General features: G+C 54.3%; 6 protein-coding genes across 19 annotated transcripts; 4 read left to right on the forward strand and 2 right to left on the reverse strand.

The window, feature by feature from the left end:
• The first annotated feature begins 3,671 nt into the window (after positions 1–3,671).
• Positions 3,672–15,082, forward strand: LOC129547301 (cell adhesion molecule CEACAM7-like). 2 transcript variants are annotated; one of them, XM_088830908.1, is made up of 8 exons: positions 3,672–3,894; positions 4,889–5,248; positions 6,539–6,817; positions 8,571–8,691; positions 9,363–9,415; positions 9,714–9,745; positions 10,167–10,208; positions 15,040–15,082. In XM_088830908.1, the coding sequence occupies exons 1-8, from the start codon at positions 3,831–3,833 to the stop codon at positions 15,052–15,054; spliced, it is 966 nt and encodes a 321-aa protein (XP_088687034.1). In that variant the 5' UTR covers positions 3,672–3,830; the 3' UTR covers positions 15,055–15,082. The 2 variants fall into 2 exon arrangements, with proteins under 2 accessions (XP_088687034.1, XP_055269168.2); XM_055413193.2 differs by lacking the exon at positions 15,040–15,082 and adding an exon at positions 10,445–11,822.
• Positions 15,083–26,561: 11,479 nt separating this feature from the next.
• On the reverse strand, positions 26,562–34,367 carry LYPD4 (LY6/PLAUR domain containing 4). Of its 2 annotated transcripts, XM_088830024.1 has the most exons (6): positions 34,270–34,367; positions 33,479–33,602; positions 33,255–33,366; positions 27,839–27,982; positions 27,055–27,381; positions 26,562–26,790 (listed from the first exon to the last, which is right to left on the reverse strand). In XM_088830024.1, exons 1-6 carry the CDS (start codon positions 34,365–34,367, stop codon positions 26,588–26,590), a joined length of 1,008 nt encoding a protein of 335 aa, XP_088686150.1. In that variant the 3' UTR covers positions 26,562–26,587. The 2 variants fall into 2 exon arrangements, with proteins under 2 accessions (XP_088686150.1, XP_088686151.1); XM_088830025.1 differs by lacking the exons at positions 33,255–33,366; positions 33,479–33,602; positions 34,270–34,367 and adding an exon at positions 28,160–28,552 and having other exon boundaries at positions 27,839–27,983.
• Positions 34,368–35,108: 741 nt separating this feature from the next.
• On the forward strand, positions 35,109–39,557 carry DMRTC2 (DMRT like family C2). 2 transcript variants are annotated; one of them, XM_055412034.2, is made up of 9 exons: positions 35,109–35,134; positions 35,799–36,026; positions 36,115–36,269; positions 36,551–36,627; positions 36,923–37,106; positions 37,261–37,387; positions 38,150–38,210; positions 38,359–38,530; positions 39,445–39,557. In XM_055412034.2, exons 1-9 carry the CDS (start codon positions 35,109–35,111, stop codon positions 39,555–39,557), a joined length of 1,143 nt encoding a protein of 380 aa, XP_055268009.2. The 2 variants fall into 2 exon arrangements, with proteins under 2 accessions (XP_055268009.2, XP_088686149.1); XM_088830023.1 differs by lacking the exon at positions 35,109–35,134 and having other exon boundaries at positions 35,803–36,026; positions 36,926–37,106.
• A 5,302-nt stretch (positions 39,558–44,859) lies between these two features.
• RPS19 (ribosomal protein S19) lies at positions 44,860–62,623 on the forward strand. Of its 4 annotated transcripts, XM_088830015.1 has the most exons (6): positions 44,860–45,014; positions 45,278–45,378; positions 60,443–60,736; positions 60,959–61,077; positions 61,944–62,012; positions 62,159–62,623. In XM_088830015.1, the coding sequence occupies exons 1-6, from the start codon at positions 44,944–44,946 to the stop codon at positions 62,270–62,272; spliced, it is 768 nt and encodes a 255-aa protein (XP_088686141.1). In that variant the 5' UTR covers positions 44,860–44,943; the 3' UTR covers positions 62,273–62,623. The 4 variants fall into 4 exon arrangements, with proteins under 4 accessions (XP_088686141.1, XP_088686142.1, XP_055268017.1 ...); XM_088830016.1 differs by lacking the exons at positions 60,443–60,736; positions 60,959–61,077; positions 61,944–62,012; positions 62,159–62,623 and adding exons at positions 50,312–50,495; positions 50,986–51,040; positions 51,908–51,973 and having other exon boundaries at positions 45,278–45,391; XM_055412042.2 differs by lacking the exons at positions 60,443–60,736; positions 60,959–61,077; positions 61,944–62,012; positions 62,159–62,623 and adding exons at positions 50,312–50,495; positions 50,986–51,040; positions 51,908–51,973.
• A 1,092-nt stretch (positions 62,624–63,715) lies between these two features.
• Positions 63,716–83,821, forward strand: ARHGEF1 (Rho guanine nucleotide exchange factor 1). 8 transcript variants are annotated; one of them, XM_055412043.2, is made up of 31 exons: positions 63,716–63,898; positions 68,592–68,634; positions 68,730–68,813; positions 69,665–69,778; positions 71,832–71,930; positions 72,194–72,236; positions 72,477–72,723; positions 73,380–73,409; positions 73,677–73,776; positions 73,930–74,026; positions 74,102–74,137; positions 74,376–74,513; positions 75,437–75,542; positions 76,135–76,146; positions 76,632–76,799; positions 77,053–77,198; positions 79,033–79,179; positions 79,487–79,569; positions 79,758–79,883; positions 79,972–80,086; positions 80,212–80,312; positions 80,403–80,480; positions 80,694–80,769; positions 80,864–81,031; positions 81,529–81,616; positions 81,753–81,839; positions 82,212–82,279; positions 82,371–82,457; positions 82,855–83,018; positions 83,103–83,205; positions 83,455–83,821. In XM_055412043.2, exons 2-30 carry the CDS (start codon positions 68,605–68,607, stop codon positions 83,184–83,186), a joined length of 2,922 nt encoding a protein of 973 aa, XP_055268018.1. In that variant the 5' UTR covers positions 63,716–63,898; positions 68,592–68,604; the 3' UTR covers positions 83,187–83,205; positions 83,455–83,821. The 8 variants fall into 8 exon arrangements, with proteins under 8 accessions (XP_055268018.1, XP_055268020.1, XP_055268021.1 ...); XM_055412044.2 differs by lacking the exon at positions 63,716–63,898 and adding an exon at positions 64,925–65,152; XM_088829900.1 differs by lacking the exon at positions 63,716–63,898 and adding an exon at positions 66,162–66,324.
• A 782-nt stretch (positions 83,822–84,603) lies between these two features.
• On the reverse strand, positions 84,604–89,374 carry ERFL (ETS repressor factor like). The gene is made up of 5 exons (XM_055412050.2): positions 89,308–89,374; positions 86,190–86,424; positions 85,653–85,848; positions 85,442–85,559; positions 84,604–85,052 (listed from the first exon to the last, which is right to left on the reverse strand). The coding sequence occupies exons 1-5, from the start codon at positions 89,372–89,374 to the stop codon at positions 84,604–84,606; spliced, it is 1,065 nt and encodes a 354-aa protein (XP_055268025.2).
• Positions 89,375–124,009: the final 34,635 nt, after the last annotated feature.

A 124,009-nucleotide genomic window follows, 5' to 3' on the forward strand; every position in this document is an offset into this window, starting at 1 on the left:
CCATCCCTCCATTATAACTAGCTCCTTATTTCCAGGATTTTCTCTGAGTGTCTGTCTCCCCATCACAAGGTCAGATATGTGAGCCCAGAGTACAAGTCTATCCTATTCTCTGGAGTCCAGGACACAACCCAGGGCTGACATGTCATACATGCTCAATAAATACTCTTTATTTGGGGGGGTTCCAAAATCACTGCAGATAGTGATCCCAGCCATGAAATTAAAAGACGCTTACTCCTTGGAAGGAAAGTTATGACCGACCTAGACAGCATATTAAAAAGCAGAGACATTATTTTATCAACAAAGGTCCATCTAGTCAAGGCTCTGGTTTTTCCAGTGGTCATGTATGGATGTGTGATTTGGACTGTGAAGAAAGCTGAGCGTCGAAGAAATTATGCTTCTGAACTGTGGTGGTAGAGAGGACTCTTGAGAGTCCCTTGGACCTCAAGGAGATCCAACCAGTCCATCCTAAAGGAGATCAGTCCTGGGTGTTCACTGGAAGGACTGATGCTAAAGCTTAAACTCCAAATCTGTGGCCACCTGATGCGAAGAGCTGACTCATTTGAAAAGGCCCTAATCCTGGGAAAGATTGAGGGCAGGAGGAGAAGGGGACGACAGAGGATGAAATGGTTGGATGGCATCACCGACTCAATGGACATATGGCTAAACTCCGGGAGTTGGTGATGGACAGGGAGGCCTGGCGTGCTGCGGTTCATGGGGTCCCAGAGAGTCGGACACGACTGAGCGACTGAACTGAACTGAACTGAAATAGATAAGGGAATCTACATAAGAGAAGCCACCCCACCCGCCACCCAGTGTGACACCGAGGGGTCAGAGAATGTTCCTTATGGACACAGGAGCCCTGGCGTCAGAGTGGGAGGAGACCTGCAAGTGCACACAGCTGCTCCAGGACGGGACTTTATTCCTCCTGGAGTCAGGACTGAGGACAGGGGCCTCTTACCTGTGAGGAGTCTGATCTCTGCTCGTTCCCAGGTAGTCACACTCCCTCCCATCTCTACTCGGGAGAATCCTCTAGTCTCCCTGGAGGGCCTGCGCTGGCAGCTTGAGTCCTTCTCCTTCTCTCAGAGAGCTGACCTGGATCAAACTCCTGATCCTCCATCCCAAGGGAGTGACCACAGGGGAGGAGAGAGCCCCAGCGTGAACTCACAGGAATCGGGGAGCAGCTCCTCATCCGAAGGTCCCTGATCTGTGAGGACAGCTGGGTCTGGTCCCTGGAGACGTCTCAGCCCCTCCCCCCAAGGTGTCCTGGGAAAGGAGGAGAACTTCTGGAGCAGAGGAACCCAGCTTCTGCAGTTGCTCCATCTCAGAGGGGTTGAGGTCCCAAGGGGGTCTCCCCTCCCCTGACAGAGTCTCCAGATGGAGCTGCCGCAGGTCCTGGCACTGTGAGGAGGCTGAGAGCAGACCCCCGATGGGGTCACAGAGATCTAGGGTACAGGCCCAGTGCTGTGAGGCGGAGAAGGACGGGGCCTCCTGGGGTCCAGCCCACAGGCCGCCACCGTCTCCTCAAAGCCCCAGAGACCCCACCACGGCCCTTCCTTTGAAGCCTCAGGGACTGAGAGCTCCTCCTGAGCACACGTCCACCTGGATGGATGGTTCTCCTGACACTGGGTAACACCCATCCTCTGCCTGGGCTCACCCTGCACTGGGATGAGGTCAGGAAGCCTGGGGACCCACAGTGACCTGGACCCCGGCTGATAGCCCCTAGTCTGGAGGACAGTGCCCACCTCTGTACAGGGCGCAGAGCCGGCTCACACCCTTTGGCGTTTCACCCCTGTGCAACCCGTTACATTGTCCCCAGCTCTGCTCATGACTTCCAGAGGGCAACATTGGGCAGTATAGACAACATGCAGGAAATTAACAGGTGAACTTTGCTTTGCCTAAGGAGGTAGAGAAGGAGCTTTATTTCCATCCCTCCCTCTAAACAGCAGTCTCCACCTTAAGGGCACCAGGGACCAGTTTCATGGAAGACAATTGTGGAGCAGTGGGGGTGGTCTGGGGATAATTCAAGCGCGTTACAATCACTGTGCACTTATACCTATTACTATTCCATCAGCTCCACCTCGGATCATTAGACCCCAGGGGACCCCTCCTCTAACAGACCCTCAGAGGCCCTCCTGTGTGCCCACACTACACTGCCCAACCTTCTAGGGGCCTATGGGCACCCATGCCAGCTCCCATCCCTGCCTGCAACCACCCCTGGGAAAGATCACAGTGACCACAGGAAAATCAGCCAGGGTGGCAGAGGAGGCCCTGTAACGGCAAGGAGGACCTGAGTGGTTTCTGAACCAAGGCTCAGGCAACAGACAGGGAGAGGGAGAGCCTCCCGGAACTTGACCCGAGGACCAGGGAGCCCAGTCAGCCCAGCCGCCGCACCAGGTTCCTCTCTGCCCAGGACACACAGCAAACCTTTCCTTCTCACCTGAGAACTGCAGCTCCTCCTGACACCCGGTTCTGGGTCTCTGTCCCTGAAAACAGATGCCAGGCTGGTGACACTCGAAAGTGGAGGTCACGTCCCCTCTCCAGTCATCTCTCATGTGACCCCTTTCTCTCCTCCAGAATCAGTGTGACCTCAGGCAGGGAGTCAATGCAATCTTCTCAGATATTTGAGAACAACAGGAAGACCCTGGGCATCCAGCTGGGTTTCTGTGTCACGGGAACAATTACCACCAAAATTTGGAAACCCCTGGGTCTTTGCTTTGTGCTGAGACCCCAGACCAAAACACAGCAGAGGCCAACACTGGGGTGGGTGGGGCAGCCTAACTGGTGTTCTGGGGTCTCAGGCAGGCTGGGCAAGTGTGTGACCTGGTGGCTGCTGAAACAGCATTTCTAAGGTGTCACCTGGGGGTTCGCAGTCTTCTTGAAGCTCCACAGGTGATGCCACGCACCATAGGGATGACATTCCTGTGACAAGAGTTCCCCATCCACCACCCCCAGGCTCGTGCTCTGAAGGGAAAAGCCAGAAGGGGATGAGGGAGGGCTGAGGGGGAGGCTGAGCATTCATCTGGTCCAGAGGACTGGGGACCCCGGAACTGGACACCCCAATTTTGTGCTTGTCCAGACGAGGGTGTGTGTGCGTGCATGTGTGTGTGTAGATGTGTGTGTATGTAGGTGTCTGTGTGTAGGTGTGTGTGTGTAGGGGTATGTGTGTGTAGGTGTGTGTAGGAGTGTGCATAGGGGTGTGTGTGTAGGCATGTGTGTGTAGGGGTGTGTGTGTATATGTAGGAGTGTGTGTAGGAGTGTGTGTGAAGGAATGTTTGTGTAGGTGTGTAGGGGTGTGTAATGTGTGTGTGTAGGGCTGTGTGTGTAGGGGTGTGTGTGTAAGGGTGTGTGTGTATGTGTATAGGTGTGTGAAGTGTGTGTGTAGGAGTGTGTGTAGGGTGTGTGTGTGAAGGAATGTGTGTGTAGGTGTGTAGGGGTGTGTAATGTGTGTGTGTAGGGCTGTGTGTGTAGGGGTGTGTGTAGGGGTGTATGTGTGTAGGGGTGTGGGTAGATGTGTGTGTGTGTGTAGATGGAGAATCACTGCTCTGAAAGGCAGAGGACTGGGCAGAGTTCAGGGACTAGAAATACAGACAGAAGGGGAAGGGGGAGGGGGGCCAGCAGGGAGGGCAGGATGAGAGGGGAGGGAGAGGGCGGGGCCTGGGCAGAGACCCCGCCCCCGGGCCAGGTGACCCAGAGAAGTGCTCCTGCCCCCGGGGCAGGCCCAGCACAGAGCGGGAAGGACAGCACAGCTCACACAAGGACTGCAGTGCTCGTGAGCATTTCTGGACCAGAAGTTCTCCTCAGACAGAGGGACACAGCAGACAGCAGGCACCATGCAGCCCCCGTCAGGCCCTGAAAGCAGGAGGCACGTCCCCTGGAACAGGCTCCTCCTGGCAGGTGAGAGGGGACAATTTTAGGGAGTGGGCCGAGAACAAGAGACTGGCTGGTCCCTGCGGGAGACAGGGCTCTGCGGGGACAGAGGGCTTCTGTTCAGACCCGAGGGCAGAGGACAGGGGAGCAGGGGAGGGCGGGGGGCTCAGCCACAGGGGACGCTCCATGAACTAGAGCTGGTGAGGGGCGGGGAGACCTCAACTGCTGTAGGTTTTATGAGTTATTCTTCACGGAGCAGTAATTGTTGAAAACTGATGACAATAATAACAATTTATTGTGTCACTACAGAAAAAGACATAACCAGGACAGCAAACGTTGTCCTTACCCAGCACCCTAAGAAACTAACACCAGGCTACAGAATTCCAGGGAACACTCCTTCCTTCATGCCCAGGTATTAATATCTGGAGCCTGGTCCTGGCCCTGGGTTATAACCAGGATCAGACAAGCCCCTGACCTCACGGAGCTCTCGCTCTGTGGGAAGGAAGACAGACAAGCAGAGAGATCTAGAATGTGCTGTCAGGTGTCATGCAGGAAATGGAGCAGGGAAAGGTTAGCAAGTGAACACGGAGGGTCTTTAGAGCAGCTGGTCAGGGGGCGAGGCAGCTCCCAAGAGGCCCCTGAGTGTGAGCAGGCGTGTGAGGGCAGCAAGGGAGTGAGCCAGGGCACAGCTGGGGAAACAGGAAAAAACGAGCCCAGAGGCGCTGAAGTGATGGGGGTCATGCTGCTGACCTTGAACCAGTAGGACACACAAACACACACACATACACTCACACACACATACACTCACACACACATACACTCACACACATACACACGAGTGTGCACACACACTCACACACACGTGCATGCACACACACACACTGTCTCACACACACACACACACACACACACTCACACACCGAGGCTGAGGGAGGAAGAGACCTGCTCGGGACCCAGGGCGCCATGTTCCCCTCCCCGACACTGGTCAGATATTAACTGGTTTCTCTCTCTTCCCTCCTAGTCTCACTCTTAACTTTCTGGCCCTCGCCCACCACTGCACGCCTCACTGTTGAAACAGTGCCCCCCCTTGCTGCAGAAGGGAACGATGTTCTTCTACTTGCCCGCAACATGCCAGAGAATCCTCTAGGCTATGCCTGGCACAGAGGAGAAAGGGTAGACAGCAGCCAGCTAATCACATCATACAGAGTAGACACTAATGTAACTGCCAAAGGGCCTGCACACAGCGGTCGGGAGACAGTTTACCCCAACGGAACCCTGCTGATCCAGAACATCACCCAGAAAGACACAGGATTCCATACGCTGCTCGTTTCAAAGGTTGATTTACAGACAGAAGGACAGATTGGACACCTCTGCATATACAGTGAGTGCTTCCTCTCTCATCTCGGGGTATGGGGTGGGAAAGTGAAAGTGAAAGTTGCTCAGTCATGTCCAACTCTTTGTGACCCCATGGACATACAGTCCATGAAATTCGCCAGGCCAGAATACTGGAGTGGGTAGCCTTTCACTTCTCCAGCAGATCTTCCAAACCCAGGAATCAAACCCAGGTCTCCTGCATTGTAGGCAGATTCTTTACCAGCTGAGCCACCAGGGAAGCCCAAGAATATTAGAGTGGGTAGCCTATCCCTTCTCCCGCAGATCTTTCTGATCCAGGAATCGAACCGGGGTCTCCCGCATTGCGAGTGGATTCTTTACCAGCTGAGCTATGCATCACTGACAGACCCGGATGGTGCCTCCATCCCCCTCTGCATTATGTCCCGTGTTGGGGTTTGAACATTCAGTGCAGGACGCACACTGTGGAGACAAACTCCAAAGGGTCAGAAGTGCTTTCCAGGAAGCCGGACCCTGCAGACACTGTGTAGAGGGAAGGACAGTCTGATGGAGGGACTCAGCAGAGGGAGAGCACTCTCAGTCCAGCCCCCTGGGTCCCGCCCCGTGACCATGACCCTGAGGAAGACCCTGCAGGACTCAGGGAAGACCCTGGCTTGAGGGCCCCCAGGGATCCTCACAGAGAAGCTCAGCCCCAGGAAGCCCCTCCCAGACCCGGTCCCAGGGCTCCTGCCTCCAGTGACACTGGGAAGCCTGTGCCAGATCCCTAGGCTCCTGAGCTGGTCACCAGCCAGGGCTCAGCCCTGAGAGCCACATCCCCGAAGGGGTGCAACCTGATCCTGCTTCTGAGATTCAGCATAGAGAGCACACAGGTACAAGGTCCCCAGGAGGTCAGTCAGCTGCCCTGGGAGACTTGGAGACTCCAGAGAAATCTCAGCACCCCCAGGGAGGAACAGAGAGGAGAAGAAGCTCCGGGCAGCTCCTCATCCCCTGGGGTGCAGCCCAGGGAACGCTCTCATGAGGCTGGTTGATGAAACCAGAACAGACCCCAGGTGGTCTCCGATTCCCACCCACTTCTGCCACCACTAAACGCTGTTGCACAGTCAACCTCCGAGGAAGCCTGTGCTTCTCCCAGACACAGAGCAGGTGGCCTCACACTCTCTGAGCTCAGATCCCCATGCATTTGTCTCGTGATACACAGACCTGCCTTATTCTTTAAGGGCTCAGTCTGGCTGAGAGGAGAAAGACAGCAACCCTGATTGAAAATGCTTTTAGAGGAACCCAAGATATAAAAGGGGCAACGTTCTCTCTGTTACCTGCACAGCGGTGCTACCCACACCAGTCATCACCAGCAACAACTCCCGCCCCTGGGAGCACGAGGACACTGTGGTGTTAACGTGTGGAGCTGAGACCCGGAACACCTCCTACACCTGGTGGATCAACAATCAGAGCCTCCCCAACAGCACCAGGCTGGAACTGTCCAAGGACAAGAGGACTCTCACTGTGTTCACCGTGACAAGGAATGACACAGGACCCTATGTGTGTGAAGCCCGGAACCCAGTGAGTGTCAGCCGTAGTGACCCGTTCACCCTGAATGTCCCCTGTGAGTAACCTCTGTTCCTACATGGTCCGGGCCTCCTGGCTGAATCTACAGGGCCAGAAGCCAGGCCGTACCCATCCCTCTCAGGTCCAAGTGCATGGACCCTCACCTTTGGACGCCCAGGCTGGCCATGACTTCCTGTCCCAGGCAAGCCCAGGCAGGCTCAGCCTTGAGCCAAGATTGGGAGGGGACGGACTGCTCTGTCTTGAGAGGCTCAGGGCCACCAGCCTGTGATGGGAGAAACAGGTTAATGTCTCAAACTCAGGATGACTGAACATGCCAGGTAATGGTTGAGACTTTCTACAACAAGGATGCTGTGGCCCTAATACAGACCAGGAATTTCCCTTCCCTCTGATTGCACCACGTGTGGCTTTATGCTCTTTGCTTCAGATGGCCCAGACACCCCCATCACTTCCCATCAGGCTCCTGTTACCATCCAGAGGCAAACCTCAGCCTTTCCCACCACACCGCCTCTAACCCCAGCCACACTGTGTCCCTGGCTTATCACCAGGAGGCCCCCACAATCCATACAGGAGCTCTTTATCCCCAACATCACTGCAGATAAGAGTAGATCCTATAACTGCCTTGTCCATAACTTCATCACTGGTCGCAGTAAAACCACAGTCAAGGCTATCACAGTCTCTGGTAAGTGGCCCCTGGCCCATCAGTACCAAGATTTGTGGTAGAGCCTGTAGTTTTTCAGAAAAGAATCTGAAAGAAGTTACCTCCCAACTTCCCAGAAGTTACAAGCAAATTCCGAATCAGCCCCTGAACCCTCCCGCTACATCTCAGCAGACCCTTCTTCCTCCTGCGGTCTGATTTCTCCTGGCAGACCTTGGGTCCAGCCTGGAATGTGGGGAGGGGATTCTCTCAGGCCCTGACAGCCTCATGTAGGGGAGATAGGAAACCAAGGAGGGTCCCCAGGGTCAAGTGCCTTTGTTGTTGTTGAATTGAAGAAATGGATAGTAATCTCTTACCAGATGAGATATGCCATGTGCTCCGTCACTCAGTCGTGTCCGACTCTTTGCAACCTCATGGACTGTAGCCCACCAGCCTCCTCTGTCCATGGATTTTCCAGGGAAGAATGCTGAAATGAATTGCCATTCCCTTCTCCAGGGGATCTTTCCCAACCCAGGGATCAAACCCAGGTCTCCTGAATTGCACGCAGATTCTTTACCGTCTGAGCCATCAGGGAAGCCCAGTTCTATGAACTCCATTGATTTATTTAAGCACCATGGGTCTCAGATGTACACACACACAGCAAGGATGATACCCCCTCCATCATGGGGAGGGAAGGATCAGAACAGGTGAACGGAAAGGATTTTCCCACAGTGCCCGCCAAACAGAATGAACTGGAGACAGTCGGCTAATGCTATTATTCCTGAGCAGGAGTTGAGCAGACCTTCCCTCTAAGACTGACAATAGGGATGGGAAGGAAAAGCAAGGGGAGGGGCATAGTGTAAAAGGAAAGAGTCCTTACCAGGAACGTGAATAGGACATGAAGCTGGCTGCAGTGAGAGAATGTCGAGTTAGAGGAAGTCCGAGGTTTCAAATGTGATTTAAAAAACAGAACGGCAACCACCTGCAGCAGGAGAGTTGGGAAGACACTGTGATGACAAAACACACAACTGCACACAGACCTCATCAGAGCATTTCCTTCCTCCCTAACCAGGCCCTCTCCCCTGTAAGACTTCTTGTGGTTTTCCTGGTCAGGTGAACTCAAGCCTTCATCTCCCCATCTATGTTCTCCTTTCAGGCCAAGAAAACAGCCCAGCCCTCAATAGGGAGATCGTTATCGTCATCATGATTGGGGTCCTGGTTAGGTTGGCACTGGCGACCACTCTGGGGTGTTTTGTTCTCCTCAGGATGACTAGAAGGTACAAATGGCAATGCCCGATGCTACTTGCTGTCCTCTGAGGACCTGACCCTTCCACTCAAAGCCTTTGGTTTGATTCCTTTACTGGGTCCATTGTCCCTTTTCAAGTCACTTTCTCCTGGACTGCCACTGACCTGTACGTCCTTCCTCTCTGAGCCCAGGGTGGATGTGGCTCCTTAAGGACTTTCCCTAGCTCCTCTCTGCTGGGCCCTCTCCCCCTAAACAGCATTGGTGGAGAATGGAGGTCTCTCATTCCCTAATTGGGCTTCCCTGGTGGCTCAGTAGTAACAAGTCCACTTGCAATGCAGGAGACGAAGAAGATGCAGGTTTGATCCCTGAGTCGGGAAGATTCCCCTGGAGGAGGAAATGGCAACCCGCTCCAGTATTCTTGCCTGGAGAACCCCATGGACAGAGAAGCCTGGAGAGATTCCCCTGGAGAAGGAAATGGCAACCCGCTCCAGTATTCTTGCCTGGAGAACCCCATGGACAGAGAAGCCTGGAGAGCCACAGTCCACAAGATCCCAAAGAGTTGGACGCGACTGTGCCTCTGACCACATACGTACACACTCCCTGTTTAGAAAAGGGAACCCTCCTTGTTCCCTGTTTCGACACCAAAACTGTGACCTCCTCCTGCCTCCTGCAACCCTCAAAAATAATCTTGACCTTTCCTAGGTCCAGTGGCCAGAATGACCTCAGAGAGCACCAGCCTCCAGCAACCACCCTGGGTGAGTGTCTTCTCAGCCCGGGAGCAGCTGGGACACCCTGGTCCTATCCTCCAGTGTCTGCTCCAGCCAACCACCCCCCTGGGGCTTCATCACAGGGGATCCCCACTGACTGGTCTGCTAGATGTATGAGTTCTGAGTCATGGGTCACCTCACTGGACCCTAAATGCCCAGAAGGTCTCTCCCTGGGTGATGCCACTTCTCCCATGGTTCTCTGGAAGCTGAGGACTCCCAGCCTCTCATGGGAGGATGGGCTGAACTTCCTCACACCCCTGGTGCTAACTGCTGTCTCTGCTCCTAGGACATGGTCCCTCTGGCAGCTCTGTCTCCCTGGTAAGCAAATTCTTTCCTTGTCTCTTCTGCCTGTGGTCCCAGCTGTGCAGACTCAGGGTAGTGGGACTGTCCAACATTTCACAGTACAGACACCCCTCACTCCAGGGTAGCCAGCAACGTGAACGCCATCCTGGTCATGACTGGGACTCACTTCATGGGCAGGACACCCCCACGCCCTGCACTGAGCCTACCTGGTCCCTTCACAGTTAACCCTGGAGTCCAGCCAGGAATAGAGTGGGCACTAGGAGCTTCAGACAGGGGTCTCAGGCTATCGAGGGTGGGGCATGCAGCCCAGATGGGGACTGAAGTGAGGGCTTCAGGCTTGGAGGTGGCTGCTTGGGACGCAGGCAGGGCTAGTCACTTCTGAGGAGAAATGACTCTCTTCCCTGTCCCCCTGACACCCACTTTCTCCCTTGCCCAGGCCTCCCTACCCAGCCCCAGGCCAGCTGTTCCCATCTATGAGGTGAGTGTTGGGGATGAATAGTCTGATCCTGCACTTCTAAGGGTACTTTCTTGAGATCAAGGAAACAGCAGCAAAAATGGGAAAATGGATGAAGTAGAGCAATGCATCTGGAGCCAGAAGGCCTCTAGCATAGCCGGGCCCCCCACAAAGCAGCCCTGTGGACCCCGGGCCAGGGAGATTCTGGGGCCTGTTCTGAGAAGTTTATAGAGCCTCAAAGGCCTCTTCTTTCTTTACAGGAATTACTCTATCCCAACACAGATATCTACTGCCAGATCAATCCCAAAGTAGATGTGGTTTCTTAGTTTGGTCCAGGAACTTCCCCTTAAGGGCTGTGGAGAAGAGCCCACCTGAGACCCCAGAGTCTGAGTGAGGTCAGACACCTGAAGCAGAGAAACAGCTGTGACCTCTGAAGATACTAGGGGGCCTGGGCTCAGCCTTCGTGTTCCTCCTGGCCTTCTGGAGGCCCTGACAAGGCTGCCCTGAGCCCTGGGTGGATGGAGACAAGGACTTCCATTCCCCGAGGAACTGAGGGCTTCCAAAGAAAGTGGCGGGGCCTGTGACCCGCTTGGACCACCTGAGAGCTCTGAATAAAGAGCACTTTCCTCTCGTTTGCTCTTTTTGCCCACATGGGCTCCCCCCACCTGAAACTCACCCAGGTTCTACAGTAGCGGGACAGACTGTCTCCTCAATGTGGCCCGCAGGCCTCCTCCCACCTGGGCTCGTCTGCAGCCCCCTCCACACACCTGAAGTGCTGAGGTCACCTGGGAAGGGTGATCTTCCCATGTAAGTTCACACGGGTCACTTTACCCACGTTCACCCAAACAACAGTGGTCTGTGCACTAAGGCACAGAGCCCAGAGATCAGGAGGATGTTCGGCCATTGCCTGAGTGTTGCTTGTTATGAGATAAGAGACAGTTACAAAACCTGCTAAGTTTCACATCATGATTTGGCTCTAAGATACTGCTTATCTCATATGCACACAATGTTGGGTTAGAGAAGGTGACACCTCTGGTTGTTTCCTGTTGCTGCAGTAGCAACTTATCACAAACCTGTGGTATAAAACAACACAAATCAAGATGTCAACACAGCTCTGTTCTTTCTGGATGGTCTAGGAGAGAGTTTGTTTCCTTGCCTTTCCAAGCTGTGAGAGGCTACCTGTTTTCCTTGGCTTGTGGCGCCTTCCTCCATCTTCAAAAGTCAGCATGGAGTATCTTAAAGAAATTCCCTGTTTCCATCATCACATCTCTTTCTCTGGCTCTGCCTCTCCTGCCTTCCTTTTTCTTTTTAAGGTCCACCCTTGTGATTATATTGGGCCCAGTCAGATAACTCACCATAATCTCCTAATCACATGATCCTTAATTTATAAATTCCCTATATCTTAGGACATCTGCAGAGATTCTGGGTATTAAGATGTGGACAGGGACTTCCCTGTTGGTCCAGTTGATTTAGAATCTGCCTTGCAATGCAAAGGACATGTTCAAGCCCTGGGCAGGAAACTTAAGGTCCCACTTAAGCCACCTAAACCTGCATGCCCCAACTATTGAACCCACACACCACAACTAGAGAGTCTGTGCACTGCAACAAAAGATCCTGCGTGTCGCAACTAAGACTCAATGCAGCCAGATAAATCAATAAAATGTTTAAAAATATGTGGTCAGCTTTGAGGGGCCGTTATTCTCTCTATCACATCTCTCAAGGCTGTGGTCATCATCTTCTCTCACTGCAAACTACTCATAGTGGTTTAGTCACTAAGTTGTGTCTGACTCTTGCGACCCCATGGACTGGGAACCTACCAGGCTCCTCTGACCATGGGATTCTCCAGGCAAGAATACTGGAGCAGGTTGCCATTTCCTTTTCCAGGGGAGTCTTCCCAACCCAGGAATTGAACCTGGGTCTCCTGCATTGCAGGGAGATTCTTTACCGACTGAGCTACAAAACTACTACTCATGGGCAATCTGGAATTGGCCTTCCTGACTGTGGGGTTAGTTCCTGGTTTGATGTGCACAGCACCCTCACTGTCCTTTAGCCATGGAGACAGAAGCCAGTCAACACTCCCTGAAGCCCTCTCCACCTCTTCCTTGTTAGAACGCTGTGTTAAGAATGTAAAGAAAACAGATGCAGCTCCTTTGGGTAGCTAGTGTTGGTCAGCACCATGGACAGGGTCTTCACTGTGCTCATCCCAGGGGCTGCACAGAAAGGACCCAATGAAAAGGAACGACTAGAAATCCTGCCCATTTCTATTCTTTCTATGAGAAAGAGGCAACGAGGCAGAACATTTAAGGGATAGCGTGCTTTGCTCTAATTTATAAGTCGTGAACCTTTTGCATGTGTCTGGACAGTACTTATTGGCACATCTTTTACAACTTGCCACACTGCTGCTGATCACTGCACCCAGAGTGTCCCTGGGGAGGCTGAGAACTTACTCTGGCATCTCAGGGAATCTCCCCACCCCTGTAATCTCGCCTACAACATTAAGGGAATATTTCATGATTAACCTTCTGAACCTTGGTGCCTCACCTTGGAAACACACCCATCCATCACCCAGCCTGGGGCACCACCTGAGCACAGCCTTCTGTTCCCTGAGCCCCAGCTGACCTCCCCAGACAGCAGGCTGAGCAGAGCTCTAGGCTACTTTCCCAGCTCCTTCAGGCTGAGAGTCCTGTGCCAGGTGTCCTTCCCAGCAAAGCAAACATTTTTCCTGAGGGAACAGTGGAGCATGAAGACATATTTCCCAGGGCAGAACACCAAAGAACTGTTCCATCTGCCTGCAGCCCCCAGATGAAGAGAAAAGACTGGGACCTTCACAGTCTTCCCATCTCCTTGTTCCCATCCTCCTCACACTCACAAAACTAAATCTGACCCTCCAGACTCAGCCCTGCCCTTCTCAAGCCATCCATTCACGGAACCTAGTGTAAGGATCTTGGGTGTTCTTATTTTTATTAATTCTTTCTTCTTCTTTGAGTTGGGTTCTTTTTGCTGTCATTTTTATAGTTTCTTGTGATAGAATCTTAGATTATTAATTTAGGGTGGTGTTTCCTCTTTGCTAATATAAGCATTTTGTTACATAAGTACTCTTCTCAGCATTACATAAGCTTCATTCTACAAATGGTTGGAGGTTTTTTAATTCAGTATTTAATTCAATTCTTTTTTTTTTTAATTTCCTTTAAGACTTCATCTCTGGCCATAGATTACTCAGAAATATGTTATTTATTTTCTAAATGTTTCAGAGATTTTCTTGTTGTCTTTCTATTGCTGATTTCTACCGTGACTGTATTATTGTCAGAGAACATACTCTGTTGGATTTATTTTATTTTTATTTTTTTTTAAATTTGGTTAGATTTTAGATATGACACCAAGCCTAAGCAATGAAAGAGGATGAACTGGACATTATTCTCTTTGGCCAGTCTTTGAAAGGTCAGCTAGCAGCAAATTCTCATAGTTTTCCTTCATCAGAGAATTTCCTGATTCCCCTTTCATTCCCAAAGGAAAAATTTGCCAGGTGTAGAATTCTTAGTTGACAGTTCTTTCCTTTCAGCACTTGAAAATACGCCACTTCCTTCCATATTTTCAGGTACAAAATCTACTGTCATTTAAATTAGAGTTTCTGGATTTCCCTGGTGGTCCAGTGGTTAACAGTCTGAGTTTCCACTGCAAGGGGCAGCAGTTCAATCCCTAGTCAGGGAACTAAGATCCCCTATGCCTCATGGCCAAAAACAAAAGATCCTGAATAGGAAACGAGTTGTTTCTCTGGATTTTTTTAAATTGAAGGATAATTGCTTTATTGTATTGATTTCTGCCATGAATCAGCCATCAATTCAGTTCAGTTGCTCAGTCGTGTCTGACTCTTTGCGACCCCATGAATTGCAGCACATCAGGCCTCCCTGTCCATCACCAACTCCCAGAGTTCACCCAGACTCATATGCATCGAGTCAGTGATGCCATCCAGCCTAGGTATACCTATGTCCCCTTCCTCTTGATCCTCCCTCTCACCTCCCTCCCCAGCTCAACCCTCTAGCTTGTAAAGATATTTTTTCCTTTGTCATCAGTTTTCACAAGTTTACTATGTGTCTTAGTGTGAATTTGTTTAGATTGATCCTACTTTGAGTTCACTCAGCTTCCTGAGCCATTATTGTGTCCATTTTTTTTTCAGTCCATGTTTTCTTTTCCTCTGCTTCTGGTATTTCAATGGTACAAAAGTTAAATCTTTTTATTATTGCCCCCAAAAGCTCTGGGACTCTGTTCACACATCAAATTCTTCCACAGAATAGAAAAAGAGATACAGTTCCCAACTCATTCTGAGATTAAAACCAGAACCAAAAGGAGAACATCAGGCCAGTCACACTTATGAACAGAGATGCAAAAATCCTAAACAAGGTTTTAGCAAACCAAATCCAGCAGTATGTGAAAAAAGATGACACACCATGACTAAGTTTTGTTGGCCCCAGAAAAGTAAAGGTTATTTAACATTATAAATCTGTAAATAGAAGTGCGCAGGAGCTTCTAGGGTACAAGCAATGTTTTGTTTCCTGATCTAACTGCTAGATACATGGGTGTGTCTAATTTTTTAGAAGTTATTAAGCAATACACTTATGACTTGTACATCTCTTTGCATGTAATACATCAGTTTTTAAAGTTTTAAAAAATCTACATTATGTGCCATATTAACGTATCAAAGGGAAAACTCCTGATGATCTCAATAGATATAGAAAAATAATTTAATAATGTTTGCCATCAGCTTATATTTGCAGACTATTGCACTAGGAACACAAGGGAACCTCCTTAATCTGATTAAGAATACCTAACAACATGTACATTCTCATGTTTTTTGCAGCATTATTCACAATAGCCAAGACTTGGAAACAACCTAAGTGTCCATCAGTGGATGACTGGATAAAGATATACATATAAAGAGGATGTGAGATAGATGAAATATTATTCAGCTATGCAAAAGAAAGAAATCTTGCCATCTGCAAAAAAAAAAAAAAAAAAAGGTGGGTGGACTTTGGTGGCAGTATGTTAATTGAAAGAAGTCAGCCAGGCAAAGATACATACTACATGACAGTGGCCCCAACCTTTTTTAGCACTAGAGACTGGTTTCATGGAAGACAGTTTCTCCACAGATGGGGGCTGGGGGATCATTTCAGAATGATTCAAACACATTACATTTTGTGTGTGTGTTATTTCTATTATCACATCAACTCCACCTCAGCATCAGGCATTAAATCTCAGAGTTTGGGGGAACCATGCTATATGATATCACTTACATGTGGAGTACAAAAAAAAGACCAATGCTTAGAAACAGAAAGTAGGATGGTAATTACAAGGAGTGGAGGAGGGGCAGGGGAAATGAGGAAATGTTGCTTAAAGAGTACAAACTTCCAGTGGTAAAATAAACAGGTTCTGGGAATCTTATGTACAGCACACTGATTATAGGTAATAAAACTGTATTGTATCCTTGAAAGTGCTAGGAGAGTAGACTTTAAATGGTGTCACCACAAACAAGAAATGGTAATTATGTGATGAGAGGGATGTGTTAGCTAATGCTGTGGTAGCAATCATTTTGCAATACGCATGTGTTTCAAATCATCACAGTGTACAACCTAAATAAGTGTTGCAGGTCCATTATATGGGGCTTCCCGGTTGGCTCAGTGGTAAAGAATCCGCCTTCCAATGCAGGAGACACAAGAGACACACCTTCCATCCCTGGTCTGGGAAGATCCCCTGGAGGAGGAAATGGCAACCCACTCCAGAATTCTTGCCTGGTGAATCCCATGGATAGAGGAGTCTGGCGGGCTACAGTCCATGGGGTTGCAAAGAGTCGGCCATGACTGAGCAACTGAGCATGATGTCCGTTATATCTCAAAAAAGCTGGAAAAAAATTTTTTTAATCTATTCCCCTCAGAAAAGCAAGCAAACAAGACACAGCAACATTGTTTTCCTGAAAAATGGCAGTATTACACTGAAAATCAAGAACAACCCAAAAATGCCCAGCATTGTCACTGCTGTACTGGGATGTCCCAACCAGCACAGATCGACTGTCATTATTCACAGATGCTTTTTATCTACACAGAAACCTCTCCCCAAAACCCTGTAAACAAATTATTAGAAATAATAATATAGTCTAGCAAAGTGTCTACCTTTAAGATCAATACACTGTACAAGAATTTATTGCATTTCCACATTAGAAACAAATAGAAAATGTAACTTTAAAATGATATCATTTATAGTAATGAACACTATAGATTATTTGGAATAAATTAACAAAAGATGTGCAAAATCCTAATGCAAAAAAATTTAAGCTTCCCTGAAAAATATTAAGGGAGACCTAAATAAAGAGATGTCCCATGTTCATGGATAGAAGGGTTCAGCTTTGTAAATATATAGACTCTCCCCTAAATTAGCAGGTAGTCAATGAAATTCCAACCAAAATCCCAACAAGAATTTCTTGGAATTTGACAAGTTGGTCCAAATTTACACGGAAGTGCAAAAAGTCCAAGAATAACCAAGGTTCTCCTGAAGATGAAGAACAAGTGGGGAGGGGGAATAACTTGCCTTATCAGGTAAAATGACTTATTAAAAACTATAAATATAAATACAATGAACTGTTGGCACAAAAGTAGATAAATTGATCAATGGGAAGATAAGAATTCCAGAAATAGACTCACACAAATAGGAAACTTTGAAATACAACCAAGATGCCATTGCAGATAAATGGGGAAAGAAGGAATTATTCAATAAAAGGAGCTGGGCAATTAATTGTCTATATGAAAAAATGAAAATATCTTAAAGACACACAAAAATCAATGCTAAATAAATTAAGAACATAAATGAAAAAATCCAAACTTACTTTTTTGGAGGAAACAAAGGAGAGCATTTTTTGGATTCTGGGATAAATAAGAATCTCTTTTTTTAAAATGTTATTTCATAATGAGATAGTAAATAAGACACAGTGTGTCAATAGGGTTTTTGTGGAAGACAGTCTGAAACATGAATGGAATCAGACTGTCAAGGGCCTTACTGTCATATTAAGCATGCAGCCTTTATTTTTGTTTTAATTTTTTTGGGGGGGGGGTGTGATCCCACTCTGTGTCTTACAGGATCTTAGTTCCCTGACCAGGGATTGAACCCAGGTCCTGGCAGTGAAAGCACTGAGTCCTAACCAATGGACCATTGGGGAATCACCAAGAAGGATCTCTTAAGCAAAGCACAAAAAGAATCACCATAAAACTGGAAGGTTGATAAGTTCAACATTAAAATCCTTTTCTTCAGAAGAGACCATAAGATATAAAGACAAATCATCTGACTGACAAAGAATTAGTACATAACATATATGCATACCTAATACTTTGGCCCATCACTTCATGGGAAATAGATGGAAAAACAGTGGAAACAGTGTCAGACTTTATTTTTTTGGGCTCCAAAATTACTGCAGATGCTGATTGCAGCCATGAAATTAAAAGACGCTTACTCCTTAGAAGGAAAGTTATGACCAACCTTGATAGTATATTAAAAAGCAGAGACATTACTTTGCCAACCAAGGTCCATCTAGTCAAGGCAATGGTTTTTCCCGTGGTCATGTATGGATGTGAGAGTTGGACTGTGAAGAAAGCTGATCGCCGAAGAATCGATGCTTTTGAACTGTGGTGTTGGAGAAGACTCTTGAGAGTCCCTTATACTGCAAGGAGATCCAACCAGTCCATTCTAAAGGAGATCAATCCTGGATGTTCATTGGAGGGACTGATGCTAAAGCTGAAACTGCAATACTTTGGCCACCTCATGCGACGAGTTGACTCACTGGAAAAGACTCTGATGCTGGGAAAGGTTGGGGGCAGGAGGAGAAGGGGACGACGGAGAATGAGATGGCTGGATGGCATCACCGACTCTGTGGACATGAGTTTGAGTGTACTCCGGGAGTTGGTGATGGACAGGGAGGCCTGGCATGCTGTAATTCATGGGGTCGCGGAGAGTCGGACACGACTGAGCGACTGAACTGAACTGAACTGAACTGAATACTTTGGCCACCTCATGCGACAAGTTGACTCACTGGAAAAGACTCTGATGCTGGGAGGTATTGGGGGTGGGAGGAGATGGGGACGACGGAGAATGAGACGGCTGGATGGCATCACCGACTCGATGGACATGAGTTTGGGTGAACTCCGGGAGTTGGTGATGGACAGGGAGGCCTGGCGTGCTGTGATTCATGGGGTCGCAAAGAGTCGGACACGACTGAGCGACTGAACTGAATTGAACTGAAGGAAACCTTATGTATCCAGAAGAAAAAGTTAAATAATCGTAGAGAAAAAGAAACCAAAAAATAAAATAAATAGGCATTTTACAGACGAAGCCCAGGCAATACACATCTGAAAAAATGCTCAACCTACTTGAGAGTCCCTTAGACAGCAAGGAGATCAAACCAGTCAATCCTAAAGGAAATTAACCCTGAATATTCATTCATTGGAAGGACTGATGCTGAAGCTGAAGCTCTGATACTTTGGCCACCTGATGTAAAGAGCCAAGTCATTGGAAAAGACCCTAATGCTGGGAAAGATTGTGGGCAGGAGGAGAAGGGGATGACAGAGGATGAGATGGTTGGATGGGATCGCCAACTCAATGGACATGAATTTGAGCCAACTCAGGGAGACAGTGCAGGACCGGGAAGCCTGGCGTGCTGCAGTCCATCTGAACAATAACAGCTTAGTAATCAGGGAGATATAAATTCAGACCACAATGAGATGCCATTTTACATTCACCAGATTAGCAAAAGTTTTAAAGTTGGAAAAGTCAGAGGTCATGTGGATGAACAAGAGTTCTTTACTCTCTACCAGTAATGTATAATTGCTACAAACACTTTGGAAAACAACGTGGCATTATTTCCCAAAGCCAAACAAACCTACAGCCCAGCATTTCCACACCTGATTGTACACCCAGGAGAAACTCTTACACATAAGCACTAGGGGACATGTACAAGAACACTCACAGCAGCAGTAAGTGTCCCAAAACTGGGAGGCTGGGGAGAGGGGAAATCCAGGCATAATTGACAAGAATTATATTGTGATACAAATAGCACAACAGGAGATAATACATCAGTGAAAATGCAGGAACAAAACCACACCCTGGAACATGGATGACTGTTCGATATATGCATTTTTTAAAGTTCCAGAAAACTACATATAATAAACCATTTTACAAAAGGAAACAATTCTAACAACATTTATTTTAAATATATTATTCTTGAACTTCCCTGGTGCTCCAGTAGTTAAGAATCCATCTGCCAATACAGGAGACATAGGTTCAATCCCTGGTCCAAGAATATTCCACATACTACCGGGCAGCTAAGGCTGTGCCCATGCTCTAGGCCTGTGAGCCGCAACTACTGAGCCTGAGCACCCTACAGCCCATGCTTCACAACAAGAGAACTCACTGCAAAGAGAAGCCTACACACCGCAATTGGAGAGTAGCCCCTGCTTGTGGCAACCAGAGAAAGCCTTCACACAGCATTGAAGACCCAGTGCAGCTAAAAATTAAATAAATATTTTAAAATAAATATATATTATGCATATATGATCAAAGTATATAAAAACCCAAGCTAAGTAAAATGTAGGGTGGTTGTTACTTCATGAGAAAAGGCAAAAAGATGCGATAGGAAGCACTATATAGGTAAGATGCAAGTTCCTCTTGATAGCCTATTTCTTAGATTGAGTGATATGTTTGTGGGGTTCATTAAATCACACTCCATGGCCAATCGTCTTGTTACATATAAACTTTTGTATGTAGTAAATATGTCCCATCTCTCACAGCGTGATTGGCGCCTCCTATCCACCTAAAGATACCATCTTTAGGTATATCTTTGACTTTCCAGTTCCCTTTGAAGGTTATTGATGTTCTCAAGCCCCTTGGCTAATGAGATAAGATAATCTATGGGGGTTTCCCTGGTGACTCAGTGGTAAAGAATCTGCCTGCCAGTGCAGGAGACATAGGCTCAATCCCTGGTCCAGGAAGATCTCACATGCCACAGAGCAACTAAGCCCGTGAGCCACAACTACTGAGCCTGTGCTCTAGAGCCCAGGAGCTGCAACTACTGAGCCTGCTTGCTGCAACAATGGAAGCCTGCAAACCCTAGAGCCCATGCTCTGCAACAGGAAAGTAACCCCTGCTCACCACAACTAGAGAAAATCCCAGGCAGCAACAAAGACCCAGCACAGCCAAAAATAAAATAAAATCATTTTTAGAAAGAGAGAATGCCTTGGCCATATGTGTGTATAAAAATACACACATATGCCTTGGCCCACCCACGCCCTGGCTCAGCCCTCTAAAATGATCTACTAGCTCAGCTGATTAGAAGTACAGACTAGGAGAAGCCCAGTGATAAATTTCACCTCGCAGCCTCTTGCCACAGGCGTTCTCTGGTCTCCATTCAGACCTGACCCACTTCCCATGACCTCCTTTGGCTCCCCAACCACCCTTCCAAAACTCATCTATAGTAATCAAGGTCCTCATGACAGTCCAACTTCTAAGATCAATGGCAGGCACTTCAGATCTCACTTGTCCAAGTCATTAACAGAGGATGGATTTGAGGCCTCAGGTAGTTAAACCTATTTGTTCCACTGCAAAATGGAAACACAGAAGTGACAATATCTTCTTCATAGTATTATACTAAGAATGAATGAAGTAAGGCACAGAAAATGCTTAATGCCGAAGTCTTTAACTGTGTGGATCACAACAAACTGGAAAATTCTTAAAGAGATGGGAATACCAGACCACCTGACCTGCCTCCCGAGAAATCTGTATGCAGGTCAAGAAGCAATATTTACAACCGGACATGGAACAACAGACTAGTTCCAAATTGGGAAAGGAGTATGTCAAGATTGTATATTGTCACCCTGCTTATTTAACTTATATGCAGAGTATACCACGTGAAATGCTGGGCTGAATGAAGCACAAGCTGGAATCAAGATTGCCAGGAGAAATATCAGTAACCTCAGATACACAGATGACACCACCCTTTTGGCATAAAGCAAATAAGAACTAAAAAGTCTCTCAGTAAAAGTGAAAGAGGAGAGGGAAAAAGTTGGCTTAAAACTCAACATTCAAAAAACTAAGATCATGGCATCTGGTCCCATCACTTCATGGCAAATAGATGGGGAAACAATGGAAACAGTGACAGACTTTATTTTGGGGGGGGGGCTCCAAAATCACTGCAGATGGTGACTGCAGCCAGGAAATTAAAAGACACTTGCTCCTTTGAAGAGCAAGTGTCCAACCTAGACAGCATATTAAAAAGCAGAGACATCACTTTGCCAACAAAGGTCCATCTCGTCAAGGCTATGGTTTTTCCAGTAGCCATGTATGAATGTGAGAGTTGGGCTATAAAGAAAGCTGAGCACCGAAGAACTGATGCTTTTGAACTGTGTTGCTGCAGAAGACTCTTGAGAGTCCCTTGGACTGCAAGGAGATCCAACCAGTCCATCCTAAAGGAAATCAGTCCTGAATATTCATTGGAAGGACTGATGCTGAATCTGAAACTCCAATACATTAGCCACTGGATGCGAAGTGAAGTGAAGTGAAGTTGCTCAGTCATGTCCGACTCTTTGCGATCCCATGGACTGTAGTCTACCAGGCTTCTCTGTCCATAGGATTTTCCAAGCAAGAGTACTGAAGTGGGTTGCCATTTCCTTCTCCAACTTGATGCAAAGAACTAATCTGAAAAGACCCTGATCCTGGGAAAGATTGAAGGCAGGAGGAGAAGGGGACAACAGAGGACGAGATGGTTGGATGGCATCACTGATTCTATGGACATGAGTTTGAGCAAGCTCAGGGAATTGGTGATGGACAGGAAAGCCTGGAGTGCTGCCGTCTATGGGGTCGCAAAGAATCGGATATGACTGAGCAACTGAACTGAACAGTAAAAGTACCCTAAGTGAAGTGTCTACCTCCCCACCTCATAACAGAGTGCAGAGAGTTAAACTGAGATTCCACAGGTAAATAGCCTAGCACAGAGTCTCCCATCACTATTCCTTACATGTTCTCAGTCACATCTGTGACCCTATGGACGGCAGCCCCTCCAGGCTCCTCTGTCTATGGAATTTTCCAGGCAAGAATACTGGAGCAGGTAGCCATTTCCTCCTCCAGGGGATCTATCTGACCCAGGAATCGAGTCTGCATCTCCTGTGTCTCCAGCATTTCAAACGGACTCTTTACCACTGAACTTCCTCGGACACCCCCTTCCTTATCTACAAAACCCTATTTTGAAGGCCCGAAGTTGCAGGGTCTGGTGTATCTGCCGCCCCCTTATAGCCAGAAAGGGAGTTACATGGTCCTCTCCGAGGAGCCTACAACCTGAACTTTAGGTGAAAACTAGCCACCCCCAGCACTCCTTCCTATCTGCCAGCTTGCACACACAAAAAGCAACTAGTTGGCAGAGGAAGTCTTCCCAGATCTCCAAATGTCTCAACAAAATCCCCTCAGTAGGGACAGAGATCTTCACAGGAGGTAAGAAGGATTCTACACTGGACAGGTCATTTAACCTTCCAGAGCTAGTTTCTTCTTTGCAAAATGGGGATAAAACCGATCTCACTGGGCTCTTATGAGAGTTGAATGAAATCCTGTATTTAAAACCCTAGCCTCAGATAAAACTCTAATTCAAAAAGATACATGTACCCCTATGTTCATACCAGCATTATTTACAATAGCCAGGACATGGAAACAACCTAAATGTCCATCAAAGATAAATGGATAAACATGGTGAGGCTAGAGGTAAAGAACCCACCTGTGAGAGCAGGAGACACCGTAGGAGACGCAAGTTCGATCCCTGGCTCAGGAAGTTCCCTGGAGGAGGGCATGGCAACCCACTCCAGTATTCTTGCCTGGAGAATCTCACGGACAGAGGAGCCTGGTGGGCTATAGTTCATAGGATCAAAAAGAATTGGACATGACTGAAGAGACTCAGCACAGCACAGCACAGTGTTACATATGGAATACTCCTCAGCCACAAAAAAGAAGGAAATAATGCCATCTGCAGCAATGTGGATGCAACTGGAAATTAGCAGACTAAGTGAAGTAAATCAGAAAGAGAAAGACAAATACCATATGGTATCACTTTTATGTGGAAGTTAAAACATGACACAAATGAACCTATCTATGAAACAGACTATAGGTAACAGACTGGTGGTTGCTGAGGGGGAAGGGGTTAGGGGAGGAATGGAGTGGGAGGTTGGGGTTCGCTGATGCAAACTTTATTACACAGAATGGATAAATAACAAGGTACTGCAAGGAGATCCAACCAGGCCATTCTAGAGGAGATCAATCCTGGGTGTTCATTGGAAGGACTGATGCTAAAGCTGAAACTCCAATACTTTGGCCACCTCATGCGACGAGTTGACTCACTGGAAAAGACTCTGATGCTGGGAAAGGTTGGGGGCGGGAGGAGACGGGGACAACAGAGAATGAGATGGCTGGATGGCATCACCGACTCTGTAGACATGAGTTTGAGTGAACTCCGGGAGTTGGTGATGGACAGGGAGGCATGGCGTGCTGTGATTCATGGGGTCGCGGAGAGTCGGACACGACTGAGCGACTGAACTGACTGACTGACTGACTATATAGAACACAGACCCATGTTCAATATCCTATGATAGACCAGAATGCAAAAGAATATTTTAAGAAGAATGTATATATACATATATATATACATATGCATATATGTGTGTGTGCTAAGTCGCTTCTGTCATGTCCAACTCTTTGCGACTCCATGGACTGTAGTCTGTAGCCTGCCAGGCTCCTCTGTCCATGGGATTCTCTAGGCAACAGTACTGGAGTGGGTTGCTGTTTCCTCCTCAGGGCATCTTTCCAACCCAGGGACTGAACCCGTGTCTCTTACCTCTCTTACACTGGCAGGTGGGTTCTTTACCACTAGAGCCACCCGGGAAGCTATGTGTAAATCAATCACTTTGCTGTACAGCAGTAACTAACACAAGATTGTAAACCAACTTTACTTCAATTTAAAAAGAAAAAAGGCAAAAAATAAAAAATAAAAATACTGCATGATATCACTTGTGAAATTCTAAAACTAGTTGAACTTGTAGAAACAGAGATTCAAAAAGTGGTTGCCAGGGGCTAGGGTTGGAGGAAATAGGGAAAAGTTGGTAAAAGAGTACAAACTTTCAGTTATACGATGAATAGGGTCTGAGGATATATAATATGTTGACTATTGCTGATAATACTGTATTGTATAATTGCAATTTGCTAAGAGAATAGAGGGGCTTCCCAGGTGGTGCTAGCGGTAAAGAACCCATCTGCCAAAACAAGGGACATAAGAGATACAGGTTCGACACCTGGGTTGGGAAGATCCCCTGGAGGAGGGCATGGCAACCCACTCCAGTATTCTTGCTTGGAGAATCCCAGGGACAGAGGAGCCTGGCGGGCTATGGTCCATAGAATCACAAAGACTCGGACACAACTGAAGCAGATTAGCGTGTATGCACACAAGAGAGTAGAACTTGTATTCTCACCAGAAAAAGAAAAAAGGTACCTATGTAAGGTGGAGAATAAATGTGTTAGTTAACACAATGGCAGGAGTCCTTTTACGATACATATGTATATCAGATCTTCATGTTGCACACTTTAAATATATTGCAATTTTTTCAATTACACCTCACTAAAACTAGAAAAAAAGTGACCTTGCAGCATGAGTTTAACTGGCTCAAAACATATCTCACCCATGTCCCACACACCCTTTGTATACAAGTCCATTTTAATAAATTTTTTGCATCAAAAGAAACCCTAGCAGAAACTAACACAATATCTGACTCATACCCAATAGACTGTATTTAAAAATCACCCTGAAAGCTGCAGTTTGAATTCATAAAGACTTCATTTTATTGTCTTTAATGGAAACAAGTCTTTATTAAGTCACTTATAATATCAGAAAAATTAAACTCTTAAAATTATCTTTATAATAAATTCATATCCGTGCTATCTTTTTTAAATTTTTAAATATTTATTTATTTGGCTTCCTCAGTCTTCCCTGGTGTTGTTGTTCAGTCGCCCAGTCATGTCCGAGTCTTTGCGACCCCATGGACTGCTGCATGCCAGACCTCTCTGCCCCTCACCATCTCCCAAAGTTTGCCCAATTCATGTCCATTGCATCAGTGATGGCTCAGCAGTAAAGAGCCATTGAGTGGCTTCCCCGATGGCTCAGTGGTAAAGAATCTGCCTGCTGCCAATGCAGGAAACGTGCGTTCTATCCCTGGATCAGGAAGGTCCCCTGGAGAAGGAAATGGCAGTCCACTCCAGTATTCTTGCCTGGGGAGTCCCATGGACGGCAAGCTTGGCAGGCTACAGTCCATGTGTCCAGAGCTGGGCACGACTGAAGCAGCTTAGCAGCACTCACCCCTCTGGTCTTAGTTATGGCACACAAGCTCCGGAGCTCGTGGGCAGGAGTTATGGCATGTGGGCTTAGTTGCTTCCTGGCCTGTGGGAATCTTAGTTCCCCCACCAGGGGTTGAACCCATGTTCCCTGCATTGCTAGGTGGATTCTTAACCACTGCACCAGGGAAGTCCCTTTCTTAAAAATGATATTTCCTTTTTAAAAAATATTTGGCTGCATCAGGTCTTAGTTGTGGCCTGTGGGATCTAGTTCCCTGACCAAGGATTGAACCCAGGCCCTGCTTTGGGAGCATAGCGTCTTAGCCACTGGACCAACAGGAAGTCCTTGGCCATCTTAAGTCAAAGGCCCTTTATCATAAAATATGTAGTTTTAAACTTTACTCAAATTGAATCTATAATCCCTATGACTTCCCTACAGGGCCTTCATTTTAAATTCTTATCTGGCTGCGCCGGGTTTAGTTGCAGCACACTAGATCCTCAGTTTTCATTGCGGCTTGTGGGATCTTTAGTAGCAACATGTGAACTCTTAATGGCGGCCTGTAGGATCCAGTCCCCCGACCAGGAATCGAACCCAGACCTCTGCATTGTGAACAGTGTCTCAGCCAGCGGACTGCCGGGGAGGTCCCAAGCCTTAATTTTAAAGGGGAGGAAGTGGAGGCCCAGAAAATGGAGGAGATTTGGCCAGGATCTCAACGTCAATGGCTGAACCCAAGCTAGAACTAATGCTCCCACGAGGAAAGGCGGAGCGTTTGGGTTCCTCCAGCATGCTGGCCATGATTCTGTCACTTTGCCAATGATCCTCCTCCCAGGGCACCCTGCGCACTTCACAGTGAGCACTGCACATTGCCTGTCCCTCCCCAATGCTTGCCACCCCTCTTCAGCTCTTTCACAACCCCACAACCCTCATGGACCACAAGACAAGGCAGAAATGCAACTCTGTAACTGTATTTGACTCTGTGAAAAGGGAGGGGTGTTGGTCTGGTCCAGCTAGGTCCTCAGCCCTTGAAGGCAAACAGGAGGCCTAAGAGGAGGCCCCAAGAAGGGCTCCGACAAGGGGTCCCTGCGCCAGTAAACAGGGCCTTCTCTATGATGTTGATGACCTCAGTCACTCTGATGCTCCCAATATGGTGAAAATGGGCTAAAACACTGGTATGTTCACGAGCACAGCCCATGAGGAGGAAGGTGGTATTGAGAAGCCCTGCAAGGAAGAGAGGGGGCAGTCAGGGACACTTTCAGAACGCAAGCGCCCTGCCCCTCCTTCCAGACACCCCTCACCAACCAGGACACCTGCTCGCCCCCCAAAGACCCGGCATCAGGCACCTTCCCCCTGTTCCCCTTGGAATTCTGTACTACGGCCCCCAGCACCTCTCCAAGTCCCACCCACCTCCCTCAGGGATGGAAAGGCAGCAGGCCTGGAGCTGAGGCAGCAGGCATCTGAGAAAGGAAGTGTGTGTCCTCTCACCTGCCTGGAATTTCACTGTGGAACTGTAACACTTAGTAGCGTCTCTGGGGCAAGACTCAGTGGAGACAAAATTTGGGAGGCAGCTCTTAGAGTGCTCGCCCACACAAGTTGGGCAACTGTGGGAAGAAAATGCTAGAGTCTTGGGCGTCCTGGCCTTGAGGTGCAATATAGCATCCATGTTGGTGAGGTTATTGCAGAGATAAGTCCGGCAGACCCGGCTGTAGGAGGCGATGGACAATCCAGGTGGCGAAACCAGGTAGGAGACTTGCGGGGGGTAAGATGAGGCTGGGCTGCAGCCTTTAAAACCCAGGATTCCCTTTCTGGTCCCTGCGGAGCAGAAGGTTGGAGAGCTCTGATCAGTGTCGTTGGCCACACCCAGTCCAACCTCGCACTCCCACCCCACCCCACCCCACCCCACCCTGCCCTTGCTGCTTGCTCTGCCCCACCACCAGCTTTGCATCTCCCCTACTGTCCACTCGCTGCTCAGATCTCCCAGGTTTTACCTGCCTCTCCTCACCCCTCTCTCCACAGGAGGAGCCCCTCTGCTCCTCTCTCCCGTGTGTCCCAAACTTGTCTTCTCTCCCACCTCCATTCTGCCCTCTTATCCAGCCCACAGGGCAACCAGCTGGGTCCTGCCCCTCTCCTGCTGGTGTCTGGACGTTGTTCCCAAACATATGACGGGATAAATATCTGGAACTGAAGTCCAGAGTCCCTGGGTGCTGGGAAGGGAGGTAGGGGTCAGAAGAGCAAGCCAAAACAATGGAGCAAAGTCACCCCCGCCCACCTGCCTCGATGAACACCAGCGTCTCCTCACAGCCCTCATTCAGTTTACACACCATGCTCCTCAACAGAAACCATTGCCACCTATGGAGGCCTACACCTCTGAAGAGTGAAGATGTCGCTTCATAGCACAGAAGAGCTTCAGCCCCTAAAGAGAGAACCTTTATCTGGTCAACTGCTCCTCACATTGCCTTCTCAACGCTTGAGCTGCCAATCAAGAGCTCAGCCTTCACACATCTTGTCCCCAAGGGACCCAGATAGGCAGCTTTCCCTCCCCCAGTGACAGGAATCCAGGCCCCCCATCCTCCCCAGCCAAGAGGGTCCCGAAGCATCCAGCCCCACAGGACATACAAGGCAGAGAGGAAATGGCCCCCAGGAGACAGAGCAGTTGCATGGGGCTGAGATGCTGGGGTCCCATGGTCCTGTGTTTGGGTCTTGGATTCTGGAACCAATTTCAATCTAGGTCTCAAACTCCGTCCTTGTTGGCTTCTAGATCACTGTTTCTGAAGCAGAAAGTTGATTATCAGTTCCTGTGACATAGGCTCCCTGAGACCTTCAGGGACACAGGTCTTCATCTCCATGGTCTTTCCTCCAGCCTAACCTGAACCCACTCCATGAGCTTCTCAAATCCTGACTCTCACTCTGTTAGTTTCTGCTTTTGGAAATGGTGCTGAGCAGAGAAAGCTGGCTTATTCAAAGGATCACTATTCATACAGGCTGTTCTCCATCCAGAGACAATGAGATCAGAACAACAAATGTGTGAAAGTCAACTGATGTATTACTAAGAAACCCCTGACTTAAAAAAAGAAATGAGAAAGTATTTAGTACTGAATAGCAGCAAACATGCTACATGTCACACACACACACACACACACACGTGCATGTAAAATCTGATGAAAACTGAATAAGGTCTGAAATTTAGTTAAAAGTGTTGTTGTTTAGTCACTCAGTCAAGTCAGATTCTTTTGCAACTCTATGGACTATAGATGGACAGGGAAGCCTGGTGTGCTTCAGTCCATGGAGTCGCAAAGAGTCGGACACGACCGAGTGACTGACTGAACTGAACTAAACTGATGGACTGTAGGCCCCCCAGGCTCCTCTGGGGGAGGAGTCCATGGGATTTCTTGGGCAAGAATACTGGAGGTTGCCATTTCCTTCTCCAAGGGATCTTCCCAACCCAGGGATCGAACCCACATCTCCTGCATTGTGGCGGGATTGTTCACTACTGAGAAACCAGAGAAACCCCAAGAGTACTGTTCAGTTCAGTTCAGTCACTTAGTCGTGTCTGACTCTTTGCGACCCCATGAATGGCAGCACGCCAGGCCTCCCTGTCCAACACCAACTCCCAGAGTTCACTCAAACTCATGTCCATCAAGTCGGTGATGCCATCCAGCCATCTCATCCTCTGTCATCACCTTCTCCTCCTGCCCCCAATCCCTCCCAGCATCAGAGTCTTTTCCAGTGAGTCAACTCTTTGCATGAGGTGGCCAAAGTATTGGAGTTTCAGCTTCAACATCAGTCCTTCCAATGAACACCCAGGACTGATCTCCTTTAGGATGGACTGGTTGGATCTCCTTGCAACTCTCAAGAGTCTTCTCCAACACCACAGTTCAAAAGCATCAATTCTTTGGAGATCAGCTTTCTTCACAGCCCAACTTTCACATCCATACATGACTACTGGAAAAACCATAACCTTGACTAGACAGACCTTTGTTGGCAAAGTAATGTCTCTGCTTTTTAATATGCTGTCTAGGTTGGTCATAACTTTCCTTCTAAGGAGTAAGCGTCTTTTAATTTCATGGCTGCAATCACCATCTGCAGTGATTTTGGAGCCCCCCAAAAATAAAGTCTGACACTGTTTCCACTGTTTCCCCATCTATCTGCCATGGGACCAGGTGCCATGATCTTAGTTTTCTGAATGTTGAGCTTTAAGCCAACTTTTTCACTCTCCTCTTTCACGTTCATCAAGAGGCTCTTTAGTTCTTCTTCACTTTCTGCCATAAGGTTGGTGTCATCTGCATATCTGAGGTTATTGATACTTCTCCCAGCAATCTTGATTCCAGCTCGTGCTTCTTCCAGCCCAGCATTTCTCATGATGTACTCTGCATATAAGTTAAATAAGCAGGGTGACAATATGCAGCCTTGACGTACTCCTTTTCCTATTTGGAACCAGTCTGTTGTTCCATGTCCAGTTCTAACTGTTGCTTCCTGACCTGCATACAGGTTTCTCAAGAGGCAGGTCAGGTGGTCTGGTATTCCCATCTCTTTCAGAATTTTCCACAGTTTATTGTGACCCACACAGTCAAAGTCTTTGGTATAGTCAATAAAGCAGAAATAGATGTTTTTTCTGGAACTCTGGAACTCGCTTGCTTTTTCCATGATCCAGTGGATGTTGGCAATTTGATCTCTGGTTCCTCTGCCTTTTCTAAGATCAGCTTGAACATCTGGAAGTTCACGGTTCACGTATTGCTGAAGCCTGGCTTGGAGAATTTTGAGCATGACTTTACTAGCATGTGAGATGAGTGCAATTGTGCGGTAGTTTGAGCATTCTTTGGCATTGCCTTTCTCTGGGATTGGAATGAAAACTGACCTTTTCCAGTCCTGTGGCCACTGCTGAGTTTTCCAAATTTGCTGGCATATTGAGTGCAGCACTTTCACAGCATCATCCTTCATGATTTGAAATAGCTCAACTGGAATTCCATTATTTCCACTAGCTTTGTTCGTAGTGATGCTTTCTAAGGCTCACTTGACTTCACATTCCAGGATGTCTGGCTCTAGGTGAGTGATCACACCATCATGATTATCTGGATAGTGAAGATCTTTTTTGTACAGTTCTTCTGTATATTTTTGCCACCTCTTCTTAATATCTTCTGCTTCTGTTAGGTTCATACCATTTCTGTCCTTTATCGAGCCCGTCTTTGCATGAAATGTTCCCTTGGTATCTCTAATTTTCTAGAAGAGATCTCTAGTCTTTCCCATTCTGTTGTTTTCCTCTATTTCTTTGCAATGATCACTGAGGAAGGCTTTCTTATCTCTCCTTGCTATTTTTTGGAACTCTGCATTCAGATGCTTATATCTTTCCTTTTCTCCTTTGCTTTTCACTTCTCTTTTCACAGCTATTTGTAAGGCCTCCTCAGATAGCCATTTTGCTTTTTTGCATTTCTTTTCCATGGGGATGGTCTTGGTCCCTGTCTCCTGTACAATGTCACGAACCTCCGTCCAGAGTTCATCAGGCACTCTATCAGATCTAGTCCCTTAAATCTATTTCTCACTTCCACTGTATAATCAGAAGGGATTTGATTTAGGTCATGCCTGAATGGCCTAGTGGTTTTCCCTACTTTCTTCAATTTAAGTCTGACTTTGGCAATAAGGAGTTCATGATCTGAGCCACAGTCAGCTCCCGGTCTTGTTTTTGCTGACTGTATAGAGTTTCTTCATCTTTGGCTGCAAAGAATATAATCAATCTGATTTCGGTGTTGACCATCTGGTGATGTCCATGTGTAGAGTCTTCTCTTGTGTTGTTGGAAGAGGGTGTTTGCTATGACCAGTGCATTCTCTTGGCAAAACTCTATTAGCCTTTGCCCTGTTTCATTCTGTACTCCAAGGCCAAATTTGCCTGTTACTCCAGGTGTTTCTTGACTTCCTACTTTTGCATTCCAGTCCCATATAATGAAAAGGACATCTTTTTTGGGTGTTAGTTCTAAAAGGTCTTGTAGGTCTTCATAGAACCGTTCAACTTCAGCTTCTTCAGCATTACTGGTTGGGGCATAGGCTTGGATTACCATGATATGGAATGGTTTGCCTTGGAAACAAACAGAGATCATTTTGTCGTTTTTGAGATTGCATCTTTTGTTGACCGTAATGGCTACTCCATTTCTTCTAAGGGATTCCTGCCCACAGTAGTAGATATAATGGTCATCTGAGTTAAATTCACCCACTCCAGTCCATCTTAGTTCACTGATTCTTAGAATGTCATCATTCACTCTTGCCATCTCCTGTTTGACCACTTCCAATTTGCCTTGATTCATGGACCTAACATTCCAGGTTCCTATGCAATATTGCTCTTTATAGCGTTGGACCTTGCTTCTATCACCAGTCACATCCACAACTGGGTGTTGTTTTTGCTTTGGCTCCATCCCTTCATTCTTTCTGAGTTATTTCTCCACTGATCTCCAGTAGCATATAGGGCACCTACCGATTTGGGGAGTTCCTCTTTCAGTACCCTATCATTTTGCCTTGAGTGGCAGCTGTGCAGGCACAGGAGGCCGAGAGGAGCTACTCCACGTTCAAGGTCAGGAGGGGTGGCCGTGAGGAGATACCCCTCATCCAAGGTAAGGAGCAGCGGCTGTGCTTTGCTGGAGCAGCCATGAAGTGATACCCTACGTCCAAGGTAAGAGAAACCCAAGTAAGATGTTAGTGTTGTGAGAGGGCATCAGAGGGCAGACACACTGAAACCAAAATCATAGAAAACTAGCTAATCTGATCACATGGACCACAGCGTTGTCTAACTCAATGAAATTAAGCCATGCCTTGTGGGACCACCCAAGACAGAAGGGTCATGGTGGAGATGTCTGACAGGTGGAGAAGGGAATGGCAAACCACTTCAGTATTCTTGCCTTGAGAACCCCATGAACAGTATGAAATTAGGTTTACAAATAGCTATTTCTGGTATATCCTAGGTACCCAAAACAGACTTCCAACTTCAACTACAAAAGAACACGTAAAAGGATGTGGCAGTATGGTGGGGATAGTGAGCTGAAGGCAACATGGGCATCCCTCCCTGAAACCAAATGAACATGTAACACACAGGGGATGCATACCATGGAACAGCATGCACTAGTTAGAAGCCACTGATTAGCTGTACACATCACATGCACATGGATGGATCATAAAAACACTCTGTTGATTAGTTTTAATAATAAACAACTCAATGTCACCTGCATAAGTTAAAAACATCCTGCACGTAAAACACTGCACATCTTGCCAAGAACACACACAGACTAAAAGAGATATGTGTGTGCCATCTGAAATGAGCACCTGTGGGACAGTTAGGGAATAAAAGTGGGGAACTGGGGATTACTGGAAATAAGTAAAACGCTGTGGGTAGTACAAAGTTCTTAAGACTTTGAACTCAAAGACAGGCCAAGGTTGGAATATTTACCTCTCCACTGACTAGCTGAGTGATCTTGTGCCTCTTACTGAACTCATTTATAAAACATATTAAAAATATATCTCATAGACTCATTATTAAGATTATTAGCATAAAGTGCCAGGCAAGTGCTAAGCTCTCCAAAATGTCTCCCCCTGACCCCCATCTCTCTCTCTCCACTATCTAAAAGATAAAGGTCAATCTCTTTAGCTGGCATTCAAGCCTCCCACATACAGGCCACCCTTCATCCTTCAGACGGGCCCCAAACAACCTTTCCAATTTTGTCTAGTACTGCTCCCCTGCACAGCAGTCCAGACAGAGGTCACTTCTGCCACACTTTTCTGACCAGAATATCTGACACAGAGGATCCGTAACCCAGAAATCTGCAGCAAACCAAGAAGCCAAGACCAGCAGAAAAGATGGGACACGGAAAGGGGGAATGAAGGCAGACAAAAGATCAAAGGAGTTGGACCAGGCAGAGCACAGGGCACACACCTGCCTGGAATGCAAAACCACAGGCCCCAGCAATATGGGTACAAGCACGGACACAACCAGAAAAGACTGGAATAAAATCCTCAAGGAAAAAGAGTTGAAGTAGTGGTCAGAGGAGACACTATTCCTACAAGAGAAACCACACTTAGAAGGAGGAGCAAATTAATGGAACGGAAACTTACAGGGAGACAGAGGATGAGCAGCAGAGAGAGCACAATTGGGAGTAGCAGAAAAATGAGGAGTTGGGCACAAAGATCGAGTTCTGGAGTGGGGAGGAGACTATCTGAGAGGCTCAAAGACAGAAAAGAAGGCAGGGCGGGATGCATAAAGAAAACGCGACAACACAGAGGATGGGGTGGGGAAAACGTGAGATAGGTCTAATAGAGATGCACAGAGAAGGCTACAATTACAGAGTGGAGACCAGAGAATGGGGTGAAATCCAGGAGGAAGATGAACACGGAGGGTGGAAAGGGCTAAAAAGAAAAATCATATTAGTATCTCGGGAACCAAAGACTGGGATAGGAGAGGAAGGGGGACAGACTATGCGGGGATGAGGCACGTGGAGAAAGGGTTTCGAAAATCAGCAGGATGAACAGGCAAGGAGAGAGACTCCAGAGAAGGAAAATGTCAAATTTAGGGAAATCAGCATGGACACAGCCAATAAGCGACACAAGGAAAAGGCCACAAAGTCAGAAGGTTGGACCCGGGAGGGAAACAAGGATATCACTGGTAAGGGAACATAAAAGGAGAAATGTAGATCGTGAGTTGGGGTAGTAGGAGAGAAGCAAAAAAACACACGGGCGTCCACGCAGTAAAAGCCGCTCAAGTCCTGGCCACCAAATGCGCCAGAAGAGGGGTGGTGCAGCGCAGACCGGAGGACGAGACTGCGCATGCGCCGATGGGTCCGGGTCAACGTTCGCGGGAAGGCGGGCCAGGCGGCCGTTCCTGGGGGCGGGTCCAGCCTTATACTGGAAGCGGTACTCGAGGCCCCATTGGCCACCTCTCCCAGAAGGAGAAGAACAATTTGGGAAGGCAAATCACAAGGAGAAGGGATAAGTGCGAGACTCAACTCGACGCGCTATTGGCTGGATTGATAGTCCTTCGCGAGGAGAAGCGGACCGGAGATAAAGGGGCGGGCCGTCAGTGCAAGATCTTGAAGCGCATTGGTCGGTTGCCTCAGCGCTGGAGACGCCACTTCAAGTTCATTGGTCCTTTTGAGAAGGGGCGGGAAAAGTGGCGCGAGCGCAGCCGTTCCTCACGCCACTGCCTCACCGCCTCCTTTCGCTTCCTCCAGATTGACTCTAACTCTGCTCCAGGCTGTGGTAACTCAGGACTGACGAGATGAACACGACCCCGCCCCTCCGTGTCTCTTCCCCTCCCTCTCTTGCTCTGGACTCCCCGCCCCAGGCATCCCCTCGCCTCCCTGCTCGCGGTCCTCGCGCCCCCTTCCCTTCCCCCGCCCCGCGGACCCTGGGCGCGCTCCCCGAGCCCCGCCTCCCTCCCCGCGGCAGAGCCGCGGACCCAGCGTTTGGGGGGGTACTGCTCCAGAATGGGGTGCGCGAGGAACATCTGAGTGGGGCGGTGGGGCTGGAGTGGCTCGAGACTACTTGTTGGGAGTCGGTGAAGGCGCGTGATGGCCGGGCGCAGCGACTTGCCCGGGTTTGCCTTAGTTTGGAAGGAGTGTGTGTGCAAGAGAGGAATTTGGGCCTTGGGGAGGGGGGACTTTGGGCCTAGATCAGGGCCTGGCACGTGGAAGGGGCTCAGTAAACCTTTGCTGGGGAAATGAAAACAATTCTTGAAAGTGGGACAAGGGATTCTTGAGAATGATATATTTACTGGGGTGCAAGGGGGTCTGATTAAAAGGGCTGCCGGGAGAAGTTGAATTGCACGGCATACATGAGGGTTAAGGTTTGAAAGGGGAATACAAAGCATATGTGGGAATTGGATAACTGCAGGAGGGAAGGATGATAATTGTGGAAGAGGATGCCAGGAAAATCGTGGGAATGGGGTGGTGATGGAAAGGGGAGTGTAAGAACTGTTGCAGGGGGCATGAGTGTGCCCCAAACTGGTATTTGTTCTTGGGAAGGTACAGATGAGCAGAGAATAATGTTTGGATGGAAAGATACATAAGAAAGGAAAGAGTAGAGAGGTTCTTGGAGAGCAGAATGCCCCAGAAAGGGTGAAGAAAGGAGAGAACCAGGGGAGAATCAAGGGTGACAGCTGAGTCCCGGGATGGGCAAAGTGGGAAAACCCTTCTGGTGTGGTCTCCCATAGTCAGGACAGGACCCACGTGGTCATCCTGACCTTCCATTCCTGCCCCTAGATCCATGGACCCCAATGAAATGCCTGCTGTCCACCACTGCCCTTCAGACTCTGCCACAGGGGGTGAAACCAGAGCCCCCCAGGGCATGGAACTTATCCCCAGGAGAGCTGTCAGTCGCTCTCCAACCTGTGCCCGTTGCCGCAACCACGGTGTCACTGCCCACCTCAAGGGCCACAAGCGCCTGTGCCTCTTTCAGGCATGCGAGTGTCACAAATGTGTCCTCATCTTGTGAGTATGAGATCCAGAGAAGGGAGAGGATGGGCCTCATCTAAAAGGTGGCTGGCTTGACTTCTGACTCACCACTCCCCCTTTTTAGGGAGCGCCGAAGGGTCATGGCTGCCCAGGTGGCCTTGCGTAGGCAGCAGGAGGCGCAGCTAAAGAGGCATCTAGCCCAGGGACTCATGCGAGGGGAAGCTCCTCCCAAAGCTCCCAGCCGTGTCAAGAAGGGAGTCACTCGACCAGGGGTCCACTGTAAGTGTCACTGGCTGTGACCAGAGGAATTTAGGCAGGAAAAGCCTAAGTAGGGAAAAGAGCCCCAGTCTTGCCACTGAATTGATGTATGATCTTGGGCAAGGAGTTTCAGTTCTCTGGGCCTCTCCCTCCCCAACTGTAAAATGTGATTAAGTGTTGGAAGGATGTAATGAGATCAGGGGGTAGAAATGGGACAGAGGGAGATAAAAATTCAATTTGGGGCTGGAGTGGGAGGCATTCAGGAGAAAGAGCTCCCCAAAGCTCTCCCTGGTCCCTCACAGCTGGAAAGGAGAACATAGCACCCCAGCCTCAGACTCCCCATCATGTAGTTCCACTGGCACTGACACCTCCTGGAAAGGTAAGGAAGGCCTGTGCCAGTCCCACTGGCACAAGGTCCCCTGGGCCCTGAGGGAGTGACTCCTGTCCTAGCCCCTGCCCAGATCCCTTCCTTTGTGCCCTCAACACCTGGGTTCTAGGTCCAGCCCTGACTTGCTATGTAATCTTGGGCAAATCACTTCTATTCCCTGGCCAAAATGATGGGGTGGGATTTTGCAGCCCTTCAAGCTCTGAAGTTTGGGGGCCCCAATTCTATCCTATAAGATTCCTTCTCCAGCCTTGAACTTGACTCCAGCCTGTGCTCCCTCCCCTTGCAGGAGAACTCTCGGGGCCCTCTGCTGCTCAGTCGTCCCCCAGAAGCCTTGCCTTTGCCCTGGACTCCAATGCCTCCAGGCCCTTGGGCCCCTGGGCACTGGCTGCCTCCAGGCCTTTCCATGCCAACCCCAGTGGTGTGCCGCTTGCTGTGCCAAGAACCTGCTGTCCCACTGCATCCTTTCCCTGGTAAGATGAATTCAACGTTGATTCAACAGGTATTTGAATGACTGTGTACCACTGTGTCAGAAAGAGAAGAGCGAAAGGATATAGGGTAGGAAAGGCAAGACAGAAGCCGTGATCTCTGAACACTATATACTCTGCATTCTCTTCTCCTCATTAGGTTTTGACCCTGGCACTGCCCTCCGGCTGCCCACTCATGGGCCTCTCCCAACCTGCACAGGATCTCGCCCAATACTGACAGCTCCTCTTTCTGGAGAATCCCAAGGGCCTTCAACCCTGCCCCGCACGTAAGTAGGGAAAAAAAGACGTGTTTATGATGTGCCTAACCCTGTGCTGGACACCATAGTAGATGATGAAGAAAAAGTCTCAGACTATTGTGTGATGCAGAACTCTCCTAACTGGATAGCTATGAATCTTTGTACAAGTATCTTTACTTCTCTGAGCCTGTTTTCTGTTAGTAAATCAGAGACAGTACTACCTCTTGGTAATAATAAGATTTAGCAATAATATATGGAATATACTTAGCACAAGCCCTGGCCTTAAACAAATAGTGGCTATTAAATCTGCTTAAACAGATAGGGTTGAATTGCCTGCTCACGTGAGGGGTGGAGGAACATGATGTAAGAACTTCAGAGGCCTAGGAGAGAGGCCAGAGGCCATTAGACAAAGTTTCCTAAAGGTTGGCCAAGCTGCTCCTCAAGTTCCATGGGGATTAAGGAACTAGGAGGGAAGAAAATCAGACACTGGTAGGGCAGAAACCATCATTCAAATCCCTCTAGGTGTTTTGCCCATTTTTTTTTAAACTGACACCAATTATTTCCCAAAATCCTTACAGTAGCTCTGGGAGTAAGAAGCTGTAAGATGTTTCCATTTTACAGAAAACAAAGCAGGGCAAACAGAGGGAGGGACTTGCCCAAAGCCACAAAACCTAATGACTACAGGCACTCAGAATCCCAGATCAGAACACAGCAAAATCCTGTTCCTCTTTTCATGTATACATGTCTGTCCCTGAGTTTAATCCCCCTGGCATCTTTTCTCCTTATTTCCAGGTGCTCAACACTGATACTCCAGCCCTGTGGCACCCCAGACCCTCTTCTGCTACAGCCACAGGTCCTGAAAAAGAAGTGGGATCCAGGACCCTGGGAGGAAGTTCAGCTTGGGGAAGGGAAGAGTAGGGAATAATGAAGTAACCGGGGACAGGGAGCCTCTGGAGGGTGGGCAGAAGTAGGGATTCCCGGTCTGCGTTTCTCCTTTGCAGGCCACTGGACCCTCTCGCCTGACCTGGACCTCTGCCTCCTCAGAGCGGCAGCTGCAGCGGGAGGCAGCTGAGGCTCTTGTGGGACTGAAAGATTCATCTCAGGCTCCCCGCCTGACTCCCGGCCTCACCAACCCTGCCTGGATCTCCCTGCTCCATCCTTGTGGCCCACCAGGTAACCTGTTCTCTAAAAGGAAAGGATGGGAAAGGCATGACTGAGAAATGGAGGTGCTGGAACAAGCAGGGACTAACCAAGATCAGGAGGTCAGCAAGTTGAAGATCCCAGGCCCCACGCTTTTCAACCTAGCCCCTTAGATTACAGTTGAGAGTTATTCAGTGAATTTATTTTTTTGTGTGCTCAAAAGCAAATGTCCAGTGCCCTGATGTCAAGGAAAGTGAGGCCCTGAGAGAGGCCTGAGAGCATATAGCAAGTCAGTGGCAAAGCCTGGTCTCCTCACTCCAGCCCAGGGCTTCTCTGGACCCATGGTGCCTGCTGAAGTCTGGAGAGGGACTGAGGAGGTATCAAGAGTCTGGTCTGGACCCTTGATAACTGCTTTTAAGGAGTTTCCTATTTGGCAACCTGCCTTTAAAGGCATCCTATTTGGAAAACCTGGACGCTTTCACAAAGTTTAGTGATAAACTTGGAGAGATCTAGAAGAATCTTGAGGCATGAGAAACACATGGGGAAAGGGAAGGCTGAGATTTCTCCTGTCCAAAATGATGGGTTGGGCATGCAGTGAGGTGAGGAAGCTGGCCTGAAAGAACTGCTAAGACAGAAGCAGGTGAGTTTGGAAGGGCTTCTGATCACGGAAGTAAACAAGCAACCGTACATGAAGGGGAACAAGGGAATATTTCTGAGTAGGCAGGGATGTATTCAGAGACTCTGAGCTTTAGAAAGGTAAGTATGGTGGCTGTGATGGAGGAGTTGGATAAGGCAAGACTAGAAGTGGTAAAATCAGTGAGGAGGAAGTATTTGCTATAATCCAGGTGAACAAACATGGGCCTGGATTAGATGGGGTAAAAAGGGAGGGTTTGCTGGGAGGGGAAATGGATGTGACCTGGTCTTGCCCTCTTCCTTCCTTCCTGTAGCTCCTGCTGGAGGAAGAGGATTCCAGCCTGTTGGGCCCTCTCTCCGGCCCAGCCCAGCCCCTTCCGTGGCTCTGCATATTGGGCGACTAGGGTCCATTTCCCTCCTAAGCTAGAAGCCCAGAAGTGGAAGCCCCGGGGGTAGGGGGCAGCACCTGTAGGCATTGCATATTTGGTATTTTACTCACAGATTTCTGCGTGGGATTTAATGTAGTACATGCTTCAGGCTTTTTTTAAAGCTCTCAGGTGCTTTGTTAGCTTTTGGTTCCTTTTGTAGCATGGCCGTAAACTTGGCCAAAGGAGGATATTCTCTTACCTTCCTTGGGTCCCGGGACCTTTTAACATCCCCAACAAAGAGAAGGTTGTGCAGTTTAAGCTAACCAGTATCTAAATAGATTTCTGCACGAGTTCATGTTCCAGGGTATTCTTTTGACATGCGATCCTGTATATACCTGTGCACTCATGTCTGCCTCCATGCATGTGAAAACAGAAGAGTATTTTCGTTTTGTGTCTTGGTTTGTGTGAATAAGCAAGAAATAAACCAGTGTTGTATTAAGCCACTGAGATGTGGGAGTTGTTTTTCACCACAGCTTAACCTAGTCTATCCTGACAGAAAGGACTTGTTCACTTCACTCCTCAAAATGAAAGTCAGTTCCTTAGTAACTACCACAAGTAACTACAAACTTGGATTTCTTTGTATGGCCAGGTAAGAAAGAGTGGTAGGGAAACACAGTAGGTGATTCACTGATTGAATAACTGACTGCTCTGTGCCAAACATGAACAGTCCCCAGCTGTTCAGAGGGGCACAGGCTGAAATACCTACAGGGCCAAACAGATCATATAAGTGAATAAAGAAGGCCAGAGGAGCCCTGGCAAACTGAGAATGCATGCCCCACCTAAGGGGGCAACTTCCTTTTGGTCCTAGTGAATTGTTGCCAGGCAGGAATGTGGGCTCAGTACTGCCATATCTTCTGATTTTTCAAGAGAAGCTTGAAAACTAGATTTCTGTTTTACATTTCTTAATTTTCAAATGTTGGCTCAGTTTTTCTTTAACTTCTGTGCTGTGCTTAAATCCTATGTAGGTCAAACAAAACATATCTTCAGGCCAGCTTTGGTCAATGGAATGCCAATTTAATGCTCATCTGTTGTTGTTTAGTCACTATGTCATGTCCGACTCTTTTGTGACCCCATGGACTCTAGCCTGCCAGGCTCCTCTGTCCATGGGATTTTCCCCAACAAGAATACTGGAGTGGGTTGCCATTTCTTTCTCCAGGGGATCTTCCCAACCACAGGATCAAACCCACATCTCCTGCACTGCAGGCGGATTCTTTACCACTGAGCCATCAGGGAAGCCCCAATGCTGATCTAATATATAGTATTTTTATAATGGGGAGACTGAAATCAATCAGAACAGGAATAATCAAGTTAGTCTTTAGAAAAGATTTTTCCTGAACTCGGAAGGTTCATGTATCTAAGATTTGAAGGACCTATAAAAGGATGGTGACAATTATCATTTATTGAGTACTCACTGTATGCAATTCCCACATATCCTCACAGCAACTCTGTAAGCGATGCATGATTACTCTGATTTTACAAATAAAGGGACAAGCTTAAAGAGATAAAGTGACTTGTCCAAGTATTTTAGGAAAAATTTGTAGGCAAATACTGAAGAAAGTTTCCTTTTCCTTGCCAGGCCCAAATCAATTGTGTTTGTTGCTCAGTCGTGTCCAACTCTTTGTGACCCCATGTAAGCGGCTAGGCTCCTCTGTCCATGGGGATTCCCCAGGCAGGAATACTAAAGTGGGTTGCCATGCCCTCCTCCATGGGAACTTCCCAACCCAGGAATCAAACCTGGGTCTCCTGCATTGCAGGCAGATAAATCAATTAGTAGATAATTTTTATAATACATAGAATGAAAAATTCAGGAGTCCAGGAGACAGACAGACATCCCAAGTGTTCTTCAAAAAGTCTTTGCTTTTGTATTCAAGATAGCAGTAAGTATTAATATCTTACTCACGTTTGTTTCTTAGTCCTCTGCTGTCAAGTTTTTCTTGAACTGTTCCAAGTACGTGGCGACCTGTTGAGCTATTCCAAAGATACAAAGATTTGGAGACCCCCATCCCCATTCCCACTGTTAGAAGGGCCAAAGAGAAAGTTCATGCCTGGGAGGATGATTCTGCCTGGGCACTGATTCTGTTTCCTAATGTTACCTACACACCTCTTTTTATTCAAGATAATTGATGGTGATGGCATCCAATTACAACTTGCTATTTTCCAGTTTAGGGTCTTGAGAAGATGAGCTGCTTCTAATTCTAACAGATTACAGAGCAACAAATCTCCAACACTTCTCAGGACTAGGACTCACTGCAGGATAACCAAAGACCTAAGTCGGTTCACACCTTCCTTCCCTGACCTTGTTTTAACTTAGATGTATGATTGCCAAATTAATAGACCTGCCTAAGCCTTGTGTCATGCTCTCTCAGTGATAGATAGCCAAGTTCCATAATCAAGGCGGAGGGAAGCATTACAACATGCAACATGGCTAAGACCCTGCTATTCAGGGCTGACCAAAGGTCCCCAGTTCACCAAGCTCACACAGCTGGGAACAGATAAAGTATGATTTGATGTTAAAGGATGACTTGAGAAAAGGGAGGGGGGAAAAAGGAAGTCTTGAAGACTGGAGAAAGGAGCTGGAAGCAGGCCACTCCTTATGGACCCATTTCTCTGCAGCCTATCTCCCCTTCTTGTCAGACATGGCAGGACCTTTTACACTCCTGACTAGATCTAGTTTGTCAGGGCTCCCCCATTGCTTCCCCAACCACTTCCCCAGGGAGAGAGGTGGAAGCTCTGCAGAGCTCAGGTGTGGAGAAAAAGTCAGGTTTGCCAATTGTTCATGCTCCTACGTGGCTAAAGCATCCTTCCCCTGCAGTTGTGGGGAGCCACTGGGCTCTTGGCCTCTGACCAGCCTTTGGAGATTAAAGCTAATAGACTAAGCACTGTTTCGTACGTCACTCCCTTTCCCAGCACCCACTACCAGGTGACAAAAGGTGTTGCCCAGGTCCAATAGGGTACTGAGTAAATCATCCCTCTTCTAAGCTTCATGTACCATCCTCATTCATGTTCTGCAGAAATCACCAATGAGTTTCCAGATTTGGAAACTCATCCTGCTCCTCTCCAAACAGACACGCATGTTTCACTTCAGAAGCTCCTTTTACATTCTGCCCTTTGGGAATCCGCACTCTCTTTCACTCAGCCCTGTGTGAACCTGGTCCACTCCAGACTATCTATGTTCCTTGACCAATGTAGCACCATCATACCACCCACCCCCATCCAGTTTCTCTACTCAAACCCTCATTGCCTGATCCACGAGACCTCATCCTGCATCCCTGTCACATTGTGTAGCTGGCTCTGCAGCCGCCAATGTATATTCACATAGACAGTTCTATAACCCATGCCCTACATAGACCCTCATCCTTTTCATCTGACTTAATATCTCTAATAAGCCTCTTAGATAAGACTTCTTTACATTCCTCAGGGGCTCTTGGCCCCTAGTTTACAAGCCTGATCACCTTGAGCTGGGCCTGTTCAACTAGTCTTCCCCTCTAATGGAGCCTGCATTCAACTCCTCTCTGGCCATTCAGCATAAATGACTAAACAAGTTGCCTTGATTCCTTAGGAATTTTTTTTTCCCCTACAAAGTTAATGTATTGTACCATGGCTTCTCCCCTCATCACAACATGAAAAACTTCCTACCCTCAAACCATTTTTTAAGAGTTTTTTTCTCTCAAGCAGTTTTTAGGTTCATAGCAAAATTGAGCAGAAAGTAAGAGCTCCCATATTCCCCTCGCTCCCCAAAGCCTCCCCTCCTATCAGCATCACACATCAGAGTAGTACGTTTGTTAGAATTGCTGAGTCTACGCTGACACATTATAGTTTACATTAGGATTCATATTTCAATATTTTCTCCTCGCAGCAAGTCAGCAACTTCATCAAACCACAGGTGTGTCCTCTGTGTTCTCTTAGACGGATTAACCTAGATAATGCATGTAACACTATACATATTTACCTGTTCCTTGCACAGAGTAGGCACACAAAAAACATTTGTCGATAGAATTAGTGTGCACTTTGTCTGAAGAGGGCTTCCCAGTAAGGAATCTGCCTGCAATGCGGGAGGCCTGGGTTTGATCCCTGGATTGGGAAGATCCCCTGGAGGAGGGCATGGCAACCCACTCCCGTATTCTTGGCTACAGAATCCCCACGGCCAGAGGAGCCTGGTGGGATACAGTCCATGGGGTCACAAAGAGTCTGACAGGACTGAGTGACTAAGCACACACACATGTCCGAAGAGACTTGGGCTTTAGGAGGTAGAGCTGAACTTCGAAGGTCCCGCCTCTGCTTCCCTGTTCCTGCTCCTTTCTGCTCCCCGCCTCCAGGGCCTCATTCACACTCCGCTCTCCTGGGCCATGGTGAAGCAATTTCCGCCCTAAGAAGGGTGGGGCTTCGTCTCCTGCTCTCGCGAGTACTGCTGGTCGAGAAAGGGCAAACAGGCCGCAATTCTTCCGTGTCCTTCCTCTGGGCTCCCGGTAACAGTTCCGCCCTTACTAGCCCCACCTTCGGCCAGAAAAGCCACTTCCACTCGGACAAAGGGGTCGTCCCTATGGAGGCGCCGGTCTATTTCCTACCCAGCCAGCTTCCTCGTAACTTCCGCCAGGAGATACAGCCTCCGCCGCTATTCGTTCCATCCATGATTGATGCAAACGAAGCTAGATTTCCTTCTGCTCGAAATTAGAGCTCCTCACTCAATTTCGCTGCCGAAGAACGAGGAGGAAAAAAGCGTCCACCCTCCCACCAAACCCGCCCACGTCCGCGAAGGCGAAGCCGCCTTTGCCCTGAGAGAGGTGGAGCCACCTTTTTTGTAAACTCGTTCTCGCGAGCTCTCGGAACTCTCGCGATAACCGACGCCCGACTTGTGCGCCCGGGAAACCCCGTTGCTCCCTTTCCCCTGGCTGGCAGCGCGGAGCCCGCACGGTAAGAAGAGTGCTCTGGAGCGACCCGGGCGCGGGGAGTCAGGGCTCGGTTTCCGAGCCCGGGGCGCGTGCCTGGGGGCTCCGGGGCACCCGCGTGGGGCCGCCCCGCCCCCTAGAGCCGCGGCCACGTGCGAGCGGCAGGCCCGGGCATGTCTGATCCGCGCCGTCCGGGAGCCGCGGTTGGGCTAGGTGGACACCCGGGAAAGCGGGGGCGGGGTGGGGGCAAAATCAGGGGGTGGTGATATACAGCGTCTTCACAAACGGGGTCAGGCAGTGTTAATGCGCCCCAGAGAGACCGTGGTCGTCGGTAAGTTCCATAAGACCCGCAGGCGCCGGGGCCTCTAAAGCGGGGAATTGCGGTAGGGCCTTCGGAAAGTAAGGGGAGTGCGGCGGTTACGTCGCCGTGGGGCTGGGCCCGGACCGTTGGCAGTCTTCTCCGTCCATCCTGTGTTCTCATGTTCGACCTTGCCCGCAGATGCCTGGAGTTACTGTAAAAGACGTGAACCAGCAGGAGTTCGTCAGAGCTCTGGCAGCCTTCCTCAAAAAGTGAGTGTGGGGAGTGGGTGGGGGCTCTAGTCTTGCCCGACGCCTCTGGGCCCGCGGGCTTTCTTTTCTTTGCTGGGGAGGCTTGTTGGAGGTTAGTGTGGAGTCCACTCTTTCTACATGAGGCCTGTGTTTGAGTTTCAGTGTTTTTCCTGTTCTGGGGCACGTTGGGCTCCTAGTGATGTACAGTTGTGCTGACTTAAGGGAATTGGGATGGAGTTTGTGGAGGCTCCTGAATTGTGTCTTTCTGGCTGTCCTGGTCCCAGGTCTGGGAAGCTGAAAGTCCCTGAATGGGTGGACACCGTCAAGCTGGCCAAACATAAAGAACTTGCTCCCTACGATGAGAACTGGTTCTACACACGAGCTGGTGAGGAACTGGGGCCTTTGGATGGGAAGTGGAGGGCTGGGTGTACCCTTTGTGAGTTCTTTCTTGTCCCCAGAAATTCCAAAAGAGAAAATATTTGACTCTGTCATTGCGTGCTTTGCGTGACATAGGGTAATTTTGTGTTGTGATAGTTTTTCATTTGTTAGCGATTTTACCTGAGAACCCGTGCTTTCCTCGGTGCCTTGAGGGAATCCCAGGGACAATGAGTGAAGTGTTCATCTTTTGCCTGGAGGTAGTTCGTTTTCTAGAGAGTCCTTTCAATGTTTCTTTCCTGTTTTCATTCAGGTCATCACACTAGTCTATCTCCTTCTTAACAAGACGTTCATAACAAAGGGGTTGGAAATGTGACCCAGTTTTTTTAAATCTTGACAAGTCTCAAGTGTCAGAAGAAAACGTTATGGTCACCTTGTGCCAGCTCCTCCTCTTGCCTTTTTGTTAATCCTTCAGTAAGGACTGACTTAAGTATAGCCCCTTATGGCACAGTGCTAGTACTGTCTTATCTGTCGTTTTAATGATTGAAGTTTCTCCAGGCAGTCACCCCCTTGAAGCTTATCTTGGGAGTGGGGGATGGGGTTCAGCCCTGGATTGTGCCAAGGCAGCAGTCTCCGCACGGGCCTTCACTACAGGCTTCTGGCCTCTCCATGCTCAAGCCTTCCTCTGTGAAGTGAGGGTTCTGTCCTGACCACACAGCTTGTCTCCATGTGGGAATTAGGTGAGAAGCAGAGTTTAGAAGTTGACAAAACTCCAGAATGAGAAGACTTGGCCTTGGTCAAGTTGCCCGGTACCTCAGAACATGAAGTGTCTTGTAGTCTGAACCCTGATGACTGTGAGGTGAGTGGGGTGGGTAGCTTATCCACCTACTCACTTCAGTGCTTTTAGAAAGAAAGATGGGGGGGTGGGACAGAGTGGACAAGACCACCACTGCCACCCCATCCACCCGTCTTGGGAAGCAAGGTTTGCATGGTCCTGACTGCTCTTTTGTGATGCCCAAGATTTGGAGAAAGACTAGTAGTCTTTATCATTTCGTGGGTGAATATGCACATGTTGTGTAATCTGTACCTAACGGAAACCTCCCACATAGGGACTAGTGGTAGCTGATTCGCTGTTGATGTCAGAGTGGGTAAGACATGAGGTGTGCCTGCTCCTGAGACCACAGCCCACTCGGCCTTGTCAGCACTTGGGGAGTTGGTGGTGGGCAGCTGTCTTCCCTTGGCAACATTCTGTCCTTTGTGTTTCTAGGCAGGGGGAGGTTGGGGGGTGGGTGAATGGCTGTGGGTAATGTACACCTAGTTGAGCCTGCTGGTCATCTTCGCTGTTGCTGTGGCCCCTTTCTGTCCACCGTGTACCTTCCCTAACTCCTCACACTGGGTATGCGTCCTCTGCCTACCCTGCTGGTCTCGCTCTGGATTTCCAGAGCCCCCTTTTGACTGGACTTTCCCAGTTGCCCTAGTGGCACAGAAAGCAGTTCTAGACCAAGGTTTGTTGGGGTGCAGCCGTGGTTATTCGTTTACAGTCATAGCAGAGTCCAGGGCTGGAGCTATGACAGACTAGTGTCTGACCCTTAACAGGAAAAGTTTGCCAACCACTCTTGAAATCTGGAGTGCTCCCACTGAGTTTGTTCGGTTCATACTCTGGACAAGGAGAGTCACGCAAGATAACTTGTTTGCCCAGGAGGAGACTGAGGTACTGACAGATGAAGACCCTGGGAGGCTGTGGCAGGTTGACCCCCAAGACCGCAGTCTGTAGATAGGTGTAGGTTACAGGGGCAAGGTAGGTGACAGGGCCTTCGTAAGCGTAAGAGGTGGGGTTACCTGTAGGGATTAATCGCCTCCAGGCAGTGGTGTTGGGGGGAGTGTGTGAGGGATGAGGTGTGGAGATGAACCGTTTCAGGAGAGCAGGGATCTCTGGGGAGGAGTGGGTCAAGGGGAGACACTGTGGGCTTTGAATGGGGCACTGTATTGTGGCCCTGGGTAGACAGGAGTGCTCAGATGGGCCTGCTTGAGAGGGAGCTAAGAATACAGTGTGTGTCTGGTAGTGAGTGAGCCGCTGCTGCACTGGGACACCTGAATCCCTTCTCCCCATCGCCACCCCCACCGCCCATTGCCAATGCCATACAGCTTGCAAAATCTTTGTTCCCTAACTGTGGAGTGAACCCAGGCTCTGGGCAGTGAAAGCAGAGTCCCAACCCCTGGACTGCCAGAGAATTCCCACTAAATGCATTTCATTGTAAGGTGGAGGCCATTCCCAATCTGAGCAGTTTCCTTTTCCCGCCTTATGATTCAGTGGGTCAGGATGGAGCTATGAATGTGAACTTAATACGGGCTGTTGGTTTGCTAGTCTGCAAAGACTTGTTTCATCTGCCGTTTGCCAAGTGGCATGTGACCTGCCCCCTCATCCACTTTGGGGCCCAGCAAGACACTAGCTGGGGTTTGGGGGTGCTGCGTGGTCCTTCCTCTAGAGTTTGAGGTAGGAGTGACTCATCTGCGTCTCCCTAGAGGGAGCAGAAGGGTGCCTTTGGAGGGGCTGAAGGAAAAGACATTTGTGGCAGCACCTTGTTCACTGAGGCCATCATAAACACCATCGGGGTGGCCTGGATTTGCGCCCTTACAGCTCTACTTCAGGAGGAGGGGCTGAGGCCTTGGCCTAGGTCTGAAGGGCTGAGAAGAGGAGGTAAAAGGGGGTCGGTGTTTCTGTAGAACTCAATATTTTGACTGTTAATTTCCAATTTGTGAAGTTAATACTCTTATTCTCCCTTGTAACGGGTCAGAAAAATAATCTGCACAAACTGCTGTGATGGGGGAGGACCTGCCACACCAGATAGTCAGGGGGCAGGGGCAGTTGCCATGCCACTAGGCTTATGGGACTTAGTTCCTTGATCAGGGGTCGAACACAGGCCCTTGGCAGTGAGAAAACAGGATCCTAACCACTGGACCACCAGGGATGTCCCCTGCACCTGATAGTTGTAGTGGTGTTAAGTTGGGCCTTGTTGGAGTTTGTTCTCTGCCTTTCGCTGCTGGGGACTGGAGTAAGTTGTCTCCATGAGTACCATGCCACTGACTACTAGACATGGGTGGGCTCTGTCACAGTTGACGTGGAGCCATGTTGGGATTCAAACCCCAGCTGCCAGGCAGCTCACCCCTTTGCATGGTAAGATTGGGCTGAGTGCTTTCCTGGTTTGGCAAAATTCGTGTCTAATGTGCAGCCTCTTCTGGGTGTTGGTGAAATCAGGGGTGTTCGTCTTAACCCTTCTGTGGGGCTCTCATGCCTTCCATAGCCCAAGTGGAGAGCGGGTCTCCACATGGAACCAGGGCATGGCCAGACAGCTGTGCGGTGAGGGGGAGGTGGCCACTGGGCATTTGCACTGGTCTTGAAGGCCATTTCTCCATGAGGTCAACTCTCTTGGCAGAAAGGTTGTTGAAGGAAGGGGGCGACTTGTAAGAGGTGAGTCTCTTGATCCTGGCAGTGGGTAGGCTGCTTGAGCCTGGAAGAGGGTCAGAGCCCCGGTATAGAGGATGGCATGACTTCCCTGGTGGCTCAGACAGTAAAGCATCTGCCCACAATGGGGGAGACCTGGGTTCGATCCCCGGGTTGGGAAGATCCCCTGGAGAAGGAAAATGGCAACCCACTCCGGTACTCTTGCCTGGAAAATTCCATGGATGGAGGAGCCTAGTAGGCTACAGTCCATGGGATCACAAAGAGTCGGACACGACTGAGCGACTGGCATCTGCAGACAAGTGGTCACAGAGCAAATCATGGGGACAGAAAGAACCAAGGAGAGCGATGTAAAGGGAGCCGGGCGTGGGCAGTGGTGCCAGGGAGAGGCTGCTCTGGTCCTGGTGGAGTGGCGGGACTTCGTGCTACGTGAATGGCCTCTGTAGCCTGTGTCGCATCTGGAGGCAGGCCGACAATGGGTTGTGTGCAGGAACTGCCCTGGGAGGGGCAGCTGGAGGGGAGGAGGAGCCCACCCCCTACCCCAGCTCTTGACACAGGAGGGTCGTGGACATGGCCCAGTGCTGTGTGACTCTTGGCAGCAAGTCATCATTGAGAGAATAACTTCTGACTCATCTTCAGGACCAGGGAGAATCTTAAGGTGCAGAGACTTGGAGTCCCTACCCTTGCGCTTTCAGCCAGGCGGGGCCATGTGGTGGCCAGCATCTGGGCCCCAGCTCTTTCAAACCTCAGTGGCTCCCTGACGTAGAAAACAAGAACCATCTGTGGGGCTATCTGTTCCTCCAGAGCAGCCCCACTATCAAGCTGGCTCCTGAGGCCGTCTTACTACTCACAGGAGAGAGTGTGAAAGCAGGTAGCACTGGCGGGCCAGTGTTCCAGTTGAACAAGAGAGATTTCCAAGGAGACTGGCCAGGGGACTTGTCTGAGCCAGTCTCGGGACCAGAAACCCTAGTCCACGGAGCAGGTTGACTGTACCTTCCAGGTTGGGATCATCCACGGCTTTAGGATGTTAGCACCACTGCCATCATGAACCCGAGCTCTTCAGGGCAGGCCTGGGACAATAGTGGGGCAATTAGTAGGTCCTTTCTACAACTCTCCAGCCCTGCAGAACTCCCAAACAGCTGGTTGTGGAGTTTGCTGGGTTCTGTCCATGAAACGTCAGGTCCACCTCACCACTTGGCCGGGGCAGTAGTGGCTGAGAAAGTCCCGAGGGCAGCAGGAAATGCCTGGTCACGTGGCTGCAGCGGTCCCTCCACTGCTGGTCCACCCCAGGCTCCTGAACTAGGGGCAGTGGTCAGGTGTTACTGGACCCTTGTGTGCGTTTTCCTGTTCTCCATTTCCCTGACTATAAGATGATGAGACTCTGCTCCCTTTGGAATTCAGTGTCTTGACCCTGAGCAGGGCCCTTTCCTGTGGGCTTCTGTGCCTGAGAAGGGTTCTCAAGCCTCCCTTCCCTCCCACCCAGCTTCCACGGCACGGCATCTGTACCTCCGGGGTGGTGCTGGGGTTGGCTCCATGACCAAGATCTATGGGGGGCGCCAGAGGAACGGCGTCATGCCCAGCCACTTCAGCAGAGGCTCCAAGAGCGTGGCCCGGCGGGTCCTCCAAGCCCTGGAGGGGCTGAAAATGGTGGAGAAAGACCAAGATGGGTAAGCCAGCGAGGGGAAGCTGGGCACGTGAGGGCGCTTGGGGCCAGATCCCCAGTGGTACCTTTGGGGAGGACCGTTCCCCTCTGCCCATCAGTGAGGTATCAGGTGTGTCCTGGCCCTCGGGCAGGCAGGGGGTTCTTCAGGAAGAGCGAGCAGCCGAGGGGCCTCACCCCGACCTCTCTGGCTGACTACTCCAGGCTCCAGGAAGGTAATTTAGTGACTGTCCGCTTTCATTAGCCTGCTTGTTAACTTTTCCCAATTGATTTTTCGGGGCTTTTGATCTATTGCTTGCAGAAACGACACCCCATCAGCTCAGGGTGGGTTCCCACTGCAGCCTCCAGCTTGTTAGAATGCAGCCGACTGGGGACCTGAGTGGGCTGGCGTCGTGAGGTCCTGCGGCCAGGTGCCTCCTTGGGAAGCCTGGCCGGGACCAGGGATACTGGTGAGAGTCTGCACTCACCCGGGCCTGCGGGACCCTTCTCTTCCACAGGGGCCGCAAACTGACGCCTCAGGGACAGAGAGATCTGGACAGAATCGCTGGACAGGTGAGTGGGACTTCGGTCACCACCCGGGGGCCTCTGGAGCCTGGATTTTGACAGTTTCCTCCCCGGAGGGTACAGCCAGGGAAGCAGGAGTGCAGGAGAAAGAACGTTTCTAACAGACTTTCCATCACGGTGGGGTGGGAGACGGGTTGGAATGCAGGGCCCTGGGTGAAGGGAGCCCCGGGCCTAGGTGCAGCCAGCTGAGCCTCTTCTGCAGGGAACGTTCCCACACAGGCCACTCCGTCTCCCCAGGTCAGCCTTCTAATTCTGACTGCAGGGTTTCTTCCTTACTGCTGATACTCACGGAGCATCAGGCAGGGTGCCACAGAACCCAGCCTCTGTGTGGAGGCCGACTGACTAGACACCCTGGACCAGTCTCCCTGTCTGGGGTGATGCTCTCAGCCACTTCACAAGGTGGTGGGAGGTTTCTTGAGCTATAGCAGCAGGAGCCCTGCGGCCTGGCACAAACCTGTGGTTGGTTTTCTTTTTTGTGTGTCATTGACTTAGGCCCCCTGGGAGCCTTGGACTGCGGAGTCCCTTAGTTTCTAAGTGTCAGACAAGAGTGGCATATCAGTCCTGTGGGAGCGGGAGGTGGCCTGGCAGGCAGTAGGGGAAGTGCAGGGCCTGGCACCAGCAGCAGTGTGGACTGGGCTGATGGACAGAGGTCAGAATCATCCTACAGTGCTCTCCTGAGTCCCAGTTTCTGCCTCTGTAAAAGGGGGAGTGCCCAAGGCTGTGAGCATCTGGTGGGATGAATACATGGGACACAGATCAGGAGGCCTGGTGCCCCCTGGTTAGTGGGGAGCTTCTGTAAAGTGCCTGAACACAGGCCCACAGCTGATCGTAACTATTTGTCTATCTTTCCCACAGGTGGCAGCTGCCAACAAGAAGCATTAGAACAAATGATGCTGGGTTAATAAATTGCCTCATTCGTAACCCTGGTCTGGGTCTCCTGTTTTGCAGGCTGGGGCACAAGGACAGCGCCAGGGCTCCCTGGACGGCTGTAGTACTCAGCAGCCCCAGAAACCTGAGGCCCGGCTTCCAGATTCAGACAGGTTCTACCCCAAGTGGGCAAGATGCTGGTGCCTGACCCAGGGCCTTTGTGTCTCCCGAGAGCAAGTCTCAGAAAAGAGAAACTGAAAGTTCAAGCAGGGGCCCTGGGGCTCGAGCACTGCTTCCCTGGAAGGAAGTGGGCAGGGACAGACAGCCCTCGCCCCAGGTGGCCCTATGTGTGCCTTCCGCCCAAGGCTTTGACCTCTGCCTCATGTGCACTTCCTTTCCCTGATCTTCACTTGGGATCTCTGGCCTGGGCCCTACTATACCCCCTTCAACAAGGGGAAGCTGCAGCAGGGACCCAGCTGGGACTGGGGTGTTAACTTCCCCAGGGGAGGGCTGTGACACCTGCACAGAGGCTGCGGTCTGGGGCCCCCTCGGTGCCCTGCCCCCTCTGGGTCTCCATGGCACTGATGGGACCTTCCCTGGCAGCTCAGACCGTAAAGAATGCTTCCCCTGCAGAAGGGAACGGCTGCCCACTCCAGTGTTACTGCCTGGGGAATTCCATGGACAGAGGAATCTGGTAGACTACAGCTCATGGGGTCACAAGGAGTAGGACACTGAGCAACTTGACTGATGGGACAGAACTCTACCTGTGCCTGGGTCCCTGGTTGAAGCAGGACACCCTGTTAATCCTAGAGGGAGAAGCCTTGCCTTGGTAGGGCACGTTACCACCCTAGGGATCGGGCCCACCTCCCAGCTGGGGAAAGCCAAAATGCTGAGGCTAAACTGGCTAGGCCCCAGCCCCTGAGGTTGACCCAGTGCCACGCCTGACTTCTGAACTCTGACATGCGTTCGAGTTCCACTACTGCCCATAATTGCTATGACCCTGAGCAGCCTAACCTCAGTCTGCTCTTGTTTATAAAGCTACTTACCCCTGCCTGAGGGATTCTGGGAGATTCCCTGTTTCAAAACAGCATACCTGGTGTACTGAGATGTTCAAAGTGAAAATATCAGACCATAGAGTCCTATACCTTTGGCACTACTCCCCCACCCCCCCCAGCTCAAAAGTCAGAGCTGGAAGTTACTCGCTGATGTGAACACTGTACTAGAGCCTACCAGTGTTTGTACCCAAGTACTCCAGTCACTCAGTAGTGTCTGAATCCTTGTGACCCCACGGACTGCAGCACACCAGGCTTCCCTGTCCACCAACTCTCGGAGCTTGCTCAAACTCATGTCCATCATGTCGGTGATGCCATTGGACCATCTCATCCTCTATCATCCCCCTTCTGCTTTCAATCTTATCCCAGCATAGGTCTTTTCCAGTGAGTCGGTTCTTCGCATCAGGTGGCCAAAGTATTGAGTTTCTGCTTCAGCATCAGTCCTTCCAATGAATATTCAGGACTGATTTCCTTTACGATGCACTTGTTGGATCTCCTTGCAGTCCAAGTGACCCTCCAAGAGACTCCTCCAACACCAAAGTTCAAAAGTGTCAATTCTTTGGCGCTCAGCTTTCTTTATGGTCCAACTCTCACATTCATACATGACTGCTGGAAAAACCATAACTTTGACTAGACAGATCTTTGTTGGTAAAGTAATGTCTCTGCTTTTTAACATGCTGTCTAGGTTGGTCATAGCTTTTCTTCCAAGGAACAAACGTCTTAATTTCCTGGCTGCAGTCACCATCTGCAGTGATTTTGGAGCCCAAGAATATAAAGTTTGCCACTGTTTCCATTGTTTCCCCATCTATTTGCATTGAAGTGATGGGACCGCATGCCATGATCTTTTCTGAATGTTGAAGCCAACTTTTTCACTCTCACTTTCATCAAGAGCCTCTTTAGTTCTTCACTTTCTGCCATAAGGGTGGTGTCATCTTCGTATCTAAGGTTCTTGATATTTCTCCCGGCAATCTTGATTCCAGCTTGTGCTTCATCCAGCCAGGCATTTCGCATGATGTCCTCTGCTGCTGCTGCTGCTGCTAAGTCACTTCAGTCGTGTCCGACCCTTAGCGACCCCACGGACTACAGCCTACCAGGCTCCTCCATCCATGGGATTTTCTAGGCAAGAGTACTGGAGTGGCTTGCCATTGCCTTCTCCGGATGTCCTCTGAATATAAGTTAAATAAGCAAGGTGACAATATACAGCCTTGACATATTCCTTCCCCGATTTGGAACCAGTCTGTTCTAACTTGCTTCTTGACCTGCATACAGATTTCTCAGGGGCTTCCTTTGTGGCTCAGCTAGTAATCTTCCTGCAATGCTGGAGACCTGGGTTCAACCCCTGCATTGGGAAGATGCCCTGGAGAAGGGAAAAGCTACCCACTCCAGTATTCTGGCCTGGAGAACCCCATGGACTGTATACCATGGGGTCGCAGAGTCGGACACGACTGAGAGACTGAAGTACTAGAGGTACTGTATAACCATATCACTTAATATTGCTGTGAAGTAGGTGCCCAGACACACCGTTTCAGTTCAGTCGCTCAGTTGTGTCCGACTCTTTGTGACCCCATGAACTGCAGCACGCCAGGCCTCCCTGTCTATCACCAACTCCCGGAGTCCACCCAAACCCATGTCCATTGAGTCGGTGATGCCATCCAACCATCTCATCCTCTGTTTTCCCCTTCTCCTGCCCTCAATCTTTCCCAGCATCAGGGTCTTTTCAAATGAGTCAGCTCTTCCCAAAGTATTGGAGTTTGAGCTTCAACATCATTTGGAGATGGGAAAAAGTCACAGGATGGGTGATTTTCTTCATGACCTACAGCCAGGAGGTGGCAAATCCAGCATTTGATAGCTACAGCCAGCTACCTGGGCTGTAGCCCCTGAAGGGCTTAGAAATGAGGAAAAAGACCCAAAGGGTTACACACCTGGGCATGGCCTTGAGCCAGTCACTCCTTGTTTGGGACCCAAGTTTCCTCTTTTGTCGACTAGAATGAAATTTCCCAGAATCATCCTGGGAATGAAATGCCAGGCATCTGGTTAGCTTGCCCAGTGCCAGATACCAGGGGTGCTGGGTAAGTGGGTCCTGGAAGTGCCCAGACAAACCAGCCTGCCTGAGAGGGCCTGCAGTGCGGCGGCTGCACCCCTCTGGCCACTGGAGGGCAGTCAAGGGCCTGAAAACCAGCTTGGCCGGGAAGGCTGCGGAAGGAGGTGAATTCCTAAGGGCGGCAGCGACTGGACCACCCAGGTATCTTCCTACGTGGGGGTCAGGAGGAACTCTAGTACAAAGGGGCTCATACCCCGCTATACAGAGAGGAGCCCAACGGAACACCTGGGTCCCTGGAGGGAAGCGGGGAGGGTCCGAGGGCCAGAGAAGAGGAAGTATGTCCTAGGAACCCTGCTCTGTGATATTATTACGGCCTCACAAGGTGGCGGGATTGTGCCCAAGTTACAGGAGGAGAAACTGAGGCTCAGATGACCAGAGCTGAGTTCAAACCCGGGAGGTGTGATCTCCTGAGGCCCATGTTCTGTGTGGGTGACATTTGCACTTTTTTTTAATTACAAAAGACTTCAGCAAAACAGAATAATAGTGTAACAAGGACCCATGGACCCACTACCCAGCTTAAAAAGTAAAATGACCTAAAACTAACAGAGACAAAGCCTCCTGTGTACCCTTCCCCCAGAGGGAGCCCCTCTCGCAAGTGGGGTGTCACTCCCCTGCATGGGCTCACCCCTTTCCTGCACACATGCTTCCTAACAGCACACGTTTGGCCTTTGAAAACAAGTCAGCTGGATCCTGCCACAGTCCAGTTTCTTTTCATTTTTTTGTTGGTCCTGAGATGCAGCCCTGTTGACAAGTGAAGCTCTCGGACTCTTCTATTGTGTGCTACTTTATTGACAACCAATACTGTGGCCACCTGAAGCAAAGAGCTGACCCACTGGAAAAGACCCTGATGCTGGGAGAGGCAGGGGATGACAGAGGACGAGAAGGTTGGATGGCATCACCGACTCAATGGACATGAGTCTGAGCAAACTCCAAGAGATGGTGAAGGACAGGGAAGCCTGGCACGCTGCAATCCATGGGGTCGCAAAGAGTCAGGTACAACTAAGCGACTAAACAACAACAGCCAGCAACCCACTCCAGTATTCTTGCCTGGACAATCCCACGGGCAGAGGAGCCTGGTGGGCTACAGTCTGTGGGGTTGCAAGAGTCAGACAGGACTTAGGGACTAAACCACCACCATCATCAGTTCAGTTCAGTTCAGTCGCTCAGTCGTGTCTGACTCGTTGCGACTCTATGGACTGCAGCACACCAGGCCTCCCTGTCCATCACCAACTCCCGGAGTCCACCCAAACTCATGTCCATTGAGTCGGTGATGCCATCCAACCATCTCATCCTCTGTCGTCCCCTTCTCCTCCCACCTTCAATCTTTCCCAGCATCAGGGTCTTTTCAAATGAGTTATATCTTCACATCAGGTGGCCAAAGTACTGGAGTTTCAGCTTCAACATCAGTCCTACCAATGAACACCCAGGACTGATAAGATGGACTGGTTGGATCTCCTTGCAGTCCAAGGGACTCTCGAGAGTCTTCTCCAACACCACAGTTCAAAAGCCTCAATTCTTCAGCATTCAGCATTCTTTTTGGTCCAACTCTCACATCCATACATGACCACTGGAAAAACCACAACCTTGACTAGAGGGACCTTTGTTGGCAAAGTAATATCTCTGCTTTTTAATATGCTATCTAGGTTGGTCATAACTTTCCTTCCAAGGAGTAAGCATCTTTTAATTTCCTGGCTGCAGTCACCATCTGCAGTGATTTTGGAACCCCAAAAAACAAAGTCAGCCACTATTTCCACTGTTTCCCCATCTATTTGCCATGAAGTGATGGGACCACATGCCATGATCTTATTTTTCTGAATGTTGAGTTTTAAGCCAACTTTTTCACTCTCTTCTTTCACTTTCATCAAAAGGCTCTTTAGTTCTTCACTTTCTGCCATAAGGGTGGTGTCATCTGCGTATCTAAGGTGACTGATATTTCTCCTGGCATTCTTGACTCCAGCTTGTGCTTCATCCAGCCCAGCGTTTCTCATGATGTGATTTTTAATCTGGGGGGATGCTTGGACTCTGCGGTATAAGTTAAATAAGAGGGTGACAATATACAGCCTCGGCCCGCTCCTTACCGTAGCTCAACATATACATTCATTCTCCTATAAAGGAATGTCTCATCTGTTTCCCAGTTTTGGCTGCCAAACATCTCCCTGCCATGAATTTCTTCCTAGGCGTCCCCTTGTGTGTGTGTGTCTTATACGTGTGTGCGCATGTGTGACATGGTCCCCTAACAGCTCACAGACATCTCAAGAACTTCACATCATTCCACTCCCCCACCCCTCAGGCTTCATTTTCCTCCCACTTGACATAAAATGATGTTCAAAGGGACCTGGGCACACGTAAGTGACTTGGAATCCCTGCTCCGCCACCAGACTGTGTAACACTGGGCAAATGACAGATGGTGCCCCTCGCCGTGATGGCCTCAGTTTCCTCCCCTTCAAATTGGTGGGGGTTGGGGACGGTAACTGGACTACCCTGCTGACTTGTGGCTGAAATGAAAGAACACCAGGAAAGAACCCACTGTGGCCCTTGGATGCCAGGAATATCATCTTAAGTCACAGCACAGGGAGATATTTTCATCCTTATCTCTTAGATTAAAAATGCTGAACCTCAGGGACTGCCCTGGTGGTCCAGTGGCTAAGACTCCTTGCTCCCAATGCAGGGGACCCAGGTTCAATCCCTGATCAGGGAACTAGAACCCACATGCCACAGCTTACTAGAGTTCACAAGTCGCAATGAAGACCCTACGCTGCCACATAAATAAAATGATACACATGTATCTTTTTAAATGCCGAGCCTCAGGAAGGAAAGCCATCACCTAGTCGAGTTGGTGAGCCGCCTCATTTATTCCTCATGTGTGTATGTTAGTCGCTCCGTCATGTCTGACTCTTTGTGACCCCGTGGAATGTAGCCCACCAGGCCCCTCTGTCCATGGAATTCTCCAGGCAAGAATACTGGAATGAGTAGCCATTCCCTTGTCCAGGGGTTCTTCCTGCATCTCTTTATATGTGTGTGCGCATGGGATTGAACCCTTGTCTCCTGCATTGGCAGGTGGATTCTTTACCACTGAGCCACCAGGGAAGCCCTTATTCCTCATAAACATTAATAATAACCAACCTTTACTGAGCGCCTATCCACGTGCCGGGGTCCTGTGTTCAGCGCTGTGCATGTACAACCTCTAAATTCTCTTTTCCAACCCCAAGAAGAGAGGACACAGAGGCTCAGGGACTCCCCATGCTCCAATGGTTAAGAAGCCGCCTTGCAAGGCAGGGGACATGGGTTTGAGTCCTGGTCAGGGAACTAAGATCCTGCGTGCCATAAGGCAATAAGCCCACAGCCACAACTAGAGAATCCGTGTGCCCCAGCGAAAGATCCCTCATGACACAGCAAAGATCTCGTATGCTGCAGCTAAGACCTAATGCAACCAAATAAACTAATAAGTATTAAGAAAAAGAAGTGAGGACACAGAGGCTCGGAGAGGGGACAAGTTTTGCCCAAGGCCAATGAGGGACAAAAACCAAGCTCGGATCCACCACCACCCTTGACTGCCTGTGTGCAGCCAGCCCCCCAAACCCTGGCTCCCTCAGGCAGGGCGGGTTTCCTTTCCAGTGACGAGCCAGGCCTTGAACCAATCTCTTCCCCCCACCCAAGCAGCCTCCTCTCAGGGGAGTTGTGGTGGCCACAGGTGCAAGGAGCGGTTCCTCTCCACTCACGGCCTGAAGCCTCCTCCTCCAGGGGCTCCCCCCTAGCCCGCCAGCCAAAGGGCCCAGCAGTGGGGCCAGCGAAGCCCATCTCCGCAGGGCCGGGCAGGAAGTGGGGCGGGGTTTGGGGCTCAGCCGAGGTGGGATCTGGTACCCCAGGACTGCTGTAACCCAGACTAACCAACCCACTGGGAGAAGATGCCTGGGGGTCCCCAAGCCCTGCAAAGCCTGCCTGCCACCATCTTTCTCCTCCTGATCTCCGCTGCTGGCCTGGGTACGTGGTTAACAGGCAGGTGCTGGGGGAGACGGTAGTGGGAACTGGGAGATTGTTGAGAAAGGCCCCAGGCAGAGGGGGAGGGAGAGGAGCTGGCAGGAGGCAGGCTAGAAAAGACCCTGTAGAAACTGCATCTGTCTGCTTGATTGTCCCAAACAGGCCGATGGGAGGCTGGAGGGGGCTCAGCAAAGTTGAAGGCGTCCTGGCCCGGTGGAGGGAGGCAGGGGCAGGAGACACCTTCCCCACCCCCTCATCCCCCCAGATCAAAATAAGGAACTAAGGTTGCCCTTGACTGACTGAGCTCCAGAGCTGGGGGCAGGGAGGGGACGGTGGTGGGTAGCTGTCAGCTTCAGGGGGGAGAAAAAGCTTTCTCCATTTCTGCCTTGAATCCTAGTCCTCATCCCCTACTTAGGGAACCCCTTCTCAGTGTTGGGGGAGTAGGTGACCTTCCTCCTTGCCCTCCCACACAATGCCAGCTGGCAGGGCTGTGACCACCCTGTTTGACAGAAGAGTTGAGAGAGGCGGCCAGTCACCCCAAATTTCCACTGGGAGCTGAGATTGGAGTGACTCCTCAGGTTGCTGTCTCTTACTCCACTTCTTCCTCCTTCTCTCTTCCCCACCTTTCCCCTCCTCCCTCCAAAAGAGGCAGAGCCAGCCATGCGGACTGGCCCAGGAGGTGGGGCACAGAACTGGGCCTTCCCCGTGCCTGGGCCGCCCCATCTCCTTCGAGCCAGCTGAGGCCCTCCCAGCCTTAACCAGCCAGCCCAGCCCAGTCCCTGACCTCGCCCCTGGCCCCCAGCTTGACACAAGCAAGCTAAGGAGAATGAGGGGCAGGCCCAGGGTCACAGGGCAGGGCAGGCTCACAAACTGGCAGGAAGAGGCCCAGGGCCAGGGGGCCGGGGTGGAACCGCTGAGCCATTCCTGCTGCCGTGGGTTGCAGCTGGCCCACTGGTTGAATGGGTTGATGACAGAACCGATTTCTATGGGTTCTGTGATAATTACACAAATAAAGTGCCAGTGTGGGGCCGGGCAGGGGCTGGGTGAAAAATAACCCAGGAGGGCCTTCAGGAGGAGGTGATGCCCAAACTGATTTTGGAAGGAGCTTCCTGGCCTGGGGCACTGCTAGTCCTAGGGAACTGCCTATTCAAGGGCCAGCGAGCTCAGAGAGGGTGGAAGCACAGAGCAGGGGGGAGAGGCAGGAGGTGGCTCTGGAGGGGCAAGTGGGCACACCCCCCAGCCCCCCTCCACTCTGGGTGTGTGACTCACACTTCTCCATACCCCACCCCCCACACACATACACACACAGCCAGGAGTCCTGCAGCTACCTGGGGCCGCTCTGGGTCAGTGTCCCCATTGGCTGTCCCTGACCCATCTGCCTCCTCTCTGCAGGCCCCGGGTGCCAGGCCCTGTGGGTGGAGTGGGGCCCACCCTCGGTGACGGTGAGCGTGGGGGAGGAGGTGCGCCTCCAGTGCATACACAATGGCAGCAACACCAACGTCACGTGGTGGCACGTCCTCCAAGGCAACTCCTCATTGCCCCCTGTGATGTATCTCGGGAGCCTGGGTCCTCAGGGCGAGCTGATCATCCCACAAGTGAATAAGAATCACAAGGGCATGTATAGGTGCGAAGTCAGTGAAGGCAAGAAGATTCAGCGCTCCTGCGGGACGTACCTCCGCGTGCGAGGTGAGTGCCCATCCCGTCCATCCGACTAGAAGGCGGGATGGAGCCCGTGCCTGCATCGCCTGCACCTCGGGCATCCTGGGTCTCAGGCTCACACACAGTGGCCACTCTTCTCACCTGCAAAGCGAGCGGCTTCCACGGTCTTGGGCATCGCTGGAGGGGGCGTGGCCTGGGGGCGTGGCCAGGGGGCAAGGTGGGGCTCTGAGCCGTATTCCCTCCTCACAGAGCCGCTCCCCAGGCCCTTCCTGGACATGGGGGAGGGCACCAAGAACAACATTATCACCGCCGAGGGCATCATCCTCCTCATCTGCGCCGTGGTGCCTGGAACGCTGCTGCTCTTCAGGGTGAGCACCCCGCACCCCGCGAGGACTAGCGGACCCCCAAGAGTCCCTCCTGCCTAAAACTTGGCAGAATGGCAGCACCCACCTCCCAGGCGCCGAGGGCCTGAAAATCTAATAGAATGAACGCATTTTAAACCGTGCTGGGACCAGAGGGGCGTCCTTGCTCAGTCTCCCCTCAAGGTTGTCTTCACCTCTGGCCCCAGGGATGTCTCACTGGGCCCCTCTATCCAGGAGGTCTGTACCCTTCAGACGTAGCCAAGGCCACGGGAGATGGGGGCTGCTGTCATCCCGGAGTGTCTGACCCCCACCAGCATCTCTTTGGCATGAGTGTGTGCTCAGTCGCTAAGTAGTGTCCGGTTATTTTGTGCCACGTGGACTGTAGCCCGCCAGGCTCCTCTGTCCATGGCATTTCCTAGGCAAGAATACCTGAGCTTCCTCAGTGACTCAGCAGTAAAAGAATCCACCTGCAATGCAGGAGATGTGGGTTTCATCCTTAGGTCGGGAAGATCCCCTGGAGAAGGGAACAGCAACCCATTCTGGTATTCTTGCCTGAAGAAGCCCATGGACAGAGGAGCCTGGTGGGCTACTGGCCACAGGATTGCAAAAAATGTCGGATACAACCGAGAGACTAAAACAACAACAAATTCTCTTTAGGCCACAAGACAACGATAGCCACTTAGTATTATTGCTCTATTTGTGGGGACAGGCAAAAGAACACTGGCTTGGACCCAGAGTGACCTGCCACTTACAGGATATGTGACTCTGGGCTTGTCCCTTAACACCTCCTGGCCTCCATGAGGGTCTGCAAACATGATCTCTATCCGCGCTCCCTCCACCCTCACTCACTGAGGCTCTCCATCCCTCAACAGAAACGATGGCAGAACATGAAATTTGGGGCTGATATCCAGGATGACTACGAAGACGAAAATCTTTATGAGGTGAGTGGAAGGTGGGGGCAGGTGCAGATCGGGTGCAGGTCTGTGGGCTGGGGGTGGGGGTCTCATAAGGTTCCTCCTTGAGGTTGGTTGGGGGCAGGGGCCCGGGCCTCAGGGCACTGAGGTCCACCACCCTGTTTCTGCCCCAGGGCCTGAACCTCGATGACTGCTCCATGTATGAGGACATCTCCCGGGGCCTCCAGGGCACCTACCAGGATGTGGGCAGCCTCCACATCGGAGATGTTCAGCTGGAGAAGCCGTGACCCTGCCGGGCTGACCCGCCATGCACCCAACCCGTGTTTCACCCTACTTCCCCCCGAACCCGCTCTCTTTTCACAATCTTTCCTGGGAGTGTCCTGACTCAACTTCCCCCTTGGGACTGTCCACTCTTCTTCCCTCTAGGCCATGCTCGTCCTCACCCCTCCACACACCCTAACTCAATCCTGCCCCTACTGCCCTCCCCTGGCTTCCCCCACCCAGCCAGCCACCCAGCGGGTAATGAGCCCTTTATCACTGCCTCTAGGGGAGCTGAATGTCGCAGCTTCCTTAGTGTCACCTCCCCGCTGCCTGCTCCGTCATGGCCACTTAGTGATAATAAATCCTTCCCAACGGCAGACCTTCGCAGGAGTCATGGATCTCGTGGGGACCACTCCCCTTCCTTCTCTGAAACCAAGAAATCCAGGACCTCAGCCCCCTCCTCCCCCAGCCCCTGCCCACTCCCCACACCTGGGACCAAGTAGGCAGTCTTGGACATCCGCTGAAAAAACAAGAAGTGTCTTGGGAAGGGTCCTACCCCAGGCTCTGTGCCTGACCAGAGGGGGACACGGCGGGGAGGGGGTCCCAAGTAACCGGTTATATTCATTTACGTGCATCTAAGTCGCCAAAACACAGTGGACTGTCTGCTGGGACTGGTACCAAATCCTGACCATAGCCACACCTGTTCTCTACAAGTGGACTTGTAAAAGTGGGATTTGGAGAGCCTATGGCGGTAAATTGGGGGTGGTGGGAAGACCTGGAGGGGAAGACAGAGAAGGACAGGGGTACAGTGTGTCTGAGCTACAGAGGGGAGGGAAACTGAGCCAGAGGTCAGGATGGAGAGACAGAGTGACTGAACTGAAAGACACTGGGGAGACAGGGCATCAGAGAGAGACGCCAGGAAGGGACAGAAAGGCAAGAAGGGCCCACTGAAAATGTACACGGAGAGCCTGACCCCTGAGACTCCAGGAAAAGCAACAGATGGGGAAATGACTGATGGTGATGCGCAAAGATCCAGACCCAGCGATGGGAAGGGAAGCCTCTGAGACAGAAAGTGACAAAGAGTTGAAAGACAGCAGGGAGAAGCAGAGGCCCAGGAGCAAGAGGGAAAGACCTCGACGGAGCTAGAGAGTCAGAGACAGAGGCAAGGAGAGGAACACAGACAGAAACACACAGAAGCAAAAACAGAGAAGACCAAGAGACACACAGAAGACTCAGAGCAGGGCCGGCCACACGCAGGTGGAGACGGACGCAGGGCCCCCAGCCTCGCCAGGGAGGTGATGGCCGACGTCAGGCAGATCTGAGAAACGCGGTGCCCGCGCCCTGCGGAGGGACAGACTGACAAAGCCGGGAGAAGCTGGGCGGGGTCCGGGTGGGGCCGATGCCCGCAGGTCCAGGGCGGAGCGGGGAAAGGAGGGCGGGGCCGGCGGCGAGAAGGGGAAGGAAGCGGAGGTGCCGGGCGGGCGCGGGGCGCGGGCAGGAAGCAAGGAGGGGCGGCGGGGCTGGGGCCTCCGGAAAAACGCCCCAACTTCCTGCCCCGCCAGAGCCAGGAAGCGGGAGCCGGGACACCGGGCCCGGGATCGCCGAGCCCGACCTCGGGCGCCCCGCCGGTCACCACCCCGCGCGGACACCAGGTACACCGTCCCTGGCCCCGCCCGGCCTCCCTCCCCTCGGCTGCTAGGGGAAGTGGGGAGGAGGAGGGAGGGGACTGGGCGCTGCTGGCCGTGGAGGGGCCTCCTACCGGCGCGGCTGAGCCAGCAGCCGCCCCTCCCTGGGCCTCAGTTTTTCCATCTGTCAAAGGGGACAAAGAGAGGAGAAGTAATACTTGCTGAGAGCCCGGGAGGCGAGATGAGGGCTCCAAGCCCGGGGTCAAAGCTTCCCAATCGTCCGGCGGAGGACGGATGATCACTCCCATTGCACAGGTGGGGAAACTGAGACCCAGGGAGTAAAACCAACTCGTCCCAGGGCACGCACATCGTGAGACTGAGTGGAGTTGGGATTTGAACTCGCAGGTGCGTTCAGCCAAGCGCCGTCCTCCAAGCCTGCATACTTTAGAGCCACTCAAAAGGAAAAGTGGCAATAGGCCATAGGCTGTTTTGAAGCTGAAAGTTGCAGAACGCGTTTGAAAGCATTTTTTGGAAAGGTCTTTTTCTGGGTTGGGTCAGGAATTATACCCTGGGAAATAGGTTGTAGGGGACAAAAACTGGAGATCGTTCCCCATTGTACAGATGGGAAGACTGAGGCCGGGGAGAGGTATTTACTTTTTCCAGGTAACGCTGCATGTCAGATGGAAAGGATTTTGTTTTGCAGGATTTTGTTTGCAAAATCCAGGATTTTGTTTTGCAGCCCCAGCAGAAAGTGTGCGGGGGTGTCTGTTGGGGGGCACTGCAGGGAGAATTAATGTATAGGCGTGGAGAATTCAAACGGTCCCATGTTAGGGCGGCGAGATGGGACGGGGACCTCAGTCTGGGGTGGGTGCGGCTAGGGGTCGGGGCGACTCCGTGATCTTGGCTTGAACGAACACTTATCTGGGGGCTGGAACTATCCCCGCCTCCGGCCTGGGGGCGGGGGAAGGGGGCGGGGCCCAGGAGAGTGACGGGGCAGTCGATATACGGAAACGCCAGCCCTCCTAGACAGGCCAGAGCGGCCCTATTTGGCCTGCGTGGCTCAGCGGAGAGCTAGAGCGGCCGGCAAAGAGGAGTAGAGTTTTCTGGGCTGGAGCCCGGCAGGAGCGGGCTAGAACGGCTGGCGGGAGGAGTGGAGCTGGACGCAAAGGCCTACTCTGGGCTGGCTAGAGCGACTCCGAGTCGGGGGTGGGGGAGCCCGGAGCCGGCGCGCGGAGGCTTCGGTTCTGGCTGCTGCGGTGCTTCGCTTCAGACCTGGAGCAGGTGAGGGACGCGGCCCCCGGCGGGCATCAGACCCTGACTCCGCACGTCCTCCCCAGCATCCCTGACCATGAACGCTGCCAAGTCCCGTGTAGGATTTAAGGCCCGTGTACACCCGCCACGTCCTACATATGATTTGGGGCTTGTGTAGACCTGCCACGTTCCATGTAGATCACTAGGTCCTACAGACCCTCTAAGGTTCCTGATGACCCCGCGTGGAGGTGCAGCTCCGTACAGACGGGGCGTTTCGATACATCAGTAGCATCTGCTAGAATCTGGGGCCCTGTAGACCATGGGTCTCGGGGACCACCAAACTCCCCTATAGAATTCTGTTCCCCTTTTAAATCTCCAGAGGTCCCACACACTGGTTTCTTTCCTTTATGGACTTAACGATCCTGTGTGACTTATGATCCTGTGGACCAAGGATCCTTGTAGACCACCATGTGTCAAACAGAATCTGGGGCCTTATGCATTCCACGGACTAACCTTGACTACTTTGTGTTTTAGTTTCTTTAAGGCTCCCAGAGGTTCTTGGAGACCAGGGTCATCCACTCAATATCTTATAGACCCTGAACTGTGAGTCACTCAGTCGTGTTCGACTCTTTGCACCCCGTGCACTGTACAGCCCGCCAGGCTTCTCTGTCCATGGGATTCTCCAGGCAAGAATACTGGAGTGTGTAGCTATTCCCTTCTCCAGGGGATCTTCCTGACTCAGGGATTGAATCCGGCCTCCCGCATTGCCGGCAGATTCTTTGTGGTCTAAGCCACCAGGAAAGCCTGTTGTAGACCCTGAGCCCTGCATAATACGCAGGCGCCCATGTAGTCCTTGCGCATGCCCACTTTTTTCTCGGACCCCCACCGTTAAGGACCTTATCAGCCTGCCCTCATCTCCACAGCCCCATGCACACAGCACCGTCTCTGCTGGACCGCAGGCCTTGTCAGTTGCCTTTAGATCCATCTGACCGCTTCCACCTATCACTCTCTAACTTTGCAGGACTCCTTCATGACCCATCTTTTAAGGAGCCACCCTCCTCCCCAATCCTCTCTGAGCCCAGGCCTCTGTGGAGCAGCTGAGTCCAGTCTGAACTCCTGCCCAGGCCACAGTGTCCACGTACCTGGACACCATAGGGTGATCTGCTGTGTCTCAGCTTTGATTGAGATTTCAGTTTCCTAAGGTGGGTGTGAGGATTCCCCATTCTCTCAAAGCATCACATTCTGGGAGTTAAATGCATAAACTCTGGAGCCAGCCTGCCTGGGTCAGAATCCTGGCACTGACTCTTATAAGCTGTGCCTCAGTTTCCTCCTCTGTAAAATGGGAATAATAGCAGTAATAAGACAACTGCTCAGGGTCACTGAGAGGACTGAGTTTATACCCGTCAAGCACTAACACTGTACTTCATGGCATTTAGTGCACATTATGCATTAGCTCTTATTTCCTATCGTGGTGATGAGGAATGAAGGAAGTAATACATATCAAGTGCACATTCTGAGGCCTGCCTGGCACCTAAGCATTTGCTCAGATAAATCTGTGTCCTTGCCCTGGCCCTTTTGGAATCACCCCTGCCTCTGTCGAACTTTTTCCACCCACCCGAGTGGGATGAGCACGGACCCTCCATGTCCATGGTCATGCCTTCTAGCCCAGAAGCTGCAGCTAGTGGCCTGGTAAAGGTTTTCTGTCTCAGATGGGAGTAATAATAGCATGGGGCTGCTTGTGGTTATGAGGCTTCAGTGAGTTACTCTGTGGGAAGCACTTAGAGCAGCACCTAGCACACTGTAAGTGCAGTGTAAGTTCAGCTCTCATAATAAATAATTACTACTATTCTTCTGCCTTGGTTTGCTACTTTATTTATGTGAACGTTTAACAATGCTCAGATCTGAAGTCACCCAAGCTTGGATGTTGGACAAACACACTTTATGGAAAAGAATCAAAATGAGGCCTGCTTGGGTGAACCCATAGGATGGCACTTGGACACTCCAGAAGGCATCATTGTTTAAAGATCAGAGTCAAAAGGCCGGCTGCCGTTTATTGAGTGCTAGGGAGGAGGCCAATGGAAGAGGAGAAGGATGGGACTCAGGCGACCTGGGTTATAAATAGCTTTGGGCTGTGGGGAGAACCCCCCCTGTGGTGCACCCCACCCCTGTTTCCACAGCTCCTTCCTGCCTGACACACGGGCTCAAGTGGCATTAGTCAGACTAATTAAGAACACCGAAGATGTCAGTGGGAAGACACAGGAAAAGTGGAGATTCTAAGGGAGACGAGATGGGAGAGAGAGAGAGGCGAGACAGCGAGAGACACGGACAGGTGCGGGGACAGTGGCTGCAGGAACCAGACACGGGGAGACAGAGGCAGAGAAGAGTGAGGAGGGGAGACGGGGGCGCAAGAGAAGACAGTGTGGGGCCTCGGCAGATGTCGGGGGAGGGGAGGCAGAGATGGTGGGAAAAAATGAGCCGGGTCTGAAGGAAGGGAGAGAGAGAATGAAGAATCAGGGAGGAAAGAGGCAAAAGACAGGAGGTAGACTCAAGGGAAGGAAATGGCAACCCACTCCAGTGTTCTTGCCTGGAGAATCCCAGGGATGGGGGAGCCTGGTGGGCATCTGTGACCCCATAGAGAGTCGGACACGACTGAAGTGACTTAGCAGCAGCAGCAGCAGCAGACTCAAGGGAGAGACAGCCAGGGAGCGGCAGCTGGGGAGAGGCAAGCTGGCAGAGAGACAGACAGATGGGACAGGTGGATGTGGGGTGAGGGAGACAGAGGCACCTGGGGGGATGAGCTATCTGAGACCATCCCTTATTATCTGGGATGGGAGCCGGAAAGATGCCAGGGCCCTGAGGGAGAGAAGTGGCTTTAAGGCCTCTTGGTCCCTGAAGGAAGAGGGTTCGCAGTTTTGTTTTCTTCTGTGGAGAGAGCTGGGGGTTGGGGGATTTGCCATTATGATTTCCTGTCACAGGAAGTGGGGCTGGTGGGTTCAGAGGCAACATCCTGCCCCAAGCCTGTTGCAGGTCAGAGGCAAGCCCCCACACCCCAGTTATCTCCCTCCCAGCTCCCCTCTAACTTTTCCAACTCTGTTGGCCTGCAAGCCCTGCCCCCCTAGGACCCAACTCCCCAACCCCTCCTCCCTTACTTAGATCCAAGAGCCCCCAGGCCCTTCCTCCATCAGGGGACCCCAAATCGCAGGCTCTTGGGCCACAGCTCTCTCATGGACCCAGGCTCCTGGCCTCCAGCTCCCCCCACGCGCGGCTCCCTGTCCTCGGGCTCCCCGCCCTGGCTGGCCTCTGAAGGGCTCTTTGTCGCCACACAGAGGCCCCATTGAGCTGTGGAGGCCGGGATGGGGGGAGAGGAGGCTGTTTACTCACCTTTGCACCTGGGCCAGGAATCTGTGAGTAACCGCCCTGCTCTCGCCGCCTCCCACCCCTCTAACCGCGGCCCCTCCTCTTCCCCCAGCCCAGCAGAGCCCATGGAGGCAGAAGACGTCGCCCGAGGGGCGGTGAGTGGAGAGGGCCGAGGGGTGAGGGAGTTGGGGGGGGTGGCGCTGTGCAGCGGGGAGCAATGTGGGCTGAAGCCATCCCTCCCCTTCCACAGGCCCCAGGGCCCCCCCGACCCGGCCTGGTGCCCGTCAGCATCATCGGGGCAGAGGACGAGGATTTTGAGATTGAGTTGAAGACGGTGAGAGGGAGGCGGGCTGGAAAAGCCTCTGTCTCAGGCTCCCCGGGGCCCCAGCCCTCAAGCCCCATCCTCAGCGTGCCCTGCCGCTTACACCCTGTTCTCCATCCTCTGATGCCTTCTGTCTCTGCCCATCTCTCTCTCTTTTTTAAAGATGTATTTAGTTGATTTTTTGGTTATGCTGGGTCTTCATTGCTGAGCCCGGGCTTTCTCTAGTTGTGGCGAGCGGGGGGGCGGGGCGGGGGTGGCTTCTCTTTATGGCGGTGCGTGGGCTTCTCACCTGCGGTGGCTTCTCTCCTGTTGCAGAGCATAGGCTCTAGGCGCATGAGGGCTTCAGTAGTTGCTGCACGTGGCCTCAGTAGTTGAGGCGCCCGGGCTTAATTGCTGTGCAGCATGTGGGGTCCTCCCAGACCAGGGATCGAACCGGCATCCCTTGCATTGCAAGGCAGACTCTTAACCACTGGACCACCACGGAAGCCCCCATCTCTTTCATCTTCCTAATACCTCCTTCCTCATGCCCTCACCCCGTCCTCAGTCCCTCCTTTTGATATTACAGCACAAACTGTCAGCCGGTTTACTCTGATCGCAGTTTTTATCGCTGCCCGCTCCCCGTAATGACAGCACAGATCCTCGTTTCCATCTCCTGATTTCTCTCCTCACCACCCACCGTTAGAACATGAAGTCTCATCCATCCTCCCCACCCCCGACTGGCCACCATCCCAGCAGTGGCACCATCAGCACCCCCACCCTGCAGCTTGGATCCTTTGGGGGAAGTGCCGGGGAAGAGGGGCGGGGATCAAGCCCCAAGCCCCTCCTCGGCTCCCCTCTGTCTCACTCCCATCCCCGCCCCTCAGAACCCCGAGGAACAAAACAACCAGTTCCAGAACCTGGATCAGGTGAAGCGGCGCCCGGCCCACCTCATGGCCCTCCTGCAGCACGTGGCCATGCAGTTTGAGCCGGGACCCCTGGTGAGGGCGGGGCCGGGGAGGCACGGGGCGGGGCCGGGGAGGCACGGGGCGGGGCCGGGGAGGCACGGGGCGGGGCTGGGGCCTCCACAGTGTTCAATGCTTTAGGCCTGGGAGGATGAGTCGGGGGTGTGGGAAAGAGACCCAGAGCACACAGCTTGAGAGCCAGGAAGCCCGCCATGGGGTCCAGACAAGGTTGCAGCCGCCAGTGTAAATTTCTGAGCAAAGCAGGGTGACGGAGAATCCAGCAGCCTGGAGGAAAACCGTGCCCCGGCTGCCCTCCCATGCCCATGGCAGCATCACCCATCAGTGACAGCGCCCTTAGCCCCAGAATCTTAAATTCTCTGTAGGTGTCTCCAGTCAGTGCTTCAGGGCTGGTGGTTGGGAGAAAGCCAGTAGCCTTCTCGGGCCTAGGGAGCACAGCAGGCCCTGGGCCAGAAACAAGGAGACCGCTACAAGCAGCCCACAAGGCACAGAGGACTTAATGGATGCTGCAGAAAACTTGTATCAGGCAGAAAATGACGGGGAGGCGTGGATGCAGAGCCATACTGTCTGGGAGACGCCTGCAGAGTCTAGAGAATCTGGCAGACGGCTTAGGGAGGAAGAAGGCCCAGTGCTGGCTGGAGAGGGCTCTGTGGATTAGAGGACCCCACTCAGCCCAGCATAGGCTGGGAGTTGGGCTTAGACCAGGGCACTGCTCTGCACTGGACGTGGGTCGTAGTGTTGGTTGCTCAGTCGTGTCTGACTCTGCGACCCCATAGACTATAGCCCATCAGGCTCCTCTATCCATGGGATTCTCCAGGCAAGAATACTGGCGTAGGTAGCCATTCCCTTCTCCAGGGGATCTTCCCAACCCAGGGATCAAACAGGTCTCTCACAAAACAGGCAGATTCTTCATCATCTGGAACCACCAGGGAAGGAGACAGTTGAAAGTGGCAGAAAGGGATGCCTGGGGGTGGCAGAGGGAAGGCTGTATTGACTGACACCAAAGTTTCAGAAACAGGAAATTAGGAAATTGCCCGAAAAGTGCTCTCCCCGCCCCAGCCTCTCCTAATGCCTGAGGCACTGGCCCTCTGGGCAAAGGAGTCCCCCTGCTGAGCCTGAGTGTTTCAGGAACTTGAGCTCCTGGAACTTAGCCCAGGGATTGTGCTGGTTGCTGTGTCCCTTGCCAGATGTGGAAACTGAGGCCTCGCCAGGGCCAGGGGTGTGACTAACGTGACCCAGATGGCCTTTGACGTTTTGATGTTTGCCCTCATGCTGTTCCCTCACCTCATTGACTGGTGGAGCAGCCGGGAGATGGTTGTGGTCACCTGGGCTGCTTCCTGGTAGCCTCAGATGGAGTTTTTATTTTTGGGGGGGATGGGGAGGGGGCAGGCATAGATTACTGGGGCGAGTCCTTAGCCGACTGAGACCATGTCCCTTACCTGATGAGAGTCTGCCGGGAGCCAGGACAGGTTGGAGGCCTCACGGCATTGCCAGTGTCACCCAGCAGAGGGCTCCTCCACAGGCAATCTCAAGGAATGCTTGAGTGAGGAGTGGCACTCGTCCTTCTGTTTATGTGATTAGCCCCGCCCAGGGCCCTGAGACACCGATGAATCAGAACCTCCTGGCTGCCACACAGACACACACACACACCCTTGAGTAACAGTACTGCTTGGCAATGGAGAGTCGCAGAGACAAACTCCCAGAAATCCAATCCCAACTTTGTCACTTACTAGCTGTTTTCTCGTCTGCAACACGGGATAATGATGGTCCTTCCCATGGTTGAACAGATTCATGCAGGTAGAGGGTTTGGACAGTGTTGGGGACGCACTGAGCCCTCTTAGTATAGCTGGGGGCGGTGTAACAGCAGCTGTTGTCACAGCGGCAGCAGAGAGAAGACAGACCAAAATCAAGGGAATGGTGCAGTGGCCCCGGGCAGCTGTGAGGGAGCCAGGTGTGGGGATGGGGGACATCGGGGAGCACTTCCCAGAGGGTTTGCACCCCGAGGCTTTCCAAGGGGCAGTGCGGTTTGGGTGGGGCGGGAAGAGGATGAGTCACGCTCTGTGCCCCCCAGCTCTGCTGCCTGCATGCGGACATGCTGGGCTCCCTGGGCCCCAAGGAGTTCAAGAAGGCCTTCATCGACTTCTACCACAGCTTCCTGGATAAGCACTCGGTGAGAGACACTTCGAGGGCTCCCCATCCCCAACCCCCTTGGCAGCCACCCTGCTCCTCCCAACCTCCACCCTGCTGAGGGCAGCGTGAAAGGAGGCCTGGCCTGCCCAGTGGGGGGCCTCGTGCCAGCCTGGCTCTCCATCCACTGCTCCTCCTGTCAGAGCATCATTCCCACCTGCTTCCTGGGCTACCATCCCTTCACCCATCACAGCTGCCCCTTCCCCGCTGCATCCTCCCCTTCACTCCATTCTCTCTCCTGAGCAGATTCTGCGAGTGATGGTCCCTCCTGCCGTGGCCTTTGAACTTGGTAAGGAGACAAAAGGGGCCTTTGGGTTGAGGGAGAGGTCTCTAGCAGGGACCAGGAGCCCCCCCGGGGTGGGAGGCCATGCTCTCACCATGGTCCCTGGACAGCAGAGATGCCTTCCTTTCTCATGGCCACCCCAGTCCAAGGAAGCATGGCTGTCAGAGTCCAAGGGTGGGCAGGGCTAGGGGCAGACTCAACGGCCCAGGGAACTGGCCCCCAGCCCGGGCCCCGTTGTCCCCACAGACCGCACGCGGCCTGACCTCTTCCCTGAGGACCTCCAGCGGCAGTTCATGCAGGAGGTGGTGCAGAGCCAGCAGGTAGCTGTGGTCCGGCAGCTGGAGGACTTCCGCTCCAAGAAGCTCATGGGCATGACACCCTGGGAGCAGGAGCTGGTCCAGTTGGGGGCCTGGGTGGCGCGGGACCGTGCCACCTACGAGGCCCGGGAGCGGCACCTGGCTGAGCGGCAACTGACCCACCTGGAGGAGATGCAGTGAGTGGGGCAGGTCTCTCCTTAGTCCAGGGGGCACCCTCTGCTATCCCGTCCTCGTCCCATCTGCTTCCGGGCTCCCTCTGCAGCTTCAGGGGTCATTTCCACGCATTTGGTTTCCTCTCCTGACTTCTGGGGCCCTTGTGTGCACGCTTCAGTCATGTCCAATTCTTTGTGACCATATGGACTGTAGCCCGCCAGGCTCCTCTGTCCATGGGATTCTCCAGGCAAAAATACTGGAGTGGGTTGCCATGCCCTTCTCCAGGGGTTCTTCCTAACCCAGGGATCAAACCTGTGTCTCTTAACGTCTATCTGCATTGCCAGGCAGATTCTTTACCACTTGCATCACCTGAGAAGCCTTTGCATTTTCACCCATCTTGTTTTGCATCTTCCCTTCCCAGCTTGGGGGTCCCTCCCAGTTCCCAGGTCCCGTCCGTGGTCTTGCATTCAGGCCTGGGCTTTGGGTCCTGCCCTTGCAACTCCCACCGCCCCGAGTGAGGGTCTCTCCTCCAGCCTTTCCTCCAGCAGTTGTCCGTCCCAGATGCTTCGGCAGAGTGCCCCACCGTCCCAGCTTTGAAGGGGACAGTGACCTGTTGTGCTGGGTAGTCAGGACCCCAGGCTTAGCACATTGGTCACAGACTTCTTTCTTCTTCTTACAGGCACACCATCTCTAACGATGAGGAGAAGAGGTGATGCAAGCAAAGAGGCCGGTGGGGAGTTTGGCGTCACCAGCCCGAGGGAGTGGGGATCTACCTGGGGGCCTGGGCGTTGAGCTGCATGCCTGGCTCCCTTCCCTAGAACCTCCTCTTTCTCCTTTTGCTCAGATGCTCAGCAGGAAGTGGTTGTGGGGCTGGGGTGGGAAGCGGGCGGAGGGGAAGCTGTGGGGGCAGCAGGGTCCCTGCGTCCTTGGGAGCCTGCGTGTCTGTCCATGCGCCCTCACTGTCCCCTCCCCACAGTGCGGCCGTGGTCAACGCCATCAGCCTGTACATGCGGCACCTTGGGGTGCGGACCAAGAGTGGGGACAAGAAGTCTGGGAGGAACTTCTTTCGGAAAAAGGTGCTTCCCTGAGCGCCCAAACCTGGCCTTCTCCACCCCAGAGAACGCCTTCCCCCCCGCCCCCCGGGAAGCCTCTGTGCCCCTGAGGTTTGAGCCCTGGGTCGACATCGGTCCAGAATTGCCCAGCTCCCCCTCCCCCCACCCATTCCCCAGATGATAGGGAACCGACGGTCAGATGAACCGACCAAGACCAAGAAAGGCCTAAGCAGCTTCCTGGATGCCGCCCGCTGGAACCGGGGAGAGCCCCAGGGTGAGGTGCCCGGCCTTGGCCCTGCCCCAACTTCCCCGTGTTGCCCCCACCTCACAGTCCCATCTCTTGTTTCAGCCCCAGATTTTCGACACCTGAAGGTCGAGGTTGATGGTAATTGTCCTGAATCTAGAGCATCATCCATCCTGGGGACCTAAGAGGGGAGGTGGGGGGACCCACAAGGTCTGAGGGAGGAGGGGCAAGGGGCTGGGGCTCCTGGGTCTGAGGGTGGAGGAGGGGCCTCCTGGGCGATGGGGAGGACCGAGCAGGGTAGCCTCTTGGATCCCCCGGCCCTTGTGGATTTGAGTTGCTGGACTCTCATACTCCGTCTTCTCCCTCCATACGTCCCCAGCTGAGAAGCCGGGCCTTACAGAACGTAAGGGAGGTCAGGGGCCACCCTCCCGGGACCGGAATCTCGGAGGCCCTGGGCAGGACACCCCCGGAGTTTCTCTGCACCCTCTGTCTGGGGACAGCCCTGACCGGGAGCCAGGTGAGTTTCCTGGACCCCCCAGCAAAACAGCCCCTTGGTCCTCCACCCTCCCCGCTCCTTGTCACCAGTGTTACTGATAACCACTTCCTTCCCCTGGTTTACCCTTTCCACAGCTTTCCTCCTAAGCTCTGACCTCTGTTCTGGTGGTGGATTTCCCCACCTCCTTGGACTACATTTCCCATCAGCCCCCATGGTTTCATTTCCCAGAACCCTCTCTAAGTCCATGGCCGACCATCCCGCTTAGATGGTGAACCTGGCTGCTCCATGGAAATGTCTCCCACTCCTTGTGTGACCCCCGCCCAGACAGCCACTTGGCCAGGGCCTGGGTTCAAATCCTGGTTCTGCAATTTACTTGTGTCAGATCTTAGAAGCCCCTCCTCTCTCTGAACCTCGGCCTCCTCCCCTCTAAAGGGGATACATTCTCTTCCCACAAGTCCCAGTGGAGTGTTGGGAGAATGAATGGCTGTGGAGGCATCCAATCTCCTCTCCAAGTGGGAGACTGGCGCCCCAGTTTTGCGACGTCTTCATCCACTGGGCCCTAGCTGCCCATGGCCCTGTTTTCAGAGCTCTTTCCATCTATCTGTGTATGTGCTTAGTTACTCAGTCGTGTCCGACTCTGCGACCGCACGGACTATATGGTCCAGGGAATTCTCCAGGCCAGAATACTGGAGTAGATAGCCTTTCCCTTTTCCAGGGGATCTTCCCAGCCCAGGGATCGATTCCAGGTCTCCTTCATTGCAGGCAGATTCTTTACCAGCTTCCATCTGTCTGTCCCCCACTAAAATACAGAGCAGCCACATGGTGTCGGCCAGGCAGTGGATGGCTCAAGGAATGGAGGCCCCCAGGGTATAGGGGGCTGTGGGTCTCACCACCGCAGGGGCCTTCCAGACAGCCTTGCTACCCGCCTCACATTGTCCCAACAGGTGTTGATGCCCTCCTGGAGATGGGGGACCCGCCCCCGCAGGGCCCAGCCAGCCTGGATGCCCCAGCGCCCCTAGAGACCACGGAGGAGGGGGCCGACACAGAGAGGTGCCCGTGGGCGCAGGCTGGACGCAGGCTGGGTGGGCTGGGGGGGTCCGTGTTGGGAGTTGCACTGCCACTCGCACCTGCCTGTCCCCAGCCGAGCCGTCTCCACTCTGCGCTGCTCCTCCCTCTTCAGCTCCTCCCCCTTCTTCCTCCGCTCTGTCTTTCCTCATCTCTCCTCCCTTTCTCCCTCCCTTCTTCCTCTCCTTCCTTTTCCACTGATTTTTTTTCTCCTCTCCCCTTGCTCCCTCTTTCTCTCCTTTCCTCCCCCTTCCTCTCCTTCTACTTTACCCCCTCTCAGCTCTTCCTGGCCCCTCTCCCTCTGCCCCTACCACCACCACCTCTTCCATCCATCCCCCCCACCCATTCTTAAGCCTCCAGCCCAGCCTCCTTGCTCCTGCCTCCCAGCGCCCCCTCCCTCCCTCCCCCCAGCCCTCTGTGCTCCATGCCCGGGGGCCCTGTCCCCCTCACAGTTGGGGGGCAGGCTCTGCCCCCTGCCAGTCCTCGTGCCGCTGCTTTGGGGACCCTGTGGTGGGTGGGGGAGGTGAGTCGGGTTCCCTCTGGGCCCACCTCTGACCCTGTCCCCCTCTCTCCCCAGAAAGTGGAAGAGGTGGGTGCCTGGGCCCTGGGTTGGGGGAGGGCTAGCCCCTCCCCCATTTCTCCGAGCCCCTCCCCTCCCCCCAGGGGCCACCCCTTCCCCTTCACCCCTGTGAGGGGTGGGTGGGGACATCACCCTCCCAGCCGAAGAGCTAAGTATTGAAACGCCCCTCCCCCCCTCGCCTCCTGGCTCTGCCCCCATCCCTCTGCCTCAGGGAAGGGAGGGGGCAGTCCTTTGCTCCCTATTGGGGTCCCCGTCCCTGTCCCTCCCCCACCAGTTTCGGTATCCCTTCTGACTACCCCCCACTGCCCCTGCACCCCAAAGTTACACTGGTCCTTCTGACTCTCTCCTCTCTTCTGTTGCATGTTTGATGCCTGTGCTGGTCTCTCCCTGTCTGTCCCTGTGCTGGCCTCTCCCTGTCTCTCCCTCTCCTGGTCTCTCCCTGTCTCTCCCTGTCTCTGTCCGGGCCTGACTCTGTCCTTGGCCTCGGGGTCCAGGCTGTCAGGGCGTCTGGGGCGCTCAGAGAGCCTGCGGGTGAGTGACCGCCGCCGGCCTTCCCGGGGTAGCCTCGGGGCTAAGGGCCGGGGTGGGGGCCGCTCCCGGAGCGACGTGGACATGGACCCCAGCTCCGCCACGGCCGTGCTTGGCCCTACCCGACGAGCCACGTACGTCACTTCCCAGCCCCCCACATCCACCGAGGCAGCCTGGAGAGTCAGGGAGGCCGGGGTGGGGGATATCGGATGCTGAGGTCACTGTGGGCCTCCAGTGGTCACAGGAGAGGGGTTGAGCGGCTGCTTTCCAGAGATCTGGGGGCCAGTCTGCAGCTTGGACCGCCCTAGGGGATGGGCGTGGAAGGAGTCAAAGGCTCTTTCCTGGGATGCCCTGAGCCTGGGACCTGACGAGGCCTCTGTCCCACAGCCCGGAGCCTGGAGACGAGGTGGAGCCGGGCCGCTCAGGACTGGAGCTGGAACCGGAGGAGCCGCCTGGCTGGCGAGAGCTTGTCCCCCAAGACATTCTGCAAAGCCTGCCCAAGAGCCAGGTGAAGCGGCAGGAGGTCATCAGTGGTGAGTGCCACCCACTCCAGCCCACTGTGGCTGAGGACACAGCCCACCTCTGGCAAAGACAGATGCAGGGGGATGGCCATCTTGGTGTTGCTTACACCAGAGCTTGAAGCCTGCCCAGTTCTCTCAGAGGGCCGTTTGTTAGCTAAATTGAAGAACATCCCAGGGAATGAATCGGAAGGCAGCTGCTGAAAGTGACATTTCCAAGGAATTTTTTTTCTGTTTTGGCCATGCTGCATGGCATGTGGAATCTTAGTTCCCTGACCAGGGATTGAACCCACACTCTCCTTGCAGTGGAAGCACAGAATCCTAACCACTGGTCCACCAGGGAAATCCTCTCTAAAGAATTTTTTGTAGTGCGGGACAGCGTTGACATGAACAGCTAGAAACAGTCTATTAAAGTTGCATTTCTAGCATAAACCTTTGTCTCCTTGTTTGTGAAATTTGGGTAGTGATAACTCCTCCCTTAAAAGCCCCACAGAGATGAAGATGAGATGATTCGTGCATTCAGCACAGTGATGTGTCCAGGGTCAGAGCATTCAGCTGTGACTACTGTTACGACTATGATCTTAAGCACTCAGGGGAGAAAAAGATTCCCACCTAGGAAAGTTTGGGAAGATAATATATTATTAGTAATGCTTGCTTCTGAGCTGAGAGATACCATTTTTGTCTTAATTCTTCCCTGTGATTTCAAATCGTGTCTGTGTTGAGGGAGATTTGCCTGATGTAGTGTTTTGGGAAGCTCATTTGGAAGTTAATTTACAGATTATTTAACGGTTGAGAAGGATTCTCATTCAAAGTTTTAGGGCAGTGGATAGATGCCCTTTGAGTCACAGATCCTTCTGAGCGTAATGATCAAAACATTCCCAGTGCCATCTGATAGAACCTTCTGGAATGATGGTAACATGCAATAAATATCCGTACTTTCCACCATGGTAACCACCAGCCACATAATAGCTGTTGAGCATCTAAAGCGTGGTGCGCACAACTGAGAGTTGAATTTTGCATTATATTTCATTTTAATTAAGCAAAATTTAGAGTTATTGACATGGCTAGTGGCTACCACGCTGGAAAGCATGGAAGTTTTTCTCACCAGAAATATATGCATACTTAACATGCAAAATCGTGCATTTAGTCTCTGGGGATTTGGGGGATCACTGGAACTCGGGCATGCACCCCCTGGAGGCCCCTGGATCCCAGGCCATCAACCTGTCAGAGTCATTGTGCCAGAAACAGCCTGAGAAACTTGCTGGATGGTTAGACTGGAAACGCAGATGCACGCGGTGAGGTGACCAACTTGTCCCCAATTTGCCTGGGACTGTCCTGGTTTTGGGACTTCCCAAACGCAGGGAACAGTTGGCGCAGTTGGTAAATAATCTGCCTGCCACTGCAGGAGATGCCGGAGACATGGGTTCGATTCTTGGGTTGGGAAAATCCCCTGGAGAAGGAAATGGCAACCTACTCCAGTATTCTTGCCTGGGAAATCCCATGGGTGGAGGAGCCTGGTGGGCTACAGTCCATGGGGTCACAGAGTCAGACATGACTGAGCGTGCATGCCCACATGACCTAGTTTTAGCACTGAAAATCTCATGTCCGGGGAAACCCATGGTATGGGGCAAACTGGGAATACTGGTCCTCTTGGCTGGCTGCAATCGCCATATGGGAAAGGCAGTGGGTTGGAGGAATTCTCAGAGGCTATTTCAGGGGCGAGTGGCTCCACCCAGAGTCATCGTTGTGCCATCCCCTCCCCAGCCTGCCTCTGAGAGGGGCCCTCTACACCCCCAGAGTCTGCATGCTCACCAACCCCAACTGTGCCTTCTGTCCACTGTCCCCGCAGAGCTCCTGGTGACAGAGGCTGCCCATGTGCGCATGCTCCGTGTGCTCCACGATCTCTTCTACCAGCCCATGGCGGACGGGGGCTTCTACTCCCAGGAGGAGCTCCAGAACATCTTCCCCAGCCTGGATGAGCTCATCGAGGTGCATTGTGAGTGCTGGGCTGTGGCCCTCCCATCGTCCCACCTGCCAAGTCTCTGTTCCGTTGCCTTGCCGTTGACCCCGGGCAGCTTCTGGTCTAGCACTGGGGAGGGCCACACCTCAGATCCCCAGAGCTCACCTCCTAGGGACATATCATCAACAGGCATGGGGCGGGGAGTGGGGGGGACGGTCACCAGCCCCAAGGATCGGACACACCCACCTGCAGTCCAACCCCCCACCCCGCAGCACCAGACCAGCTCTGCGTGCAATCTTGGGGACCCTGACAGAGCACCGCCTTTCCTCTCTGCTCCCTACAGCCCTATTCCTTGATTGCCTGATGAAGCGGAGGCAGGACAGTGGCTACCTCATCGAGGAGATCGGAGATGTGCTGCTGGCCCGGGTGAGAGAGCCCAGCCCAGGCACTTGCCCTGCCCCTCCATCGCCCCACCCCGCCCCCTCCTGGCTGGAGACCTGGAACCCAGGCCCAGGGTCTCAACCTTACCCGCATCCAAGCCCCAGTGGTCTGGGCCTCTAGCCCTGTCCTCCATCCCACCTGAAACACCGTCCTTGGCCTGCCTCTCGCTGTAGTTCGATGGTGCCGAGGGCTCGTGGTTCCAGAAGATCTCCTCCCGCTTCTGCAGCCGCCAGTCGTTCGCCTTAGAGCAGCTCAAAGCCAAACAGCGCAAGGAGCCCCGGTTCTGTACCTTCGTGCAGGTAAGGTGGGGTGGGAGGTGGTCTGGGCCCCAGGGTCCCCAGGGAGGGGGGCCGGCGTCCTGGTGTCTCAGCGCTGCTGTTCCTGCAGGAGGCCGAGAGCCGGCCCCGGTGCCGCCGGCTGCAGCTGAAGGACATGATCCCCACGGAGATGCAGCGCCTGACCAAGTACCCACTGCTTCTGCAAAGCATCGGGCAGAACACAGGTAGAGAGAGCGGCCCCGCCCCATCCTGCCGGACCCTGGCTCTCCGGCCTCCAGCCTTGGCCTCGGGACCCGGACCTTCCAGGGTTGGGGTTCATCCCGGCGCCGGTCTCCCGCTTTGCCCACAGAAGAGCTGGCGGAACGGGGGAAAGTGGAGCGGGCTGCCGAGTGCTGCCGGGAAATTCTGCAGCACGTCAACCATGCCGTGCGGGACATGGAGGACCTGCTGGTGAGCCGGACAGAGCCCTGGGCCGGGGCGGTGGGGCATGCGTGTGCAGGGGTCCGTGGAAGCCAGTGACCCTCCCTTCCCTGCCCCTAGCGGCTCAAGGATTATCAGAGGCGTCTGGATTTGACCCACCTGCGGCAGAGCAATGACCCCATGCTGAGCGAGTTCAAGGTGCCCTTCCCGCTCCCCTCCCCTCCACTCTGCCCACCCTGGGCATTCTCTGGTAGCACACCAGGGGCCAAGAGGGGCCCCTCAGCTCTGACCCCACCCCCCTCATTTCCCAGCGGGGAATGAGCTGACCTGACCAACCCCCGTGGTCATCCCCACCTTCCCCTGCCCCACCATCGCCTTCACCGGCTATCACCCCTTCCTACCTGCCTCCAGACCCTAGACATCACCAGGAAGAGGTTGATCTATGAGGGCCCACTGACGTGGCGGGTGACGAAGGACAAGGCTGTGGGTGAGCGCCAGGGCAGCGAGCAGGGCGGGGGGCGGGGGCGCCTCAGGGCCAGGGTGTCAGGTGGGGGTGCTGAGCCCTGCCCCCCAACCCACAGAGGTCCACGTGCTGCTGCTGAATGACCTCCTGCTGCTGCTTCAGCGCCAGGACGAGCGGCTCTTGCTTAAGTCGCACAGCCGGACGTTGACGCCCACGCCCGATGGCAAGACCATGCTGCGGCCGGTGCTGCGGCTCACCTCCGCCATGACCCGCGAGGTGGCCACCGGTGAGGCCCTGGGCACGGCTGTCCCCAGGATGGCGGAGGAATCCTTCGAAGAGCTGGGCGCGCATGCTCTGCAGCCAGGGGCGGATGGCTGGCAGCCCTGAGGCTGAGGCTTGGACGGGGAACCCTGGACTGGACACGGCTGGGGTGCCAGGCTGGCTTGTGGATTTTATTAAGTTAAATGGGAAACTGCCCCCAGGTATTTGCACAGAAGAGCTGCCAGTTCTAAGCAGTATTTTGAAAAAATGCCCTGGCCGCCTCTTGGTGGCTAAAGGGAGCAGGAATTGAAACCTGGTGGGGCCATGGTGGTGGGAGTGGTCCTGGAAGTCTTGTAGATAGAGCAGACAGGGGACTTATTTCCTGATTAGATGAGGGAGGGCTCCAGAGGGGGGACAGAGTGGGTGAGTTGAGTCCTGGGAGCCCTAAGGTCATGGGGGACTTCCCCAGGGGCACGTTGGGGTGACCCTGGCTTTGAGCCTTGTTTTTCCCTCCCCCTGCAGATCACAAAGCCTTCTATGTCATTTTTACCTGGGACCAGGAGGCCCAGATATATGAGCTGGTGGCCCAGACGGTGTCCGAGCGGAGGATGTGAGCGGGTCTGGGTTCCTGGAGCGGGTGGAGGAGGAGGCTCAGGCCCCAGGGTCTCTGGGGACAGGGAGGGGGGTATGTCCTGGCCCAGGGTCTGGGGGCTCTGACCGCCCAGGGGGCTGACCTGTTTCCTCAGCTGGTGTACCCTCATCACTGAGACTGCTGGATCCCTGAAGGTCCCCGCCCGCACCTCCCGACCCAAACACCGGCCCAGCCCCAGCAGGTGAGGGGGCCAGGAGAAGGAACTAGAGGTCAAGGGGCAGCCTCCCCGTGTGTCCCCAGAACCCGAGCTCCATCCCAGTCTCCATGTGCGTGCATGTGCACGCGTGTGTCTGTGTGCATGCGTGTGAAGGTGTGTGCACGCACGTGAAGGTGTGTGCAGGAGTGCACCCACCCCACCACGGCCCATCTGTCTCCAATCCAGGCCTCTCTGTCTTCCACTGGCCAAGCCTCTCTGTCTCCCTGTCTCCCAAACTCGACCTCTGTCTCTGTCTCCGGACCTCCCTGCCTTCCCCACCTCCAGCTCCCTGTCTCCCTGCCCCTGCTGCCCACCAGGGCCAGGGCGGTGGGGTCACCCGGAACTTGCTCCCCCCAGCACCCGTGAACCCCTGCTTAGCAGCTCCGAAAATGGCAATGGCAGCCGAGAGATGCCCCCGGCGGATGGTGAGCCTCGATAGAGGGGCGATGAGTGGGGGTGGGGGGCTCCACAGGAAGCCTGGCAGGGCCTGAGCCCCCTCTCTGCTCCCCGACCCAGGCCGGATGGAGAGACTCTTCAACTCCCTCCTGCCCTTCTGCAGACCAGGCCTCGAGGGCCAGCTCGCTGCCAAGGCCCTTCAGAAAGGTAGCTCAGCACCCCCCGCAGGGCGGCCACTGCCAGCCCCCACACTGCTTTCCCACCTGCCTGTGCTTAGCCACCAGGAGCAAACCCACCCGGGCCACCATATGCACAGCCCCAGGCTGCACCACCGTCCTTGGTGGCCCCAAGTTCCTCTGCCTCCTGCAGCCCCTGTCCCTTCCTGACCTTCAGTTCAGCCTCTCCCCGGGGCCCATCTCTGTGTTCAGTGCCCTCCCCTTGGCCCCAGCTTCACACCCCTGCACCCCTCCTCGCATCCCCCAGCCCCTTCCACAGGTCTGGCTAACCAGAAGCTCCTTCCCACCATAGGCCCACACCCATCCCAGGTACGTCTCCCAGCCCTTGCCACCCCCACCTCTGACTCTTGTCTCCTCACCCCGTCCAGTGCTGACCCTGAAACAGCTCCTGTTGCCTTCCGAGGAAGACAGCGGGGCAGGGCCTCCCCTCGAAGGGGATGGGGTCCCAGGGGGCGGCCCCTCGAGCCCAGTGCAGCCCCAGGAAATCCGGGAGGAGCTGCTCAGCCTGGAGGAGACCATTAAACAGCTGGAGGTGGTGTGGCCTGGGGGTGGGAGCGGGGAGGAAGGGGATGACTAAGTGGAGGAGCCCTTCTCACTGATGATCCCCCAAAACCAGGAGGTGGAGGAGGAGTTTTGCCGCCTGAGACTCCTCCTGTCTCAGCTTGGGGAGAACACCGTCCCCCAGTCTGGCTGTACCTGAGGCCCCCTGCCCCAGGCAGGTGAGTGGGGGACCGGGGGAGCTGGGCACAGGCCAGAGAGGAGGCCCCATCGGATGCTAAGGACTACACAGCCCCGTCCGTTTCTCTCCCTCCATCTCTGACTTTCTGCGTCTCCCCACTCCGCCTCCTGTCTCCGTCTCTGTTTCTCTTGCTTTTCTGTGCTTCTTCCCCACCCTCCCTTCCACCCTGTCCATCTCTGTCCATCTCTCCCCCATCTCCCCTCTGCTCCTGCCTCCCCCCTGCCCCCAGGCCTTTCGCAAGAAGGAGAGGGCCACCCACCACTGCAGGACCGTGACTACCCAGCGTCTCCAACCCCAGGGGCCTGAGGAGAGGAGCCGGGCTGCCCCGGGCCACGCCTTGGGGGGTGGGGGGCGCCCAGACGGGGTCACTGCCCCCCCGCCACCTCCCACTGGCTTTGGCCTTCTCTCCCTCCCGCTTGGGGGACTCAGGGCTTCATTCCGGGGGGGCACCACCTGGCCCCCATTCCTGGGCCATCTCAGTATTGCCTGGGTGGGGGGGTGGCCAGGCCCTCCAACCCCCACCCCCCAAGTGCCTTTGCTCTGTTTTTATACCCTGAATTGGAGGTTTATTTTTTAATATATATTATCTAAGGAGAGGTCTGAGTGTGTGAGGGTGGGGAAGGGCCCCAGAATGGCGTCTGGAAACACCCACCCCCCGCAAGACCGTCTGTCATTGCTTCCTCCGTCTGTCCCACCGCGTCGCTTCTGCGTTCATCGGATACATCGGATACCGTGTCTTAATGTTGAGTCCCCAGGGCCGCCTGTCCCCCAACACACACCCCCCTCGCGGTCCCCACCCCCAAGCCCTTGGTCACCCACAACGATGCTGGGCATCCAGCATCTCACTCTTTCTGTTCGTTTATTTTTGTAGTAAATCTCTGGGGGTGGTTGATGGGGGTTGGGGGAGGGGGGGCCCTCCTGGGTGGGGGCTGGGGGCGGGGTTATTGCTCTGAGCTCCCTGTCCCCAGGGGGCCTGTGGGGAGGGGTGGGGGGCGGGCGTCAGCACTGGGGCCGGCACGGGGAGACAAGGCCGCACAAACACTCAGGTCACAGCACAGGGGCAGGTGGGCAGGGGGGAGGCTGGGCGCCATATTGCACTTCAGGAGAGGGGGGTCAGGCGGGGACCCCACCCCGCTCAAACTGGAGCCTGGGGAGGAGGTTGGAGGTCATCGTGTCCCCTTCCCCTCGCCGGAGAGGGGAGGTGAGACCCCCCCAGTCTGGGGCTGGGGAAGCAGCCTGGGGCTGGGGAAGCAGCCTGGGGCAGCCATGCGCCCGGGCCCAGCCTCTGGCAGGACGTCAGGGGCAGACCAGACCACAGAAGAGGCCGCGTGGGCGGCCGCCCTGGTCTCCACCCCCGGCAGAATCCTCCCACAGCGGCTCAGCTGCCAACGCCCCCTTTGCCCGCCTTGGCCTTGGGGGGCACGGGGAGGCCCTCGTCGCCGTCACTGTCAGAGCTGCAGCCGCTGATGTCGGTGATCTCCAGCTCCGAATCGCTGTCCTCCTTCCCGCCCAGCGCGGCCTCTGGGCCCCCGGCGCCCGGCAGTGCCAGGCGCTGGGCCACAGCCAGGCCCGCGGGGCGCTCCGGGCCCAGGCCCTCCCCGGCGGCGGCCAGCAGGGGCGTGGCGGTGGGGCCGCCCCCTGCCCCTGCTGAGGGCAGGTGGCCCAGGGAACTGGCCAGGGGGTTGGGGTAGAAGTGTGGTGGGTAGAGAGGCGGGGGCAGCTTGGGGAAGGGGCCAGTGAGGTACGGGCTGAAGTTCCAGGGGTGCTCAGGGAAGGCGCGGCCAAAGTGCCCCAGCAGGCCAGGCGGCTTGGAGTAGCCAGTGGCACCTGGGGAGGTGACGGGCACAGAGGCAGTCAGGTAGGCCGGGTCATGCCTTCCTGCCGTGTTCCACCTGATTTCTCGCATCTCCCCCCCCTTCACGTGGCTCCCCTCATTTCCACCTCCCTGCCTGCCTCCCATTCATCTAGTGCCCCCCAAAATCTCTGCTGTCAGCCTGAGCCCTTCAGCTTCCCTCCTCTCTGCTTCACCTCGCTAAAATTCTCTGACTTCTAGATCCGCACACGCGCATGCGCAAACGCGCACACACAGCCTCGCCCCTGGCCTCCCTCCTGCATCCTGGCTCCTCCCTCATCTGTCTTTGCCCATCTTCCCTCACACACATGCAGCATGCCTGCCCACCCCCCGCCCCCACCCCGGGGCGCCCCCAGGCCCTTACCGGAACCCAGGAATGGGAAAGGGCTGTCTAGACGCAGTTTGTCTGTCTCGGGGGTGAAAAGGGGTGCCCGGGCCCCCGGCTCTCCCAGGCGTGGAGCAGAGAACAGGGTCTGCAGGGTCTAGAGAGGGAGGTGAGGGGAGAGATGCCACTCAGACAGGCTGCCCCCGCCCCAGGGTGTTCAGGGCTTGGGGACCCCAAGATAGGAACTCACCTCTGGGGTGAGGGGAGGAGCATCTGGGCCAGGGGCTCCCCCAAAGGGACCAGGGGTCAGCAGGAGCGGGGAGCCCGTGGTGGCAGCCGCCACGTCCAACAACGGGTAATTGACCAGCACAACTTTGCTGAAATTGAACTTGTAGGTGAACCTCTTCCCTTTGGTCTTGTGGAGAATCCGTTTGTTGTAGTAGTAGCTGTGAGCAGGAGGAGGACACTGATGTAGGGGGTGGGACCCTGGGAAGTGAAGGCAGAGCCCCCAACACTTCCATGGCGCCCAGCACAGAGCACAACAGCTTGGGGAAACAGGCCAAAGTCACATGGCCAGGCAGGGGCTGGGATCCTGCCCTGTGTGCTTCCAAAGCCCAGGGCTCTGGTCCTTCACAAGTGGGTACTTAATGGTAGCTACAGGCGCAGAACCCTGTGCGCTGGGATCCCATAGGATTCTGCCCCCAGGAAGTTAAGGGAAAGCCCTCAGAGGACAGGGCCCCAGAGGGACAGTGAGGGGAGAGGGGCAAGGTCCCCAGCCCCTCCTCACCGCAGAGCCCGGCTGAGCTTGTCATAATTCATGTGGGGCTTGCACTTCCGGATGCCCCAGAGCCGAGCCACTTCGTCGGGGTCCTTGATGACAAACTCCCCGTAGTCCCCTTGCCAGGCGATGACACCCTGGTACTCCTCTTTCTGCAGCAGCTCCAGGATAAAGTGCCACAGCTGGATCTGCCTGGAGCCAGGGGACGACTCCGGCTTGTAGGCCCAATCCGGGAAGGCAAAGCCTGGGGACGGGAGGCAGGGAAGCAGCCCCGGATCAGGGTGCCGAGTTGGGGGCTCGGGATCAAGAGGCGTCCCCTCTTCCCTGACCCCTGGTCTCTAATGAGCAGCCTCAGGCATCTTTGGGGAGCCGATACCCACTCTCCACACCCCACTTGGTATCCAGTCCCCAGATTGTCCAAACAGAGGGAGAGACCTCATCGTCCGGGGGCCCTGGGTTGGCACTTGCAGCCCAGTCTTCTGCTTTGGCACAGCTGGGCCAGAGGGTGGCAGGGACCAGATTCCCCTGTCCTTGATGCTGGGGAGAGTCTAGGAGGGGCTTGCAGGAAAAGGCATGCTCTCCACTGCGTTCTCCCTGCACTGCCCCAGCCTGGTCCTGCGCCACGAGGTCTGATCTCTTGTGCATTCTGAACAGCCCCTGATTCCTGCTGTCTCTTCTCCCTGTCCCTTGTCCATCTCTCCCCTAAGTTCACCACCCTGCACCCCTCTACCACCCCAGCTGACCTCACCCTGGAACATCCAGGCTGGGCCTGCGTACACGTGTGCCTCCGTACCCGTCCGTGTATTTATACCTGTCACTTCCCTGTGTCCCTGCCCTGCCTCTGCCATGTCCGTCTAAGAGCACATGTGTGTGCAGACGCCCACAGCACACAGCCTGTCACACAGACATCCACTCCCCGCCGAGGACCCCCTGGCTGTACCAGAGAGCCACTCTCCCGCTGGAGCATGACACTACAAACGTGCCACCAAGGCATTCATGCCAGACACACAACGATTGCACATTTCGGGCCCCTCGGCACTGGGACCCGCTAACAGTGAGAGAGACACAGAACCCCAAAGGCCCGAAGGAAACACCATGTGGTGGAGACCGTGACTGCTACACCAAGATGCATGTGTCAACACGACAGGCACACCCTTGTGACACCCTAACATTAGAGCAGCCCCCCACCCCCGCCCCTGCCACAAGCATCCAACTCATATTTTTGTGTTGCCTTCTGAGATCTTAGTTCCCAAGCAGGGATTGAACCCACTTCCCCTGCAGTGGAAGCTCAGATTCCTAACCACTGGACCTCCAAGGAAGTCCCACAACCAACTCTTAGCACCCACAGCTCCGATGAGCACCCTGCGCCCCAGTGTCCAGACATAGAGATGCTAGGCGAAGACCAAGGGGCTCACCCACTCCTATATCTCACTGCCCACCCACAAGGCCCCAGGCCTTGGGTCCCACATCTCCTGTGCCACAGCCTCTGTCCCCGTCCCCCTCCTCAGAGACTCCAGACCCAGGCATGAAAACAGAAGGCAGAATTAGCCTACAATCTGCAGAGAGCCCTGCAGGAAAGGAAGGTGGCTGGGGTGGCAAGGGCAGGGTCTCTGAGCTGGGAGATTGTTGGTATCCACTTGCTGGTGTGGTCTCAAGGCAGTTCCTTGCCCCCTCTGGCTTGTTAGGATTTCAGGGATGGGAGGCAAGGAGAAGCAGGGTCCCAGCCAGGCTGCCCAGGGTCTGCCCGAGGCTGGGGAAGGCCAGGCAGTTTCCTCCCTAAAGACAGAATTTCTCAACTCCTTCTGGGGTCTTTCTCATCTAAGACAGAGCCGAATCAACACATGAGCTCTGGCCCATTCCACACCCGGAACACGTCCCAGCGGCTGTATCACAGATACGCCCAAACGACCCCCAAGATGATGACACACACAGATACACAACCCAGCCTGTCCTCCATGTGTGTTCTCAGGTGTGCTCTACCTGCTGACCCACAAACAACGGGAGGGAGGAGGACCCACAGTCTGGGCACATGGACACACACACACACATCAAAACACAGCCACACTCAGTGACACACAGAACCAGCCCCACGCCCCAAACAGACACAGCCCCTGACACAGAGGCCTGGGGGACCACCCACCCACCCACGCAACCCAAAACACAGCAAGAGTAGACCTCCGTTTGGTTCAGAATGCCACACACCACGGAAGGAGCAGTCAAAGGCTTTTTGCCTACTGAGGCAAGCTGGCAGTCACCCCACACACAACCTGGAATTGTAGACACTCAGAGTCCCAAAGACAGACAACACACCCAGTCTGGAGACACTCAGGTGACTTCGGACGTGGTGCATGGACGAGCAGGCAGAACCAGTTCAACAAAGAGATGGACACACACTTCCCCAGTGCGACCCCTTCTTCTTGGAGGGTGACACAGACACACACGCCGGGATCGCCGATAACCAGCACGGAGTCTGTCTCGTCTCTCACTCTGTCTCATGGTACACACACACACACACACATACACACACACACACACACCCCTCTCCCTCTCACTGCCCATCTGTGGGGCGTGTGACTTGGACACAAATGCACGTCCAAGTCTTACTGTCCTCCACATCCCTGGTCTGGGTGTCCACTTCCAAGCAAACCGTCTTCTTTCCCGTTCCAGCTGGTTGGGCCGCATCTCCGTGTTCCCCTGCCTGGGTCGTACGGTCTGTCCACTTGTCCACCAGCACCTGGTCTAGTGCCCCCTCTCGTCCCCGGCCCTGCGCCATCAGCGCCCGTCTGTCTCCAGTCTCCCTGCTTCTCTTTGCCTGCAGGTCCTGGGTGGAAGCAGACTGTGGCCGGCCGAGACCCCAGGTCTTCAGGCCCCAGCATCCTTGTCCCGCTCAGACCTCCACACCTCACCTGCCCTCCAAAAGACCCTCGTGGCCCAGCAGGCAGGTGGCAGGGACAGCTGGCTGTGAAGTTTTTAGCCAAGTTTTTCATTAAGGGGTTGGATTCAGGCGACTCTGACCAAGACCCCCGGCAGATGGAGGAAAGACAGTGAGAGATGCAGAAAGGAGGAGCCAGAGGGCTGGGAAGGCCCCAGGGCAGGGGAAAGGGTGGGGTAGGTCTGGGCCAGTTACCGGGGGTCCAGAGAGCCGGCAGGGCAGGTGGGGCGAAGAGAAGGTCGGAGACGCAGCTGCAGTCCATGGTGGAGCCGGCCCTGCAGAGAGGCCAGACAGACAGACAGACGGATGAGGGCAGGATGGAGCAAGCAAGACAGAGGGACCAAAGCCAGTCGGGGGCTGGCGCCACGGGGGTGGCCCCTGCACCCACCCGGGCCCCGCCGCCCTCCTCCCCCTGCAGGCACCCATCTGCCCGCTGATCACCGTCATTCCCAGTCCCTCTCCCGGCCCTGCGCCCGGCCCGTCCTCCCGGCAGCCTCCCCTTCCTCTGTGCCTCACCACTAACCACGGGCTCCCAGCCTCCCTCCACGCTCCTCACTCACTCACGCACACGCCCGGCTCACACTCGCGCCCGCACCGCCCCGCACCGTCTCTGCCGCTGTCTCTGCATCCCCCGCCTCGCGCCTGACCTCTTGGGGTCCGTCTCTGCGTCTCGGGCTCTCCCTCGGTCTCCCTCTGTGGCTGTCCCCAGTCTGTCCCGCTCCCCACCCCTGCCCCCCCACCTCCACCCCGCCCAGCTGGCCCCCTGGCTGGCTGGTCCAGCCCGCGCACCACCCCGCGCTCTCATCTGTCCGCCCAGAGCCAGCCAGCACCGGGCGGGAGGCCTTCCGACGGGCTGGGAGGGGGCCGGCCCAGCCCCTGCCGCCCTGCAGTCCGCCCCACCCACGCCACAGAGCGGCCCCCAGCGCCCGCAGGAGTGCTCCCTCAGATGCCCTCCTTAAACCCGCTGCCCTCCTCAGACCCCCGCCACTTGGGCCTGCCTCCTCTGCAGACGGCCCCCCTCAGACACCCCTCCCCTTATATCTGCCTCCCCCCATACACCCCTCCCCCTTGGATCTGCCTCCCTCCTCAGACACCCCTCCTCCTTGGATCTGCCTCCCCCTCAGGCACCCCTCCCCCTTGGATCTGCCTCCCCCTCAGGCACCCCCACCCCTTAGATCTGCCTCCCCCTCAGGCACCCCTTGGATCTGCCTCTCCCCCTCCCCCCTCACCTTGCAACAGGTTCCCCCCTCTCAGACCCCCACTCCCTGGGACACCCCTCTCCTTGGGTACCTCATTCTCAGATACTCGGCTCATCCCCTGCTCATCCCAGTCCCTCAGACCCTTCCCCACCGTTTGTTTTCTGTCAGCCCTTCTCCCTTAGATACCCCACCAACCCCAACACCACCACCGCCCTCAGACACCCACTCCCTCAGCCATCCGCTCCTCTCAGACGCCCACCCTCCCAGACACCCCAAGCCACCCGGATCCTTCCACCCCTCCAGATCCCACCTCTCAGAGGCTGTGCTGTCTTCATGCTCCCTCCCTGGGGTCCCCACCCACCCTCCCCTTCTACAGACTTAAACACACCACCCCTCTCACATGCCGCAAGGCTCCCACACACCCCAGAAACCCGCAGTGTTCCCCCCATAACCCCCCCTTGGACACCAGAGGAGCCTTGGCAGCCCACTCCCCCCCACCCCCAGGCTTGCCCAGTCTCCCCCCCGCGGCCACCCTCACCCCAGCATCCAGCCTTCGCCCCGTGTCTACTGAGGTCTCTCAGATCGCTCCCTCCCCGGCTCGCAGGCCCCTGCTGGGGGCAGCGCCTCCTCCTCTGCTCCTGTACCCTCGTCTCCCCCAGCTCCCCAACTTTCTCTGCTTCCCTCCCTCCCTCTCTCTCTTCCTCTTCACCGTCTCTCTTTTCCCTCTGTCTCCTCCCACCATCTCTGGTCCACTTTGCTGTCTCTCTCCAGTCTGTTTTCTCATCGCCCGTCAACCCAGGTGTCTCACCCCATCCTTCCCACCCAGCAGTCTCCCCCACTGCCTCTCTCCCTCCATCACTGTCTCTGCGGATCTCTGTCCTCCATGCCCACGCCCCCCCACATCCTGCGGGGTCTGTCCCTCTCTGTCCCCCAGCCCTTCTCTGTCTCTCCCCTGTGTCTCCCCAGGGCTTTTGTCTCTCGAACTCTCTGCGCCATCTGTCTCTCTTCCTCCCTTCGCTCATCTAACTCCCATCTCCCGGTCTCTCTGCCCCTGTCCGCCCTCCTGGCCCATCTCAGTCTCTCTTCTCTCCCGTCTCCCCACCTCGCTCCATCCACCTCTCTCTCCCCCTCTCTCTCCCCCACCTCCCTGGCTCTCTCTGCCTCGCCGGGCCCCCCTCCCTCCTGCTTCACACCCCCCCCCCGCCCCCACCCCCCTGTTGGCCCCTCTCATTTCCGTGTTGGTTTTGATTTCTCTTCCCGACGCTTTCAACTCCCCGCCGCCTCCTCCGGACACGTTATAACGAGGAGCCGTGGGATCGGCGCTCCGGGCCCTGCTCCCACGCTCCCCCCGCGTCTCTCTCGCACGGAGGCACGCGTCTCTGCCATCTCGAGGTCTCTGCCTGCCACTTCTCCCCTCTCTGTCCTCCTGCCCGGGTCCTGTTGGGCCCCCGCCCCATCCTGTTCTGCCCCCTTCCCCGCATGTCTGCCCCTGACTGTCCGGGCACCACGGCGCCCCATCTCCATGCCCCATGTCTCTCTGTCTCTGGGTCCCCATGTCTCTGGGGCTCCACACCACCCTGGTTTTATGTATGGGGGTCTCCATCCCTGTCTGGTGTCTCTGTCTCCCCATCTCCCCGTCTCTGTTTCCGTCCCAGCATCCCGCACCTGTCTCTAGGGGCCCCTTTGATCTTGCCATGCCCCTGGCGCCCCCCTGGCCCCATCGATCGCTGATCGACCGACGGACGGAGGGCGCAGGGCCTGAGGGGCTGGCCGGGGCAGTGGGCCTGGCAGGGGCCTGGCTGGACGTCTGGACAGACGGACAAACATCATCCCCCCCATGGCTGCGGAGGAGGAGCGGCTGCAACCCCGCCCCTCCCCACCAGTCCACACGGGGCGGATGGGGACTCCGGGCAAGCTTTAATTTTTAATTTTATTTTGCTTCCTCCACACACCCCCCCGCCCCCCCATCTCCACTGCCCGCAGCCATGGCACCGAATGTGTGTGTGCGTGTGCGCGCAGCAGTGTGGAGAGGGGCTGGGCCGGCAAAGGCTGCCTCCCTGCCTTCCCTGCCAAGGAGTTACACAGACCCACACGGCAACCCAGACACACACATGCCACAGTGCCACACAACACATGACACCGACACAGCTCAACAAAGTGACACACGCCACACTGGCACACACAACACACATCACAGCAATGTGTGACGCACATGTTAACCAACTCGTGCACACCAAGACTGCCCCAACCAACACCGTCACGTAGCCCCTGTCACACAGCAACCCAGGCACACGCACCACCAGATTACACAGCACACAGAGACATGTCAACACACACACACACATACTGTCATGGTCACAGACATCGACACAGAGACGGACACACAACTGTACACAGACATATGCAAAACACACACACACCGATGCAGCCCCTACAGAAACGAAGACACACAACCATCAATCATAGATACACACTAACACAGACACACCATCAGACACCAAGGCTCACGAACACAGGCGCACAAAGCTGCAAAGCGCACACTGACACAGTGCCAGCATGGAAGCGCACACACACACACACACGCGCACCCAGGCACACCCGGCAGCACAGCCAAGCCAGTCACACACAAGTGACATGAAAGCACACATTCTCACAGACAAGCACCAGAGACCGCGTGTGTGTGCACTCGCCATCACACAAGGAGACAGGTGCGTGCACGACGCCCGCACAGCCAGCCGTCGCCAGGCCAGCAACACGCACAGCTGCACACAGACACACAGCACCACACTCAGACCCACAGCCCAGCGGGGTGAGGCTGGCTGAGGCTGCAGCGGGCGCTCAGAGATAACCCCGCTCCGGGGCTGCAGCTGTCCGTCCATCCACCCATCTGTGGACACCCCCAAGCCTGGACGTGTGCGCGGCGGGCCCTGAACCAGGCCTGCTCATGCAGCGGCCTCCTCTCTCTTTGTTGCCCCATCTGCCTGTCGGCCTCTATCTCTCACAGTGACTCTGCTTCCTCTAAGCATCTCTGTCTCTCCCCGTCTCTCTCTGCCTCTGTCTCCTCATTGACCCCCCATCGCCCTGGCCCCCTGGGCTGGGGTTTAACCAGTTGTTTTGATTTCTCTAAGCTGCTCTGGCTGCCTCGGGAGCCGCCTCAGGCCTTGCACCCCCCACCCCAGCCCCTTCATCCCTCACCCAGCCCCCCCACCTCCCCTTAACACAATCTGCACAAGTGGAATGAAAATTGATTTTTTTTTTAAATTTCATATCTTCTCCAGGGCTCTGTCTAAAGAGGAGAGAGACGCGGCCCAAGACCCTTCTCCCGCGGCCCCCGCACGCATGCACACACACACACTGACAGGCACACATATCACACCCGGACACACAGATACACACACACACAACCCCCTTGGTGCTCCATCTGCACCCAGCATGGTACACGCCTCCATATGCCACATACCCATGTGGGACACACCTGTGCACACAGTAGACACACAGAGACCCCCGTGCATGCACACACACTCTCTCAGGACGCACATGACTAGGCCCCCTTCACACACACCACACATACACACACACTGTCCCACCTGGGTGCACACAGCCGGCCGCCTGCTCCCATACACTACGTTAGTACACACTCCCCACACGCGTCCATGGGCTTACAAACCTAGGCCCCAGGACCTCCCATCACAGGTGCCAAGGAGACCCCGTGGCTGTCCCGGGGAGGAAGGGGTCAGGAAGGTGATAGGGGCTCTCCTGCCTGGCCGTGCACCCCATCCCAAGGTCACCCACACTACCCCCGCCCACATCCACCAAATGGTCTGGCCTGACCACAGGCAGGGGTGTCGTATGTGTATGCACACACACACACACACACACAGCCTTGTCTCTACTTCTGTCAAGGCCACACACTGTCATCCCCACAACCGCCCAGCTCGTTCGAGACCTGGCTCATCCCCACAGGAAACACACAGGCACCCGTGACACACAGACCCACAACACACACAGTGCTGCCATACCCAGGCTGAGACACGACATCAGAGATGCAGCCCCACACGTCGCTGAGCATCAGTTTACACAAGTGGTGCACACGGACACCACCAAGCAGTCTCACGTGAATACACAACCACAGACACACACAGCCTTCCACACCCTTCAGGGCTGGCCACACACAGTCTCGTTCATTTAACTGGCATGCACTGATACTCCTTATCCGGCTCCCCAAATGACCACACACATGCACACACACCCGGTCCACACCTGATCCCAGACTCAGACACAAGCCCACACACAACAGCACCCCCTGCACACAAAGGCACTGCCACACACAGCCAGTCTCTGATGCAGCAGTTCAGGGGGGCTTTTTGTGACCGTGTCCACAGCTGTCCCTGTGCTGTGTTCCTCGTTCCCACACTCACCAGCCTGGCTCCTGGGATCCCACCAGGGTGGCACTCTCTCTGTCCTTTCACCCCGTCTCCCTGGGGCTATTAAGCCTTCTGGTCTCCTGGCCCTCAGACATGTCCTCTCTTGGCCACTCAGACATGCTGTGTGGCCACCTGACCCAGAAACTCCAAACATGGCACAGCGCCAGGGTTTCGGGGGCAGAAAGCTGAGCATCACACCCCAGTCACACACGGGGGCATGAACACGACACGCGTGGTTCAGTTCAACCCCAGGGTCTCACACACCCACCCTTAGTCACCGTGCCCAGGAACACACACCTCTGCACACGCCACCTTTACATGTGCTGTAGCACAGGTCACACAGCCCCACGAAAAGGGAGCCAAGCCCCCCCAAAGTATCACACACACCACAGACACACACGGTCCAGACAGCTTGCACACATGCACACACACGCACACACAGGTGCGCACACACCCCCAGGAACCTCTGCTCAGGCTGACTGTGCAAGACGGAGGGACAGTTTGGCAGACAGACGGGGCACCAGCTTCCAGCCTGGAGAAGGTGGGTGTGGGGTGCTTGGGAGGCAAAAGCCAGGCGGGAACGAGACCCACACCCACCCTCACACCGCCTTTCCCTCTAGCGGGCATCTCTGGGGTGGTGTGGGTCTCTCTAAGTCTCAGTCTTTCTCCCTGAGTTCCAGTCTCTGCACGGATGTCCCTGGGGCTGCGGCCAGCGCTCCGAACGGTGTCAGGAAGGGGGGGTGGCGAGGGAGTGTCCCCCGGGAGGTGGGAGCCGCAGTGCCACGCACCCCGCCTACCAAACAGCGCTGGGGGAAGGGAGAGGGAGGGAGGCGCAACCGCAGATGGACCCAGAGCCCGGGCTCTGCTCCCCCACCCCCGCGCTCCCCTCCGAGACCCAGAGAGATGGAGCCAGCGCAGGGCTGGGGGAGACCAAGAGACACCCGCCGAGGAAGAGGGACAGACAGAGCGATGGGGAGAGGGAGACGGGGGAGAGAAGCGGGGAGCAGCCCAGAGCGGGGAACAGACTGGAACAGAGACAGGAGGGACGCAGAGAGAAGACGGGAGGCCAGAGAGCCTCACAAAGACAGACAGGGAGCGAGAGACAGCGAGACCGACAGAGGCCAGAGACGGGGCGGGAGGTCCCAGTTAGGGAAACCCGGGAAGGAGGAGTGCGTCCAGAGAGGCTTCACAAAGTGAATTAGAGCTGGAGGTCACAGGGGGAGAGCTGCTGGGAGGAGAGTCCCCGGGTCTGGGAGGAAGGAGTGGAGGGGGCAGAGATGCGGAAAATTGAGGGATTAGGGCAGAGGTACAGGAGTGCACGTGGGGGGCTGCAGGGCAGCAACGGGGAAGGTCAGAGTCCCGCTGGCACAGGCAGACCCCAAGCGTGGGTTCACGGCCACCTCAACGCCCACCTGGATCTTCTGCAGTCTTGGGGGAGGGGACCAGTGTGAGGGGGGCCTGATCTAGTTCCTGGCTGCCACCCTAGCTCCAAAGCCTGCCCCCTCCTCCTCCTCACCAACCCCCCGCCCCAACCCCAACTCCAACTCCAGCTCCTGCGTCCGTCCGCCTGAACCCCAGTGGAGTCGGGGTTCTCCTCCTGAGCTGGTCCTCAACTCTGGCTGAATCCCAGTCTCATCCTTACACCCCCAGGCCCTGCACCACCTGCCCCACCCCCCCCACCCCCGCCACTGCTGGATCCTCTGGCCCCAGGCTCTGTGTCAGAGACAGTGGCAATGACTGTGGGGGTGCTGGGGAGCGGGGTGGAGGGACAGAACACTGAAGGCGAGGGTGACCAGCTAGTCCTAGGAGCCACGAGGCCACGGGAGCCCCTCTGGACTGCGCTGGCCGAAGGGCTGGGAGGTTGTGTGTCCTGCTCATGGGGCTTGGCACCAAGAATGTGCTCAGCATATACTGTTGGAAGGGAACTCAGGCTACAGGGAGCAAGGCAGGGAAACAGCAAGGTAGGGAAACAGCGGGATGGTGTGAGTCAGGGAACACAAAGGCAGAGACCCATGGACAGCAGTGGAGGTGAGGAGCCAAGACCCAGGGCGAGGGGGCAGAGAGGTGGGGCACCAAGGGCAGGACCCCTGTGTCCAGAGCCAGGCGTGGGGCCTGGGCCGGCTGGAACCAGGTGCCTGGGCTTCGGGGATCCCACAAGGGCCAGAGAAGGGCCAGGGTCCGGCTGGACCGGGGGAGGCTCGGGGCTCCAGGGGCATCTCACGGTGCTAATTCAGTGCCATCGATCAGACGGGATGAGAGCAATAAATTATTGTGACAAGATGCAATCCTGGCCCGTGCACTGCCGCCGAGGCGGATCGATCCCTGTCCCCAGCCCCACACCGGGTCCCATGCCCAGGCCTCAGCCGGCCGGGACGCTTCTGCCCACCTCTCTCTCCATTCCCCCCACCACACATGCGCTTCCACTGACAGCCAGGCAGGGCTGCAGCCCTGGGAAAGAGACAAGAGCAGAGAGGGACCCACGGAGGGACAGTCAGCCCCTATCTGCACCCCCACAACAGCCCGCATCCTCTGGCTTCCTTCAGTCTCTCATCCACACTATGACCTGGGAGGTAGCAGCTGCCATGATGCCCATTTCACAGATGCAGAAACTGAGGCTCCGACAGGGAAAGTTACTTGGCCAGAGTCCCACAGGGGTGAGTGGTGATGTCTAGACTCAAATGCAGATCAATATGACTTGAAGTCTCCCTAAGATTTCCACTGTCAGTGGAGAGGGCAAGGAACAGGGACAGAAGAGGAGAGGGGTGATCCGAGCGCAATAAAGAGAAGGGAGAGATGCCGAGACCCTGAGAGGGAGAGAAACGGAGAGAAACAGAGAGCAAAGCCAGGGAGGGGAGAGACAGACTCGGGGATGAGCAAGCGGGGCGGGCAGATGGGACAGGGATGGAGGCAGAGAGAGGGGGTAAAAGACAGGTGGAGGGACAGGAAACAGGAGCCAGGGGCCAGAGACCAAGGCGTATCTGGGGAGACTGGAGTGTGTCAGGAGGCTGTGCTTGCCTGGGCTGGGGAGCAGGTGGGAACCAGGAGGTGGATGACAAGCTTTGGCTGGGGGGAGTCACTGTCAGAGAGAAAGGTGTGCCAGCAGGCAGGTGAGGCATCCAAGGACAGAAGTGGACGTAGAACGTGGGATGTAGGAGAGCTGGCAGGTGACAGGCAAGCAAATGATGCCAAAGTGACGAGGTGGACAGAGGTGGACAGACGTGTCTGTGGAGGAAGGTGGTCACCTGATGGGCAGGTGTGGGGGACAGGGACACTTGCAGGCCTGCAGTCAGACGGCCTCAGATTGATGCACATCTCCAGTATCTACCAGCTTCCGAGCCCAGAAATGACTCCATTTCTCTGGACTCAGTTTCCTTCTCTGCAAAATGGGAATAAGGGATAAGATAAGTGCCTCCCTCCCAAGGGTCTCATGAAGATGAAAGGAGACAATGGCTATGAAGAGCAGAAGACACCGACTGTCACAGAGATGGCTGTTTAACAAGCAGTGACCAGGGACACGTTATGAGCAGGTGCTATCAGACAGCGGTCCATGGGCCAGCAGCCGCGCGACCTGGAGCTTGCTAGAAATGCAGAGTGTCAGGCTCCTCCTCAGACCTGCTGCACCAGGGTCTCTGCAGTGAGACCCAGGTCTCTGTGGTCCCACAAGCCCTCCAGATGTTTCCTCTGCCCGCTGCAGTCTAAGAACCCCTGACTTAAGAGCTTCTGCACGCCGCAGCGGGCAGGTGTGTGGACGGTGGAGAACAGGTGTTATGCGAGTTTAACAAAGGCTACAGGGGTTACTTATGCTACTGAGAAAGGTATTCCCTGAGGAGATAGATGGCTGCTGACACATTCTGCGAAAAGGGACAGGTCGTTCCAGAGGGAAGTGGGCTGGAGACAGGTGTGAGGGATCTGAAGGTTAGGCTCTAGAGGGGCAGGGGAGACAGGCTGTATGAGCAGGTGGCTGAGAGGGACGGGGCGGGTACACGGTGTTTGAAGAAGCTATGAAGGAACGAGGGCCACAGTGGATGTGGTGAGTTGGGGAGAAGGCTAGAGTGTTGGGAGTCAGGTGCGCATCTGTGGGGCAGAAGCAGGAGTCCCCTTGGAGACAGGCTGGGGAGTCCAGCGGTTTGGCAGAGACCTGGATGAAGAGATGTAAAGCAGAGAGAGACTAAGGAGAGGGTGTGAGCAGGGTTCAGCACCTGTTTGCTTGGAGAAATGAGTGGATGTAGTGCCAGAGCAGGTGATGCCTGCGGTAGACAGGTGAGCAACGCGCAGGTGTGTGGAGATATTGGTATGACCTTGTAAGGCAGGAAAAAGAAGCGAGGGACATGGAACGCTAGGTATGTGGGGAAAGAAGAGAGGCAGGTAAGTAGTACCTGCAGGGACAGGTGTGCAGGTGAGGCAAGTACCTGTGCACCAGGACAGATTCCTGGCCCAAAGGCGTGCCAGCGTGAAGCTGCACCTTGGGAGACCCAGAGAGACAGCGAGGACGAAGGCCAGCAGCAAGCGTGCATGTGGACATAGGCTTGAAGGAGACACGGCAAGGGAGGGACCCAAGAAACACAGCTACACCTGACACCTGGGGGCCACTGCATGTGTGAGCCATAGGGGGGGTGGTTAGGAGAGACGTGAGGTTGGCACATGCGCCCTTGTCTGGGATGAGTTACCTGAAATGACAGGTATGGAGGAAGCCTTGGAAGCAGGTGTACTTACTTTAAACGATGGGAGACAGGAGAAGTGAGGGAGCGTGTGATGGAGTTAGGTGCAGGCAGAGAGAGTGCCATGAAGAAGATGCATTTCTCAAGGGCCTGGGAGGTTCTTCTGGAAGGAGCAGCGTGAGGGCGGACAACGTCAGCATTATAAGGGAGAGGTATGGGTGAGAGCCGGGGGTGGGGGCGAGAGGGGGGCAGGCGTGACCTCAGGTCAGAGAAGAAGGCTGCTCCTGTGTTGAGCGTGAGTGTTTATGTGTGAAGGAAGGGACTGCGTGAGAGAGAGCAAGGTAAGACCTGGACAGGTACTGCCTGAAGGAGACAGAGATGAAGAAATACAGATGTGAGAGAAACAAGTGTGGCTCCGGGGGAGGTGGGGGTGGTGCAGCTGCAGTAGAGACGGAATAACGCGGTAGGAAATGAGACATGCTGGGATTCAGGCAGAAGGGGCAAAGTTCGGAGATCATGTTACCTGGAGGTGCAGGTAAGCTTGATCATGGGCATCTTTGGGACAGGTTTCTTCAAGGGACAAGTGTTACCTGTGGGGGGGCAGGTGAGAGGAAACAGGTGACACCTGGAGGGGGGTGTGGATGAAGGGAACAGGTGTGGAGGACAGGGCACAGGTGCGAAGAGACGAATGTTACCTGGAGGTCCAGATGTGGGACACCGCTGTGACAGGTGTGTTGATAGGCAGGTGTGGGTGAAAGATGTTACCTGGGGCCACAGGTGTGTGCAGCATGACTCTTTGGGGTGGTTTGTGGCTTCCGTTTCACTCACTACCCCCTCTCCCCCTCCCCAGGGGCCGGCTGAGCTCTCGGGCCCCTCCCCAGGCTCTGGCCCGCGGCAGGGCACGCAGTTAGCTCTGGGCTCGGCCTGCCGGCAGCCGGGGCTCCAGAGTCTGCTTGGCCATGCGGAGCGCGTCTGGGCCTCGGCGGGCCGGCCGGGCGGGGGGAGCGGGAGGGGGGGCCGTTTAGCCGTGATAGATCCGCGCGCCGCTTGTCTCTTAATCTCCGGAGCGACCGATCGATTCGCTATTTCCCTTTGTTGCCAGAAAATTCGATCCTGGGCCTGGAATTAGGTCCCCGGCTTAATCTGAGCGGAAACCAGCGAGGGGGAGACAGAGACAGAGACACTGGGAGAGACAGAGACAGAGAGACAGTGAGAGACCGAGGCCGAGAGATGCCGAGAAAGACAGGGGAAGGGCAGGGACAGGCACGGAGGTTCTGAGAGGTGGACCCAGAGGGGCAGGGACAGATGCTGCGAGGGACAGAGACAGAGAGACAAAGAGAGGCAGAGAGACGAATTCTGGGAGAGTTAGAGGTGGACACAGAGACCCTGGAAGAGACAGGGACAGAGTCAGTGAGGAGAGACCCCGCCAGAAAAGAGAGGTCAGCGGTGGCCCAGCGTTGTCCCGGGACAGATGTGGGATGACTGGGCCAGGAAAGGTACGTGGCACTAGGCCACCTGGCCCCAGGACATGGCCCCCCAAAGGTCAAGGCCAGGCCTGCACTCCCAGCCGGGAAGTGTGCAGACCCCAAAACTGGCTCAGCTATCCTCCCCACAGCCCCTGGGACCTCTCACACCAACTATCCAGGGCCAGATGTGCAGATCCTCAGCTCTGAATTCAAGCTCCAAATCCAGACCTCCCAGCCCCCCAAACCCAACCCCCCTTGCGGACCCCAGCTCCAAATATCCACACCCCCAGTCCTGATCCCCAACCCCAAACAGCTCTTCATCCCCAATATCCAGTCTCTTGGCTCTGAGTCGCTAGGTCCCAAATTTCAAGCCCTCAGCCTAGCTCTCTACCCCCGAGACTCTCGCCCCAAAAGTCCAGACCCACCCTCAGGTCTGGCAGCCGGCGCGCGCTCTCACTGCGCGGTCTACCGCGCTCCCCACACTCCCCGCGCCCCTGCCCCTGGACCCCTGCCCCGAGGGCGCACCTCCAGCCCTCCGCCCCTCCCTCCTGCCGGGAATCCGACGCAGCCCCACCCGCCCCCACCGCCCGGGGGGAGACCCCACCCGCCTCCCCGCCCCCGGCTTGGGGAGCCCGGCTCCGAAGGTCTCTCGGGAGCGCCTCCCGCGGCCAGGCCCCCGCCCCGGGCTGCAATCCCCGCCCCCCATCCCCGCCCCTGTGCCGGCCGCGGCGCTCACTCACTTTCCGGGGTTTGCGCATCCGCACAGGTCCGGGGAGAAGTGCTTAAAGTTCGGATCCCGCAGCCATGGCCACCGCGGCGTTCTGGGGAGGGGGCACCGGGGCGGGGGGCGGGGGTGCGGGGAGATGCCCGGAGCCCCCGGGGAGGGGACGGAGCCAGAGAGGGCGGGAGCAGGGAGCGAGAGTCACTGAGAGACCGGGACACCGAGAGATGTCCGGAGACAGAGAGACGGGAGCGAAGCAGAGACGGGGAGATGCCGAGAGAGACCCCGACACGGAGACGCGCTAAGAGAGATGGAGACGCGGGAAGCTGGGGACGGAGCTCCGGGCGGACAGCGGCTCCGCGAGCGAGGCGCGGGGCAGCAGGGCCGGGCGGGGGGCGCGGGGCGGCCGGCCTCCGGCGCCTCCTCCCGCTCCTCCTCCCGCTGCTCCTCCGCGCGCGCCGCGCGCCTCCCGCCCTCGCGGCCGCCCGGCCCGGCTCCGCGCGCAGATATATGGAGGCGGCGGCGGCGGCGGGCGGTGCGGGGGAGGGGGCGGGAGCGCGATCGATGGAATATAATTTTCCTCAAACTCGGAAAATAAAGTTCAGAGCTGATCAAATTTGAAAACAGATGTCGAATCGCGACTCTAAATAAGGTTCGATCCCGGGACCGAGGGAGTGGGGGCCGGGGGCGGGGGTGGGTGGAGAGGTGGAGACCCCCTCTCCTCTCCTTTTCCCTCTCCTCCCTGCCCCGCCCCTCCCGAGGACAGCCGGACAAACGGACAGGCGTGAGATGGAGGTGGCAACTACGGTGGCCAGGACCCCTGCCGGACACGCAGAACTGGACTCGAACGCGGCTGGAGCACACACGGTCTGGGTAGCAGACAGACACAGGGACACGCTGATACGCTAACACAATGCGAACACACATAGGGGACACGGCCTGTGGGTACACCGACACACAGCACACACACACAAGCAGATGGACACACAGCTGCACACACAGACCTACCCTGTCCCACAGCCACTCCCTCATCCACTGACCTGCAGACTGGACACATGGACACACACAGATCCATGGTGACATACAGCTACACTCCAGCTCTGACACACACCCTCTGACACATGAGCCCAGGGCATGTGGACAGACAGAACCCAGGTCAGGCACACTGACACTCCCCTTCACGTGGACACGTGGTCACAGGGTCACTGAAGGCCATGTACACACATACACACACACACACCCCCCTCAGTGACAGACAAGGGATCTGCTTTCACTGAAATAACAAGGAAATAGCTGCTGGCCTCTGGGCCCTGAGAGGAGCCCCCTCCCACCCCGCCCCACCCCAGAATTCAGCCCCGATTCAGGCGCCCGGCCCAGCCTAATGCTACTCTCCACCGTCCACTCTCCTTTTCCCTCCCTTACCCACTTCTCACCCCTTCTCCTTCCCCTCTCCCCCTTGCCACTTCTCTCCCCCACTTTTCTCTCCCACCCCAAGGCTATGCTCTACCCCTTCAGGGGATCGCCCCTGGAGTCACCTGCCTGCAGAGGGGAAGGTAGGTGGGACAAGACAGAAGAGGCCAGGACAACTCTGTGAGGCTCTCCCCTGCCCCACTGACCCCCAGGTGCCAATGCCAATGTGCTGAAGGGACTAAGAAGGCTCCAGCTCCACCCCCCCACCCCCACCCCCCGCCTTCACCACTCCTCACTTGGACAAGTCACTAAACATCCCGTGGTCTCAGTTTTCTCATCTGCAAAATGGGGCAATGATGTCAACCACATGCTAGAGTTAAACAGGGACATGGGCACCATGCCAATCTCCAAATAAACACCCTGGCTCTGGACATTACCACTTCAAAATAATCATCCTGAATATACTAAACTTTTGGCCAGAAAATGAGAAATCCTTCCCTTGTCTGTACATAGCACAACACTCTCAAGAAGACAGCAGGAAGCCCCTGCCTCCGGTGTCTCTACCCCATCATTAAGCTGAACTTGAAACCCCCCCGTCTTCCAGAAAACCAAACTCCTTGGGTGTCTAGAACACCCCAGACTGTACACAGCATCCTTGAAGATCACTCACCAGCTGGACTTGTATCTTTGGGGTGTCTGTAGCCCCCACCAGACCACAGAGAGCGTCTTCTGGGGCAACTTCACAGCAGGTGGCTCTGAGTGCTACAGAGGAGGTTCTGAAACACCCTCTGGGGGTAGGATTTCTCATCTGTATGGGAAGCCCTTTGAGAGAGAGAGAGAGAGACAACACCCTTCAAGTGCATATGACACACTTTGAGAAAGCTAGAACACCATCAAAGCACCAAGAACACAACTGGAATGCATTTGATGACTATGAAGTGAGCAAAGGAACACCTGGGAAAAAAGAAAGAACACCTTCTGGGAGGAAAGAACTCAGCTGATGGTTACACCCTTCAGTAAAACAACACACCTTCTGAGAAGATAGCATGTATTACAGCTTACACAGCCCCATCCTTGAAATGTGAGTGGTACCCATAAGACAGAAAAGATGATCAGCCAAGGTGGTTTTCACACCTTCTGTCTCTCAGCCCTGCCTCCAGGAGAGATGAAGGCATCTGAGGGCATCAGAAACACCGTTAGAATATAAGTAATACCTGTGAGGGGCCTACAGTGCCCAATCAGAGCATAGGAGGGACCCCCGGGAGAGCTGTGATACTCAGTGGCCAGGACCAGATAGACAGACATCACCCATCTGATTGCTCAGGACCCTCCTCCAGAGACGATGTGAAGTTGTCCAGATTACTGGCCTGTGCATCTTTGGGCAATCTACGTGAGGCCCAGGTGGTTGGGAGGATTCCGGAGAAGATGGATATCCGGGTGTGTCCAGTCCTGTGAACACACAGTAGCTGCTCAATAAAAACCAGGGCTCTTGTATGACATTCCCACATCTCCAAGGAGGCGTGTGACACTCAGCAGGGTGTGTATTCACTCAGCATCACCAGCACCTACCTGACTTGAAGGAAGCATCTCACAGGAGGGAGACCATTAAGCTGCAGTTAACATCCCCAGGGAGGCTGCAATAGCAGACGGCTGTAGGTAACAACCCTGCTGAGCGGGAACACCCTCAGGGTGTCTAATGCCCCCTGGAAATGAGAGAGGGAGAGAGAAAAGAGACAGGACACCCTCGCCAGTCTAAAGCACCCAGTGGACTGAAGTTATTACCCTTGAAGGAGAGAGAACACCTCTGGGTCTGTAACATCCACTAGACTCTTTTCAATGCCCCAGGGAGTGCGAGGACTCCTCTGTGAGGGTTAACGCATCCATTTAGATTGAGGGTAACACCCTTGAAAGAGGTCTTCAGGTGCCTGAATACCACCAAAGGTAACTGAGGGTGAAGCCAGGAAAGGCATAAACTGACCACCTCCTCGAACCACATAAGCACAGGAAGCACGGATCGGGGGTGGGAGCAGAGGCTGGGGTTGAGCTGAACAGAGTCTGTGCCCAACTACAGTAGCCAGGACAAGTGTCACTTTAATGTGTTTGCTCTGAGCAGGCACTGGCCCAAACTCTACTTATAGGTTAACTCAACTAATTCAACAACCCTATGAGATAGGCGCTGTTATTAGCATCATCCCCATTGTACAGATGAGGAAACTGAGGCTCAGAAATGATTTGCGCTCTGTTACACAGCTAGTGTTGGAAGTGGAACTTGAGCTTGGGGGGGTAGGGATGGGCTGATTCGGGGTGGGATGGAGGGGTGGCAGTCTGTGTTCCTAACCATTAGGCTATCCTACCCTGCTGCATATACCCCCACATATTCGATTCTGATCTTCAGCTCTGACTGACACCCCCCCAAACAGAGTCCACCCTACTCCCCCGAGGCTCTCTGCACTTCCTCTGGCACAGTGATACCCCCATGCTCACCCCTGGGGTCCACGCCTGGCTCCAGGCTCCCCAGGGCAGGGCTTGTGTCTGATTCATCTCTGGGTCCCCACTGAAGGCAGAGCCTGGGAGAGGGGGGAGGGGAGGACATTAAAGAGCGCAGGGCGGGGAGAAGGAGCGGCGCAGAGGGGTCCCGGGAGGAGGGCAGGCGGCCCTGGGTTCCTGGGGAGGTGGCTGAGGAAGTGCACGGGCAGCCGGGCTTCAACTAGGCCAGGTCAGGCCCAGAGTGTTGGGGAGCGCTGGGGAATCCAGAGCCGGGGGAGTCACGTCTGCGAGGGGAGGGAGAGCAGACGGCATCCACACCCCTCCCCCACGCCTCCCCACCCCCACCTCCTGGAGGGTGGCGGAAGGATGCAGGCAGGGGATGACAGGGAGGGTAGACAGACAGACACACGGAGAGACCGCCAGCCAGGGAAGGTGCGGGGGTGGGGGAGGCGTGGGAGTCAGACAGACGGACAAAGACGGGGTGTTGAGAAGACTGGTGGACAGATTGGGGAGGGGGTCCCAGAAAAAGGACGGACAGACTTAGGGCTTGGGGCAGAAAGGACAGACAGACAGATAGCAGGGGTGAGTGGCCCCGTGCGAGGGGAGGACAGACAGAGGACACGCAGGGAATCGGGGGACAGATGGACGCCGGAGGGACGGCGGGGCAGGCGCGGCCCGCGAGGCCGGGGCCAGGCCGAGGGCGCGCGCGGCGGCGGCCGGAGCGGGGAGGCGGAGGCCGGGCGAGCGGCGGTGTTTGTGGAGCTGTCGGCTGCGGTGGAATTATGAAAAATAGCAGGCATCGGAGCCGGCCTTCAGCTTCGATTAGGGGAGATGGGACATGACAGGTGCGATCAATACGCAGCCGTTCTATAAAGTGTCAAGTAATGAATCAATTTCGACTAAATTTTCCATTTTTCAGAGGCCGTTCTCCGAGAGAAGAATATCCTCTTTTGTAAAGATATTATTATCGATTTCGGCGGCAATTTGACATCAGGGGTAGTTAATTCCACTCAGAATAAAATTGAAAACACTTGAGAGAGAAAAGAGAGAGGCGAAGAGTGAGACAGAGAGGGGGAGAGGGGGAGGAGAGGAGGGGCCGGGCAGAGAGAGACGGACGGACAGAGAGACAGAGACCGAGAGACGGAGAGGGGCGGACAGCCGGGGAGAGCCAGGCCCGGAGGGAGGGGCGGGGGAGGCCGAGGCCCGCAGAGACGTGGAGGCGGAGCGAGGAGCAGACGGCAAAGCCCGGACAGAGGGACAGAGACCCGGAGAGACACTCCGAGAGAGACTCAGAGACCGAGAGACAGAAAGGGCGGGGCGGGGGGGGCCGGGAAATCAAAGCGGGGACAAAGTGAGCGCGCCTAAGGGAGAAAGCCTGGGGGTGAGAGACTCGCCACAGAGGTGCAGAGAACAGGACAAAGACAAATTCAGAGAAAGGTGGAGAAGGAGGCGGGAGAAACTGACAGACAGACGGAAGAGACCCTGAAAGTGAGAGCTGAGGAGGAGAAACTTAAGGATCTGGGGGAGAGGGACTGAGGGAGTGCTGAGCGCAGAGGAGAGGGGAGAAGGAAAGGAGAGAGAAGGGGTGGGGGCAGAGGGGCGGAGAGGGGAGCGAGGCTGCCCCAAAGGAAAGCAGGGGCCGGGCAAGGGCACCCGAGGTGGGACAGAGGCTGAGGGGCCCCTGGAGCTGAGGGTGCACACCGAGATGGGGGCTCTGGGAAGAGCCTCCTGCCCTGTGTTGTCCCCCCAAGTCACTCTGAATGGAGGGGAGGAGAGTGTGTGAGTGAATGTGTGTGTTGCAGTCTGAACTGCAGGGCTGGTTGAGGCAAAGCATGAGTGTGTGTGTTGTGTGTCTGTGAGCTTCTCTGGGGGGCCAGGGGCTCTGACCCAGAGTTCCCCGGGTGTGTCTGGGATAGGGGTGTGTGTGTGTGTGCCCTTGTGTGTCATGACGGAATCCTGTTACTCGTGTGTTTCCTGGAATCCATCTGTGTGTGTCCCTCCTTCTGTGCCCACACACACTGTGGGGCCCTGGCCTTGCAGCCCCATGAGTCTCAGCACCGGGCAGTGGTGACAGCATTTCTGGTTAGTGCCTGTCAGTCCCCCAGCTGAAATCTCCATTTATCCTGGAGCAGGTCATAGGCTGCCTGAAGGGGAGGAGAGAGGGGGTTGGAAGATAGGAGCCCTGGGTTCTGAGAGAGAAGGTGACTGGGGACCCCAACGTCTGGGTCTGAGGGATGAGGAGGCTGGGGGACTGGGCTTCTGGGTCTGGGGGTGGAGGGGGGCTGGTTCGCCTGGACACTCCTGAATGGGATGGTCTGCCGACAGGCAGCCCAGTGGGGCTGGGAAGCTCAGCCATCCGGTCAGCCTCCCCACCAGAAAAGCCTGTACCTGCTGCCCCCTAGTGGACACGGAGATTGGTCCAGCGGAGGGATATGGGGCGGAGAGGTCAAGGAAGCCCAGGAAGGGAACGGCAGAGGGACTGCCCCAGATGGGCTCAGAGACAGAGAGACAGAGACTGAGAGATCTGAACAGAGAAACAGGTGGACCCAGACAGGAAGAGAGATGAAAAGAGGTAGGGAGATAAAGGAGCAAGGCTCAGGCAGACAGGACTGAGGACTGAGATCCTGGTTGAGAGAGAGAGGGGACATGACAGGGGCCGAATTAGAGACGGACAGGGAAAGATGGGGGACAGAGCGGGGTGTGCCCGTAGGCAGTGGGAACAGAGTGACAGAGAAAGGAAGGCTGCTGTTGGACAGAGGGAGGCTGGGCTGGTCGAAAGAGTCAGGTACAGAGAGCACCGAGAGACAGACAAGAGCCATGTGGACAGAAGGACAGTGTGACAGACGGGTGGGAGGTAGATCTAAAGAAGGGAGGAGGCGGGAGATGTAAAGAAGAAGAAACAACCAGGGAGCAGGCAGAGAGAGAGCACATGGGCAGAGAGAGATAAAGGAAATACAGGCAGACAGAAAAGGAAAGAGAAGGGTAGACACTCACAGAGAGACAGATGGACAGACAGAAACAAGTAGACACACCCAGAAAGACAAAATGAGGTGGACAGAGCTGGTATGGAGAAGCCAGGGCCTCCAAAACCAAGTGGACACCCCTGGATGGGGCAGAAAGTGGTCCATGGAGGCGAGGGTGGACCTAGGACTGGGTGACACTGTGACCTGGCAGGGGGTCCAGGCTAAGGAGCTACCCGAGGCACAGCTTTGGAGTGGAGCCGGGGACGGGGCTCCCCTGGTCGGGGTCTCGGCCCGCCACCCCCTCCTAATCCCCCCCCACCCGGCGGGCTGCCCGGCGGAGGCGACAGATTGAGCGATGAGACGCATTACGCACTTAATCCGCCTGATTGAATGTTTTGCTTTCGCCCAAATTGAAACATTAAACAACACGGGACGAGAAGAGGCGGCCGCAAATCACTCATGAAAGATTCATCTTCTCCCCGGCAGCCGCCACCGCCCGCCCGCCCGCCTCCACCGCCGCCCGCCCCAGTCGGGAAACCGTGGGGTGGGGGGCGGGGGCGGGGGCCGGGGCAGCGCCCCTGCCCGCTGTGTGGGGCCCTCCCTGCCTTCCTGGCCCAGGGAAGTTCTTCCCACTGTCTAGCCTCCATCCCACAGGTGGTCACAGAGACTGCGACCCCCATCCCTGGATCAGCTTGGACAACGTGATCTCGGCCCCGCCCCTCTGGAGGAGAAGCCCATTTTTCTTGCCCTGATGGGAGTCTACCTCTCTAGCTCCCTTCTTGACCCGGCCTAGGACCCTGGGGCGTGGAGGGGCCGCTCAGTTGGTTTGGAGCAGGGGGTGAGATCTGAGAGCCTTGCCCCTGTGAAGGGCCTTTCTGGCTTCTAGATGCATTCGTGGGGTTGGCACCTGGGGAGGTTGAGTCCGAGGAGAGTGGTGTTCTGTCAGAATGAGTGGAGCCGGGGGACTTTGTCACACTGGAGTTGAGTCTGTCAGTATGGCTGCCTCGCAGGGATAACCTCCTACTTTCTGTCCCTCTGTCTCACTCTGCCCCTCTTGTGAAGACTTGCTGGGTGACTGTGCCTGTCTCTGGGTGTCACTACCCCCGTGCCCATGGGATCTGTGTGTGTAGCTGTAACTCCGTGGGCCTGCTCACGTCTGTCTGTCTGCCTGTGGGTGTCTGAGTATAACTGTCTCTCCCTCTGCACCCGTGTGCAGTATTTTTGTGTGTCTGTGTCTGTGTGTCTGTGTCTGTGACTTCCTGCGTGTTCATCGGTGGGTGCTTGTGCGCCTGTCTGTCTGTCTGTCTGCCTGGGTTGGTGTCGCCACATAGCCTGCTCTGGGTCTGTGTGAGGGGCTGCACTGAACTATTTCAGGTCGGGGGCTGTTCTGTGCACCCCTTGATCGCTGTGACTGTGTGTCTCTCAATCTCTGTCTCTGGCTGAGAGGGCACCTGGGGCTCAGCCACTCACCAGAACAAGTGGGGCCAGGGTGGGGAGAAGTGAAGGAGAGAGGAGGCCAGAAAGACAGGACAGCGGTGACGGTGACGCCTGAGAGCAGGGGAGCAGGGAGCAAGCGCGAGGGAGCTGGGGGGGGGCCGTAGTGGGCGCCGCGGCCGGAGCGGGTGATCAATATTCGATTTAGGTTTTAATTCCGGGGCTTTCGGAGCCTGTCAGCCCTGATGTATGAGCTCACACCGGGGCCGCCCAGCCAGCCACCCCACAGATGCCCATGGCCTGGTGGCCTGTCCTGGCCCCAGCTCCCTTGCCCGGGCTGGCTGCCGGCTGTGGACGAGGGGGAAGGGGAGAGTGGGGCTGGGAAGGAGGAGGCCCTGTCCAGGGGCAGACGGAGGGGGCTACACACGCACCTGTGCACAAGTTCACCTAAGTTTACAGTTGAGTTCACGCCTGGTCACTCACTTATCCAGCGGACCTGCAGGCCTGCTCCTGCCTGCCTGTACCAGATGGAAACAGGAAGGGGACCCCGGCTCTGTCCCTAGGGACCCCCAGAGGTCCTCAAACACTGTCTCAGGGACATGTGCCAGAGTCCCACGGCCCTCCTGTCAGCACGGGTCACACATATAGACACATACATGCTGCTCGGCTCATGCATACCTGTGTGCATATGAGCCCTGACACATGTCCATACATAATCCCCAACAATCAGGTGTCCGCACACTGGCTCCTGGACTCAAGTACACATTTGCACACACCAACTCTGACACGCATGTAACCTCTTACACACACGCCCACATACATGACCCAGCACACACATGTGTCTGCACACATAATCCCAATTCACACACGGACACGTGGGTAGAGGCTCCCCATTAATGGGCGGCGGGAGCAAAGCGGGGAGACAGCCTTCTGGCAAGAGATCATAAAGAGACAGAGAGAGACCCAGAAACTCAGAGACAAGAGACCGACATGGCAACAGAGATGGAAGACACACAGGCAGGTACAAAGAGCATCAGAAAAAAACCTCAAGAGATGCAAAGAGAAAACCAGGGGAGGCTGTGGGGAGAGGTGGGGGAGCAGTGGACAGGAATCAGTGTGGGGGGGAGGAGGCCTCTCCCTTGTTCTCCAGATGTCCCCCCAAACGCTGTCTCTCTCTCAGGAAGATGGATCCACCGCCCTCCCTGATGACAATGCTGTCTGCGCAAACTTTAATTAACACTTTGAGTTAATTAGTTCGAGATCATTTAGGAGTAAAATGTTTTTATTAGGGAGGCTGCGAGCCTGTTGATGGATGGGGCGCGATTCGCTCTTCCGCCAGCCGGGGACAGCCGGTAAACAGAAATCAATCAGGGGCCTCCCAACCCAGCCCCCACCCCCACCCCAGGCCAAGCTCCCGGCCTATCCCAGGCCCCTGGGACTCCCGGGTCCCCGAGTCCACCTCTCTCCCATGTCCAGGTTTCCAGACCCTCAGCCTTGACAGGACCCCCGCCCTGACTCCTTCCCCGGGCTCTTGGGCCGAGAATCAAGGACCGATTCGCGGTCGCGGGGGCGGCGGGGGGTGGGGGGCTCCACGTGCTGCCGATCAGACCCTTCCCTCAACTCCCTCCCACGGTCCCTGACTCCGCGTCCCCGGAACTTTCTCTTCGTCGTCTCGGCATCTCTGTCTGGCTGTCTCGTCGGGTCTCTGCGAGGCCGCCCCGCTGACAGCTTCATCAGGTGTCCGGGCGGCGGGGGCCGGGGGAGCGGGAGGCCCGGGGTGGAGGGGGCGGGGGTTCCGGGGCCGATAAATCTTCATCAGGCGGCGGCGGGGGGGCCATTAGGCGCTAATGGGAAGATGGAGGGGCCTGTCGGCCGCGCGGGCCGGGCCTCATTTGTCCTGCTTCCCGCTCCATTGGCCGCCGCCCCCGCCCCGCCCCGCCCCCGCCCCCGCCGCCCCTCCCCCGCCGCGCGCCCCGTTTCCGCTTCCAACCTTCGCAAGGGATGGGTGGGGAGACGGGGTGCAGAAAATCTGGGGGGAGGGTGGGGGTGAAGAAGGAGGGAGTTGGACTGCAGGGGGAGAGTTAGGAAAGGAGGAGGGGGCGTCGGAGGCGGAGGGGAAGGGGCTTAGGCCGCAGAGGCAGAGTTTAGAAAGCGGGCAGCGCGGATAGAAAGCTGGCGGAGGACGCAGGGAGAAGGTGCGGCGCCGAGGGGTCAGGACGGGGAGAAAGTAAACAACTCCCTGGAGGGAGGGAGAGCTCGGGAGGGGCACAGGGGACCCGAGAGGGGACCTGGATCCCGGGAGGGTGGGGACGGGAACCCGGAGGGGCGCGGGGTTGGAATTAGGGGAGGGGTCGGATCACCGGCTCCAGCCTCCGGGGCGGCGTCCCCCGAGGCAGAGGCGCGGCCCCCGCCCGCCGCCGCCGCCGCCGCCCGCTCCCGGACTCGCGCCCCCCGCGCGTCCACTCTGATTTCTCGGCCCATTTTTCTTCCTCTCCTGTCACTCCGGCGCTCGCCCTCCCGCCGCCGGCTGCCCCGCCGCGCTCTGCTTCCCGCGGGAAGCCCAGCCGCAGCCAGCCCCCGGGGCCGCAGCCCGGTTCTGCGCCGCAGCGCCCCCACGCCCGCCCGGGCCGCCTCTGTCCCCTCCAGACCCACGTATGCCAGGCGTGGGACCCCCAAATCAGTCACCCCGGAAATGGAGCAGCCCGCAAGATCCACAGGAGGGGCCCAGCCTTGGGGGCAGCACTGAAGCTGGGGTTCCCCAGACCTAGGGATGAATGGGATCTTTAGCACTTCTGGGCCCCAGTCTCCAATTCCCCCAAAGGAGGCGGCTGCAAACCCACAAACCAGGCTCCTGAGTCCCCACCATCTCTCAGAAACCCCCAAGCAGACTAGAGACCCCTATGATCAGATCCATACCTTGAGCTGAGTCACCCCAGGCCATGTAAAGTTACTCGGACTCAGACACCCACTCTACCCACAGCCCAGCCCCAGACACCCCCAGACGAGGGTTCTGGACCCCAGCCCCATTCGCTCCAAACCTCCATCCCAAGACACTGAGAGGATAAGGGAGCTGGGCCTCAGATCATTCACCCCCAAATAAGTCAATAACTCCACATGTCACCCCTAAAGTAGACACTTATTCCCTCAGACTCAGTCACCCCAGAGTTAGGCATCAGAGGCCCTAAAGTTGGCACACCTAAACTAGACTTTCCTCACTGAACCTTGAGCAAACATCAGGACCTTGAGATAAGTCACCCAGGAGCTAGACAAACGGGCTCCCCAGCTGCTGTCACCCCACTCAGGGCATGACTGCTGTCATCAACACAAACTAGGAAATGGGGCTGAGACTCAGTCACCCCAGAACCGAGCAACTCCAGTCTGACAACTGGGGCCCCAGACTCAATCAGTCCAAACTTGGGTTTGGGGCCCCACCCCACTTAAGATTCCCCCAAACTAGACAGTTGGCTGGCTCCTCAGACTGTTTCCACTAAGACAAGGTCAGGAACCCGTAGCAAGTCACCTTGACATTAGTCATCTAGTTGCCCCGACAGACTCATACACCCACTCTCCCCACAGCCCAGCCTTGCATCTGGACTCAGTCACTGTTAACTCTAACCAAGGCATTTGAACAACCAGCTTGACTAACTCCCCAACTTGCCATCTGGAACTCCATCATCAATTGTCCTTAAAATGCACATCTGAGCTCCCTCTCCCATTACCTCCCCTAAGACTTGAGAACTTAATAAGTTAACCCACAAACTAGGCAGCTAGCCTCCCAACCCTAAGGCGTCCCCAAAGACAGGACTCTGACACTGAAGCTTAGTGATCCCCAAACTGGCTCCCCTGGTAGCTCAGCTGGTAAACAATCTGCCTGCAGTTCAGGAGACCCTGGTTCGATTCCTGGGTTGGGACGATCCCCCTGGAGAAGGGGATAGGCTACCACTCCAATACTTTTGGGCTTCCCTGGTGGCTCAGCTGGTAAAGAATCCACATGCAATGCAGAAGACCTGGGTTTGATCCCTGGGTTGGGATGATCCCTTGGAGAAGGGAACGGCTACCCACTCCAGTATTCTGGCCTGGAGAATTCCAGGTTGCAAAGAGTTGGACACTACTGAGCGACTACAACTGCAGTTCCCAAACTATACCTCTGGCCCCCAACTCCTACACTAACTATTAGTATCTCACAGGCTGTTATCCTAAAAGTAGGCACATCAAGCCAGGAACCTCCAAATCAGGTGTGTGCAGCTGACCCTCAGATCAGTCATCCTAAAATAAATTCTGGGAACCTCATAATCAGAGAGACTCAAACTCAGAATGTAAGGTGCCTTCCTCAAACACCCCTGTGGTGGGTTTCGGTGGTCCCCACAAAGATGCCCATGTCCTAACCTGCTAATGTGACATTATTGGATAAAGAGTCTTTGAAGATGTCATTAAGTTGCGGCTTCCCCGGTGGCTCCATGGTTAAGAATCCACCTGCCAATGCAGGAGACACGGGTTGGATCCCTGGTCCAGGAAGCTTCCATATGCATGGGGCAACTAAGGCCATGCACCGCAACTGTTGAGCCTGCACTCAGAGTCGGGGATCAGCAGCCACTGAAACCCCTATGCCCTAGAATCCATGCTCTGCAACAAGAGAAGCCAATGCAATGAGAAGCCTGCAGGCCACAATGAGAGAGTAGCCCCTGCTCGCTGCAAACTAGAGAAAAGCCCATGGAGTGATGAAGACCCAGCACAGCGAAAAAAATTAAATAAATAAAAATTTAAAAATATTTAAGTTTAAAAAAAAAAAGGATGTCATTAAGTGATGGATCTCCAGATGAGACCATCCTGCATTAGCTAGGGAGAGGTCCTAAATCCAATGATGATGATGACGTCCTTTTAAGAGATGGAAGAGAAGCAAGCAGAGATGCAGAGAAGGCCATGTGAGGACCGAGGCAGGAAGAGACCGGGAAGTACCCTCCCCTGGAGACTTTGCAGGGATCGCAGCCCTGCTGACATCTTCATTTGGGGCTTCTGGCCTCCAGAACTGGGAGAGAATAAATTTCTCCTGTTTTAAGCCACTTGGTTTGTTACTGGCCACAGGAGACTAATTCAAGCCATCCCCAAAGCCAAGCCTCTGTATCCCTAAGCTCAGTGATTCCCCCAGACTAGAAATGTGAACCCCCACAGTCAGATGCCTCAAACTAGCCTCTCAATTCCTCAGCTCAAACGTCTAGATCTCAGTCCAGTTACTCACCATCGTGACTTCAGGGGTCCACAATCACCCCCAAGTTTGTTAACTAAGTCCCGAGGCTCATCCAGCCCCCAAGCGTGTACATGGATTCAGAGCCACTGTCCCCACTGAAATCAACGATGGGGACCTCCCTGGTTGGGGCTCCATGTTTCCATTGCAGGGGGTGTGGGTTCAATCCCTGGTCAGGGAACTGGGATCCCACATGCCAAGTGTCGTGGCCAAAAAATAAAAATAAAAGAATTTTTAAATAATTTTAAAAATAAAATAAGCTGTGGGACCCCCACAGGCAGTAATCTCCAATCTCTTCATCACCACAGTCTAAACAAGACCTGACACTGAGGCACCCCAAAAAGAGACAGCTGGACCCTCGGTCTTGGCGCCCCACAGTAAAATAAGCGTTAGAAACCCGCTAGTTGGTAAACTTAAACTCAGCATCAGGGCTCCAAGGTTGGTTCACTCCAAACTAGGTATTAAGACCCCCACATTAGGCCACTCCTAAACCAGGCATCTAGGCCCTCCAAGGTCTAAGCCTCCGTATCCATCACCCCTTAACTAGGTACCTGGGTGATTAACTTCAGACACCACCATGTGCTGTGCTCAGTAGCTCAGGCCTGTCCAACTCTTTGCAGCCCCATGAAGTGTAGCCCCCCAGGCTCCTCTGTCCATGGGGATTCTCTAGGCAAGAGTACTGGAGTGGGTTGCCATCTCCTCTAATGCCCACAATAGGCAACTCCAAACTCCATCACCCCTAAACCGGATATAAGGAAGCCCAGTGACGGTCACTTCAAACTTTGGCTACTAGGCCTTAAGGCTCCGTGAGCCCCAAATTGTATGTATTAATTGGTAATCCCCATCTAGTCAAGCATTCCCCTTCTCAAATGCCCCCCAAAACTAGTCTTCTGATACACAAGAATGACACCCCCCAAGGAGGCATTTGAAGACAGAGTCAACTGCAGGTAACAAGGGGGGGTCACAGCCAAACTTGACATCTAGGCCCCAGCTGTCCTCCTGGACTGGCACGTGGACTCTCTGTTGGTCGTCTCAACCTCAGCATCTGGAAAGCCCATATTCGGCCCCCCAAAACTAGACACTGGGGCTTCCCTGGTAGCTCAGCTGGTAAAGAATCCGCCTGCAATGTAAGAGACCCCGGTTTGGTCCCTGGGTCGGGAAGATCCCCTGGTGGAGGGCATAGCAACCCACTGGAGTATTCTTACCTGGACAATTCCATGGACAGAGGAGCCTGGCGGGAGTCCATGGGGTTGCAAAGAGTTGGACACGACTGAGCAACTAAGCACAGCAAAACTAGACATCTGAGCTGCTTGCCTCAGCCCTCCCCAAACTAGGGCTCTGGGGTCCCAGAACCTCCCATCTGGACGCCAGAGTAAGTCACCTCTACTTCAGCATTTAGGGCCCCAGCATCAGTCCTCAAATTAGAATGCAAAGATGGTACTGATGAATCTGTTTGCAGGGCAGCAACGGAGACACAGACAGAGAACAGACCTGGGGACACGGTGGGGGAGAGAGAAGGTAGGATGATCTGAGAGAATCATTGAAACACACACAGTACCCCACGCAGGACAGGCAGCACACACAGTACCCTACACAGGACAGGCAACATACACATCACCCTACGCAGGACAGGCAACATACACATCACCCTATGAAGGACAGGCAACACACACATCACCCTACACAAGACAGGTAATACCCACATCACCCTACGCAAGACAGGCAACACACACAGTTCCCTCCTCAGGACAGGCCACACACACAGTACCCTCCTCAGGACAGGCCACACACACAGTACCCTCCTCAGGACAGGCAGCACACACAGTACCCTCTGCAGGACAGGCCACACACACAGTACCCTACACAAGACAGGCAACACACACATCACCCTACACAGGACAGGCAACATACACATCACCCTACACAGGACAGGCAACACACATATCACCCTACACAAGACAGGCAACACACACATCACCCTACACAGGACAGGCAACACACACATCACCCTACACAGGACAGGCAACATACACATCACCCTACACAGGACAGGCAACACACACATCACCCTACACAAGACAGGCAACACACACATCACCCTACACAGGACAGGCAACATACACATCACCCTACGCAAGACAGGTAACATATGGTAGGACTGTAGCCCACCAGGTCCCTCCATCCATGGAATTTTCCAGGCAAGAGTACTGGAGTGGGTTGCCATTTCCTTCTCCAGGGGATCTTCCCAACCCAGGGATCGAACCCGGGTCTCCCACATGGCAGGCAGGTGCTTTACCATCTGAGCCGCCAGGGAAGTTGTAAGATAGATGGCCAGTGGGAATTTGCTGTATGATACTGGGAACCCAGAACTGGGGCTCTGTGACAACCTAGAGGGGTGGGATGGGGAGGGAGGTGGGAAGGAGGTTCAAGAGGGAGGGGACATGTGTGTACTTATGGCTGATTCGTGTTGGTGTATGGCAGACACCATCACAATATTGTAATTATCTTCCAATTTAAAATAAAATTAAAATGCAGACCACAGTCTCACTCACCCCTACATTTACCTGACTTCAGGGCCCCACAGTCAAGTAAAGCCACAGCAAGTCCCTCTCAGAATACGCAACTGAAACCCATAGCAGGTCACCCACAAGCTTGGCATTTGGGCTCCCAGGGTCAGATACCCCCTAAACCAGGGTGTGGGGCACCCAGGCTTAGCAAGCCCCAAACTTCAGTCAGTCCTAAAGTAATCAATAGGACCCCCAAATGAACATGTTATTGTTTAGTTGCTAGGTCGTGTCCGACTCTTTTGTGACCTGTGAACTGGAACCCACCAGGCTCCTCTGTCCATGGGATTTCCCAGGCAAGAATAATGGAGTGGGTTGCCATTTTCTTTTCCCAGGGATCTTCCTGACCCAGGGATCGAACTCGCGTCTCCTGCATTGGCAGGCGGGTTCTGAGCCATCTGGGAAGCCCCCAGATGAGCAAAGGGGCTGCCAAATGTGGTCATCATCAAACCCCAAGCCAGCCGGTCTCAACTGGACAGCTGAGTCCCCAGGCTCACCCAGTCTTGACAGGGGAAGCGCCCCAGGAGGCCCCTCCAGTCTTACCATCCAGGCTCTGCCCTGCTGTCAGCACTAACGCAAGGCTCAGTGGCCCCCTCTGGTCCTCATGGAAGTCTGCACTGTCACAGATTTAGAACCTAGGCACCCAAGTCAGGAACGTGGGCTCATGAGCCACAAAACTTGGCAGGAGGGACTCCAGTCACCCCAAATTCAGGATCTTCCCAAAGTAGGGGTCTGAGTCCCCAGTTTTCATCACCTGCAACGATGCACCTCAGCCACCACAGCCGTGTGCCCCAGACTCAACTTTGACCTTCAGGACGCTGTTGTGTTTGATGCAGGCAGTTGAACCAGCCTGGTCCCTGAGGCAGAAAGCTCCACAGCCCACTGCGCCCCCGCCTCAGAGACCCGCTCCTCCCCCAAGGCCTGAGTTTGGGCCTCGTCCTTGATCCTCCCACGCTGGGTATCTCTGCCCAGTGCCCGTCACCTCCACATTCACGTGCGGACGTGTCCCTACCTTGAAAGCCCTCGGCCTTTCGTGTTGCAGACATCCCCAGACCCAATCAAGAACCCCTCAAGTGGATCCTGGGCCTTGGGGTCCCAACCTCTCCTGTTCTACTTTTTTTTTTTGGCCTCGCCACACGACTTGCGGGATCTTAGTTCCTCAACTGGGGATTGTACCTGAGCCCTCGGCAGAAAAACCACTGTTCTGCCAGGGAATTTCTTCTCTGGTTTCAACAGCCCAGACTCTTCAGCGTCAGTAACCCCCAAACAGGGCTCCACACCTAGGCCACGCTTACTCAGGGACCCCACTGGGTGCAGGAGGCCCCCGACTCAGCTCACCCCAGGGACTCTCAGATTCACCAGCATTCGCAGATTCAGCATTTAGAAGGCACCGGGTCCCCAGGCTCTGCACCCCAAACTAGAGGACTCACGTGACAGTTTCTGCCTCCTTGGACTAAAACTGATGGTCCTCAGTCTGACCAGCTGCACAACCACACCCCCAGTCTCTGCACCCCAAGCTAGACAGCTGGCCTCCCCCTAACCCCCACTCCTGGCCTAAGGCCCCAAACTAGACCCTGAACCATAATCTCTGTCATAAGAAACTAGGTCCCCCCACCAACTGTCACACCACCCTAACTGGAGCGCCAGATCCTTGGTATGGAAACATAACCCGTCTCCACAATGCCATGTGTCATCTTGAATAGGGTCATTGGATCCCCAGGTTGCGTCTCCCCAAGGTAGGCAATTAGTGCTCATCTGTCACTCCAGAGTAGACTAGCAGAACCCCAGTCTCTGACACCCCAACAAGGTACTTGGTCTCTGTCACGCACAGGAAGCAAGCTAGTCCCCCATCTCAGTTCCTCCCAACTCTCCACTGGCACCCGCACTCTCAGTTACCCTATCCATCACCCCCAAGGATATTTTGAGAACCCCAGCTCTATCAATCCAAAGTCAATGACTGGCCTCACAATTTCTGTCAACCTCAGCTGAACCATTGTTCACACACGTCGCTTCAGTCGTGTCTGACTCTGTGACCCTATGGGCTATAGCCCACCAGGCTCCTCTGTCCGTAGGATTCTCCAGGCAAGGATACTGGGGTGGGTTGCCGTGCCCTCCTCCAGGGGATCTTCCCCACCCAGGGATGGAACCCGCGTCTCTTACGTCTGCTGCGTTGGCGGGTGGGTTCTTTACTGCTAGTGCCATTGTTCCCATGAATTGGCTCCAGATCCCAGGGACAAGCAGTCTCTGTCACCTGGAAGGAGAGATGCTGTCCCCCACCTATGCTACCTAAGATACCTGGTCTCATCACCTCAAACTAGACAGCTGATCCCAGTACCCGTCTCCCCCAGATGGACAACTGAACCCTGATCACTGTCAACCCAAACTAGACAAAAGATGCCCGTCATCATCCCAGGTTAGAAAACAAGACGGTTACCCCAAACACCCTGGATGCCAGGCTCTCAGTCCCACAGCACAGACAAGCACATCTCAGGCTTTGTCACCCCAGATTCTCTCTGGGACGTCTCTGTCATGTGAAATTAGACCCAGACCCCAACCTCTGTCACCCCAAATATGCTCTGGGGCCTGAGTGCTTATTCCACAAAACTAGACAGACTTCAACCTCTGCCACCCCAAATACACTCAGATCCCAGCCACTGTCCTCACAAACGAGACAACCAGACCCCATTCTCTGTCTCCTCAAATATACCCTGGGACCCCAGCCTCTGATCCCCCAAACTAGACAACCTTTCTATCACCCCGAGTATACCCTGGGGCCATGGACTCTGTCTCCCCAAAGCCACACAGCCATGCCCCTGGTCTCTCACCCCAAAGACACCTTGGAACCCAATATTATGATCCCCAAAACAAGATAACAGACCCACAGCCAAACCCCAAATATTCCTTGGCACCCCCAATTTGACCCTCAACAGCCAGATTCCAGTCTGTCACTCCATATACAACCAGAAACCTAAGTTCTGTCCCACAAAAGTAGACAAAAAGACCTCCAGATTCTCTCAACTGAAGGTCGCTGGAATCCAGTTTAACCCTCAGTCTCTGAAGCCCCAAATATGCCCTGGACTCAGTCTCTGTCTCCTAAACAAGACAGGGGTACCTCTAGGCTCTGTCACTCCACACTGGGCACCTGGAATTATAAATGTCACCTCCAACTAGAGACCTGGCCCCCATCCCCTGCAGTCTTCATCATATCAGTCAAACTCCAGTCTGTCGTCCTAAACTGGACAACCAGAACCCTGGTCTCACTTCTGCCAAACTAGACAAGCAAACTTCCATTCTACGTCACCCTAAATGCAACCCTTAAGTCACAATCATTTCATCCCCCAATGAACAACTGATCCCTAATCTCCAAACTAGGCAACTAACCTCCTAGTCTCCGTCACCCTAAATCAGGTTCTGAATCCCAGAACCTCTGGTCTCTGACACCTCAGTCTAGACACATGAATCCCCATTTTTTTTTTTTTTTTCTTTCCTGGTTGCCCTGGGTCTTCATTGCTCACGCCGCGCGGGCTTTCTCTAGTTTTGGTGAGCAGGGACTTTCTCTAGTTGCGATGCACAGGCTTCCCACTGAAGTGGTTTCTCTTGTTGTGGAGCACAGGCTCCTGAGCGCACAGGCTCCTGAGCGCACAGGCTCCTGAGCACACAGGCTCAATAACTGTGGCGCACTGGCTTAGTTGCCCTGCAGCCTGTGGGATCTTCCCAGACCAGGGATCCGACCCACATCCCCTGCATTGGCAGGTGGATTCTCAACCACTGGGCCACCAGGGAAGTCCTGAGTTGCCACTTCTTCTTTTTATATATATATTTTAAATTTATCTGGCTGTGTCAGGTCTTAGTGCCAGCATGCAGGATTTTTTTTTTTCAGTTGCGAAGGATGTAGTTCCCTGACCAGGAACTGGGCCCAGGCACCCTGCAATGGAAGCATGGCATCTTAACGACTGGACCACCAGGGAAGTCCCTGAACCCCCACTTCTGATGTCCCAAGCCAGACATCTGGACCCCCAGGCTCTGGCACTTCACACCAGACAAAGAAACCCCACAACCCTCTGAAATCTCATGATGATGGTAATCCTGGTCTCTGCCTCTCAAGACAGACAGGAGGAGTCCAGTTGGTCTGTCATCCCGACAAGGCAACCAGACCTGTAGTGTCTGCCTCTTCACACTATCCAGGTGGTCACCCCAATGTCTTTCACCCAAAACTAAATAACCAGTGTCATCACCCTAAACTAAATAACCAGACCTTTGGCCTCTATAATCCTGAGTCATACAACCAGCCTTGTGTCTCTGAACCCCAAAATGAATAATCAGACTACAAGTCTCAGACACCCCAGTGGAGCCCACCAGACCCCGTTTTTAGTGCTCCAAACTAGAAACTGAATCTTCAATCTGGCATCCCAAACTTTAGAATTTTGGCTTCTCAACCTAACAACTAGACTACCATTCTGTCACCATCAAAAAGACTAGCCCCCAACTCTGACACCCCAAAGAAACTCCAGAGCCAAGTCTTGGTCACCAAAAACTAGACAATAAGACCATTAGTCTGTCACTCCAGACTAGACTAGTCCCCATCACCCCACCCTTGACAAGAACCCCAGTGCCTAACACCTCCCACAACTCTGGTCTCTACCACTCCCAACCAGATAAAAGAGTCTCTAAGAAGGAAATGGCAACCCACTCCAGTGTTCTTGCCTGGAGAATCCCAGGGACAGGGGAGCCTGGTGGGCTTCCGTCTATGGGGTCGCACAGAGTCGGACACGACTGAAGTGACTTAGCAGTAGCAGTAGCAATCTGTCACTTAAACTTTGAGAACTAGGGACTTCCCTGGAAGTCCAGTGGTTAAGACTCCACACCTCCACTGCAAGGGGCGCAGGTTCGATTGCTGGTTGGGGAACTAAGATCCTGCATGCAGCTAGCAGCGTGTCAAAAAAGAGAAAAATTTGAGAACTAGATCCAGTGTTTTAATCTCAAACTAGACAAGCAGACATTCTTCAAACTAAAAAAAAATAGATCTCCTGGGGCGTTCCCTGGTAATCTAGTGGTTAGGATTCAGCGCTTTCACTGCCATGGCCTGGGGGTTCAGTCCCTAATTGGGGAACTGATATTCTGCAAACCATGCAGCAGAGCCAAAAAAAAAAAGCAAATGTTGTTAAAAAAAAAATCTCTCATTTGCTGTCCACTTCACACTGGGCAGAGAGCCCCCAATCCCTAAATTACACAAGGGCACCCCCAGGCTCTGTCACCACCAACCAGACAGTAAACCTGTCTCTACCACCTCAAGGAAACAACCAGACCCCCATCAGGTTGCCTCCAGTGCAGGGGGCCCCCTACCTTGTCATCCCAAACTTGGGCCCTGGACTCCCAGTGTCATCAGGACTCCCAGTCTGTCACCCCAAGCCAGACAAATGACCTAGAAGTTGGCAACAGATCCTCAATTTCCAGAGCTTTTCTGGTAGTGCTAGTGGTAAAGAATCCACCTGGTCATGCAAGAGGCCTGGGTTCGATCCCTGGGTCAGGAAGATCCCCTGGAGAAGGAGGGGGCAACCCACTATCCACTCCAGGATTCTTGCCTGGAGAATCCCATGCACGGAGGAGCCTGGTAGGCTACAGTCCATGGGGTCACAAAGAGTCAGACACGACTGAGGAACTGAGCACCCCAATTTCTATTACCCCAAATTAGGGACTGGACTCCAAGCTGTCATCCCAAACAAGACAATCAGATGCCCAGCCTGACACCCCAGGTGAAGGGCAAGCACTCCCTGGTCCTGTCACTCGACAGTGGACAAGTAGGTCCACTGTCCCTGTCACCCCAAATCTGAGCCCAAGGGCTTGTTAATCATGAAATTGACAGCCAGATCCTCAATCTGTCACCCCGACCAGCCAACTGGACCCCCAACATCCATCACCAAAATAGACAACCAGACTTTTGGTTCTTGGTGAGACACCAAGTCCCCCAGTTTCTGTTACCCCAAAACAAACCTTTCAACTCCAATTCAGGAAGGGATAGATGGGGAAGTGACCCCCTACTCATGAACAACCCCATGGAAGCTGCTGGTCTCAATATCAGAATTAGGGACCTGGAGTCAGTCACCTCCAGATTAGGCCTCTGGCCCGAGTCCCAGCCTCCCACTCCCAGACCCAGGCTTTGATCCCTTGCCCCAGTGATCTCAGCCCCAGGTCCTCGGGACTCGGGCCTCAGTCACCTTCAAACGAGGCAGTCTGACCACATTCACTCCAGGCCCAGCAACAGAAACTGGGCAGAGTGACCACCCACCCTGATTCCCAGTCTTCCCTGGGAATACTGGCATCTGGATTAA

Source organism: Moschus berezovskii, chromosome 22 (assembly GCF_049115385.1).
Source record: "Moschus berezovskii isolate FMDL1 chromosome 22, NW_MosBer_1.0, whole genome shotgun sequence".
In the NCBI taxonomy this organism is placed as follows: Eukaryota; Metazoa; Chordata; class Mammalia; order Artiodactyla; family Moschidae; genus Moschus; species Moschus berezovskii.

Coding starts and splice junctions, on each gene's coding strand:
- LOC129547301 (XM_055413193.2), top strand. CDS start 3,831: ATGCAGCCCCCGTCAGGCCCTGAAAGCAGGAGGCACGTCCCCTGGAAC. Junction 3,895..4,888: donor GAACAGGCTCCTCCTGGCAG/GTGAGAGGGGAC, acceptor CTTCCCTCCTAG/TCTCACTCTTAACTTTCTGG. Junction 9,416..9,713: donor GCCTCCAGCAACCACCCTGG/GTGAGTGTCTTC, acceptor CTCTGCTCCTAG/GACATGGTCCCTCTGGCAGC.
- LYPD4 (XM_088830024.1), bottom strand. CDS start 34,367: ATGCGCAGTCTCGTCCTCCGGTCTGCGCTGCACCACCCCTCTTCTGGC. Junction 33,367..33,478: donor TGGTTTTGCATTCCAGGCAG/GTGTGTGCCCTG, acceptor GGTTTGCTGCAG/ATTTCTGGGTTACGGATCCT. Junction 27,382..27,838: donor GCTGGTGTTCATCGAGGCAG/GTGGGCGGGGGT, acceptor TCTGCTCCGCAG/GGACCAGAAAGGGAATCCTG.
- DMRTC2 (XM_055412034.2), top strand. CDS start 35,109: ATGGCCGGGCGCAGCGACTTGCCCGG. Junction 37,388..38,149: donor CCTTCAACCCTGCCCCGCAC/GTAAGTAGGGAA, acceptor CCTTATTTCCAG/GTGCTCAACACTGATACTCC. Junction 38,531..39,444: donor CCATCCTTGTGGCCCACCAG/GTAACCTGTTCT, acceptor TCCTTCCTGTAG/CTCCTGCTGGAGGAAGAGGA.
- RPS19 (XM_088830015.1), top strand. CDS start 44,944: ATGCCTGGAGTTACTGTAAAAGACGTGAACCAGCAGGAGTTCGTCAGA. Junction 45,379..60,442: donor CTGGTTCTACACACGAGCTG/GTGAGGAACTGG, acceptor TCCTCTCTGCAG/GCCCCGGGTGCCAGGCCCTG. Junction 61,078..61,943: donor GAACGCTGCTGCTCTTCAGG/GTGAGCACCCCG, acceptor ATCCCTCAACAG/AAACGATGGCAGAACATGAA.
- ARHGEF1 (XM_055412043.2), top strand. CDS start 68,605: ATGGAGGCAGAAGACGTCGCCCGAGGGGCG. Junction 76,800..77,052: donor GGCCCTACCCGACGAGCCAC/GTACGTCACTTC, acceptor TCTGTCCCACAG/CCCGGAGCCTGGAGACGAGG. Junction 80,770..80,863: donor GACGAAGGACAAGGCTGTGG/GTGAGCGCCAGG, acceptor CCCAACCCACAG/AGGTCCACGTGCTGCTGCTG.
- ERFL (XM_055412050.2), bottom strand. CDS start 89,374: ATGGACTGCAGCTGCGTCTCCGACCTTCTCTTCGCCCCACCTGCCCTG. Junction 85,849..86,189: donor AAGCTCAGCCGGGCTCTGCG/GTGAGGAGGGGC, acceptor TCCTGCTCACAG/CTACTACTACAACAAACGGA. Junction 85,560..85,652: donor CTCCTCCCCTCACCCCAGAG/GTGAGTTCCTAT, acceptor CTCCCTCTCTAG/ACCCTGCAGACCCTGTTCTC.